This window comes from Nesoenas mayeri, assembly GCF_963082525.1.
Source record: "Nesoenas mayeri genome assembly, chromosome: 5".
In the NCBI taxonomy this organism is placed as follows: Eukaryota; Metazoa; Chordata; class Aves; order Columbiformes; family Columbidae; genus Nesoenas; species Nesoenas mayeri.
Genome location: NC_137548.1, coordinates 57,804,154 through 57,912,263, shown reverse-complemented (window position 1 = coordinate 57,912,263; position 108,110 = coordinate 57,804,154). Strand labels below are relative to the sequence as shown.

General features: G+C 39.3%; 4 protein-coding genes across 9 annotated transcripts; 1 reads left to right on the top strand and 3 right to left on the bottom strand.

Moving 5' to 3' along the window:
- Positions 1–9,246: 9,246 nt before the first annotated feature.
- On the bottom strand, positions 9,247–20,036 carry WEE1 (WEE1 G2 checkpoint kinase; the record flags this gene model as incomplete). Its single annotated transcript, XM_080345928.1, has 11 exons — positions 9,247–10,605; positions 13,033–13,178; positions 13,270–13,440; positions 13,695–13,780; positions 13,863–13,958; positions 14,372–14,518; positions 15,161–15,282; positions 16,204–16,376; positions 16,460–16,526; positions 17,033–17,241; positions 19,482–20,036. The coding sequence occupies 11 exons, from the start codon at positions 20,034–20,036 to the stop codon at positions 10,455–10,457; spliced, it is 1,923 nt and encodes a 640-aa protein (XP_080202054.1). The 3' UTR covers positions 9,247–10,454.
- A 7,178-nt stretch (positions 20,037–27,214) lies between these two features.
- ZNF143 (zinc finger protein 143) lies at positions 27,215–67,088 on the bottom strand. 4 transcript variants are annotated; one of them, XR_013922157.1, is made up of 17 exons: positions 66,945–67,088; positions 53,596–53,726; positions 52,733–52,825; positions 52,167–52,250; positions 51,846–51,926; positions 50,801–50,997; positions 47,066–47,140; positions 42,616–42,735; positions 41,523–41,598; positions 39,521–39,646; positions 36,357–36,536; positions 35,016–35,243; positions 34,022–34,170; positions 32,207–32,368; positions 31,226–31,372; positions 28,113–29,382; positions 27,215–27,313 (listed from the first exon to the last, which is right to left on the bottom strand). XR_013922157.1 is itself a non-coding variant. In XM_080344886.1 (16 exons), the coding sequence occupies exons 2-16, from the start codon at positions 53,717–53,719 to the stop codon at positions 29,299–29,301; spliced, it is 1,926 nt and encodes a 641-aa protein (XP_080201012.1). In that variant the 5' UTR covers positions 53,720–53,726; positions 66,945–67,088; the 3' UTR covers positions 27,357–29,298. The 4 variants fall into 4 exon arrangements, 2 of the variants coding, with proteins under 2 accessions (XP_080201012.1, XP_080201013.1); XR_013922158.1 differs by lacking the exon at positions 27,215–27,313 and having other exon boundaries at positions 27,357–28,219; positions 29,152–29,382; XM_080344886.1 differs by lacking the exon at positions 27,215–27,313 and having other exon boundaries at positions 27,357–29,382.
- Positions 67,089–67,192: 104 nt separating this feature from the next.
- LOC308040664 (uncharacterized protein) lies at positions 67,193–68,850 on the top strand (the record flags this gene model as incomplete). 2 transcript variants are annotated; one of them, XM_080344888.1, is made up of 2 exons in its annotated part: positions 67,193–67,850; positions 68,594–68,619. In XM_080344888.1, the coding sequence occupies one exon, from the start codon at positions 67,193–67,195 to the stop codon at positions 67,829–67,831; it is 639 nt and encodes a 212-aa protein (XP_080201014.1). In that variant the 3' UTR covers positions 67,832–67,850; positions 68,594–68,619. The 2 variants fall into 2 exon arrangements, 1 of the variants encoding a protein (XP_080201014.1); XR_013922159.1 differs by having other exon boundaries at positions 67,823–67,850; positions 68,557–68,850.
- A 2,506-nt stretch (positions 68,851–71,356) lies between these two features.
- IPO7 (importin 7) lies at positions 71,357–106,032 on the bottom strand. Of its 2 annotated transcripts, XM_080344884.1 has the most exons (25): positions 105,934–106,032; positions 96,781–96,862; positions 95,002–95,155; positions 94,479–94,637; positions 91,924–92,080; positions 91,209–91,298; positions 90,687–90,781; positions 90,503–90,587; positions 85,899–86,033; positions 85,279–85,378; positions 84,189–84,265; positions 83,719–83,835; positions 82,878–82,967; positions 82,190–82,355; positions 81,339–81,499; positions 80,352–80,480; positions 78,737–78,803; positions 78,533–78,658; positions 78,130–78,227; positions 76,591–76,686; positions 75,291–75,511; positions 74,984–75,189; positions 73,741–73,947; positions 73,259–73,375; positions 71,357–72,108 (listed from the first exon to the last, which is right to left on the bottom strand). In XM_080344884.1, exons 1-25 carry the CDS (start codon positions 106,015–106,017, stop codon positions 72,011–72,013), a joined length of 3,117 nt encoding a protein of 1,038 aa, XP_080201010.1. In that variant the 5' UTR covers positions 106,018–106,032; the 3' UTR covers positions 71,357–72,010. The 2 variants fall into 2 exon arrangements, with proteins under 2 accessions (XP_080201010.1, XP_080201011.1); XM_080344885.1 differs by lacking the exons at positions 96,781–96,862; positions 105,934–106,032 and having other exon boundaries at positions 94,479–94,630; positions 95,002–95,029.
- Between the last annotated feature and the right edge of the window lie 2,078 nt (positions 106,033–108,110).

The window sequence follows — 108,110 nt, the reverse complement described above, 5'->3', positions numbered from 1 at the left end:
CGTTTATAAATTTGTAAAGGGTGAGTGTCATGAGGATGGAGCCAGGCTCTTCTCAGTGACAACCAGTGATAAGACAAGGGCCAATGGGTACAAACTGGAACGCAGGAGGTTCCATTTAAATTTGAGAAGAAACTTCTTCTCAGTGAGGGTGACAGACACTGGAACAGGCTGCCCAGGGGGGCTGTGGAGTCTCCTACTCTGGAGACATTCAAAACCCCCCTGGACACCTTCCTGTGTAACCTCATCTGGGTGTTCCTGCTCGGGCAGGGGGATTGGACTGGATGATATTTTGAGGTCCCTTCCAATCCCTGACATTCTGTGATTCTTTCTAGCAGCTCCCTCAGTGCTATTTCTCTGCTCACAACACGGGGGGTTGCACCTGGGCCAGAAGGGGCAGGAAGATGCTGCACTGCATATTGCTCTGAGTGCTGCACATGAGATCACTCACAGTGCGCAGCTCATGAGCAAGTTAAGGAGGTTCCATTTTCACAGATTTCAGGCAGATCCATTAAGATCCCGAATTCAAGACACATAAACAAGGGGGGAAAAAAGATTCTAACTTTTGTCCAATTTTAGTCTTCAGTCAACTGTGTAATCAGGACAAAAATAGCACTCTGCAAGTGAAATAGTTCTGGCAGGTGCAGCAAGATGATTGTTTGTAGCAGGTGTTGCTGGTTCATTGTATGATCCCAGTAAAAAAAGGCACATTCAGACTCTATAGTGTCACTTAAAATACCATTTATTGGAGTTAACACTATAATGGAAAGGACAGTATAGATAACCTTACATTCATTCAGGTGCCAGGAACTCTGAGCTGTGCAGCATCAGCCAGGTCTGATCAAGATATAGCATGTCATGCAGGCCCTGCACATGAAAAGGTGACACCATTTTGGTCATCCAAGCTATTGCAGGATTTTCTCACAATAAAACAACTATATGCATTGTTTCTGCAGCCAAAAATAAAGGATGTTCACCCAAGAACCTCTTGCTGCACTCTTAGATAAAGGGCAGGCTACGCAGGGAGCATTATTGCAGGTACCAAGCGGGAGCTGCCCACATGCTCCTCTGCTATAATCAACCAGGTAAATTCATCCCACAGCCACTGAACACAGTCCCATGCAGGACAGTGTGGGGCAGCACGGGCTGAGCAGGCACAGGCGTAACTTAGACGGATCACTAATCCTTAGTGGATCACCCAACCTCAATGTACAATAGTCTTCTGGTCAGGAAGGATCACTACAGGTGAGCAGATACTGAAGTTCACTGTAGGAAGTACTTATATGTGATAATTCATAACATGGGTTTTCTATATATAAGAAATTGGAGACTAGAATCATCCACAGATTTCTGGTAATTTGTATTATATATTTTATTTATATCTCTACCTTACAGCAAGCAACAAAAATACTCTAGAAATGCAGGGATATCATAGTCTCTCAGTAGTACAGTGAAGAGTCAAACACAACCTGCCTTACTCACCAGGTGTATCCTAGCAGCCTTTCCCCCCCTCATTTTTGTTAACCTTTTTCTTCATAGTTTATTCAGGACTTTGGAATCCACAACTATTTTGCTCTTTCCTCAAGATGGATGGTGTGAACTATACAATGAACATCAACAATTAATTGGATTAAATTTCCTAATGAACCTGATTTGCTAACATTATAACTGTTAATATTACCAAAACTGCCTGTCACCTTGAAATACATTAGCATTTTTCCAGTTTGACCACAGCTATTCCACTTAAGGAGGAAGGAGACAACTTCGGTATATGCAGATAACCTAACAAACTTATTTGGTAGCTAAGCAACCAAAAGGTCACTGGTAAATACAGAACATCCCTATTAAAGCACATTAAAATACAGTTAAGTTCTGTGAAATGTCACTGAGGAAGAACAATTCATACAGTTCACACATGAATCTCCTCATGCCAGGGACTTAATTTCTGCTTTGAACAGAGTTCAGTGATTATTGGCAGCTCATTTTTATAAAAAACAATGTAGTAGAAAGATTAACTTAAAACAAAATTCCCCACAAAGTAGTAGTTGAAAAACCTGTGTGCTTCTCTTCATTCTTTTTGCTGGCTTCTGTTATTCCTGGTTTAAATGACATGGTAAAATCCTTTGCCAGAACAGGACTTGTTTTCCACTAAAAATATAAATCGTTCCAATTCAGGTTAGCAGTCCATGCTTAAGTGTTTCATTACGATGAGTAGATTATATAAGCCTCAGCTACTCCAGCTTTTGGCAGGTTAATCAAAAGGATAGTTGTAAGTTATGCGTAAAACTAGTATATTCTTTTATATAGGCATACGTTTAAAATAGTTTTTATATTATTGAACTAATTGAGCAAAAGAAGTTAAACTGAAGTTCATGTGCAGACATAAACTTGCTGGTGAACAAAAAACCTTTGTGTTTTTTTTATACTTACCCAAAATAGCTTTAACAAAGTTACAGGACTAACTGCATCCGCACCCAAAGTGTGAGTTATTTTAAGCAACTCTTCTGTTTTCATGAACTAGGCTGGATCTTTGCTTATCAAAGACTTTCATTCTAAACCTTTGAAGATAAGGTTGACATATAATCCACATAACATTTACTAACAGTGACCACGCTTAACCATGAAGTCCTTGATCACGCTACATAAGCTCCAAATTGCTTGCGCGGTACAAAAGCAAGTTCTGATGCAACTTTATGTACTTCTGCTTTTCTTGAAAGTTGCCTGAGATCTCAGCAACTTTATTTTAAATCTGCGCTTATTCTAATCTTGTCTGCTCACCACAGCTCAAAACATGACTGAGGGGTGGTGAGTAGAATAAGGAGGGAAAACTGGCTCACAGTCTGGCAGTGACTCACACTTGCAGGAAGAACCTTTAGACCCTGCTGAGGCTCAGCCCTAAGAGGTTAATCACTTTTCTCTTCCTCCTCCCTGCAGAAGCTTAATTATTCCCTGTTAGCCAAATAACAACTATTTGTCAGGGAGGTCCCAGCCAGGGGAAAGATTACGCATTTGAACTGTTACTAATTTTGTTTTATGCCACTAAGTCAGTTAAACCGCCATCAAGGAGAGAATTCAGACACATCAGGGACTCACAGTTTTCTGTTCATTGTTAGCCCAGAGGAAACCTTCCTGAACATTGGCTAGACCACTCATTTCCATTCTCTGCAGGAAAACTACAGGGAAGCAAACAGAAATTGAAGACCATTAAGCCAACTTTGTAGCAAACTGTGTTTCCAGTATCTGCCATTTCATAGTGATGTTTCAGTAGAGGATAAAACTAAAGCAACTGCCAGTGTTTGTGACCAACGTGTTAAAGTTCCTGAACAGACTAGTCCCACCATAGAACATCTCAAGGAAGCACTGGGGACAGCATCAAAAACCCAGTAAGTCTGTTTGACATTATACTGTTATCCAGTCCAAGCCACTTGAGAATTCTTTTTCTGTTATTTTTAAATACTTTAAAAAGTTTTATCTCTGGCCTCATACACATGCCTCAGACATTCTCACTGAAACTATGTAGAAATTAAGCATGAGAATTATTTTAGGTTAAATAGGAAGCAGCATTAAATGCTGAAGCAGAACAGCAGCTCAGACTTTCCTAAAAAAAAAAAAGAGTCAATTTTCCATTCACTCCTAAGTCCTCTGAAGCAATCTTATAGCAATTCCAGCAAAGCACCCCTGCTTTATTATAGTTTTCTGTTACTTCTACACATATGCCCAACACATGCATTTCTGTTGAAACTTGACAAAGAACCATAAGGAATAGGTAAAACAAAGCATTAACTTACCTTTCAGTTCCTCCCTGGTAACACACATCTTACTCTACACTTATAGCTGATAAGGTATTTCTCACCAAGTTGCAGAACTCACCGTAGAACAGAATGCCACAGATACCTTACTTGCAGAAAGGAAGAGGAAATTAAATCCCCAGTGTGTACTGCTGCAACCATTTCATACTATGGAGAGAGAAACGGTCAGTGGAAAAAGCCATGTAAGTTGGGTAATGTAGAAGACTGACAATATTGACTCTGTGTCTACAAGACCAAAAAGAGATTAAAATCCCATTCGCTAAGACATGGAACACATAAACATCTTAACACCTAAGTAGCTGAGAGTGAAAAGAGGAAACAGCTGCAGAGGTAGGAAGATCACCCAAGGCCAGTGAGACTGCTAAAGGTTGGGAATAGGAGGTATTTCTCCTGTCCAGCCCCATCTCTATCCTTGAGAATACCTTGCCTAAAATACTTTTTTTAGTGGTGCATTCTGTTGTCTGTAGATCAATAGATTAACAAGATCATTTCCATTGGGATGCAGACTGAATATGCAGAATCTTTTCCTGTACATAAATGGTAGCTCAGTAATAGCTGCGGTTTTTATGTCCATCAGCCCACCTATCTGTCAGGCAGTAACCATAGGAATACATACATCATTAATGAGAATTAGGCCAGTCATTCCACTTTCATCTCAGGGTCAAACAGAGAAATCAGTTTAGACCAGCGTGATTATTCAGATGTCATGCTAAATATTGATGCTGAATATTAGATGGGAGTCAAATGACTGGCAAAAGGAAGATCTTTGAAACCAATTCTTCAGATTTTTCAGGACTGTCCAGAATCCCAGATAACTTTTAAGCCTGTACTGTCTCAGACCTCTGAGCAACATGTTAAAGAGTAATTAATTTCTTCCTGTTCTCATGGTTTAATCCCAGCCAGCAACTAAGTCCCACACAGCTGCTCGCTCGCTCACTCCCTGCTGGTGGGATGGGGCAGAGAATCAGAGGGTAAAAGTGAGAAAACTCATGGGTTGAGATAAAGCCAGTTTAATAGGGAAAGCAAAAGCTGCACACTCAAGCAAAGCAAAGCAAGGGTTTCATTCACCTGTTCCCATCATCAGGCAGGTGTTCAGCCGTCTCCAGGAAAACCAGGCTCCATCATGTGCAATGGTGACTTGGAAAGACAAACACCATCACTCTGAACATCTCCCCTTCCTTTTTCTTCCCCCAGCTTTATATGCTGAGCATGACATCGTATGGTATATATTATATCAGTTTGGTCAGCTGGGGTCAGCTGTCTTGGCTCTGTCCCTTCCCAAATTCTTGAGCACCTTCAGCCCACTCGCTGGTGGGAAGGTGTGAGAAGCAGAAAAGACCTTGACTCTGTGTGAGCACTGCTCAGTGATAACCAAAACATCCCTGTGTTATCAACACTTCTCAACCCAAATTCAAAACACAGCCTCATACGAGCTACTGTGAAGAAAATTACCCCAGCCAGAACCAGCACATCTGTTTAATTAGGCACAGCATTCTCTCCTTGGAGCATCTTCCTTTCCCCTACCCCAAACCCGTTACACTTCGGGAAGACAGCACCTTCACCCAACTCCAACTGTTCAAACAGAAGCGGGACCTTAATTTCCTGTGCGCTTTCCTGCCCAGTTGCTGTTTCTTGAGACCAGAGTCTTCATCAGGTCAACAGCCTCACAGCTGGGTCTCAGCTTCACAGTTTGCTGAAGGAAGGGAAGGTTCAGGCAGGGAACAGCCCTGCTTTTGCCTCTTGCTGGCTGTTGCTTTAGACCCCAGCCCTCAAGCACAGCGATAACAGTGATATTCACAGGTAGCACACACACACAGATTTATGAAGTGTGCATACATGTTATATACCAAATCACATATATGGTGCAATCACGAAGATGCCTTTTCCAAGCCTACAGAACTAAGAGAGTGGGTGTGGATGAAAAAAAATTGAAGTCAACACCCGCCTGAACTACTGCTGGCAAGAATGTTCAATCACTACTGCAGAACAAGATAATGATTTCTAACATTCAGGGTCGAGTGTCATACTAGCACAGTAACACTTTAAAGACAAACATGTAGTATACAGTTGACTACTTTGTCCAGCAGGTGTTGCTGGAGACCACAAAACACATTAAAGACAAGGTCAAGCTGGTCAGCTTTGGCAGAGGGTCAAACTGCCTGGCACTTCTATTTTTCCCCAGCTCAACAAGAAGAATAAGGTGACTAAGTATGCTTTTATTCATGAAACTTATAAATGTTATCATCTGAAGTAATGCAATGTATGAAACAGAAACCCTATTTTCAAATATACAAACCGTGCCTACCTCCATTTCTAGGTAGAGGTAAATCTTCTCCACAACTTCATGAAAAAAACAAATTGTCAGTAAGTTTTTCAGGTTCTACATCTAAACTAGTTCAGATTCATCCCAACTGAAACAAAACGTGTTATTAGGCCTGTGGTAATCAACAGCTCATATCTGGAAGGTAGGGAGAAAGCAGGAAATCAGTGAGCTGATAGGACAAGGTCAGGTTGGATGGGGCTCTGAGCAACCTGATCTAGTGCAAGATGTCCCTGCTCATGGCAGGTGGGCTGGACTAGATGACTTTTAAAGGTCTCTTCCAACGCAAGCCATTCTGGTTCTGTAACACTTGGAACTGGGGAGGGAGAGAAAAAGAAGAAGAAAAGATAACTAAGTTTATTTTAGTAATTCTTGCTGGTTAACCCCGTGTGAATTCATGGCAAAAATTGCTGGGAGTGTGATATGCTACCTATGAAAGTAGAACGATTTATGGTTATGCTACAGTTTCCAGCTGGAAGGTGCTAACTTCTCTTTACAAATATAACCCTCGTCCATCTGTTTGCCTTCAAGGCCAAATGTTTTTGCAATAAATTAGTAAGCTACCAAAATTACTCTAAGATTGTTTCTATTAAAAAAGAAACACCCTTAAATGCCAGTAAAAAGAGATACCACTTCTCACTCAGTAAGCATCTGAACCACGGAATCACTGGATTCTAGGAGTATTCATGGGAAGCATTAACACACACTTCCAAATTCTCTGCCTCTTCTTATCAGCCACTGTTGGGCCAGGATTCTCAGCCTCACCACTGGCCTCAGGAAAGCTTATGAAACTTTGAGATAAAATTTCATCATACTTACTGCTCCCATAAACTGCATAAAAACCCTGAGGCTCCTTTTTAAACATTCTCCTTGGCACACAGGAGAGTTAAAGCATCCAAAGCCAGTTCAGTTGCATGGTTTAGGATGGGCATCCCTTCCACGGCAGATATGAAACCAGTGACCAGCAACACAATAGAATCATAGAACCAGTTATGTTGGAAAAGACGCTTAAGATCATGGAGTCCAGCCATTAACCTAACACTGCCAAGCCCACCATCAAACCATGTCCCTAAGCAACACATCTACACATCTTTTAACACCTCCAGGGTTGGTGACTCAACCGCTTCCCTGAGCAGCCTGTTCCAATGCCTGACAACCCTTTCCATGAAAATTTTTTTTCCTAATATTCAATTTAAACCTCCCCTAGCACAACCTAAGCCCATTTCTTCTTGTCCTATCACTTGTTACTTGGGAGAAGAGACCAACACCCTCAATGCTACAGCCTCCTCAGGTAGTTGCAGACCGCCATAAGGTCTCCCCTCAGCCTCCTTTTCTCCAGGTTGAACAGCCCCAGTTCCCTCAACCGCTCCTCATCAGACTTGTGCTCCAGACCCCTCACCAGCTCCATTCCCTTCTCTGAACTCTCTCCAGCACCTCAAGGTCTTTCCTGCAATGGGAGGCCCAAAACTGAACACAGGATTCAAGGTGCAGCCTCATCAGTGCTGAGTACAGGGGGACAATCGCTGCCCTGGTCCTGCTGGCCACACTATTCCTGATACAAGCCAGGATGCTGTTGGCCTTTTTGGCAACCTGGGCACACTGCTGGCTCATATTCTGTCAGTTTTCAATCAACACCCTCAGATCTTTTTCTACCAGGCAGCTTTCCAGCCTGTAGCGCTGCCAAGGGCAGAATCCGGCACTTGGCCTGGTTGACCCTCATACAATTGGCCCCAGCCCAACAATCCAGTTGGTCCAGATCCCTCTGTGGAGCCTTCCTGCTCTCCAGCAGATCAACACTCCCACCCCACTGGCTGCTGTCTGCAAACTTACTGGTTACTCAATCTCCTCATCCAGATCATTGATAAAGAGATTAAACAGAACTAGCCCCAATACTGAGCCCTGGGGAACACCACTCGTGGTTGGCTGCCAACTGGATTTGGCTCCATGCACCTCAACTCTTTGGGCCTGGCCATCCAGCCACATTTTCACCCAGCAAAGAGCGCACCTCTATGAGGTTGCGTAGCTACTCTGTACAGCAATACCTGTATCGATTTAACAAGCCTCTTAAATAATCATAGGTAGATCAAATTTATTTACACTACACAGAAAGAAAGGTTTATTAAGTTTGTTGATCCACCATCAATCGACATTTATGACTGTTTGGAAATATGCTTTAAGAGAGGTCTCCTTTAAGTGTAGATGAACATTAAAATACTGCAACAAAACCATGGAAGATAATTCTAAGTTCTCTCACAAACAAGACAGGACTATCATACGAAGTAAAAATTTAAAGGTATTCCAGTCTATCTGTTTTTATTGATGAGAACTGCATATTCAGATAACAGTTACGTAAACCAAGCCTCTGAATTTCACTGCCATTTATGACAAGCACTGACACCTCTTACAAATAAAAATTCTCAGCACTTTTCATTTGCTAACTGCAAAATTAGAATTTATGTTAGTCCATTCAATTTACATGCATCTTCTCCAAGTCACCTGCAACTCTTCAATATAGCAATGTAAAAGCTTCTCCAATAGACTAATCTATTAAGCATTTATTAATTTTACTGTGTCTCTCTTCTTTATGTGAGGTAGAATGCAAATGCATAAATATTCTGCATCCATGCCACAGAACATTGTTACCGTGTTCCTTGGACTATCCAAATTCTTCCCACTGTTCTTCCAAACCTCCAAATCAGCAGTTGTCTTCCCATTTTCAGCAATTCATGAGTTTTCCCCTCCTTACCTCAGACCCAGATCTTTCTTCACATAGTTTCACCTAGTCCTCCATCTTCACAGTTATGGGTTCCACTTCGAGTTTTCCAGGGGCTTCATCTTTCCATCATGCAGTACCATTTCTGAAGCTGTAGGGACAGACTGCTATAGATACTAATGCACACACTGTGGTGTTTCTCTCCTAACATAACCAACATCGATTATGTTACCTCAGTCCCACTCTCATGAGAGGAAACCACAACCATTATGCAGGAAGAGGATGCAGATCTAATCAGGACTTGCCGTAGTATATTCCTGACTCGGTATTTTGTTTCCACAGCTACAGTTAAATAAGCGTTAGACAATATTAAACAAAACTTTTACCTTTAATATTAAAATTCAACACTATTAAGAACAAATAGAGCACAAATGGGAAACATTGTTTCAACTAAAATTAATGAAGACAAGCCAGTAATTAGAACAGTTCTGGTTTTTAGCAACATCTGTCAGCCTAGGTCCAACATCAGTACAGGTTCTGACAGCCATATTCTGTTCATTTTGGAACTTAAAACTGAATAGTCAAGCTTTGACTGTTGGCATCTCAAACTGCAGTTTCAGTATAGTATACTATAAGCACGATCAAACTTATGTACATGAACAATGAAGAACAACCTGAACACTTAAACTAAACAATTATTTACAAGTATTCCAACATAAAAAAAAAAATATACAATAGCCTCAAGAATGGGCAACTGAAGAGAATATCAACATTTAGAGAACCTTATTAGAAAGAATTACAAAACATCAATAGCCAAGACATTAACAATTGCACTACACTAGTACAGAATCCAAATATTAAATTGGTGCATTATTTCACAATGCACTAGCTTCGAGAGAAAGATGCTGCCTTCACTAAAATGCAGCTTAGATTTGTTTCACGTAATTGTTTTAACAAGAAGCCTATTAACACAATAATGATTGTTTTAATGCTACAGTTTACAGCGAGGACAACAAACTAAAAATAGCAGCAGTTCCGCATGGCACTTAATTCCACAGGTTTCTAAGCTGTGGTTTATGCAATGCCTACAAAGTGCTCCCAGTTGAATATACAAATAAAATTCACAATAAAAGTCTACCTGACATCAGGTACATTGAGTGTAGGTGGCCTTAAAAGCCCATCTTTCAAAATTAATTCCCCTCTACTCCAAAAAAAATCAGTTAACTACCAAAGCAAGGCCCCTTCCCTCCCTCTTAAATATCATTAAGGGATATTACTTGTTATTACAACGCTGTAACACTACAAAGCAGCACACCACTATAGTGGTTAACCCTGGGAAAATGTAACATCTAACAGTGTAACTGAAAGTCTTCGGGATTAACATCCAGGATCCTCTATAGACAAGATAGTAACTGAGTCCATTAACTCAAAAGGTTAATATAGCTTATCAGCCATATTGTACAAGTAAAAACCAGAAGCAACTCCTGTAAAACTAGAGACACTAATTAAAGATGGGACAAGAAACCAGGAATTGAATGCTTCCTTCAACTCCTTAGGCTTCAGTCTGGCAGAGATGCGATAGCCATCCTCTCAGTAGTTCTTTTAGACTTCATAGCTAGTATATAGTAAGACTAACTGAGCGGTTCATTTTCTTTCCAATGAGTCGTGATGGTCTGTTTTGTGTCGTAGATCTAGTTGTCATTCTGTCAGTGAACAATGCTCGCTCCTCAGCTGCAGCCTTTGCCATCTGCGCCTTCTTCAGCTCTCTGCAAGGCATAGAGAGTCACACTTAAACAACAGTATCAGTAAGGACTCCACATGTATCACAGCAGTTCAGAACTCATGTCTTTCCATCAGTCCAGGTTATACTAAGATGATTATCACTCGCATCCATCTGTTTACAACCCAGAGGACAGAGTGGGATGTTTGTTCTTTTGAACAAGGGAAGGAAATGACAAATTCACACAACTCACATTTTGAAATCCAGCCTTTTATAAGCAGCTCAACACATCAGTTACCTTATACATGCTATATGATAAATCACTGAAAAGCTAATTACTGAGGTTTATCCAAAAGAAGCATTCAGCCACAACTGAACTTCTATGGGAGATTCAGACACAACTGAACTTCTATGGGAGATTCAGACAGAGCTTAGATGAATGTAATTGGCAACAGACGACTCAGGAAAGCACCCTTTTCCTTTTGCATACCCACATCAAAAGCTTATCACCACCTAAATCTTTATTGCCTAAGAGAAAAACTTCATCCCAAAACCACAACGCTGAGTCACTGAAGGTAGCACAGGCCACCGTCCCTGTGCAACATTCTGTCAACTATTCAGCTTCAGGGAATTATCAATACTCGGTCTGAGGACAGGATAAAACTCTGAGATAGTCTGACTAAAGAGCAAAGTTATCTTTATCAAGGGTTTCCCCACACACCCCTTTGGCCCTTGCCTTAAACGCTGACAATGGCTAAGTGTCAGGATTCCCCCTCATACTCTTTTCCTTCTCCTATCCCAAACTATTCCTCAAATCATTTTCTCTTCTGTAAGAGCTAATACTTGTAATCTCACTTCACATCTGGAGCCCAAGATCAAATTTTATAAGCTTGCTGCATATTGGTGTAGGTGTACTTAGTTCTAAGTTGCATGTTTTAGTATCATAAGCTACTACCATTCTTAGAAGCCCAAGTATTATTCATTAACACCCATGTTCTAACTAATCCTTCCCACATTATCACAGGAGAATGCAATCAATTTTCAGTCACCTTCCCTAAAGACTGAATGTCAGTCACAAATCCACAGCCACCCACCACACCATTACCAGGCAATTAAGTTTTATGATATACTTCCATTCTTCTCTAGAACTCTAATCTTGAATTCTTCCTTCCTCTGAAGAAGATGACACAGTAGAAAAGCTGAGTTTCCTAACAAGAATTCCTTTTGTTAATGATACCTTGCATACACAAGTATGGTGTGTATCTTAAATGGGTCGAGTGCAGGAGTGTTAAAAAACCAAAATAAAACATAAACCAAAAATACCTACCTGATCTATTGTACAGAACACTACCCTACACAACGTTAAAAATTACTGTGGCCAAGTGTTCCTTTTAAAACATTCTTAGATTTACAGTTATTTTATAAGGATGTACCCTACTTGTTGGCAAGCCAGAAGTAGCCTACACAAAGCATTAGCTTTGCCAACTTATTCTTTGACATGATACAAAAATATGTTGTCTTTGTACAAAACAACCAAGTCACCTCAACAAACCCGTCCTTGAATAACCTGCACAAACTGTCAAATTACTCCTTCTGCAGTCAGTGTAATTCATAGGAAGATTATAAAGATAACCATCTAAAATGGCAAGCAAGTCTGGCTATATGCAGACTGTAGCATGGCAAGATAAGCAGATAGCAAGGGAGAGAATCCAAACACTGAGAGAATCCAAACATGAAGTTAACATCTTCATTCAACACAAGCCAGTCAGAAAGTAACCAGCGTCCTATATTCTCTCTTAAAAGCCTGACCATTACAGATATGTGCAAGCTAACGACAGTGAAAGATTCAGATGATTACTTCTTAACTTACTAACTCTTTCTCTGAAATTTAAGCAGAAATCAGACTTTCCTAAAGGGAATATCTTCTTCAAAGCTTTAATTCAGAGTAGAGTGTTTGAGCAAGGGGTAGGACAAGATGACCTCCCAATACAAGTGATTCTCTGGTAACCTAATAATACTGCTGCGTACAAGTCAAATTAGACCAAAAACATTCCTGATATGCTCTTTCATTTAAGTTCAAACCAGCTCATTTAAGTCATGTTTTCCAACATGTTTCAATGTAAAGATGACCTGGGAAAATATAGACTCAAATAGTATAGATATAAGTTATACTCTGTAAGTCACAAAAGTATGCATTATGCTTGAAACATTTTTCAAAAACTCTAATGTTTTGCATGCCTTGAATACTAATAGTGTGGTTGAGACTCCCTTAGGGCATTCAAGAAGTTCCTTCTGTGGAAAAAGCTCCTTTTGAAGTTATGTAACCCACTTTGTCCTCTCAGGTATGGATGTGCATACAGATTTGCAGACCTGATGCAGAAACAAGGACAGTCCTGTTTTATCATCACTCTGCTCTTATACGAAAACCCATTAGAAATTAAGTTCTATTTAAGGACCCCAAGGAACTACTTACTTCTGCAGGAGTGAGTTTTTGAACTTTTCAGCATTCAGTTCTATCCGGAGCTGCTCTGCGCTCTTTTTTGCTGCAGACAGAAGCACTGAATGCTTGACTAGTGCCACAGCTGAAGGCCTTTTCTCTGGATCAGGATTAATCATAACCTTGGAAGAAAAGAAAATAAGGCGTTCTATTTAATGCCAATAATACAGTAAATCACACTAATCAGTGAGCCACTAGTACAAGAATTCTTACTTTTAGTAATTCTACTAATTCTTGGGAAAGCACTTGCGGTATTCTAGGTAGTTTTCCTTGTCGAATTTCATGCCATTGGTCCCCATTGCTTGGAAGTGGTTCAGCCCCAGCAGCACAGACAACAGTCAGAGCAAGAGCAAAAATATCCGCTTTTGGCAAATGTGTGTAGTTCTTGAAAAATAAAGAAAATTAAGTTTATTACATGTGCCACCCAGTGTAAGAAGAAATCTAACAGACAGCTAAACTATTCAGCACTGAGCAACAATACATCAATACATCCCCCTTTAAAGAACTTTGAGTGTTTCAAGGGAATACTATTTAGGAAGTTCTTCCTCCAGCAAGGAGGTGGCAGACGGCAACTCATTACTGCAAAGAAAGCAGCATGCAGACCCAACATCACTCTTTTCCATGAACAGAACGGTTACCTCTTGCAGGACTTCATTTGCAAGAAAGCGGCTATCACCTTCCTCCACTTGTGGGCTAGATACTCGAGTTACATGACCAAGGTCACCTGAAAAAAAGAAACGAAAGTTATTTTTCAGAAGACAAATAGACAATGCAATGCTCTGGAACATAACTGTGCTGCTTCTCACCTATTTTAAATATGACTCTATCAGATGACCAGTCATCATCATCACCTTCTTCTAAAGTTGCACTTGGGACTGATGTCCTAGATATAAAGATATTACCTGAAAGAAAAAAGAATTGTTAAAAAAACCCCAAAATATATATATATATCTGTCCAATTTTTACTTCATCTAGATTCACTACAGTGTGCTTTAGCCACACAGAAATTTTAGTTGTATACATACCAAGCTGGTAGAGCAAGAAACAAACTATGACACTCACTCTGGCCCCTCTGCTGGGCAGGGAGCCAAGTGTTATGCAAGTAGAGCCAATTACACAAAAGGAACCCAAGATAAACTCAACAACAGTTTTAAGTTTGCTAGCCAATTTTATAACTGACATCTTTGTACTGCTATTTAGAACTTCGGTGAAGAATTTACAGTTAGAAAGGTGTGGCTAACTGCTCATTTTTCTACAAGAGATTAAATTAACTGAGGAAGTTGTTAATACAGAGTAAAGCAGTTTACGAACTTACTAGGTTTGATATCCATGTGTACCAGTGACATTGAATGAATATACTTCAAGCCTCGAGCCACCTGAAGTAGCAGGTCCTTCAGTTCTGGCTCAGTAAAATAACGCATATTCCTGTAATTTTCACTTATGGCATCTGCTAAACTGCCGCCTAAAACAACATTAAAGAAAACAACTCATTATTTTATACCAAACAGTTGACAAAGTAATAACAATTTTCTTCCAAAAGTACAACTGGCTTCCAAAATCAACATTGAATATATCAAGAACTTGTTAATGATACATAAGAAGTGTAAAATCTAGTACTGTATCCCCTCTTTATAGCCATGTAATATACCAAATTTATTTTTTTGCTGTAGTTGCCATACAAATTACAGGATACCAACACAAGGGAAAAGACCTCTCTCCCAAATCTCTGGCAGGCTATCAACAACAGCAAAAAGCTTCAGAGATCAGGTCCACTTCACTTTTTAAAGGGCACTCTCTGGTAATTTTCTCTATTCCAGCTTGTACTACTGTACAGAAGAAAGAACATTTTTGTTGCTCACAAATGTCTCGCTGTACTTCCAATATGCTTGAACACTTAAGATTTTTTCTGCAATTTTTTATAGTTTTTCCTTCATATATCTGATATGTCTTCTCCAACAGACACATTTGAGACAATGATGGTATGAGCAATGCGTAGGGCAATCAATCCCTAGCTAGTGGTAGGAATTTGCAGAGATACCTGTAGATCTTCAAAAATCAGATTTTTTGAAAGTAAGTTCAGAGCAAGCGATAAAACTTTACTTACCATTGCAATATTCATTTTGTATAAGCATATGATCATCTTCTGCCCATGCAGAGTAGTATCTTACTACGTGTGAATGCTGTCCCAGAACTGCGTGTGCATAGACTTCTCTTAAAGCATTTTGCCTGTTAGTCACAAAAAATAATAGCACACAGTATTATGAAGTGAAATTAGTTCATTTTCATCTTCATAGGAACACTTATTATCATACACCTCTGCCAGCTCAGGTTTGTAATTAAGATCTCCATATTCAGTTCTGTGGCACTGTAAGGTAGATTTGCATTTATATCCTAACAGTTAATATAATTTAGATTGTATTTAAGACTAATTATATGGAACACCAAAAACCAGGTTTTGTTGCAGATAATTCTTGAGGGAGTTGCCACTTCCATTACATACTTTCCAACCAGCAGTAGCAGCAAGCTTTGAGAAGCATCACTGAAGTTTTAGGAAAAAACTAATTATGATCATAAACGAGAAGTATGACTGAACTCAACATTCCTAACTTCTTGTGTATAAGTGTGGTATGTAATTTCAAGCAATTTAAACTTGTGGAGTTTTATATTATGACAACAGCAGGGGAAAAAGCCATGAATCACAGACTCATTCGCAAATGCCAAAAAACACACCAAAACTGACTTAACTAATCTGCATGTCACTCAAGTGGACAAGGATGAGGACCTACTTGAAAATATTGCTTTCCTTTCATATCTCAAAGGATCATCACTGCAGTTTACTCATACAGTCCCTCCTGCCATTAATGCAAGTAAGCATTATTCTAACTTTTCAGATGAGAAATATGTTTCCACGCAAAACACTGGGACAACGTCTGCTAGGAGAAAGGGCCAGTAGCCTTTCCTCTGCAGTACCGCACAGTATTCAGGGGAAAGAAAAAGTAAAGTGACTTCAAAATTGTATGTTTTACATTTAGTTCATGTATATTTATAGTTTTCTCTTAAATGCCTTCTCTAGAAATCAGTATGAAGAGACACAAGAGGAAAAAGCACAAGGAGGTGATTTAACTTTTAATAGTAGGAAATACTTACTCATCCACTGAGCCAGCTAAGGGCTTCTTGGATCGCTTTATTGCATAGATACAGCCATCAAGCCTCTTCACACATTTAAACACAGAACCGAATTCACCAGATCCAATCTTCTCCAGCTCATGAAATTCAGTTGCATATCGTGACTTCATATTACTTTCTGTTATTGTTATCCTCTGCAAAGATTAGAAAGGAAAATACTTACATCTGCAGATACACAAACTGCCAAACTCAATAACAAATTCTACAGATTAATTACCTTAGCAGGTCTGATTGTTTCGTCTTCAGGCTCTCCATCACTTGCTTCCATGTCCTCTCCACAAGAGCTGAAATTCACACTGGTTACTTTTGCAGAAGTAATATGGCTTAGGTAAACTTAAAACTGAAGTCTAGCAGCTGTTGATTTTTCTGAAATCTAACTCTCCCGTTCTACCTATGTTTAACTAATTGAATTTTGTTTATTTGTAAATGCAAACTCATAGAATAAAGGTACCATGCTAATATATTTGTAATTTATATCTTCATGTTTCATAGTAGCATTTAATGTGATTTTCCCTCCTCAAGTAATGATTATTTACATAGCTCATTCAGTCAGGTAAAGACTGCAAGACACAGCCTAGTCTATCCTCTCCGTGTAATTGAAAGATCTAATGCTAAACAGTTATTTCATAATATCTTGCATCTCAAAGCAGATACTTTGAGAGCTATATTATGCATGACTAACGGATTTTTCAAGGAAAAGTAGTTTCATAGGAGCAACTTGTATCAAAACTTTTACAGCTAAAAGTAGTTCTAAAGATATGCTTAATAAAAGAAGATACAAGTTACTCACTCATTCCAGTGTGTTCTCTTCCTCCTACGACATTTTCCTTCAGAGTTATGAAGGAACATGGAATCAGGAGTGAAGGGATTGATGTTCACATGAGGTGTTCGTCTAATATCTTCTTCTTGCTTCTCTGATCTCCCAACATTCATAAATAGAGAGCCCCCTCGAAGTTTGACTGAGCTGGAGCCTATTCCTTGTGCTTTAGAAAGCAAACTCTGTATTAAAAAAACCAAAACAAAACAGACATTTATAGCTTCCATATTGCTTTAAACATAAACAGCAGGTCAGGTTTGAAAGGCATAATTACAATATTGTCTAATCAAAGTTAGCATGAATTATTTAAATACCTGTACCTCCATCAAAAGTAATTCCAAGTAAACTATTAGGCTTTACGCTCCACAAAAAAGCAGTTAAAGGAAACACTGAACGTTACAATAATTTTTAAAGGATGTGAAAGAAGCAGTGGTTTTCTGTCCTTAATCATGTAATCACCTAAACTTCTTGGACAACTCTTTGTCCATGAAACAAACACAGATAAAACTCATGGACCATCCTGTGCTCTATCACTGTGATTTTCACATCCAAGATATGGAATTTAGATGAGTCATTTAAATTACCTTTGGTAACTACAAATTTAGCTGGCAAGCTTAAAAAAAAGAAAAAAGCAGCAAATAAAAGATTTAATACTGATACACAGATGCCTCTTCATGAACCTACAGAAAGTTACTCTAGAATTGACAGCACTGTTGCGCTGTCAGTTCAAAACAGATCTTTTCCCAGGCACAGGATGAAACCTCTCCCAGGTAGGCAGGGAAGTTTGCACCTGAGCCTCCTACATGCTGGTGAGGATGCCAAGCACTGATCTCTCACATCACAAGCAGAAGTATTGCCGTATCTAGCAACACCTTACAAAATACTGAATTGACATAACTAAAGCCCCAAACCACCACCTGGAAGAAGGCTCAATACTTGGGAATCTCAAATGCACTCCCCAAATCTGGGCTAGATGAAGACTTTCAGGTCACTGTATGTCTCAACACGCATTTCACTACTTCCACAGGCCACCTTAACCAAATGATTCTTCCAGATTCCTCTCCAAGACAAGTACAATTTGGGCACCTAATTTAAGAATCCCACTGAACAGTAGCGTTAAGACTTTGTTTTCAGTGTCACAATCCACAAGGCTCTTGCATCGCTTAAGTATCTGCTCCCGATTTAATAAAATACCACCAACAATTTTACTATTTCCAAACATGTACCACTGATTTCTACCAGCGAGTTGTCATCTGAGATGGGAGCTGTAGAAAACCAATTAACAAGGTTGCCTTCCTCGCACCTTAAATCAGTTGTTTTCAATCTATGGTCTATAGACCCCTGAGAGATTATCCCCAAGGATTATCCCTGGATTACTTTTAAAGGGCTATACAAAAAGTAATGAAGAAAGGAAGCCCATTATCACTAGATTTAAATTCGCCATACGGTGTTTTACATGAGTGTCGAGTTCAAAAGTTGAAACGCCTTCCAAAAGTCTGTTATTGACAGTTAAGAGTTACCCATCCCTTTCAGCTTTCAAATATATTAGTTTAACAGCATCGGCTACTCAAATAGCCTTTTACATTTGGTGCAAAAGAGCTAATGCACACCCTGCACTGGCTTACAGTGCAATAGTAGAACTCAAGGCCCCAATTCGGGCTTTAACTTCCCGGTTTTAAAGGTACAAATGCCCCCAGGACACTAAAATATTTAGTTTTAAGAGTTTAATGTTCTGTTTCAATAACTTTAAAAATAACTTTTCCACCAAAAAAAATAGCAAAAGCAGGGTAATGATAGGATATTTATACATGAGTTATACACGAAACCGCATTTATAAATATTTTATATACACAAGAGGGGGTCGTGCCACGCCCCCAGTCGCCCTACGGGACAAAGCGCACGGCTCGGGGCGCGGTGCTGCTGTCCCTTCCCGCTGGCCCAGGCCGTGGCCGGTGCGGGCAGCGCGGTCCCGGAGCGCAGCGAGCGGCGCCCGGCCCGGCCCCGCGGGCTGAGGGAGCCACGCGGCGGGGCGGTGCCCGCGGCCCCCGCCCCTCCCCGGCCCCCCCTACCGGGCCCACCGTCGCGCGAGGCCGAGCGGCCGGCGGGGCAGCGCGTCTCCCCCCGCGGTTACATAATAACCGCAACGGACGGGCTGTGGGCTGGGCCCGGGGCAGCCGCCAAGCTGCCGTTACGGGCCGGCGGGTGCTGCGAGCGGGTGGTGCGAGCGGCTCGCGCGGCGACCCCACCCGGACTCGGGTCCCCACCGCCCCCTACCCCCCGCATCAACCGCCGGGCACGGCCCGCGGGGCGGGGGGGGGCGGGCCGGCCCCCGAGCCCTGCTCGGTCCAGCGCCCCCTCCGCCCTCACCCCGGGCAGGCCGGCCGGGGAATCCCCCGGCGCGGCGGTGCCGGCGGGGCCTCACCTTGGGGGTGTGCGGCGTGTCGAAGAGGCGCAGCTTGCGGAACGTCTTGTGAGGAGGCGTGCCGGGGTACTCGGGCAGCGGCGAGCTGGGCTCCTCGCTCCTCACCCGGTAACCGCCGGCCGCCGGGTGCGGCGGGGAGCGCCCGCAGTAGCGGCGGCCCTTGTGGGGGGGCGGCGATGAGGGCGAGCCGGCCATGAAATAGGCTCCCGGCGACTTCACGGGAGAGGAGCCGAACCCCTCCTCCTCCCACGAGTCCCCCTCGTCAGGCAGCGCCGCCGCCGCCGGCTCCATCTCTTCCTCCTCCTCCTCCAGCAGGGGCGGGTCGCCCCGCGCCGGGGTGCGAGCCGCCGAGAGCGGCGAGTCCGCCTCCTGGAAAGCCGAGTCCTCCCCGGTGCTGTTGCCGCTGCTGCCGCCTTCCTCCTCCTCGTCCTCCTCCTCCTCCTCGCAGTCGCTGTTGCCGCTCAGGAACAGCAGTTTCTGTCGGATCGGGGCAGCCGCCCGCCGGGCCGAGACCCGCCGCGGCGGCGCCGCCCGCTGCAAGCTGAGAAAGCTCATGGCGCCTCGCTGCGAGCCCCGCTCACGGCCGAACCCGGCCGCGCCCGCTGTCGCTGCTGCGCTCCGACTCTCCCCGGGCTCCCTGCGCTGCGCCCCTGGGCGCGGTGGCGGCTCCGCACGGCGCTGCCCCCGGGCACGGCTCGCCTCGCGCTGTTCGGACTCCGCGGCTTTCCCGCGACCGTTAATCACGTGGCGCGCACGCCAGCCAATCACGCCCACCCCCTCAGTTTGAAAACACGGAGGGCGGGGCCGGACCTACACACGGCCGCGTCACGAGGCGCTTTGGCGCGAACGGCGCGAGCGGAGGGGGCGGGGCGGTGTTCGCCACCCGAAACCAGCCCCGGGGCGGCTGCATGTACGTGGGCGCCCGGTGAGGCGCGGGCGCGGCGCCATCTTAGCCCGGGGGGCGGCCGCACCCAGCGGCGGCGGCGGAGCCCAGGGCACGGGCGGGCCGGGCCGGTACCGGCCGGGGAGCGGGCGTTGAACGGATGCTGCCCGGAGCCGCCCGGCCCGGCCACGCGCTGCACTCGGAGGGTGCGGCTGCTGCCTCACAGCGAGTTATGATCCAGTTCGGTTTCTGGAAGTGTGCAAAACTCTTCCTTTCGTGTGCCTGAGAACAATAACCTCTTTCAGGCCAGTTAAAGACAGGCTTTTTTAGCTGAAGAAAAAAACACATTCCAAATAACTCTATTCACATGATCTGAAATGCAGTCAAACACAGGAGCCTCACACACAGCACCCCGTGCTCTTAATAACTGCTGCAGGACACTTTCAAACAAACCCCAAGTCTCAGCCCAGCAAACGTGATACACAGCGGATGCGTTTATCAGGCTGTCCCTCTACAGATGCCACAACTTTGCCTCTTGGCTTCATTTTCTGTCTAGTACCACCTTGATGAAATTTAACCCACCAATTCTCTCTCCTGTACCGAATCACCTTAAAATGAGCCCCTTTGGTGACAAAGGTCCTGAAAAAAATCATTTTTTTTGCAGGCACAGGAGGCTCAAACAGCCCACAGGCAGCCAGGTGTGTGTCCCGGTTGTTTTCCTCTCCGCTTCCCCAGGCTCTCTGGGCAGGAACAGCAGCCCCAGAGCTGGGGGTCCCAGGGATGCAGGGACCTGCACACAGCCTGTCAGCCTCCTCCCCACAGCCCACCCCTCCTGCCTGCAGGACAAACACCTCATCTGATGCAAGTGGGACACCACATGGTCCGACTGTGAGTCTGAAAGCTTCAGAGATAACAAACCCGAACGCCCAAGGCCCAGTCAATAGAAGTTTGTACTTAACCATGTTTCCGTTGTTGGCCGATCTCTTGTGGCTTGGCCGCTGGTCCTTGATGTCCATGGCCAGAAGCCTCAGCAGCTCCTTTGGACACAGCTGCAGCTCCCACAGCCGGGGCGAGGAGGTTCCCGCTGCGGAAGGGTGGGCTGTGGTCAACAGAACACCTGTATCTCCAACAGGTAATTTATTTTTAGGCAGATTTTCTGTTGAGGCCCAAACCAAAAATACTAGGATACATTTTTCTCCCCTTTTCACACTTGTGCTGTTCACACAACTGCTGCTCTCCAAGTCCACATGCTTTTGGGACATAAGAAACATCACGGGGATGCTAGTGTCCCATACTCCACTTCTGCTAGCAATTCCTCCTTTTATAACCTCTTCTGACTGAAAATACCTGTTTCTCTGCAGAGCGCTGCCCCTGCCACCAGCATTGCGTGAACATAAGCACATTTTAAATTATTTTGGCTAATATAACTCTGTACTCACACACACCCCCTGTGCCTGCACAGTGAAATGGTTTTGCTTGGAGCTCCATTCCCTCGAGATGCATGGGTCACTACCCATTTCTTTTGTAAGGCTTACATAGAAACATTTCCACTTAAATATCCCTACATATTTCTCACAGCTTCAACACCCTGAAAGATTAAGGTGATTTTTGTTTTCAGGACAAGCAGTGGCAAGCTATAAGAACACAATTTTTGAGATTATGGAAACCTCCTGAAAACTAGTTTCAGAAAACCGAAAGTAGCCAACATAACCTATGAAAATGGGGCTCCTTTGCTGCAGTTTGACAAGAAGATGATTTTCACCCAGGCTGTGTGGCAACTCTGCTATCCTGTCCACCATGACGACCACTAGAACAAGCACGAGGAGGCCTATCCACAGCCTAACTAAAAAGCACCGTGTAGCCAGTTCCTGTAGTTGGAGAGCACGTTAGCAATGGACATCATCACAGGAGGAAGAGAGGTGAGCACGGAAGAGCTCTGGAGGCTTCCACTGCACCATACTTTACGAGCCAAATTCATGCCAAATTCTCTGAAGCACTTTTGAGTCTCTGTAGATCTTGCAAACTAAAGACCTGATCCTCCAAATAGATGTAACAGCACACAACCTGACGTCCAGGCAGTGCCTGACTGATATTCCTATAAATTCAAGTGGTTTAAGGGTTTTCAGGATATATTTGCAAAATTGGCTTCTGGTTTTAATACTTGCTTTTAAATTAAAATAATAAGTATATCAGTCTGGTGCACTGAAGATTTTGCTGTCAGAAACACTTATCTGGAGCAGCACACAGTCACTGACAAACTGCTGTTTCTAACTAGGGGTTTTCAAGCTCAAGGGAAACCGTTGTTCCCTCCTTCGTGGGTAGCAGGGGAACCCAAATAATGATGAATGGGAAAGAAATGGAACAATGGCCAACTTGTCTAGCTGTCAGAGACTGCCACAGAAGTGGGTATGCTGCCATCTTTTCAGAATTTCCTGCCCTTACAAGATCCTCTGTAGTCCCCCCAAAACCACTTTGATCAAATTGGAAGAATTCTGCCAAAAAAATAGATGAAGCTCATTCTACATCAGTCAGCATAGTCGTGAAACTATGATGAATTCATTTTACTATAAGGAGGACAAATGGAGTGAAAAAGCAGAAGAGGAAGATCAAGTTGCTTATACAAAAAACCAACAGCCCCCTGTGCCCAGGCTGTTGCTGGAGAAACAAGAGCAGGGATGCATCTGTGCTATTCCCAGCTTTTCTCCTGGGTTCCAGCAGGTACCGAGGGGCCAGTGTGCGTGTCACTAGTGGCAGCAGTGGCATTCCAGTGTTCATGCGAGACTTGGCCTGTACAGTGCTAGCAGGTCTCAGTGGTAGTGTGCCAACTGGGAGGTGATGTCTCTGGGCCACTGACAAGCTTAAAGGTAAGCAGTTTGAAGATTATTTTATCTGGGCTTGTGCTGGTAACAGCTGCTGTTAGCCAGCAACCTCTTTTTCTTCACTGCAAGGTCCAGAGTTGAATGGGTTCTCCATCAAAGGTGGCCTTGTGTCCAAAGACATGCCTGTAGTTGATGCTGCTAGTACTTGTACTGTTTTTAGCCTCTAGTCTGCATGCAGATAGAGCATTTCCCAGGGATGTTTTCACTCAGGAAACGTAAAGAATAAGAGCAAAAGAATAAGGTGGACAACAGAATGAGGAATTTGAGAGCAAACAGGATGATTCCCAAAGTAAAGAGCAGCTTCTGAACCCAAAATCTGAGAATTTAAGGGAAGATCTGAAGATACTCAGACAAGAAGTTATAAAGTACAAAGTACATTACAAAAAGCACAGGTTTTGCAAAGCAGCCTCGTACAATTCAGTATTTCTCTGTGGCTACGAGAGCACACACTGTTAACAGTTCTTAGTGGCTCCCTTTTTGCCTGTCTCTTAAAGCTTGAAATCTCCACTTACAAAGAAAATAGCAAAAATGTCTGTTCCTAAGAGTTGTATTCAGATTAGAAATTTCCTCCAAAACATCCTAAAAGTTGAAGAGACAGAATGATTGCCATGGCTGAAAACAGGTACAATTAGAATGCCCCATTCCAGTGCTGAAGTGAAGTTTAAATTATCAAAATAGAACAGAAGTCAGGATGTTGTACATGCATTTAAAAAAAGCAAAATGCCTAATGCACATAAACTAAATTGTCACTACTAATTTACCAGTATCACTAACCTTCTTTCTTTTTCTCCTTCAGGAACATGGAAAGCCATACAAGAGGTACTTAGCCTTTTTTCCAGTTTACTACTATTCATTTTAATAATCTGTTATGCATATCATTTGAGACATTTTGGAAGCAGTTTTTAGAGTTGCAGATAAAAAGATAAAAGCCTACTAAGAGTTTCAAGAAGCTCAGCCACCTTCTTACCACTAACGTTATCCTCAGGAACATACATACAAATATCTGTCCTTTATTGTCTTGAGTATACATTTAAAAACAAAAAGCAGCTAATCCTGTCTGTCCCACAAACCATTCTTGTACTTTCCATTTTTTTCAGTCATTATAACCTGTATTCAAATCTGCAATAGCTCTACACCAAAGCGCAAAGCCCACTGGAGATGTAGCATTGGAATATTGTTGTTTCTCCAGGAGCTTTCTGCAGCTGTGTGGTAATTTCTGTTATGCCAGCAGACCCACCAGATGTTAGGAAGTCTGCCTCTTGGCCTTCCCTTGCTAAGATACCTGCTTAGAAGCCTTTCAGCCAAATACTACAGAATCAAGCAGTGACATTATGAAGAGTCTAAAACTCCCCAGAAAAATAAGTAAAATGCAGCAGCCAGTCAACCTGAAGGCTGCTGAGGGATTTGAACAAAGGGTAAAATGCTGGAGGTTTTGACAGTAACAAAGGACACTTATTTGTTAGAGCAAAAATTCTGCACAATCACTTGTGCCCTGAAAGTGTAAATGTTTTGCCATTTCTTCCAGTAAAATGCTTCAAATAATCTAAACAGAACAAAAATAATCCAAATAAAATCTCTTACTGCTTCAGAACCTGAGTTCGATGGGATCTAAGGGGGGTCACATTTCTATTAGAGATAAATATACAGACTCTGTAGGACAAAATGCTTGCTTGTTGATATGAGCTTGTATGTTTATTGGGATAATTAAAGTCTCCTTTGAACACAACCTTCAGTTGAAAAAGTCTGGTATCACATTCCTGATAGGGTTAGGTGTCAGCCACTTACTGCTAATGATGATGGTCTAATTACATTTTCCTTTGGCCAGGTGACCTTCACTAGCAGAATGAAAAACAGCATCAAAGGATTGTCAAACTGCTGGCAACACCTAGACTACATTTTAAAATACACATAAGACAACAAGGAAAAATGCTTGTTTCTATGTATTATTTGGAGTATAACTTACTATTTATCACACAAGAACTGAAAGTGACTCTTGATTTTTTTGATCTTTTGTCACAGGGGTCCAAGCTTTGGAAGGTTTTTATCAATGGAGCAAAAAATACTTTTGGGTGATCTGGTGTTCAAATATTTACAGCTTTCAAAAAAAAAAAAAAATAGGAGTACTTTACTATCAACAACTAGCAGGAGTTTGAATTTATGCATCTGCAAAGACAAGGCATGTGTTAATTTCTAGCTTTATCAAGACAAAAATTATGCAGGCTGAATAAATATATTCCAAACAACTATAAAGTAATAGCTGAACAGGACACAAGCTACCCTTTCCAGTCTCTTAATGCCCTACTGCTTAAGAAAATCAGTTTGCTTCCAACCCAACTATTAGTGAAATTTCATCTGTGCTATATTTGAAAATTATACATTAGATTTTACAGAACATTTGTTTTAATTCAATGACAAACTAAGAGTGACTGGAATAGTTTTGCTGTAGGGCATTTCTGCATCTTGGTTAAGTAGGAGCTATGGCCATCCTAAGATCTGCCATCTGAGTAACATCAACAGTTGTAGTGCTGGAGCTGCCAGATTGAGAAACATTCTTGATCACATCCTTACTCAATATCACCTTTTCCTGGTGGCTTAATACCACTTAAATAGCTCCCTCACTCTGCACGCTCAAAAGTACACAGCATTTTTCCATATTTTAGTACAGCATGATCATCACAGAAACCAGAGCATTCAGTCAAACAAATTACTCCTGGTAGTATCTGAGGGGTTACAAGGGTTAGGAACTAGTGTAAAGTATAGGAAGAACTGCCTTCCAAGCTCAGACATTTTGTTTATCTGAACTATCAGCTCTGTCCTCCTCTTGTGTGCTAAGCAGACAGCACATGCCTTTTCTCCCACACTGTGCCCGAGTATCTCTGGTATCGGTCAGCTGATCGGTTGCTGACATTAATTATCCCATCAGGGATTATGGCTGTTTACAATTTTGTTGTCAGGCTCCAGGATTTACTCTTATAAAAACACACTCTTCCAGTGTCAGCCTATTCATGTGTGCTTTGGCATTAGCTCTTTAGGGAAAAACCGGTCCTATTGTTATGCGAAGTGTGTCTGGCACAATAGGTCATCAGCCTGGAGCACCGAAAATAATCGCCTCTCTTTTCACTATTAGAAGAGGCACTGAACTACAGTAAAGAAAAGCCTGAAGAAGTGAAACACTGTAGAAACGTTTAGAAAGAAAAGAGTCGACTGCAAAGTCTAGAGAGGTTTTGGGTTTATTCCTTTAAGGGAGGAGTTGGTGTAGGTCTGGAATTCAACTCTGAAAGAAAAATTGTGACTAGGAATGCTGAAAATGTGGGAGCCAATTTGTAAGAAGCAGCGATATACTGACTTGCTTTACTTTATAGGATTCCTCTTTGAGAAATTATTTCCTTCTAGTGTGCCAAAGCATTCCCTTTGAGATAGAACTTTGAAAAAGAAGAGTAACATCTATGGAAAGGATAAAGATTTCTACTGCCAAGTGCCCAGTACTTTTCATCATATTATTTTCTCCTCCTGAAATCCTTTTCACCAGTATTCTTGTCTAACCTGATTTTGTCCTGTCTAATCTCCACTCTCCCGACAGCAACACACAGCATCAACTTACCAACACGGCTCCTTCCACTCTGGTCTGAAGGGAAGCAGGGCGGAAAAATCACACAGGTCTCTCCACTCTGAAAACAAGTCTGTTATGAATACAGGCCTCACCGCTAAGACGCATATAATCACCTCAGCTTCTCTTTAAACACTAAGCAGTCTTAAATCAATCTGCCTTATTTATTCAGTAAGTTTGTTCTCCTTTATAGGGGTAGCTAGCAAAACATGGAAGCACAACCTTTGACTTGGGAGTTTTGCAAGAAAACCTGGTAAGATACCAGTAGGAGAAAGAATTTTAAAACTACTGCAGCTTCTCTGCAGCTAGTTCTGAATGGCTTGCAGCAAACCAACCAGTATCAAAGTGGAAAGAATACTCACATTGCACAGTGGTCAGAAAATGTCCTGGGAAATGAGAAGTGAAAACTGAGGTTATTTCTTTGCTAAGTCAAAGCCACCATTCCAGTCATCGTATCCAGAAACTATTAGCAATGAAATTAAGAAAAAAACCCTTGAACACTCATGTCAAATGATACATCTTTAATTTCTAAAAGGTGATTAAGTACTAAGAAACTGATCTAGTTGACAGGCAATTAATCCTCCTTGCATAGTACATCATCTCCATGGGATATCAAGAATTACAACACTTCAGAAAAACTGGCACCTAAGTGAGCAAGCAGCCTCAATCCTGTACAGAAGTTACAGACAACCTCAGTGTTTGCAAGTTATACTTTGTCATGGATCCAGAGAATAGTTTTTGCTTTGTCCACATCTATCCCACCGTACTAAATTCTTTTACTGCACTTCTCATTTGGTCATCTGTATGAAAAACATAAAAGGCTGCAACCCACACTGATATAGTAACTCACAGTAAATTAGCTTTATTCTATTCAAACGTGGCCTTTTTTTTGAGGTCAAATACCTCAAGGTACTTACTTATGGACTTGATTTTTTTATGCAAAATGTGTACCTCTCAATGCTTATAAAATTATTTCTTGATTAACATTTCATCCAGAAGATGTTTAATCCTTCCCTTGAGAAGGTAAAAGCTGAGCCTTCTGTTTCAGAAGTGCTCTTGACACTCATCTAAAATAAGCACTGAATCTTACTTGAAGCCAAAAAATTTTAACTTGCTTAACAAGCTTACTAACAAGACAATAGTAAAGACACTTTTTCATATAAAAACAATTAAAGTTACGTTTTACTGTATGTGTTAGGCATCCCTACAACAGATATTTTTTCCTTCACAGAATGATAGGTGGAGAGGAGCACTGTACTTACATCATCATTAATTAATCCCTTTTTTCTAGTAACTTATGTCCTGATTTTCAAAAGCACTGATTATCAGCATTTCCTAGGGACTGAATGGTAGCAGCAGGCACTCAGAACTGTTGAAAATAGACTATTAGTACTTGTACTTATGCCGCAAATGCACCATTTGAAAATTTTCCTCTTGAAAACAGGTAGTTTACTTTTTAGTTAAAATCAGTTGACTAATTACTATTTTAATCAGTCTTATAGTGTTTTGGAATGTTTAAAATAATTTTTAACACTAATTACTTAATACACTATAGTGGATTATTATTAAAATTAATATGTCAGAAATTTAAGTGTATGATAAATAAACTTTGGGAAAATTTATACAAGGCCGTAAATAAATAATTTGAACTTCAGTCTCATTAAAAAGTAAAACAGTATGTCACACAACAATAGCATCCTATCTAGACAATACAATCTTGCTATATTTTATTGCATAATAATTTGAGAGCAACATCTTAAGTAAAATATGTAAAGAAACAAAATCATTAGATTTACTTCCTTTAATATTGAACAACCAAATTTTCTCCTTTGTACATAATCCAATTTAAAGATAATATAATTAGCACTTCCAGCATTAACAGTCTGTATTTACAATGAATGAGATGGGGTGGGTAATCTAAAGAGTATTCAAATCTGTATGAAACAAATCAAAACCCAAAGATTTACAGTAGGCTCAAAATTCAAGACTTTTCCATTTACGGAATGCAATTTAAAAGGGTCTGTCATCTTTATTACTTGTAAGGGTTCTTGAAAAGATGATTTTTAATAGTATTTTAAACATTTGAAATCTTCAGTAATGCCTTCATTATTTGTACAGGACATTAAAAAATAATTCCAATACTTCTATTTAATTTTTTGCTTGCTTTTAGACCAGTCTGAAATCTGATGAAAGGATAACAAGGAAATTTACTATATAATCCTAATTCCATATTCCTGAATATACAAGGGTTGGAAGTAGATGATGTCAGTCCATTCCAAGGGTTATGTACACAAAACTTACAAAATGTTCTTCGCTCTTGCATAAAATGTGTACGCAGTATCCATGAGCGGGGAACTTCAAAGTTTTTACAGGTTGCTGCTGGCATGGACCTTTGTTGATTTAAATAAAATACCTTTCACGCTATTGTTCTAGTTGCAGTTTTAGAAGTTAATCATCAATCCCTGGTGTTTCACCCTGTTGTATTCTGGAGGCTATTCTAATGGCTTCTTCCAGAGACTGTTGTTCTCCAAGCTGAAACAAATGCATTTAAACATAAATAAAGCAAAAATGTTACATATGGATATAAATGTGTAAAAAAAAAAATCAAAGACGAAACCAAAGATCTAGATATGGATCACCACTTTGGCACGATAAGTGTGTTAACACCTCTAGTGGGTAATATATACCAGCAGCTATCTAATCAGCACGACAATTCAGAAAGCTTGAGAGCAGATTAAACTGAGTTTCTGTGTATCTACTTAATAAATTTTCTTCAAAGAACTGCTGCAGGGTAAACACATTTCATAATGATATTTCAACTTGGCAGACACAACAAACTAAGATAAGGCTTTCAAAAGCATGGTGGCTGTTGAATTACATTTTATTAATATTTTAACCTCTAGAAGTGAAATTTGTGAGTGCATTTTCTGCATTTTTCTTTTTGAAGCTATTTCCAAGCACACATATTAACTTATACTGCTTAATACTGATTTGTTTAGAAACTCTTTTGAGCATCTCCTCCTTGCATGTTCTTTTATATTGGTATTTGTCAGAGCTAAGGGCCATCGTGCAAACCGTATTCAAGACAGTGGCATACACTCAACTTCCTTTGAAATTCATAGGATGTATCACATCCATGAAAATTATCCTCCTGTTTCAGGATGTATGGTTCCTGTGATTTTCCATGTTCTCTAGAACAGAATGTGTCTGTAGTGATACTCAGGCAATAGTAGGATCAATCCCACAAAGTGCTGAGTCCCAGTTCTACAGTGAATTTGAATACAAAAGTAGCTTCGTTACATTCCCATGGGACTTCCTTATTCATGCTCATAGTTAAGCACAGAATCAAGAAGACTATGAAGCAGACCAAAAGTATTAGGCACTTTGCAGGATTGACACCACTATACAAGCCAAAATTTAAACTAGTTCAACTGCTTTTATTTTACTTGGAGTTTAAAATTTGCTTCTGTCATTGGAGTGGCAATTTCCCTAAGATCCTTCAGTCATTTGACCCTTGCCTGCAATGTCATTTTAAAAGATGAATTTTTAAAGTACTAAATTTTCCAGATTTAGAATTTCCAAAAGCTTCTGTTAACCTACCATCATATCATATCATATGTAACAAAAATAAAATGTACATATAGTTAATTTAATGTTTGAGTAGGGTAGCACACTGGCCATTGTTGGTGCTAGAAATTTCATTCAACCTTCCAGTCAAGCCAGGCTTCCCTCTGAATAAACTATTCACAAAAATACTTGTCTAGGTTTTGGTTCCAGTTACATTTGTGCTTGGTTTCCACCTTCTTTTAAATCAGCCCAATTTAAATTAAACTCTTTCATACCTAGAAATTACTCTTTCATTACAGTGTTTGGACAACATGAGGAACTATTTACAGAGACTGCTGCCTGTACTGTGCTGGTCTGATGCATTAAGCGGTTACTATCTCCAGAGACTGCCGATTATGAATCTTTCTACATAGCTGTTTATACTTTTGTGCTATTAGCATTTCAAGGTTCAAATAACAAATTCAGTAATTTTATCTATATAAATTCACAGCAATTTACCCTTGAGAGTTTGACTTATATATATCAGCAATATAGGTAATGCTGAAGGATGAACTCCATGATCAATTCAGTTGACCTGAATTTTGGCCCTCCTCTAACCTCCTCCTTTCGGAAGTTGTACAAGTAGATCTGGAAAATCGGGTGCTTATGATTCCTCTTTCTAACCCTATATATTATTTAAAAGATGAGATCATATGGTTATGCACTATTTTTTCAGAGGAGCCAAGCTTATTCGAATCATTTTGTTACATAACTAGGAGCTTCTAGCTCCAGAAGAAACACCCCAAAACACAATTAATCACCATCTTACCTGTACTGCAATTTGTGTTCCATTGGATGTAGCCAACAACGTAACAGGTCTAGTTTCTGTAGTCACTAAATGGTGCCCATGTTGCTGATGTCCCATTTCCGAGGAGGCACTGTGAAATGCTGCCAAGTCCTGAGCCACAATAGCAACCTTCAAGCCCAAAGGAAGAGAATCAGCCTGATGACAGATCTGTTACCGTGACTGATTTCATATGATGGTTATCTTCAAACTTAAAGTCAAATTTAAACTGTGATTATTCATGAGCATAATTTCATTGTTGAAAAGATACATTTTTTTAGGAAAGGTTGCCATCACTGTGTTCTCAAAGTTATTATTTAGCTCGCAAGACAAAAAAACCTTCAGAACCGCACAGAAGTTCACTAAATGTGCCTAAAAGCCTGTGATTATTTATATATACACAGTGTAGTGATTAATAGGTATCTTCAATTTCATGTGTGCATTTTTAGAACAGTGGAATGCATTCTAAGTTAAAGGTTAAAAATTATATCACTATATTTGTCCTAAAAATGTTAGCTATTGCATTTGTATATTAAAGACAAAACGGCATCTACTTACACAAATGTTTTCTATCTGCCAAGTAAATTACAGTCTCATAATATTAAGTGATAAAGTTACAGCTCATACTGGATTCTATTCTTAGCTCTGCCACTCATTTACTTTGTGGCTTTGGGGAAAGTGCTTAGCATTTCTAGGTCTTATTTTACATACTCCTAAAAGAAATACCTCATTGGTACCTCAGAATTATTTCTTGTTGGCCAACTGTTTTTAAACCATTCTGCGATATGTTGGTGCACAGCACTGGAGCAGAACACGTCATACTCTTATGAGGGGAATGCTATGGCCATGTGTTGAAAACTGCTTTACTTACATAAATCTATGCAAACAACAGAACTGTGATGACTTAGGTGCCTATTTTATATCATCTTATAAAGGAACATTACACATGTAGGCAGGATATCTTACCTGCTGTCCTTCAGTGCCTTCTGCAGTAACCATCGCTACGGAATGTGTTCCTGCAGAAGAGATGACGGCGTCGTGGGCAGGGACTGTGATGGTGGTGCCATCTTGTGTTACCATAGTGATAGTATTGCCAATGGCCTGCATATCTGCCTGGGATATGTTGACCTGAAACACAAAATAATTCCTGAAGTAAAAAAAGGAGGCTTAATTATTGCTCAGGTCATACCTGAGTCTTAGCTTTTAGCAACATGTGTTTTTCAGTAAGGTCTGAAAAAAAAACAACCCTATGATATGCATCTGAAGTGTAACAGCATTTATCAAACAAATTCCTGCTAATTGGTTCAGCACAAATACTCCTGCTAGTTCAGTTTCTTCGTTGAAACAAAATGTATATCGATGTGTTTCAAAAAGGTAACTTGATCATAATAGTGGGGAAAAATATTTTAAGCCATGATCACAAGTAACATACTGGCCATAAGATCTAGCAGCCATTATTGCACTTCCTGAGCAGCACGCTCATGTGTTCCCCGAGGATCACCACCACTCTTTGGCCAAGTCCCTGTCTTGGACAAAGAGCCTTCATTGCATTCATCTTACTGATTAGGATCTAATATTCCGTGACCTTTCAGACACACATATCTGTTTACAGAAATAAAATTATGGTGCCCAGTAACAGGAGTCTACAACTCCATGTTAATCATATCATATCCCAAATAACTGCATGATAGATTATCTATGCATGTGTCTTACACAATGGGCAATGTGATTTAAGGTAGTACCACCTGACGTACTTTTATCTTAATGGAAATGCTAGAGAGGTCTATGAGGGCTTAGAATTTAAACCACAAATAAACAATTCATTAAAAATTAATGATATAAATTACTGATGTCTCCAGTATAAATGCATTAGGGTATCAGATAAGTGATTTGATGTCTGATTTACAAGGTAATAAAATGTCTCAGAATTAAAGTTAAGCTGAAGGGTAATTTCAATAAATGGGATAATTCCATGTCAAGGCTTCCGCAGGTCTTCATTTCACAGGGTAAAAAAGCCAGTGACTTAGTATTGTTGCAAAGTTCAGGGCTGCCAATCTAACAGCCCCCTTTAATATTTCATGTCCAATTTGAATTCAGAAGGTATCTTTCATATGTTACTGGCATTTCAGCTGCCTTTCCAGCTGAGACAAACTTTTCCCCATATACCCTTGACATATTGCCTTAGCTAAACAAAGAGAGTTGTGTTGAAATCCCCTCCAAACGACATTTCATGTGAAAGCTTTAAAAAAATATATCCATGGGAATTTTCAAGTGGAGGTAATATCACAGCATTCCTTATCCTCATTTATGTTAGAAATGGTAAGAAGCGCACATTACCAAGCATCTTGTAAAGTGGGCACCTGGACTAGAAAGCTTTCCCACCCCCACACAGTGCGTACAGACAAGACAACAGTGCAGATGACCATGAGCTTTTAACAGACTGATCAGGGAATTCTGAGAAACTGCAGAAACTAGGTTGTATATATAACAGTTGCTAAAATAGCCCATGCCTACTTTAAGGGGAACGAAGATAGCTAAAAAATCTAGCTTTGTATTAATGTGGTTTCGGATGTCAGAAAATGTGCTTTAATTTAGGAATCCCACAGAAGGCCCAACCCTACACATATCCCGATCCAGCTCCAAAGCAGCTTCTTTCTTTAAAAAAAAACATGTATGTATTTATCAAGAATTTTAACTGATTTTAGAAAGCACATGGAATATCTGCAAACACCTCAATTCTCAGCATAGTTTTGTCAGCTTTTCAACACTGTGGTCACTTACATGTTGGGTTCCATCCTGGGATATTAGCGCTACTTGTTGACCTAACCCTGACTGAGTAACTGTAGCAACCTGTGCAGAAATTACGTCTTCTCCCTCCACACCTGTCACATAGGTTATCTGGGAGCCTTTGAGAACATCTTCACCTTGACCTGTTTGATACAAAGAAGGGAAGAAGATAGTTTACACACTCTAAATGCTGCCGGGAAAGCAAATGACAAGGATTAAGTGCCAGCCTGGTTTGAAGGTTTTAAACACTTCAAGAGAAAAATTTTAGTGGGAAGATAAGAAAACTGAAAGAAAGATACCAAAATCAAGTTGGAAAATCTGTTGTTTTGGGAACATGTGGTATAATATGAGTTTTAACACACACAAATACTACACATAAAGGAAATATACATTTAACTTATAAGCAAACATCTCTAATTTGTTCATAAATGTTAACCTCTCGTACAAGAGGTTCCATTCAAACAAAACTTGCAGCTTTTAAAAAGAGTTACTAATTAACAAACACACAGAAGAATACAGTGATGCCTTTGTGTGAAGATTTAAGTAAATTCATTATCTTGATAAATGTTTAACCTCAACAAATGAATCTTATCATTCCCTTATTATTTATACTCTTGCTATCCTTTGTTATACCTACTCTTAGAAAAATCCCTAAGAAAAATCCAGTAGGTAGCAAACAAACGTTTTAGGTTCTCTCAGGTCCCTTCCCACATTGATATTCATAGCAGGTTTGCTGGAACTGAAACTCAAATTTCTCTCATCCCCAGAACTGCTATAAATGAGTTTATGATCCGGTCAATTACTCTCTCAGTTTCTGTTTACAAGTCGCTTACTACACTAAAAGGTAGTGTAGTCCTACAAAGTAGTTAAATCACTTCGTTAAGTACTTCAAATTTTTATCTATGCTTTCATTTCCTTGGTTACAAAAACCAGCAAAACATTATCCAGCCCATTTTTTTACAAGAAATTCAAAGACTGAAACTCTAACCTGGAGGTGGCTCAAAAAAAGCCTCTTGTTCTTCTTCAATGGGCTCTGTGTCATTGTGTGCTGTCCGCTTGTGCATAGCAAGTGTAGAAATCTGCTTGTATGTTTTCCCACAGTGATTACAGTTATATGGTTTGGAATGAGTATGTACAACATGATGTTTGTATAAACTGGAATACTCTGTAAAACGTTTATCACAACCAGGAACTGTACAGACATAGGGCTTCTCCCCTATATGGAAAAACAAAAGCGATAAAGAGAGGTTTGTCCAGGATTCAGAGAAAAATATTGTCAACAAATTATATTTAGTGACACACCTTCACTACCAACCATACTTGAATTTCAAAGGCCACAGTGAAGCTTAAGCTCACAAAGTTTATCAATGCAGCTTCTCACTGTCCTTTTTAAACTACTGCCAGTAAAACTTGTGCCCTTTTTTCTCTATATAATTCCATCTAAAACATCCTTCAGATAGAGACAGAAGGATACAGGCTGAAAGCTGCAATGTCAGTTTGGCATTGTATTGAGAATTTTGTTCTTTTATTACTGGAAGCCCCATACTATTCCTCAATGATCAGGTATGTAGATACACTAGTTCAATTTCAATTACTTTTGAGTCTTTAAGCTCTGACAAAATCTATAGGAAGCATATGGTTAAACAATTATGTTTCATATAAAAACACCTTTTATTTAAAAATGAATGAAACAAATGTCCAAATTATAAACTAAAAAGATAATCTGATACAAAACATACCTCTAAGAAAGTTGTCTGTGCTGCTATAAAATATATAAGGCTACCAAGATGATACAGTTATCCCTGGCTTTTACATTTTAGAACCTTCAAATCTGTGTTGATTATTTCCGCTGACTAACTCTGACAATCAAGTTGGGTATTTTTACCTTCAGTCTATAAAAATAAGGTTTTAACCACCACTTCAGCAGCAAGGAAAATACAGCTGGGATGAAAAGGTGACTCAGAGTGGTAAGCCGAAGTTAAGCACAGATTTATGCTTTACTGTTATTAATTTAAGAAACAGCTCATAATGGACGCAAGCCCCAGAACTATATTAAGGATTTAGCCCAACATCCACTAAGACAAGGTTTTGCATTGGTTTTAAATAATGTGTTATCCAAACCAAAGTTTTTCTGTCTTGACAGCAAGGTGGGAAACCCAACTGCTTAACTCTCCTCAGCTGAGGGGAGATGAGGCCCAAAGAAAAATCCCAAACCAGGTCATATAAACATGACTACACTCAATTATAATGCACCAAAACAAAGTTCACAAGAATGACACAGCCTCTCCCAAGCAGAATCCACTTCAAAATACAAAACATCACTGATTACCTGTGTGTATTCTCACATGATTCTTATAATTAGTTGCACTGGCAAAAGCTCTCCCACATCCTGGTTCTGTACAGTAATAAGGCCTTTCGCCTGTATGTGTCCTGATGTGAACCTTTCTAATATTAGATGTTGTGAACGACCTGCCACATCCTTCAAATGGACACTTAAAGGGCCTTTCACCTGAAAAAAACCAAGGTAGATATGCAAAAGTTATAAAAGAATAAAAACCCTAAGTTACACTTAGAGTGAATATAGGAATCCAAAGCTACCTAATTCTCTCTTTGAGACCTTCAACCAGAAATACCATGAACATACCACTGTGAAATGCTCTACTGTTTAGCTAAAACTGGCAAAATTCAGGAAAATCATACAGTCTGTAAGCTAAATTATGAAGCATTTAGATTAGTACTTTACGATGTATAAAACAGACTCAGTCTCTTGGATTAGCTTCCATGTTGTCCATATTCTAACGTGTATTTAACATCCCCCCCAACTCACGCACATATTATCCAAAACAAGTGCATCATAACATTTGTACATTTGTCAACTGTAATTCATAAAATGAAAAAAATACCTTCATGATTCAGCATATAACCAATATATGAACAGATCAGTAAAACTCATCCTAGAAATCACTTAACCTTACAAGAGAAGAACCAACTTTTTAAAGAGAGACAGCCCTGAAACTCCAGATTCAAATCCCAAAACCACAGGTTTTTAAAATAGGTCTAGCTGTGTAACGTAATGTTAAGCACAATAACTTGCATCATTGTACCAAAACATTTCGCCATGAGTACTAGATAAAGCCAACCCCTGTCCAATACCCCTGACCTTTCGGATCTATCAAAGCACACACAGGGGAGCACGAAGAGGGTTAACTTAGGTGAAGTGTGAGCCACCTCACATGCTGTCCTGTTGTAATTTCACACTTCCTAGAGCTAAGTACATTCCACCCACTGTACTGCTTACCAAAGAGAAGAGTCTGAGAGCAAGAGAGGGCAGATCACCACTACACATACAACATCAAGTACTTAGAGACGGAAACAAAACACAAAGTCCTGATAGAGACGTTAATAACACAAAACTCCAAAGCAGTTGGCTCCTTGGCAGAGGAAACTATAATTCACTCCTTAGGGCAGCTGTTTTGGGAAGGTTTCTCAGTTTTCTGCCAAAGCAGTGTGTGTGTACTCGGTGTACACGCCTCAGTGTTGTGTTACCATGGCTCCCCTAATCCTTGCTTCAGCGCAGGACCTCCAATCCTGCCTCAAGGGAGCAGGGTTGCAGAGTCAACCCCGCCCAACAACGGGCCCTGCACTAGAACCCAAACAGACTGCTTTTAAAGAATGCCTGCAAGAATGTCATCCAACCGGTTGGGGAGGCCAGCCTTTAAAGTTTCTAATGTGCTTGGTAGAAAGGTGACCTGTTTCCAAGCGACTGAGATTTTTAGCCCTAGAAATGCAAAGCCAGTCAGAAGCCTTCCAGCTCTGCCCCACAGCAATGAAGAACCATCCGTGTCAGCTTTTCTGGTACCAGACCAGTACGTCTAGGGAAGTCATGGAGGAACCCGAGGCACGTGTTTGATGGCAACTGCAAGTGAGACTGGATAGCCACTGAAACAGATGGAAAAAATCACTTTTGACTAAAACAGGCAGAAAATTAAGAAAGTGCTAACCCTGCTACATGATAAAGGAATGAAAAGGTTTCAGAGCCATGGGAAAGAGTGGGCAGAGCCCAAACTTGCCTCCGCTGGGTGCGTTGTTCCAGCTTGCACAGGGTACGAGCATACGCTACTCCAGCCATCTGCATAAAGGACTTGGTGCAAGTTTCTTCTTATTCTTTGGTTTCCTGCAACTACTCCTAAATCTGAAATAAGACACCCCTGGACTGCTGGGAGTCTGTGATTGTATTATTAATATTGTTCAAATGGGTAACTGGTTACATAGGGCTGGCTCAAGTCTTTTGTCTCGACTGCTAAATTCAATTTAAGCGACTAAATTACCATACAACTTCTTTGGCTATAAAGAAGACAACAGGTAACCAAGCTAATCAAGTTGTTGTCCATACTACAGAAATCCTTCAGTTCACAGTCTGTACTTGATGTACTACATAACATCAAACAGTTACCTTCTAGAACTGAAAGCAGATGACACTTTTATATCTTCATCCTGATGACCAATTTAGCATCAAGACGGCACTAATCCCAACAGACTGTCTTTGAATACAGAAATCCAGGAAAACAGAATTATCTTAATGTAATCTTGAGTTTTTATAATTTCTACTGCCTGGTCTTATCCCTCCCACTCCCCCGGCCCGTTCTTTTTAATGTGAGAAGAACCTATATATATATATATATTTTTTTTATTTTTTTTTTTTTAATTTTATTTTTTACTCTTAAGATTCAGAAAGTTGAGCGGAAAAACTTGGTGTTCTAGCAGGCAAGTAAATATATACTGACTGGAAGAAGTCAGCGATAAGATTATTCTTCCTACATTTAAGGGTTTTTGGTTTTGTTTTTTATTTTGAGATCTCAGGAACAAAGGAGACATTGTGCAAACTTGTTTGCACCCATAGAGTTTTGTGGAGTGTAGCGTAAGTTGTCTAGAATTTCAAATTAATCTTTTTTTTTAGAAAAAAATGCAAGATATTTTTATGCATTTAAAAATTTTAATAACAGTTGGTTTTCTATTATATTTTTGTTCATTTTTCTGCTGCAAGAAGAGGAGGGAAATGAGGAAAACAACAAGCTCAGAACTATCTACCTTCATGAAGCTAGTAAGGAAGTTATCTTAAAACACCAAAACTTAAGAACACTGATGCCATTTCTAAAAGCAAGACACATTATTGAGGAAAAGTTCCTTGTTCTGTTACAGCTGCAAATGAAACCAAGGCACCAAGTCACTCAGTGACAATGTAAGTGATACGTTGCTCAAAGGGCAATTGCAAGAGCAATGTGAATGTTTAAACACTTTTTCCAAGAAAAGCATGCTGGATTTGCAGTAAATCCTTAGCATGCTGAAATGCTGTTGAGCTCACTGGGCTTCAGAGAGAGAATATACATAGGCTGATTTCATAAGTATAAAGTCACAGAATGATCAAAGAGAAAAAAAAAATCCACCAAAGTGAATTAATAACAACAACAACCAAAAAAGGGGTGATAATAGTACCTGTGTGGGTTCGGATATGTTTCTGTAGGTCTCCTGAAGTCTTGAATGACTTGGTGCAATTTTCTTCTGTGCACCGATAAGGCTTTTCACCAGTGTGTGTTCGGACATGACTTTTTAACCCATACCCTGAAGATCAAAAGGGACGTTATAATAGTATAAACACAAAATTAGGATACTCATGAACCATCACCATCAAAAGCTGTGCTTGCCATTCCCATCAGAAAGCTCCCTGATAAGTAAAATTTGCTCTTTCACTCTTCACTCTACTATACAGAGCAGCAGAACTCCAGATACAGATTAGAAATTCTTTCATCCTTCATTTAGGAAGAAAGTACACTTCCATAATGCCTCTCCTTTCCTTTAAAGGGATAAACCACAATGATATTTGTTCTGTCTTCTGAGGAAGCTGTATGTTCTGTATTCCATCCACTTTTTATCTCTTACCACTACTATCATCAAAATGACATTTAATTATTCACTTATAAGAAAACCAGTATCATTAATGAAGTTAGCAGTAAAAACTCTACTGCCATCCAGGCTCCAAACTCTAATTATTTTAAACCATATTATTAACATCATCACATACATGGGTGCCAACTAATAGCAGTCATGGACACTCATTCCCTTTAAGATTACTTTTAGGAACTCATTGTCATCAAAAACTGTCTACCAGTCTAAAGTCAACTTTGGATTGGGCCCTCTCTAAATTATTTTATAAAGAGCATTTTACCAAGATTTTCCTTTCTGCACTGCCCTGAAAAGATCATGACTAAAGAACCCTGAACCAGCCATTTTAGAAAGTGAATCTGAATTTTACTTCTGTCCACAAGTGTTGCATAGATTTCTAAAGAACAAAGAAACAGTCTGTAAGAAGATGACACCTGCCTCAGTTTCACAGTGTGTTCTCCCTAAAACAGCTGAAATTCCTATTACTGATGTTTTTAAAAACACAAAGCATTTATACCAAGCTGAGAAATAATTCAATCTTACATTTAAAACAAACTCAGTTTCATGATCCAACACAGAAGAGTTCTTAATATTTAAACAGAGAGCATTCACTACTTAAAATGAACTTTATCGAAGACAAGAATCGCTGAATTACAGTGGTACAATGGCTCTGAACAAAAATATGGTATTAACAGACAAAACAGCTGTTTATAGGCATACATCATTCTGTTGCAAGGGAAAAGAATATTATATTATGCAGTTTTGAAATCCCTTTACAAACACTATGCAACTAAACTTAGGTGCAGCACTTTAAGTGTGTTTTTTTCCCTTTTGACTTCTCATCAGCATTTCTTTTGCTTGTTTCTGTTCAAAGAAACAGTATGAAATCTATTACATCAGTTGAAGTTTTTTAAAAAACACCTTAGTTGTTTTTTCTTAACTAGAGCCTAACTTTTCTAAGCATCATACTAATTTACATTCAAAGAATAAGATTTGAAGTTTTACTCTTTTACTTCCTTCCATGTTTCATTCTTCGTAATTGCATTTAGCATGATCAAATTCAATCACAGGCAGAGCATCATTTATGAAAAGAGTAGTCTGTATGAAATGTAGAGTTCACTTCATGAGAAATGTTACTCTTTGATACAAATTCAATAAATACCACTTCATACACCGTCTTTCATCAAAGTTCCTTTCCAGTTTGGAACAGAAGATCAGGTATTTACATCGAGCCAACAGGTTCAGCTTTTCATTATCACCTCATTTAACTTACACCACTAGTTTCATGTTAAGAAACGCCTATTTTTTAAATATGAAATCTGACTGTAACATACATGAACATTAAAGTGTCAAGTGTTTCACTTTACTCCTTGTTCAGTAACTGAGAGTTAAATCCTCTGTCCTTTCTATATGCTATACTAGCTAAGTGATGACTTTTTTGCACTTCTCCCAACGAAATTCTTTACTTAGCAGTTTAAAAAAGACTGTATTAAAAACTTACTTTATACAGAGACAAACACTAACAAACGGGAGGAGCTGGTCCACAAAAGATTACCTGTTGCAAAGGCTTTGCCACATCCAGGATGTTCACACTGGTAGGGTCTGTCTCCGGTGTGTGACCTTTCATGTACCTGTCAAGACACCCAATATGACTTAGTGACATGTTGTATCTGATTACTGCAACACAGAAACAGTTCATTCTCAAATACAATATTTTTTATTTCTCTTCTCTTCCTAAGCAAGTGTCTTCTTTCTAAATTGGTGATTTTTAAAAAAAAAGAGAAATACAGTAATGATGTTTCCCTAAGACTAAAGATGCCTCTTTCCAAGGTCTAACTTGTCCCTTTCAGTCAGTTTTGTAAAAAAACACGCATTTCTGTAAATACACAGAGTTGTCATCATGCAAATACATTAAAGACAGTATCCAAACACATCTCAGAGCCCACTCTCTGATTTTTGACTCCACTGAGTGCTTCTAATGATCCTCCTCTATTGCATGAAACCTCTCCAGCAAGGACACCCTTTTAACACACGATCCAGAGTCAATTACCCTCTGGCTCCAGAGTGTTTTGTCAGAGACAAAGCAGCATTGCAAGGAGTCTACCCCATCTCAGCCTACACTGGCACGTGAACAGCTCTACATCCTCGCTGTTTCAGTAATTCCTTTACTTAGTTTAAAAAAAGGAAGAGAATTAAGGAGTTGCCACCTGTAAAGAAAAATGTTTCAGCTTTTCACTTGGAAAGCTGAATTGTTTTGAAGAGTTAGACTTTGTATTATGATGGTAAAATCTTTCAAAAATTGGAATTTTTGCATGGTCATGCATATAAATAAAATAGATAAAGTGAATACTGCATTTCAGAAAATCTGTGACACTACTGGTAGAAACTATCTCAACATGAGATTTCTTACATGTTGGCAATATAGGAGCCTAACATGATCCCACACCTGCACCTACCCAGAACAATGAAGCAAATTCAGCCGAGCACTTGGGACAGCCATTTATTGTAAAATCAATCCAATAAACATTTGACAAAACAGCACCATTACAACTAGCTCTTTGTTAATTTATGTTACTTTAAACCATGTAATCTGTCAAAAAGAAAAATCACGCCTGCGAAGTAACAACATGCATTTTACATCTCATCACCTTAAGATGGTGAGCTGTTGTGTACAGTTTTCCACAGCCATCATAATCACAGCGAAAGGCTTTCTCTCCACTCTGCTGAGATTTTGCAGTCACTCTTGTTCCATGTCCTTGCAAGACAATCTTAAGTTGGGGGGAAAATAAATAAACAAACAAATAAATATATAACCAAAAACCCACCCCCAAACCAACAAGACACAATGGATCAGAAAATTCACATGCCTTATTTTGTTATCAACTCAGAGCTGACTCTGACAGGTTTCTTTTGTCTCTCTTTGCTATATTGTGTATTTCTTTGTCCTCAATAAATAAATTAACTAAAAAGCATAGTTCTGATGAAAGGACAGAAATTGTAAAATATAGTTACTTCTATCTGGCAAATTTAAATGCATGCAGTAAGTAGCTAAATAACAACAAAGAAAAATAATTTGAAATATAAGGCCAGTGGTAAAACGATCAAATTAGTAGACAGAAGAGGCTAAGATTACATCTAAAGCACTGGATCCATTCCTAAGGGAGATTAGCCATAAATCAAATCACCTTCAAATGTAAGTTCATGCAAAGGCCAAACAATAATTAAATGCACTTATGAGAACTTCTTGAAAAGTCAGGAAAGCATTTGGTACTTTGTCAGTGATGCATGTGTTCTGATCAAGCTAATTGAAGCAATTTGAGCTAGGTTCTACTCTCCTTTCTGGCATGACACAACAGGAAAATATACAGAATAGCTTTGCAATGCAACTTAAACTCCTTTTAAAGGCTTCTTCATACACTAATATGCAAGAACGTTCACAAAGACTGAAGAAAGAGGCAGGAGCCCAAATGTAAATATCTTGATACAACTATATGCCAAGTAATCAAGACTATTTTAAAAAGTCTGTCCTTCTTCTAAACCACCTCCCTTTTCTTATGGATCCCATTCCACTCTGAATTACCAAAATAACATTTTGCACAATGGATGAGGTTGGCAGGCACCTCTGGAGGTCTCCTAGTCCAACACCTCCTGCTCAAAGCAGGGTCAGCTGCAGCAGGTTTCTCACAGTAGCATCCAGATTGGCTCTGAGCCTTTAAGGATGGAGACTCTCCTGAAAGCTGCCTCAAGCCTTCACATTCTTCTTTGTAAATACGAGGTCCAGCAAAGTGTCTCACCTCACCAGCTGCTCAATAACCTGCTTTAGGTTGCCAATCGCCAGCCCTGATCTCCAGAAACCTCTTGGATTTCACGTGCCCTGTTGTGGTGCTCTTCCAGCAGATACCAGGGTGGTTAAACCTCCCCATGTGGATGTGGGCCTGTGAACATAAGGCTTCTTCCAGCTGGCTGAAAAAGGTCTCATCTACTTGTTCCTCATCAGACATTCTGTAGCAGACAGCCACCACAGTGCCACCCACACTGCTCTGCCAGCTAATTCTGACCCATTGGCTTTGGAGTGGCTCATCAGTCATCCCACAGCAGAGCCAGGGCAGTCCTGCTGCTCTCCCGGCCTTATGAACGAGCCTGTGTCCATCCATCACAGCACTCTGGTCATCTCAACCATCCCACCACAGCTCCCTCTGCCCAATGATACTGTAGCCCTGCAACCTCACACAGACTTCCAACTTCTTGTTCAGATAGATCGGAAATTTGATTGAGAGCAACTTCCCCATGGATTCTACAGGGAGGATGACCCTGGTACCTTCAGACCGTTCTGAAGACTACAAAGCTGAATAAGAAATTTTCAACCAACTGAAACGTACACCACCACCCCTTCAGAAACGCTCCTCTGGAACCACAGGGAAAAACAACCTCATGAATCCAGAAGTCCATTACTAATACTGTTGGTTAACCTATGATGTCATGAATCACAGAAGTCACTTTAATACATTAAGAATTATGAAGAAGATGCTTGGTTGAGCACCTGCACTTAAGCTTTTTTTTATCCTATCAGTATATGCTAGTATTTCTTTGTTGTTTCAGCATATAAAAAAATAAGTATGTAGTTGCTAAGATCTACTATAAAGCTGAAGTATGCCAAAGTTCAAAAGCAAGTTAAAACATGTACAAAATCAGTGTCTGTCCTAGTATCTGTAAGGAAATAACCAGACAAAATTTTACCAATATTAAGATTGATACCAAGGTGGGGGAGATAAAACAAACATTCAAGAAAAAAACAGTTGAACATCACATGCATCTGTTTGTTTAAGCAACTGTTTGCTGACATACGTGTTTCTTCACAATACATTAGTTGGTATGACTCGAGGATATTAAGAAATCAGTATTATTATTCAGTAAGAATAAAATATTACTGTTATTAGAAAATAACGCACTCTGAAGAAACTAAAAAAATCAGGTGTTAGAAGACACAAAATCAGAAGAAAATAAAAGCAAATAAAAAGCACCTTTATAATAATGTGAAACTTCTTGATAGGAATTGTTTCCTTCAAAATATTTCTAACGAGACAAAATAAAAACCCCTCGCATTTTAAAAGAAATCACCGATGCAACCTGAGTTTACACAGGTACCAGAGGAGAACAAAGATCTCGGATAAGATTATTATATTGTACACATACAAACTTCAGTCCTGTAGCTCTGCTTTTATTATGAACAGATGGGTATGACAGGTTTGAAAGGAAATAGCATGTGATAGCCATTTGGTCAAACGTAGTCTTTTGTTTTCACATGTAGAAATTACAAAGAGGTTTTATGCTTTTTTCTTTGGTGAACAACCTAACCAACATGTGAGTCTGAATGACTGCTTAGCAGCATGACAGCTGTCCTGTTCTTGTGTTACCTGTGGACTTAAAAAGTTTATAAAAATTCACTTATTTAAAACTATATCCAAATATGAGATTATTTTATGTCAAGTAATATATTACTTCAGAATAAGTTACATGAGGGACCTATATCTACTTACATCAAGATATAATAATGATTAAGATTTTCATGGGTCATTGATAGCTTTGAGACCTTCAGTTGGCCAACTGAAGTTACCTTATAGGGGTCAGAATTTGAGACTAAACCTCAATAGCTTTTGAAATACTAGATCTTTTTTTGTTTGGAACATATAATGCTCTGTAATACTGGCACATTTCCATATGGCATATAAGTTGCCATACGTGTAAAAGATAAAGCAACCTCCAGATTCACTTTGTTTTGGGGCTGAGGCTGAAATCAACATGTAAGTGGATACTGGTTACAGGTCATTTTGCTGGATAGCCCTTTCTAGGTAAAACCAACCAAGAAGATCTTATCCTGCTCTTCCTTGAATTTTGCATTTTTGTTGGAGTTGTATCCCTATTCCAGCCCACCAGTGTGCAAAGCCTCTACTTTCTTGATTGCATTTTATGGGATATATTCCAATACCATAAATAATATATGTATTAGCTATTCTCTCCTTTCATACTCATGCCACAAAGGCAACAGTGGAGAGTCTGCAGCTTTAAATATTGTGGGACCTAGGTTTTTACAAAGAATAAGAACAGAGAATTTTGAGGTCACTGTCAGAGGTGAGGTGAGCCTCTAAGCCTTCCTTTCATGGGTGTTGTGCTATACCTCGGAAGATATTTTTTCCTCCTTGCCTAATTCATTATACCTGAAATGAAACAAAAAGGGAAAAGCAGGGCTTCTCTGATCAAACCTTTCTCAACACAATGAATTCCATTTTCGATTTTTGTCATTTGAACGCATGACAGTGTAGCGGTTTTCCTATTATTGTTGTTGTTGGTCATAATTATTTGAAGGCCAAAATATGTTTTGCTTGGTCTTTTCCTTAAATAAAATATGTTATGATGACAAATACCACGGTTCTTACATAATTTTATGGATCCCAGGTAAAAAAACTTAAGACTTAATAACTTGCCCCTGTATTTTCCACTGCCCTTTGAACTTAATATTTTCATATTGAAAAGGTTTTTATATGTCTAAGTAATCACAACATGAATACAGAAAAAGAAATGGAAGGATTTTTCTGCTTGTTTAAGTATTCACCAGGAGCAACACTTATCTACTGATTACTTGCAAAACCCACAATTAAAGTCAGGGACTCTAACAGGCCAAGTGGAATCAAGTTAAAGAGAGAACAGTTCCAGGCATAGGAGAAGCAAATACTTCATTGAGTCAACATTCCTTCTGCTGTCAGTTCATCCTCTGGAAAAGAACTTCTGAAATACTTACAGCCTTACTGATGAAATACTCAGGTCAGCTTGAAAAATCTTAGAAAACCAACATAATTTTAATTATCTTTTAACAGAAAAAACCCAGGAGTAAGTATTAGAAGATCTTTTAAAAATCCTGTTAAAGGATCTTGTACAAATAGAGAAATAAAACCTATCTGTATAGCTTTGAGACCTAAAATTCCTGAAGGGTAACAGCGGACACTAGTTCTTGGCTACACAGGACTACCCACCATCCGTGTTGCTGGGCAGAAAAGACAAAAAAAATAGACATATTTAATTATTTTCTATTGGGCTACATACCTGCATTTTTTTATCTTGTTCATTTTCAGCTATCATTCCTGTGCCACTAACACTGTCATTTCCATCAATAGACACCTAGAAAATGAAGTTGAAGTGAGAAAAACACTTAATGGTTATTTTTATTCATCTGAAAATCAGAGGGTTTCAGACAGCTCCTGAGGGCTTATTTCACAGCTCTCTAGCTCCCTCTTCAAACATGGTTATCCTACAGTACATTACATCTATAGTACCTACATTACATCCTAGAGCATATACATCTCAATGTCGTCTGAAAACAAGGTATAAAAGTCTGCAATAACCAAGTACGTTCAATTAATAGACTGACAAAAGTATTAAAATTAATACATTTAACAATACTGAGTTCTGCTGAAGAAACAAACACACACACCACAACCACAAACCAATGTTTACGTATTTTATAATATAAATTTATCTCTCACTCCCTGCTAAGCAGAATTTACTCATTTTGAACAGCATAGCTCATTTGGAATCAAAATAGCCAAGACAATGTGATGTATCTCAAATCAAAATAGTCAAAATTACAACAGCTAAGCAAAGACACATGTATTGCTCCATAGGTTTATTTTCTTTTAAAGTCTACAGGAAGAGAAAGGCATTGCTGCTTTCCCAGGAGCTTATCAAAATATTCAAAAGAGTATTAGACATTCATTTGATTTTTTTTTTTTTAAATAAAGATATTATTGCCCATTTTAAAAAACAAAAGACAACAAACTCACATATATCTACTCAAAAGAACAGTGTCTTATTGGTCACCATAGAAAAAACTAATTTAAAGTATACTTCGCATAGTTTCTCCATTCCTTAATTGCCCATTTTGTCCACAGGCATTCACAATTATCTCTGCGTTCATTACACTCAAGGCTGAGATTGACACACCAAATCTAGTATAAGTGATTTTGTTCTTCTCTAAAATGGTTTGGCAGGAACCCTACCTCAGCTGGTAGGCTTATGCCCTTTCACTAAGGAGGTCATAGCAGGCTCCTGAGAACATTAACAGTTGTGCGAAGCATCCTTCTCAAAGCATCAGCTACCAACATTTTGCTCAGAGACTGAGGATCAACTTGTGCCATAAGAGGTTTTCAGACTGTACAATCTTTCTAAATTAGATGATTATGAGCAATATACTTTTGGCAACTCTGAGCTAAACAGTGAAGAGAGAAGTTCCCAAGCAGAGGCAAGGTTACATTACAGAGAGACTGCACATAGAGCCTGCAAGCAGGTGATTCTTGAGTGGTTTTTTTTTAAAGGAAGCAATAACCATTTTGGGACCTTCTCCCGCAGAACTTTTGAAGTAAGGGGAGAGAACCTGCACAGAAAGGAGACTCGAATCACTTCATACTGAACTTCCTGCTGTTGGTTGAGAAAGGAACTGCTGACATGAAATTAAAAGTTCATCAACGCCACTGGAAAACAATCATCCAAATGGAATGTGCACACGTGTGTAGACATACACAAGTCCCAGGAACTCTATTTTTCCAGCAGCTGTGATGTTGCAGGAAAACATCTTATGGAAAAAAAAAGTATGTGTCATAACCTCTTCACAGTTCCATTCCTCTTGGATCTCTTTGTATGAACTCTCTTGCAGAGTTTCTACACTGATCTCGGGCAGCCTTCTGATCTTTGCTATTTCCGCCTGTTATGTAGGACAGGGGAACAGAGAAGAACAACCATTCTCCAAATCCGCCTTCAAAATTTTCTTCACCCTTTTAAGCTTTGAAGATAAAATCTTCAATGTTAACAAAAGCAGCAAGAGACCCAATTTTAAACCACTTTTTTTGCAGTATTGGAGAATTCTGGAAGGATTCCAAGGAAGATCTATGAGTTCCTCCTAAAAGACTGTCTTAGATTCTAAGAACATATACTGAGTCAAACTAAAGGTTGACCTAGTGCACCATTCTGTTTCCAACAGCAGCCAGCAGCAGATGCTAGAGAAGATGAAAGGAACAGGCCAAGCATTTAGTGATACATTCCCAGAAATATTCTCCCAACCTCCAAGCAATTTGTGGCTTAGGAACTCCCTGAACTAGAAGTCACGTGTTCTACCTAATAGTCCTGGATACATTTTTCTTCTATGAATTTATCTAATTACTCTTTGAATCCAAAATATTCACATCCACAATATCCTACAAGCAGTGCCACAGCTGTTCGAAAAAATATTCTTCCCTAGTTTTTCTTGAACCTGTCACCTGAGAGCTTCATCTGCTGTCTTCTAGTTCTTACACTAGTAAAGACGACAAGTCGCTACTCTTCTCTGTGCCACTTATAATTGTATAAAATTCTATCATGTACTTACCTCATGTATTTCATATGTTTTGTCATCATTGCTGCCCCTTCCTGTACATTTTTCAATGTTCCTACACCAGTTGCTATGAAAAGTATACACTGCCTCACTACGAAGCGTAGGTGGACATGGAGCAGAATCACAAACCCACATTTCTCCTTTTAAGAGAAAGACAGGGTTGTGATGATTGAGCTATTATTTGCTTTTGTACGTAAGCCAGGTGCAATACTTGGAAACGCACTTCTACTGACTTTCCCTGAGAGGTTCTATCAGTACCTTTCAGAAAAAGGTTCCGAGATGCAAGCTTAAAGAAAATAAATAGAATTTTCCCTAGACACACAAGTACACTCCAGAAACCAAATTCACGTTACAGAATTTAAAAACACATGTTGAGATAAATAGGACAAAAATGCAAATTAGTTTGCATTTCTTCTGTTTCTCCTTCACCTTAAAACAGAAACTTATAACCAATTATGAGTAATATAGCTCTTTGTTAAGAAGCTCACAGTTATGACTGATTTAAATCTAAAGTAAATAGTAGCTAGGGAATGTGTAAAAGCTTGTCACTACAGCTCAACTAACCTTGAATTACCTTTTATTTTATGACATGTTAAGGCATAGCCAATCACAACACAATGTGACTGGCTCTCTTAGGATCTCCTCAATTATATCAGACAGAAGCATAATGAAATAGTGTATAAGCCATTTAATTATTCTAACTGGCCTTCTCCCAAAATTTGACAACTCTCAGTGACACCAGATGGCAGATTTGGAAATTTATTCTACTCTTTTTCCAGCACAACATAGCCACTGATGGTAACTATGCAGCAACTGGGACACTGCTGAATTACAAAATCATGGTAGTTGCACCACCCATTATATGTACATCATGATTTACAGAAAAGTGGACAACATGAATTTTGAGCATCATTTTACTATTGATGGTATGGATCAAAGAAGTTTTTTCCAAAGTCAGTAACTGTCTGATTGTCTGTTTTATACTTCATGTGTTGTTCTCACCTGCTATACTGGGCACAACTCTTCCCAATACAAGGAGAAAAAAAACCAATCTGACAATAGAGCCTCAACAAGAATAATTTAACTTTGTCCTTCTTTCCAAAAAGTGCCCCCTCAAGAGGTTCCTTTCCAATGCTGTATTTTAGAGAAAATTACTATTTAGTTACCTAAATCGCTTTACAAATCAGTCTGACTCCACATCATTTCAGCATGCAATCTTTTCTTCATGTGCTACACACTGGAGTTGCTCATGATAGTGAAGCACTATCATGACCATTTGGTGTTATCTCTTCTACAAGTCTGAAGACACTCTTAATTATCATTTTAATTCTTAGATCACAATTGGAGTTTGCTGCCAAATATCTTGGAATGCTACATTAAAGCATTGTGGAAAGAGACAATGTCCTTTGATATACCTTGGCAGCGTATTGCTCCAGAGCGCTGATGGTGTCTGCGTCAATGGCAGCATCTCCTGTGTGCAGACCTGCCACTGTGCCATCAGCCTGAATGGCCAAAATGGTGTCTGACTGGGGCATCTGCACCGTGTGGTGAATGTAGGCAGTCGTTCCATCCTCCAGCTGGACTGCTTGCAGTGCGCTCTGGTCATAGCTGTCTGAGGAATAATATTACAAAGTGTTACGAAAGAAAATGAAATGTCTGCATGTAACATGAGAAACTACTCCTGTTTGGGAAATGTCTCCTGAAGATATATATGTATGAAACACATAAGAACTGTAATCACTAGTATATGAGAAATATAAACACTTAAATTATTACTATGAATAGCACTGACCAATTTTTTTTTTCAAGACAGCATCTCCCACAGCTTTGTTTCTGCACACTTATAAAGGTGCAAAACCAATTTTTATTGGTCTAGCTTTATCTGCAAAGGAAACCAGAAACACAAATGTGCTTTCCATCTCATATCCACTCATAATAAAATGCAAATAACACACATATACTGAGGTCAATATTTCAGATTTTTGAATTCATAGATCTGAGAATTTTAAGAACACAATAATTTTCTACCCTACTACATAATGACATCAATAGAATGAACTGTGAAATTCAAGTCAATCTCTACATTCTTTAGTTCAAGAAGGATTGATTGATTGATTGATTCTTGCCTGCTTTCCCTTCTCATTTTCACATGCAATTATTGCTGCAATCTGTGTAAGGGCTTACATTGTCTACTGACATATACTTACTATAATGTGATCCTAGGCTAAAAAAAGTGAAATATGCTGGGTTTGATTCTGTTTATAACTGTTACATGAGGTCCAAACATGGAAGTGAACCAGTCTCATTTCAACAATTCCCGGATGTCACCAAGTAAAAGCAACAAGTAACCTACATTGGAAATCACACTAAATGTCATCATAATCTAAAAAGAGTACCATATTTAATACTGCTGAAGCTCTGTTGAACCCTAATGTAATAAATCATACTTTAAAAACTTACCTTTTGAGGTGTGATGAATAAATGCTGTAGTTCCATCTTCCAGCTGAACTGCTTGTCCATCTTCCAGCCGCAAGCTGTCCCCTGTTCAGAAGAATTACAATGCTTCAACAATAGTTTGAAAAATCCATTAGTTGAAAAGATTTAACACTAAATACCTGGGATTACAAAATACCTAGGACCTCTTCAGGACAGTTTTCATTAAAATACGAAATGAAGCTATTATAATGACCATTGATGACTTAATATCAATATTTAGTAGTAATACATTATTTAGTAGTAATACATTATTTTAGAATATATTTCTCATATTTTTACACTTACTGCTTTTAGACATGGGTACATGTTGAACATAAGCAGCAGAACCATCTTCTAATTGAATCACTTGGCCATCCATTAATTTACCATCTGAAATACATAATTCGAATCATTAAAAATATTCTGCATGACACAACACAGTTTGAACACACAGTTGATACCTTCAGGATTAAAATATCAATTAAATATCAGAGAGAAATAATGTTTGGTAAAGAGTAAACACAGTATGACTACAGAGAGGTTTTAAAATTCTGGGATAAAAACCAGAAAAGGCCTGATGTCCTATCCAGTAGGCACACTGTTGATATTTCAGTGTGAAGTGTTAACAAACATCTTACTTCTGTTTGACTAATGTTCTGCATTTGATACCTGCCTCTTATTAGTAGCAGAAATAAATATTTATTTTATAGTATTACTGTAACACACCTGTAATTCCCAGTTGGGACTGGAGCTTCATAAACATTGTACAGATTTTGCCTGACTTTACAATCCAAAGGAGTTTACAATCCAAAACCAGGGTTGTAAAGGGGAATCCTATCTCAATACCAATCAGCTTCTAGTCATTCACCTACCTTTAGAGTTGTGCTGTATGTAAGCAGTGGAGCCATCAGCAAGGGTCACTGCTTGCAAACTTACACCTTCCATGTTTTCTAAGTTGTCACCATCTAGCAAGGAAAAAAGTTCACATTCACTATTACCAGCATCAAACTCTAAAAAAGTCACAACTTAACCACCTCTATACATTTTTACATTCCCTTAAAGCATGATGATTTCAGAAATTATAATAGGAAACAGTTCTTAGTCGCTTTCTAGTTTTTGAACCTGGAACGAACACTAGAGTCATATGTTCCAGATTTTGCTCTGTAAACGTGACAGTTAGAATGATATTTTCCTTAAATAAAAAAGTTACAATGTCACTGAATAACTAACTACAAAGCAGATGTTTTAGGACAAATATTATTTAGGCCATGAGTATCAACAGTGAAATAATGATACACATACTTGTATTGATAATTTTGTTTTGTACACTACTACCTGTCGTTCATCTACACAAATCTATTTAGAATAAAGCACAGGTTTGGGGAAAAGTTTTTAATCATGTAAAATCATAATGATGCTGACAGAAAAAAATCAAGTTTAATCCAATCCTAGATCAATCTATTTTAGAACTTCTTTACACATGCTTAGATATAAACTGAAGTTTCAAAGTATAAACAAGTTATGAGAATAAAGTCAGATTTTATATTTCCTATTCTGTCACATTTACGCTCCTATGACCTTAAGAGATCAGTTCCTTTCAGAATTAAACTAGTGAACTTAATCTCAGTTAATTAAGAATGATTTGAGTTTGATTTTTTTCATTCAGAAGACACCATGTTAGAGTTTTATCTGAATTTCAAACAGAAAAGACACAATAATGCAGAGATACTTTAACCTGAGGGTTCACCTTGCACAGCTACAGCTTCTGTTAGACACAGAGTCACATGCTGGGCCTCCATTCCTCCTCCAGAAAATTCAGTCATTCCCTGAGAGTCTCGATTTATCTGAGCTAATAACATTGTCCACCTAGAAAGAAAATATTCACAAAATATAGATACAAAAGTTAAATACAGAACTAATTAACGACAATCCAAGTTTAATTAGATTTTTGTAGAGCTGCTACAAAGATTTTATGTTACCTTCTGCATAAAGATGCAATGAATTATTGACTTACCTGGAAATTACTTTAGAGGAAAAAAATGTTATTTGAAGTAAATATTAATAGCTTAGTTAACTGAAGTAATAAGAACTTCAGATAGCTGTTACTAAATTGAAACGCATCAACCACATGTAGATTTCAGTTAAATATTAATTATTTAATCAATGCATAAAGAATGGTGGTAATGATTGAAACTAAGGATATCTTTTAGTCTCCAGAATTAAAATAAAGCTGAACATTCACCCACTGTCACCCACGACAACAGTAGGGTTTTAACCATATAAATTAAACATCTCCCCAGTGTCTGTAAGAGATTGAGAATCTATCATCCAGGGAGGTTTCTACATTAAAAAAAATAACATAAAAAAATCCTCCCTTGAAAATAATAAAGTATCTAATGACAAAAAGTATCAATAAAACAGGACAGTGACTGGTGAGTGAGAGTCACAACTCTGCATGTATTCTCAAAGACCCAGATAGAGGCAACCCTTTGGATACTCATTTTTTACCCAGGCATGTTTCAATATGGGAGATTAAGAGGTCAACTAAATCTGAAAGGCTATTACTAATTTTCAGCATTACTAGATTAGGAAGCTATAAAGGAGATTTATAACATTGCATTCTGCTAACTCAGATGTTGGCTCTCATCACAGAGGGGGAAAGAAAAATAAAAGTCACTGAGTTCTGCAAGCCCTTTCGTGAATATAAACTTGGATGTGCATGAAAGTGGGGGCGGGGGGGAATATCACACAAAATGGCAATCTATACCACATAGGATTAAAGCAATTTTCCCCCACCCCAGTCTTTCAATAGTCAAGATTTTTTCTAACAATAAGCAGCAGTCAGATAATCTCACTAAAAGGTTACAGATAAGCAACCAAGGCTTTTAATCTTAGCATGGTCCTATGACTGACTGTTTTGTAATTCAAGGCCGAGAGGAATAATGTAGTCTTTTTAATTTACTTATGATTACATGTCTAAATAACTAAACTGTTTTTATCTCTACAAACCAGAAATCTGCCCTTGAATGAGCAACTAATCAATTGCCTCAAAAACCACTCAGGAACTCATGTCAAAACTAAACACTAATGAAAGCAAAAGTAGACCGGTAGGTACTCCAGCATGCCTGCAGTGTTTAATGTTTTGGTACACTACTTTAGTAGTTGAAAATTATACCCGAGTAATATTTTCCAAATACATCCAAGTGACTTGAACCATTTGCCAGAGCAGCAGCAGCTCCAGAAGCATCTCAGTCTCAGCGAACACCATCCACACCAGCGGCTCTGCTGCTGCGGGGCCTGAAGCGCCTCAACCCGGGAGCTCTGCACACAGCAGATGTGTCGCTGCGGTCCAAACTCCGCTCACTTTTAATGGGCTGTTACACCAAGTACCCACATCACCTCCTGAAATTAGAGCTGGAGTCTAAATCATCCTGGCACATGTGAGAACATTATTGATAGTTTGGTTGAGAGCTCAGTTAATGAAACAGATTCAGTTTAACAAGAAAAGAGGAAGGGGTAGCCTTAGGAAGGTTTTAAGCCTCCTGTAAAAAACACAATTTTTTTCATGCACTATGTTGGAAGTCATAGAAGAAAACAGTACTAATGATAAGTTCACAATTCAGTCAGAAATATGCCTTGCAAGATTAAAATCCTACATAATATCTACCTAGAACATTAAGGAAATTGAAATATAGGCTTGTAATAGAGAATCTGAACCTTGAACAATTCTGAGCATCAAAAAAAAAAAAAAAGATACAGTTAAGACAGAAACCAAAATATAACTCAAAAGAGGTGACTTTTTAACATCCGAGGGAAGATGGGAAATTTTTGTTCCCAGCATCCTTTTAAAGTAAAGAAGCTTTTACAAAAACAGAGGTCTCTAAAAAGAGACGTGATACAACAGAAGAGCCAGTGTGGATAAGACATCCAGACTAAAATCACATTTATACTAGATGTTTCTGAAGAAATAGCCAAGTTTTTTTTGGATACTATAATCTAAGGGACAAGGAATTGTATGAGGACACAAGAGACCCTGAGTTCAACTCCTCCTTCTGCCATCTCCACATTAGTGACTTTGGACTAGTAACTTCTTTTCCCATTACTCATTTATCCCCCATCTCTAAATAGGGACTAAACACTTTGAAAGCACTTTGCTCGTAAAACAAAAATGGGACAACATGCTGTAGCTACAGGATCAGCTTAAACAAGCACTGAAGTGCACCAACCCTCAGTGTTCAGCAAATAAGATCAGAAAACTAATGCTGTTTAAAAAAGAAACTAGCGCCAAAAAAAGTTTTATTCCAGACCACTTTGCCAGGACTGCTGCTCTGGAGGCACTGCCAACCTGTAGCAAGTTAAGTAGTTACAGTATTAGACACTAGTGGTGCACAGAGGTTGTCTTGTCTTCGTAACTGCTACCAGTGTTCTGCACTGTCAGCGTTTTCCATTCGCTCAGTTTTCAGGACGCCTCATGAAGGCACGTTTCAAAAAAGCCACATCATTTCACACACTGGAGAAGAAAGGCTGCAAAACCACTGTTTTTGACTATTGCCAAAAAATTCTAGCAGGGACTGCATCTCAAAGGCCTTTGAGCTCAGGTCTACTTTAGCGTATTCCCTCTCTTAGAAAAAGTATCTTTTAACAAGCTCTCAGCATCTTCAATAGAATCTCTGCCTTTAAAATAGAGTAATGCCCTTCCTCCAGAGCTTTTGCCTCTTCTCTCAGCTTTGGGGAAGCAGAGAAGAATCCAGTCAATGCAGACAGCTGCCAAGTCCTCAAAGAGTCTGAGCAGAACCAATTGCTCCAAGTGTCAATTGCTATTTTGGAAGAAGAAATTAATGCAAGGTAAATTCAAGGGCCAAAAGAGCAAAAGTATTTGTTTAAATTATTTTACAGTGTGTGTTATGGTATTGTAGCTGATTAAGAGTTATCACACCCTGGAAAAAAATCAGAGTGAACTGCTGCACACAGCAGAACAACATTCACTACTTTCCTCTGTTCCAGATGAACTAGACAATCATGTGCTGTCACATACAAAGGCTGTATTGCTATTTTCTCCCAATTCCAACTCCTTTAAAATTATCCCTTCCAATATATCCTCCTCTCAATCCTCCGTCCTTCCACTACCTTCTTATCCCCAGCTCCATCCTTTTTCCTTGAAGTACCAGTTTCCTTCTTCAGCCAGCCCTATCATGGTACCAAATTTTCAGTGTGTCCCTCTTCCCAAATATAATCGCACCCTTCCTGTCAAAATAACCTAAAATACTCCTATGTCCATATCAACTCCTCCTGCAACTAGTTCTTAAGTCTCCTCTTACTGCTGGCCTGCTCTTCATGTTCACCTTCCTGCCTCTTTGTCTGAAGATGGTTCATGTTCAGACCCATCTTAGAAGCACATGCCCTGTAATGGAGGTGGAGCACTGGGACCCTCCTGAACAGCAAAACCCTGGCTTTCACTCACTCTTTGGGGCTGCAGCAGCTTTGCTCCGTTACTCTGCTGTGCAGTGAGTTCCCTCCACCAGAACTGGATGTGCTGCTCACTGTCAGACTCTCTTATCCATTCCCAGTGGAGAAGACAGGCTAACCAGACAGGGCTACAAGCTCTGAGGAGAAGGATAGGGAAAGAACTAAAGACGAAGTTGACCTATGTTGTAGGGAAATGGGTCAGGTTATCATATTGATATTTCCGCTACTGTGTTACTTACTTTTTTCTTTTTTTCCCCTGTAGGAGTGGTGAAACACAGGAACAGATTGCCAAGGCAGGTTATGGACTCTCCATCTGTGCAGGCATTCAAGACTCAACTTGACACAGCCCTGGGCAACCTGGGCTCATCAGACCTGCCTTGGTCAGGGCCAGACTAGATAACCTCTGGATGTTCCTTCCAACTTAAACTGTTCTACGACATCTAACCATTTTGATATCACATGCATTTAAAACAGTATCATCGTGCCGTCAGTACATCATCCACCCTGTGAATCTAGTCTCCTATTGTATTTTTACTCATTTGCCTTGTTTTTTTTGAAATCGGTCTCTTTTGATCAAACTAACATCTCTTTCCCCCCGACCCCTTCTGCTAACTGGCTTATATGCTGCTTTTTCCTCAGCTTTCAGAAAATTTGTCTTCACTCTTCTTCCAATCTGAATCTCACCAGCTTCTTCCCCTAATGCACCTCACTGCTTTTATTTTTTGGGCATTTGCATCACTCAGCCTTTTCTCTGGGCCTCCCGTCTGCCAGGAACGTTGTCAGCAAGATCCTGGGAAAGAAAGATTTCCCTTACGCACTTCAACTATTGCACCTCATTACTTAAAATGCAGCCAAAACATCCATTTTTAGGAAAATGCATGAACCCTGGGGTGGCGCCTGCATGGCTGCTCCACAGAGTTGCTGCATGTGCATTCTGCTTCATCTCAAGAGCTGTCCTACAAAAAGGACACAAGTACAGGCTTAGTCATGAGGTACTCACTGAAGTGAAAAGCTGAATCTTGACTTTGTGAACTCTTGCAAATCTTCACAGGTCAATTACGAATTGCAATTTTCAAAGGCATGTTAATGATGATATTTAGGAAGACTTCCACAAGAACAGTAATGCATATTGCATTCCTGAAACAATTAGTCACCGAAATACTCTTATGGCAGTCATGCAGAGAAAATATTATCATTCTTTAAGATGGTTAAAATACTTCCATAAAAAAACCAAACAAAACAGCCTGCAACAGAAAATTCTTGAAGACTGAAAAATGTCTGAACTGAAACCAGTCTGATAGAGGGAAGCAATACCCAGTTGCAAGGAGGGATTCTGAAACAAGCCTACACTGTTAGTCATAAAACAAAAGCAGTGAGTTAGCGATATGCGTTGCTGACTTTATTACACTTCTGGACAAAAGCTGCACCAGCAATGTAAACCACCAGTATAACTTTGATAGACAAAATATGCCATCCCGCAGGGCACGTGGATGCATTTTTCTTATTAAAAAACACCGAGACATCCCCCCAAATTCTCTGAACCGAAAAAAAAACCCATGAACCCAAGTATGCTTTAAATTCTCAACACTTAGAAACCAGAGAATGCAGGGGTCAGGTGAGAGAAGTTGGTTAAAAAGAAAGGATTTTTCATGAAGACTTCATATGAAGTTGCCTATCTGGAGAGGACCTCCTATATTTTGTCCTCCACTAACAAACAGAGTGGTGCTGTCACTTATTTTGGAGAAAAGATGCAATGTTAAAAGCAATGTAAACTCAACCTAGCAGCTGGAAATGGGAGTCTCTGCTGAGAACTAGGAATCGAACAACTAAGAAACAGCAGGTGCGACTTAGGCAGCTGAAAAGCAAAGCCAGAGCTGGTGGAGGAGTCACTGCCATGGAGCAGAACGTGGGTTTAGGGCACTTGGGACCTGGCAGCTCCGAGAACAGCATGAGAAGACCCCAATGTTGTGGAGAATGTGGCAAATAACTGCTGGAAAACAACAGGAATTTGCCATTTAAAGAATGACTACACCACTGCATTGCTGGACAAAAGAAAAAACCTGCCGTGACAGTAGCGCAAACTCCTTAGAGGAAAAAAAAGATGATGCTTACAGGATGATTAACAGAAAATGGAACAAAGTCTGTAACAGCAGTCATGGAAGACAACTTACACTTATAAAATGCAATCTAAAAAGTCTGAGAACTGAGAAAGACAGGAAAAAAGCTACTCCAGACATTCAGCAACCTTGGGATTGTTCACCCTCCTTGCACAGACAGCACTGAGAAGTTTGAAATAATATCCATTTATTTAATTCGAATTTATTTTTAATACATTTCTAAATAATGTACAAAAACATTGACATTTTATAAAACTTATAAAAACAGCAAATAAAAACCAATCCAGAAAAGTAAAATGGCAAATGATACACAACTCCACAATACTGAAACTCTCGTTAAGGAATTTTAGGAAATTGCATTCCCACATGTGACAAAGCTGGATCGCAAAACCAGTTCAAGTATGTCAGCACAGTAACATAATAAAGGTTTTTTGGAAATAAATACTGGTTATATTACAGTCCTTAAACAACTGATATGATTGCATATATAAATTTCCCAAAACTAGTCTGATTAACAAACATTTGTGAAAAAATCAAGATTAGTACCTAAAATCAACATTCTGATTAGATACATTTCAACTGATAATTAATATGCATTACAGCCTTCCAGGTCTCAGTGCAAAGTAATGATGGACACAGACTGAAAAACTGACTTGTCCAAAGTTTTTTTAGATGACTCAAGTATATAACTTACTAATTACATACAGGTATTTGACAGCTCTAAGCTCAAAAATAAGAACACAGCAGAACTAAGGCTCTCTAAACTCTGTTCTCCTGTGTATCTGCATGACAATCTCTTCCAGTATTACACTGGGAATCTGTAGCAGGGTCAGAAATGAAATCTAGAACCTGTGGATGCTTTGATCAAGTGCTTCAATAGATGAGACATGGATTTCTTTCTTCATCAACAGCCCTTACCTTTTCAGTATTTACCATTGCACTGCAACATCAAGTTCATGCTATAACACATCAGATTGACTTTTGGTTAATAAATATAACGAAGTAATTAACGTTAGGCATTTCTAAATTTCTATGTGCTTTCCTATAATCTTAACTTCTTTTACTGTATTTTTTTCCAGTCTCTTCTAAAGGCAACCAAAACATAATTAAACAGCAATTTCCACCACATAAATCATCCACTGTATAAAATAGAAACAAGGCTGAAATACAGAACAAAACCCCCCTGCTAAAGAATCAGGTAACAATAGCTGGGTTCAGACAGAGGGTTAAAATGTGCTGTTTAATAGCAAATTGCACAATTATTTTCTAGATAGCAAAGAAGTGTTGAGAATTACGAACTCTGGCCCTGGAGAAGAACCTAATCAAGTCTGACAGCCTTGTCAACTGCATCAGCACGACGTGTACACTCCCATAAGGCAGCACAACCAACCAAGAGACTCATGTTGCCCAAAGCAGAGGTTTGCAGTCAAACTCAAGTCTCCTTTTTACAGTGTTCCAATCCTTCTGTTCCACCAGAGATACATCCTGATTATAGTGCAGTTCAAGACTAATTCACTGCCACAGACTTTGATTTTTCTTCCCAAAAAACACATAAATGCAAGACAAATTTATCACTTCTATAAGCAAGCAGAATTCTCCTGACTTCAGTGTGAGGAGTGAGAACAACATTTGGCTTCACATAATTACGTTCCAACAGTCTTTTTCCCCCAAAGACATCACCATATGATATTTACATTGTGAATCACATCTACAAATTGTGAACATTAAAACTATTGTCAGAGATTGATGCTCACTTTTTATTAAAAAAAAATATAATGGGATTAACCAGTGCAAATAACAAACGTCTACAGATCTTTAATATTAAGAGATTAGGCATATGTGTGCAATTTCACATTGTGGGAATGCTGTGATTTTCAAATGCATTGTACTTAAAAATCACAAGAAAGCCACCCACCAAGAAGTCCAACTCATGTGGAGAAGACTCAGGTTGATCCCAAATATAACTGCTAACTTCACATGTTACTTGAACATATTAAAGAACAAGTTACTGGTTAATCAATGGAGGTTCCATCAATGGAGTCATTCCACCAGGATATTAAGTGTCGGCAGTGCTAAACTCATGCTGCAGCTCTGGGACAAGTACCTCCCCAGCAAATGCTTGACAGCATTGCTTCCCAGTAACTACCCCCACGAGCAGCACAGCCTCCTGAGCAAGAGATCTGGAACAGATTTGGAAGTTTTTAAAGAGATCCGATTCCAAAACTCCTGCACAGAAGGTAACAAGCAACTGAGACTCACACAGTACCATTTGCAGAGGCACAGAGACCATGATTCTGAAAGTTTTATTAAAGTACAAAAAAGCGTACCAGTGTACCTGGTCAATGATGAATGCACTGATGAGACAATTACTATTCGTATATCACCATACTAGATCTAACGTGAGAAAGGGCCATATAATCTCTACCAAAACATCAAATTCAAATATGACTATTTGAAACACCTATGCATCACTTTGTGTGTGCACAGAATGGCTTGCAGGAGCACTGCCACAGGAACCGCGTGAACTCACCTACCAAAACATGCCAGAAAGTTTCTCTGAACTCAGATGGTCTTCCTTGCTCAAAGATAAGACACATTTCTTCTTTCTTGGTCGTATTATGGATGTTCAGGTATACCCTATTTTCTAAAGAAAACCCCCATTTCTTTATTGTAGACTGACTGTGAATAAATTATTTTTGTTTTAATAGTCAAAAAAAGATAAATATTTATAATGTGCATGCTCAGAAACTAAATGTTGGGCCAGAAATCAGAGAAAAGCTGACCTATGGTAAGTCTATTTGTACTTTAAAAATTTAGACATGATTAACAACGCTGAAAAAAACCTGCAAACCTTTAAATAATTTTTCAGCACATTACTGAGATAAAGCACTAGATTTCAACCCAAGTAGATTCTCCCCCTGAAAGTCACAAAGTGAGAAACAGACTTAAAGGACTTAAACAATGAACCCATGTGTTTTTTTTAAACTACTGTTTTCTGGGGTTTGCTTTGTATATCAAGTACCTATACACAAAATACTGGCTGTAGTACAAAGCCATCCAGAGGACTTATGTCAAAATTGTACTCAAACTACTCCTAGAAATGAGCAGTAATGCCTGTCTGCAGGGAAAACATACAAACAAACCAACCTCAAACCAACATCCACAAAAACAAACCCCAAAAGAAAGAAACAACAGTTAACTCCTGAAGCACTTCATGGGGCTGCTTGATCCTCAAGCCATAAAACCTCTCTGGGTTCTATCAGTGAGTGCTTTAAACAAAACAAGAAACATTTAGTGAATAGGTGAATACTTAATGGTCAAAAATCTCAAAGAAATAGAGACTGACTGTTTCCATCAAGGTTTTACTTTTGTGTCAAACAGCCTACTCTCTTAATTGTCAAGATGTCCAAATACTGCAAATCTCTTGAGATGGCCAACAAAACAGGGAATTTTGAGTGGGTTGTTTTGTGTGGTTGAGTTAATTAGTAATCTGATAACTACATTACAGATGTATCAATATTAGCCATGATAGCTAACAGCAGTGTTTTAGTCTATGCTTGTATTTCAGGAACTAAAAGAACAGCCAACCTTTACCCTGAATTGCAAAAAAGAAGAAAAACGCACCATGAACAAACAAACAAAAACCAGATTACAAATGTCATTTGAAAAACAGTACATCTAAATACATTCTAAAAAAATCTGTGTAATACCACGTTAACTAAATATGAATATACTTAAGATACAGGCAATGCCAACTAACTTGCAATTGCAGACCCAATTCTAGAGAAGTCTGCCATCAGAAATGAAGTCCTAGAGCATGAAGCAGGTGATGCAAATTTCCCCTCAAGAAGTGTACAGAGGAACACATTCAGCAGACAATAAAATACAGACTGAGGGAAGCACTTAGCAGTTTTAAGTGTAACCTTGCTGTCAAGTTTGAATATTGCAGAACTTGCTGGAACCATAAATTCCCTTCAAAACTGAGAACTTCATGTATTTAACAAGTGTTATCTTGGTAGAGCAAAGTACAATCCCACTATACAATTTAAAAAAGCAGTGTAATTCAGAAAATTTTGGCAGAGTATGTTTCTGGAAGCATTCACCCAATTTAATCCAATTCCATTTTTAGTAAATGATCAACAATTCTTGGTGCGCAGAGCACAAAGAGGACCAAAACCATATGCCCTTAAGGACAACTAAGAGCAGATTAAGTTACAGACATAAGGTACAAGCAGAACCTCATAAGCCTCATGGTGCTATGATGGGTCATAAGGCTCCGTCCCCTCCTCCCCCAGAAATGTAGTGTCCATGGACAGGAACTTCTCTCAAATTCTTCATTCCACCTTCAGAACAACACCTATGCACACCTCTATTTACAGGAACTTCCATTTCAGAGCTGAACTCTCCAATTCCAGAAGAGGATACATCTGTTAGGATCATGATCCACCTTAGGAATCCATAAGCTAGGCAGAAATCTCCCTTCAATCTTTTGTAGCACAAAGCACAGGAGTACACCACCCAACTCATAGTCTCTTTACCAGGTGCACCAATTTCTTTGCAGCACAAAAGAGATGAAAAAAACAACTGCCCATCTATTAACACAGGAAGAGCAAAAAGCATGCTGCTGAGCTGCACAAGTGTGCAGGAGATGTGACAATACAGGAAAAAAGCCAGCAGCAAGGAAAGGCAAAGGCTGGCCTGGGATGCTATGGTGTGTAACGTACACGTCAGAGGCAGCAGGAGCTACAAAAACGAACGCGGGAAGCAGAAATCATGGGATAATCAGGGAAGAGGGTACAAAGCAAAATGTAGGCAGGAAAAGAGTAACGAAGGAATCTGACTACAAGAGCACTGAGACAAGTTGCATCTTTCTCACATTTGCTTTCTTTCCATTTTAATGCTTGAAACTGGAAGAATTGCCCCAATTATCAAGAATGTGCTGTTCACTCTGTGCGTGGAAATGCATCCAAATTCATCTGAGCCCCACGCTCTAGAAAACACATAGTTTCACACATGCCAATGAAAGACTCCTCAGAATTTAATAACAGTGTTTCTCAAAGACTCCACCTATGCTGAGCATGTTTTAACCCAAAACTCTTAAGACCAAGACTTACATGTGACATCCCACACTCTAAATGAAGCCAAACTGTGCTATAAGAGAAGCAACCCAGTTCAAAACTGTCATCTTTTTTATAACAAACCCCATACATTTTGTTAAGGCTGCAAGAACACACACACATGGTATTTGAAGGAACACTCAGACACATGGTGTCCAGGTAGAGACCATTACCACCACCGAGCTTAAGCTGAGGAACCCCCTGCACATGCAAACAGAGCAGCAGGTGAGTGGGCAGCCCAGCTGTGAGCAGGCACAGCAGCAACAGCCTGGTCCTTTGACCTACTCGCTGCTCCAACTCCTGCCAGTTCTCTTCGCCAGGACAGCAAGACGTGGGCACCAGCAGCAGCCTGCTGAGCTGAAGCTGTGCGTCATTTAAGATACTCTACAGAATCACAGAAACAAAAACAGAGAGAAACAATTTTACAGCCTAATTTTGGCACCCACTACCAGGGGTTCATCACTATTATCACTGCACCTGTCTCCTTTGAGAAAACGGACTGCAAGCTCATGACACAGTATTTTGATGTTGAAGCATCAAATGCTACACAAACATAAAGACAGAATGAGGCTCATGTGACTTTCTAGCTAAGCATTTGCTTTATTTAAGCCTCTAATATAAGACAAAATAACTCCTCAGACAGGATACTGGAAATTAAACATTATTGCATTATAATAATCATAAAAGTTTATGTAAATTAGGTAATCAATTTGAAATACATTTCTCAAAACTGTTTAAAATGTTCATTTTTACATCTCATTTAAGCTGCAATCTATTATCAAAACAATCATATACTATTTGACTACATATTGCTGAGTTTAATTTTCTGCAGTGATTCAGATGAATAGCTTCTGACATGTATACAGCTTGAAAGCTCAAGATTTTTAATGAATTAAATACAAAAAAAATAGCCATAAAAACACAACTATGTTGTACCCTGCCACTGCAAAGCTATATGGCAAACACACAAAACCCCCCAAATATACTATGCACATAGCATATGTGCTCTTAAAAAGCTACTAGTTGACAACAAATTTAACTTTTCACATACAAACACCCTGAAGCTACAACATAAATATCTGGCATATCATCCTCTAAGGTGTAACAGATTTACAACACCTGATGCAGAATCTTGAGAAAACAGTATGTCAAGAGAAAATGTTTTCTTTCAAAGACTGGAAGGTTGAAGTTTCTGTATCCCTGTAAATAGGAATAACATCCCCTCAAAAGCACAGGCATCACTCTGTGCGTAACCTCAAATTTAATTCTATGGTAGTTCGAAACAAATCCTACAGAGATTTTATACATAACTGGAGCTGCTCAACTGTATGCTTAATAGAAAATTCAACTAGCACAAAAGTCACGTTATTTTTTCTTGATGAACAAGCACCACAAATAAGACCTTATCAGAAAACAAAATCTTTGTGTTATTGCAGGTAGTTTTTCTAGAGAAATAGCTTCTTGTTATCCTGTTCTATTTAAAGTTCTAGACTAGAAAAGCTCAAGGCAACAAGCAAGAACAGGCTGTAAAACGCTTAAAACGATTTTGCATGGTATTTTGGTGAGCTGAAAGAGCTGAAGACGAAATAGAAAGATGCTTCCACAAGGTCCGCGCAAGGCGGCTCTGCGCCAGCGCGAACAGCCGCGCTCAGGGCACCGCAACACAGCAACCCAAAAAACAGCAACTTCGTGCACCAACACCGCATTTTCCTTTCCCAGAGGCCGGGAACAAGCCGCATGCTCGGCCGAAATTGCTCTTAAGGCGTAAGATTTAATGTCGCTCTGCGAGCTCGCCCTCCGTCAAAATGGAAATTAAAATTAAAAAAAAAAAAGATGTAAAAATAAATTAGAGCCCAAATTTACGCTGGCGAGCGCCGGGCGCCCCGTGGCGGGAGCGGGGCACGAAGCGCAGCTCGGGGCGCCCCGGCCCCCCCGTCCCGTCCCGTCTCTCCCCCCGCGCGGGGAGCGCGCCCGCCGCCGGCAGCCCCCGCCCGTGACGCAGCGGCTAACGGGCGCCCCCGCGCCCGGGCCTGCGAGGGGGCGGTTGGCGGGGCCCGGCCGGGGCCCCCCGGGGGCCGGGGCGGGGAGGGGGCGACGGGGGCCGCGGCCGGGCCGGCGCCCCGCGGTGCGGGAGGCCGGCGGGCAGGCCCGGCGGGAGGGGGAGGGGCCAGGCCGCGCGGAGCGGGCGAGCGGCGGAGCCGCGGCTTTATTCGTGTCGGTCGGTGCCGCCGCTGCCCGGCTGCCCCCGCTCGCTGCCCCTCGCCGCCTCCCTGCGCGCGGCGCGGAGGGCGAGGCCCGGCCCGGCGGCCCGGGCGGCGGCCCCAGCCGGAGATGGCGGTGGTTAGAATAAGGCACACTGGGTAAAAACACATTTATATACGAACCTCGCCGAGAAATTTTCCAACAATTCCTCCGTCCGACCACCATGCACCAGGACAGGAAACGGCCGCCTCAGCGCCCGCCCGCCTCAGCGCCGCCCCGAGCCGTGCGGGCGGGCCTCGCGCCCCGCACTACCGCCGCTCCCATTGGGCGCACCGCGCCGTGCGTCACCGCCTTCGCTCGCTATTGGCCGCCTCCAGGCCCCGCGCCAATGCCCATTGGCTAGACGCCCGGGGCCCCGCCCCGCGGCTTCATGGCGTCTCGGTTATGCTGGGTTCGGGGCCGCCGCGGCCGCCATTTTGTACCGCGGGGAGCGAGGCGCCTGTGCGTCAGCGGGGGAGCGGAGCAGCCGGGCGCCATTTCCTTCCCCGGGGAGGGCACCCGGCGGCAGTTGCGCCCGGGGAGGCCGCGGGTCCGTCGGCGGAGCCCGCGAGGGGAGAGGAAGCGAGGGAGGGCAGCGCGAAGCACCGGGCGCGCCCTGAGGCGGCTGCCCCTTGCAGCGCGGCTGGTCCCCCGCGGTGGGGACGGAGCGGCGCTGCCCGAGGAGGCGGGCGCCTGGAGCCGGGCCTGCGAGTGGCAGCGCGGGGGGAACCGCCCGCTCGGCCGCGGAGTGCGGACAGGCAGAGCCGGCGCGCTCTGCCGCGCCCGGGTCGCGCGGTCCCCGCGGGGCCGGGCGGAGTCCTGCTCCTCGCGGGGCCGGCGCCGGAGGGACCGCGGCGCTGGCGGGCCCGGGGCGCGGGGCCCTTGCGGGCAAGCGAAGTCCGCCCTGCTCCAGCCCCCTTATCTGCTGCGGCCACTGCAGCCCGGCCGGGCGGATAAGGGCTGTGTTCGCAAAGCTATACCCGAGAGTGTTGATCCTTACGTGATTTCTAGCCATGAAAACGGCCAATAGTCCAGCGACAGCTCCACAGGTAATTAAAGGGTAGTACGATTATTTTGGTAGAGGGCTTTTCAAGAAAACCCAACTGCAATTATATGAGCTGTCAGCAGTGACAATATGCCAGCTCTGTAGGGCTTACAAAACATTTCTAAACATGACAGAGAAAAAAGCCTTTAAGATTTTTTTTGCCTGAAACTCCAAAATCATAGTTCTTAAGTCTTGCAGTTGTACATAAAAGCTCCCAAAATAGCTTATTCCCAAACAGGCCTAATACCGACTGAGCAATTTTCTTTTCTTGGTTTCAAGTTTTCCTTCCTGTTTCTTAATTGGAAACTTTTACCCAAAATACAAAGTACGGCGATCACTTTGATTGGAGGTAGAGTAACAGTGAAATACCCAAAGAGAAAATTCTATTTTGACTTCATCAAATCCTTCCATAAAATTAGTTGTAACATCTGTCAAATTCTCCAACTAATTATTGTACTTTCTAAGAATGGTCATAAAAAGCAAAAATGTGCAAAGCAATGACACCATTTAAGTTAAATAAGCTACATACGGATTGCAAAGGAGCTGATAACTGGTGCCACAACAATAGACTGAGTGAAGCTTTTCCACATTCCTGGTTCTGGGTATGTGGAGGGTTCCACAAAGCAAAGGGAGAAGAAAAATCCAGTGTGAAGAACTCAACTGTTGCTCTTATAGTCTGTAACAGTATAATGGTGCCTTGGACCTTCCAGGCTTTTCTCAAGTTTTCATTAAAATCTTCATCGAAAGTCACAGAAGACTGCTAAAGCTTCAACCAAGCTCCAGCTTGTTTTGGACGAGCATTACCTGAACTTGTACCTGTGAGGAAGGACGGGAAGGGAACGTGACAGATGTGCAAAGGTGATTCACGATGTTTCTGTTCTTTGAGAACTGATGGTCAAAAAGAGGAGGAAATTTCTTTTAATAAAAATCAACCATAAAAGTTAGCAGGTGTTGCTAGGCACAGCTGAAACCATCTGCATGTTTATTGTCAGGTATTCCTGTGATCAATCCACTGCAGACTTCTTGAATCTTGCAATAGTAATTCTAGGCTACGGGAGATTTGAACAGAGCTTTGCTGAACCATGCTGACACCTACTCATAATGCTTTTTAAATAGTGATTTAGGAAAAAAGGGTATTAAATTTACCCAGTATGTCAACATTTTTAAAAATGTATAACATAAGCCTTTTATATTTAACACAGGGAACTATATTTGTGCTTAACATTTGCTTAAAGAAGTATTTCAGCGAGAATAATACAAACCTTAGAGCTATGTAACTAAAACAGAACTCCCAAGCACTGTAAGAATACAGCTACATTCAAAACACCACACTGAAATAAGTGAAGATAAGGATTTGCTTTAGATGTTTATTAGTCCAAGGAGATCTTCCATAATAGAAAAAACAGAGGCTTAAAATTTCCCAGCTCTTCCTTTAGAGTTGCATTGTCCTTAAAATAGAATGGATAAGTGCAAGCTCTAGGAGGAAGATCAATTTCAAATTTGACAGAAGTGTATCACTGAAATTGATATATTGCATCACAAAATGCACTATCAACACCACCAACAATGCAAGATTGTTTTGCAATTTATATAAATACATTTCTTGGAGCAAAGGAAAGCAAAGTTCTAGATCCATTCTTTAAAAAGATGCTCCTTGCTAACCAGTCTAGCAACACATAAAAGCACCCTTGAAGTAAGACTATTCCTCACACCAAGATAAAATTCTTCCCTTGACTTGTGACTTGAAAAATAACTGTTCCAGAAATGACAATGGCACTAAATTTGTGATTTCCCCGTAATTTTTTTCATCTGCTTTGTATACAGAGAGCCTTCTTCACTGCTGCTCTCTTGCATCTTCTGCCATGAGGCAAAAGCATCCTGAAAGGTTCTCTTACATTTTTGGGATGCGTAAGAAGACAAGCAGAGACCCAACAAGCAGGTGCTCAGAAATGATCGGTGTTGAACTGGATATTTTTCAAGGTCAAGGAATGCACAGGAAAAGGCATGCTGTAATTAAGTCTGTCACCTTTTTCTACAAAAATAAAACCTTGTCTAGAGATTATCTCGAGGCTGGAGTACACGGGTACGTGCTCATGAGCTACACATTTACAAAAAAACCAGTTTTGCTCTATGTACTTGGCCAGTCAGCTAAAGATTCAGAAGTACTACCGTGGTTCACACACCACTACTATAATGGATACTCTGATTCAAGGCTTATTTTTTCAGGCTTTTTCACATCAGGCACAATATCCATCCTTTTAAGCCCACAATTTGCTTTTAAAGTATCCCTTTGGTATTTGGCTAGGGCAACGTGGCATGATAGTCCTGGTTCAGTTCACGTTAGATTCTGCATGCAGGGAACTGTATTTGCTGAGGAAAGGGGGACCAGAGAGGAGCGACTGGAAAACCCGTTCCCCGGGCCGGGGAAGCGCCGGCAGTTGTGCAAAGGGAAGGCAGAACATGGTCCTGTCAGCTCCTGCACGAAACCCCAAACCACCAATTCATGCTACTCTGCCGATGCAAAAAAAACCACACCACACAAACCAATTTTCTGAAGACTGCATTTTGAGTATCATAATATATATATGTGCATTTCATTTTTACAGATATAAACTCAGTTTATTTTTAACCTGTATTTAAATTTTGGAGGCTTACATTAAATTAAGGTAGCTTGTTTAATATCAATTGTAACAGCAGGTGACATTTTTATATAAAAACAGCCAAAAGAAAAAAAAAAAACCATTTGATTTAAAAGACCTGACACCAATGATCTCAAGGCAAGATCAAAAACCTATGGATTTTCGCTTTTAGAAAAGAAAAGGGGGGCATTTAAGCCAACCCATTCACAGCATCTCCCTGCTGGCTTCTTCATACAGTGGTTTTGATAGTGGTCCCAGAGGGAACTGTATTTTGCCTCTCTAGCTAAAATACTAGTTACTATAGCAACTTTGAAGGAAGAAAATTGTGGCTTCAAAAGTGAAAGATTGGCAAAACTTCAAATACACTGTCTGGATCAGGCAGACGACAGCACACACTAATGCTGGGAGTGCAAAAAGAGGGGGACTGAAATGCAGGAGTAGTGCACCTGCACTACCACGTGCTGGATAAAGAGTATTTTGCATTCATAGATCATAGTCCAAATTAGCCAAATTGTTGTGTTTTTAATAGATTGCATATATAGATGTTTAATCCACACGCTTCAATCAACTCTTAAAAGCAGAATTTCACATCTCATTTACCTGCTTTAGGTAAGATAACCTTTTCTTCAATGCTTACAGTACACATTTGTATCCAAATTTCACCTTGTACAGCAAGATCCTTAAGAAAAACAAAGGACACGGAGGGAGTTGCTATTTTTTTTTTTAGCAGCAATGAAATATCACTAACCTCTTTTTACATAACCGAATTCAAGTCACAACCAGAGGTGACTGCACCACAAAGTCACCAGGTACAAAACTGCTAGTTCATTTTAAATTAATAACTTGAAATTATTTTCCCCCAATACATCCCTTATTTTTTATTTTTATTTTTTATAAACAGCAAACATTTTGCTATTTTTGTACACAGGCTAGCAGGCTTGTTTCAATATGAAAGTGCTAATTCATTTACAGATTTATCAGTTATGTAGTGCTACATTAAGTGTCCAATATTCTACATATGAACAATCTTGATAAATGGAAATGATGAAGATTAAGTAAGGCTATCTGATTACCTTATCTTATTTACATTAAAATAGACACCCAATAGGAAGGGAGAAAAGGGAAATAAACTGGGCAAATACTCATACTACACCAGGTGTAAAAATTAAGTCTGCCTTCTAGCTTGTACTGTAAATGAGACATTTTAAATAGTCCTGCAGCCCATGCCTAATTTTTTTCTTCAGAAAAAGAAAAGCTGCCTTCACGACATCCCCTCTTGATTTCTGATTTCCAAAGTGTGTCATTTGAAGCTTTTAATTCAGATTCTTCCTGTCTTCAAAATAACCTCTGGTTTGCTTTCCAGTATTAGGTTGCATGATCAGCTCCCACGTCTGGGGCTTCTGTCCAATCTATTTATCAATTAGTTTAGAGTGGGTTGTAGATAACATGAACCAGTTCTGGAACCACTATTGGGAGGAACACAAGCTCTTCACTACAATCACACAGTAGCAGGAAAAGTGATAACTCAATTCATTCCTGGGGCAGGGCCTCCAAAATTAAATGAAGTTGGCACAACTGGAGCATTGAATTTGTATCCTCCATGCTTTTCAATCATTTTGGATTCTAAAACAAAACAAACAGAAGGAAAGTATTTTAGTGACTGTGTAGGGGAAAAGACAGGTTAACATATTGCGACTGACCATTTTGATTCTCTCAGAGACACAGGTTTAACCTGAGGTTACCCAAGAAAGTAATCAGCACCCACAAAACCACGTGCCACACCCCAAAGAAGATAGACTGATTATTTTTTCTAATTTTCATTGCTAAATATTGTTATAGCTATGTTTAAATGAATTTGTATTTTTAAAAGCCTACACTTAAGCTTCTAGACATGAGTATGTATTTTTTGCATTTCAGAAACAGGACCTGAATGAACTTGCTAACAGACACCCAGTTATTTCTGATTAACATTAATAGGCTTTTCAGTCAAATCAGTAAGAGCAGCTGTACAAAACAGCAGTACACAAATATTAACCACATTTTCAGTATTCCTATCTCGATTCAACAATATAAGCAGAAATAACCACAGAAACACCAGAAACAGACTTTTTAGTGTACGCGCATTTTTCCTCCACACCCAAGCAGATAATTTGGAGTTTAAGGTTACTAGACTATACAATATAATTCTGAGAGAAAACTGCTAAGTTTATCACACCTTAAGACCTTTAGGCATCTGTGGCCCACATATCTGTTGCTGTAACTAAGAACAACAGTAAAGCTGTCTGGTTTTACTAGTTGCATATTCCATCCTTTGAAGGCCAGAAAAATGTTACCATGGCTGATGAAAGACAGGGGGAAAACACGAGCTTTGTCCCCTCCTGGCTCCATAGTGCACGGAAGATAAATCTCTTAGCTTATCGAAATTTGTCTTAGCTACATTAATGAGAGATAATTAGATCCCAAATCCTTCTAGCAGGATGTCCCCATGTGTGGTAGGTAGCCTAAATGGAGTATCGATACGCGCTGATAGTACAGAAGAATTTCCTGTAAGGATCTAGTTGCTGAAGTTAACTTTCATGATCTGAACCTAACTAGCTCTATGAATAAGCAATTGCAAAAAAAGATAACATCTCTGGAGTGTACACCACCCCTACTTTGATGAAGACATTATCAGCCTCGAATTATAGGTGTTTTCTGTATTGTGCTTCTTGAGCACATCAACAGCATTCAAACAGGAAAAGATGCAATTAACAGTATAAAGCAGGAAAAATACCATGTGCTGCTCGTCTCTGATCTGCCAGAGTTGCTATGTCCTGCAATTGTTTTCTTTGTTCTTCATTAAGACCCTGTGTCAAAGCTTGGTACCATGCAGGGTTACGATTCTGAATTGCTGCAAGAGAAAGAAAACAGAAGCAAAAAGAAAGTGTTCATTAAAATGTTCTGTAACTCAAAGCTTACTAACCCACTACCATTTTCATCAGAATAATATTTGGTTAGGGTTACACAATTCAATACATTAAAAAAAACTAATACAACCTCTAACACCTCTTCCCTCCCACCATAAATTCATTCAAGTGTCTCCCCCTGCTCTGAAAGTTTAATGTTGGCTTCCCCTTGCCAAAGAAAAAACTTGTTCAAAGCTCTTACTGGAAAGCCTGTTCGGAAGCTTTCAACAGGTTCTAGTTTACAATGGTTCACACTAAAATTAAGTTAAAATAGAACTTGTTGGCCAGGAAAGGAAATAAAGTTACTTACTCTGAAAAATTGTTTTAAATATCTGATATTCATCAATAGGGTTGTCTTCATCATCAATAATTGTGGAATAGCCTTCCAAAGCAGTCTCCTCAGCATCATCTTCTTCCCAGTCTTCATCATCTCCATCTTCACCTGCTTGTTTTGCTAGAATTTCTAGATATTCTTGACCATCTTCATCAATGTCATCTTCATCACTTCCCAATTCCTCTGAGTTAAATATCACACACACAAAAAGTTCATCTCAATAATAGTAAAAACAACTCACTAAGAAGGTGGCTGATAATGCAAAAGAGGCAACATAACTGATAACAGTACAGTGCAGACTAGAAAGGAGGAAGCTCATTTAACTCCTCTCCTAGTGCCATGGTCTTCCCCAACACTCTGCCCTTACACCAACTGCATAAGTGGGGATGGAAAATTTTAATGTCAAAACATTGTATATGGAAAAATGTATATACAGATATTTTGATAAAATTTGGATGAAAACACTTTTACAGGCATATTCAGAAGCGCTGTTGAAAAGAATGCTTGAGAAATACAAAATGCAATATTGTGAAAGGTGTATAATGACAATAGGGTGGGGAATCCAGAATTCAACAGCAGAGATCAAAAAGAAACTGGGCTTTAAGCAGACAGATGAAAACCAATAGGTATTCCTTTGAGTGTTGAAAACTGTTCTGAGCAATTGCTCTCAAAGACATCAGGCTGACGATGGAAAGGTAAAATAGGGAAGAAGAACTAAGAGCTTAAGCAGAGAACAGGGAAAGGTGGAAGACAGAAGTGCAGGGAACTTGTAGGTAATTTTGAACTTCGTATAAATATAATGGCAAAAGATGTGAAAGTTTGCAAAATGACTGTATGAAGAAGGAAGTCTATAAAGGCTGATCAAGTTGAGATTACACTAGTCTAGGAAAAAGAAGAAAAAAATATCACAAGAACTGTAATTTTCAATACTCAGCTAAAACAGCACTAGCTCACGGGACAGTTCGTAATATATAGTCCAAATTGTACAATTGGATTAGAAGGATTCTTGGAAACTCCTACTGCCTCCCCTCACTCAAATGGGAAACATGGCCAGTAATAACTCCTTTCGTGCATGACTGCATCCACGCACACCAGCTAGTGTGGTGTGACTGATGAGACTCAGCCTAGCAGGTCAGGTTTAAGAGGGAATGGAAAGTAAGTCAGATATACTTAAAAAAATTAAAACCACAAAGTAACAGTGATGTTTCAGTTTCCATACCTGTTTCCTCATCTTCTTCAGCTTCATCATCATCATCGCTGTCATTTTCATGCTCTGCATGACAGGCATACGCTCTTTTCAATCCGTTAAATAAAAGGATAAAAGCTGGCAGGATCTGGCCAGCAACTTGATTTAAAACCTGTGGTATTTGCTCCAGATCAATAAGAGCACACAAGCCAAGCACACACATCTTTCTATCATGAAGCCTACAAAACAGTAAAAAAGTTACAAATTTTGTTATGATGTTGCAAGCAGGTAACACAGAGGTGTATCACAGTGCATCATCTTCAGAATTAGAAACACTTACCCCAGGAAACAGTCCACGTCATTAAGCCACTGTGTTATGAAGTGATTAGTGACAGGTTCCACATTATTGGGAAAACGAAGATTTTCCAATGTATTTAATAGTAAATGAGGATTGTAATACAAAGCAGCTATGGCAACCTGGAGGCACATTGTTCGCAGTTCACTTGTTTTCACTTCTCTGGTCAATCTCTCTAATGCAGCTTCCACAAATAAGGGTATGCACTGAAGAGTGAGAACCATTACAAATTTAGTGATCAAGACTAAATTTTCTAGTTCTGTATTTCACACTCAAGTTGAGAAATGGCATAAAACCAGCCTGGCACATAAATACGGAGGGCATAAAATGGGAATAATTTTTAATTGCCAGCAGAAGTCATATATGAAGATGAAATGAAAAGGTGAAAAGGTTTCATCTACTCCGAGCACACGGATTTTGTGACATCATGCACAGTAAATGTAATTCCTGGTTCTATAATCTTATGTTTTAAAAATTAATAGAGTAAGCATGCATACTAAGAAGTCTAGAAAAATCAACTTAGTCTTTTTTAGTATCCACAAAGAGAAATTATTAACACTGCAAGAAAACAGCTATTCAAAGGAGTACTCTCTTCAGAGATATCATACAGAAAAAAAAAAAATTATTGCAGATTTGCTTTCAAATAAATTAAAGTTTCCAGGAACCATATCTACAAGTTTTAAAAGGCATGAAAAATGTTTAAATAGCTCTTATACGGTGCTTTGTCACATACAGAGCAGAAGCACACAAATTCATCCCTCAAACTCCAACTTCCTTATGTGCATAATGAAGTCCCTGGTTTCTCTGCAACATCAATCTGGATTCTTGGAACTTCATTTCCATTCTTATTTATTTCAAGGCTATTAACTTGACAGATTGAATAATTTTCATGAAATATGCACTAGAAGTAACTTAGAATATAATTAATCAACTTTTAGAATGAAGATGCTCATGAAACAGTACTCTTCCAGATTCACAAAAACACTTTACATTGGGTTTTGTAGGGTCCTAAATTCTGCATACAAAGTGTTCCAGTGCCTGACAACCCTTTCCGTGAAGAACTTTTTCCTGATATCCAATCTGAACCTGCCCTGGTGCAACTTGAGGCCAGTTCCTCTTGTCCTCTCACTTGTTACTTGGGAGAAGAGACCAACACCCTCCATGCTACACACGTCACACTGCACAGACTTCTCAGAATGGAACTCATGTTGATATATAATCAATTCATATTTGAGAAGAAAATATTTTTAAAATATTAGTTATAGCAACCAAAGTTGTTACCAACCTGATCGATGCCACGCCCTTTACACTGAAGAATAATTACTTCTAACAGCTTTGCTGCGTGACATTCTGCATCTTCTCCAGCAACTCCTGTAAGAACCTGAAAAATAAGCATTACTGTTGATGATATCCCCTTCAAGAAGTATTTTCCATATACTGCTTTGCTTGGAAAAGCTGGTAAATGTACCCAACCTACTACAATGCCAGCATCAACATCCATCAGTGAAACAGCCTAACCTACAGCAATGGCTCAGTACCACAACTAGAGACCAAAACACTGCTGAGTGAGGGGAAAACTCATCTACATCTATGTTCAATAAATCTATGGATGTAGAGCTTACAACAGTAACTGTATAAGCATCGGCTGCCATTTCAAATGTTTATTTCCATACACAAAACACGTTTTTCTTACACATTCATGTACTGAATTTTGTAAAAATTATATTTACATATTTGGGATATCCAGTGGGGGACCACGTGATACCTAAAATTTCGGTGTTAAAGAGGCACTGTCCTCAGCTAATAAAACACTCATAACTAATAGGTTATAAAAAGCTAATTTTCTTTCATAAATATATCTATAAAATGTTCCAAGTATTTACAATCAGCTTGATCGAAACATGTTTTCAAATGAAGACTGGCAAGAGTTATTCACTATAATATTTAACATCTTCACAATAATTACTCAGAAAATACCATGGGCAGGGCAGCTGACAGTTCACCACAGTTCTTACACAGACAGAACATATGATATCCAGAGGTGGAAAACTGAAATCCCCACTGATTACTATTAGAGATGATAAAGTATTAACGGTATCTTATAAAGCAGCATTCGTTTCCTCACATAGGTCTAACATTCTGGAACACTTTGTATTCTATGTTTTGATTAGATAAAGAAAGCCCAGTTGGCAGCTACCTATAGTACACGGGAGTTGAGCAGCTGAATTAAATACAGAACTACTGCCCAAAAGTGACTGAACTGAGACAGAACAGCTGCATCCTGCTCCCAGTTTTCATCACAAACTTGGCATCAACTTGGGAAAATAACTTCCCATTCCTGTGCCTCTCCTTTCCACCCCTACTCCACTTGGTTTAGCTAACAGATGTCACATACACATGCCATGTGCTGTCCTAGCTATAGCAAGGCTACAAACCTCAGATAAAAGAAACCATCTACCTTTTGCAATATGCACGAGTGTTTTGCATGCCCATTGCACAAAGTGCTTTACACAAAACACACATGTACAAAAACCCGGGTTGTTTAATCTGCTTTTGTTGTGTATGATTTATTTTTTCTCTTTTAGCAAAAGGATATATCTGAAATTCCATGCAACCTCTTCAAAACTCTCTGCAGTAACTTAATCTGTGGAATCACAGAGGATGTTAAATAGCAAAATGCTTTAAGAGCAGATGTCAATTCTTCAGTTTCACAGTCTGCTGTTGCAGAAAAAGGTACCCAGTTTAACAATTTATTACCTTAGAGATCGCAGGTTTTGTTATCAGAAAGGAATCTGGTTCTGTTATCAGAAAGGAATCTACTTACCTTCTTGCACATACTGTAGATCATTTCAAGATATTTTGTGTCTGACAGAAGTGTATCCGTATCAACAGTAACATAATTATGCAAGAGAGGCATCATGTCTGTATTAAAAGAAGAACGATCACATTCAGTTTCCACATTTCATTACGTGAGCTGTTAAAATCAGGCTGAAATCTATGCATTAATAAGCTAATTAGAGTTCTTGCTTCATGCTTGTCAAGATAAGCATGCATCTAGTCATAGATGCCTCAGTAAAACAAGTCTGATTGCAGCAACAGCAGAATAAAATACTTCAAGCATAGCCTCACTTGAGTGTTCTAACATTTCAATCAAGATGCAATTAATTGTACAGTTAAAACCACATGTACGAAACCATTTGGCTTTCTGATTTATTTGTATTACTTACCAGTGAAATAATCAAAGCCATCTTGCTGAAAGACTTCAAAAACAAGAGGAAGAAGCTGCCACATTTGTGCAGAAACTTGTTGACAGGTCAGACTATGAGCCAAGGAAAAGATCTCCTCATAAAACTCTAAAACAAACAGAATCTAGGTAAATATAATGCCAATCCCATACACTTAAAAATACAAGCCAACAAAAGTACAGATACCTAATACATGCTGCTGCAAAACTGTTCCAATCACTTGCAAACAGATCCCTTCCAGCTGCTGGGTAATCTGAAAAAAAGATTTATGACTGTTTTCAATACTTCAGAGTTGAAATTAAACACATTTTAAATAAAATCACTCAAAGCAGTTTCTTGTGTAGACAATATAGTCTTCTAAAACAACTCAAAATTTCTCACATTTTAGAGCACTAAACGTGTAAGAGCAGCACTCTAAGCTAAGGATTTGTAAGATAGTATTCCAAAAACACCTCGTATTGAAAGCTCTTTGAATATTGGAAGAATCTCATTATAGGGTAACCCTTAAAAAGAAAAGCCTGACAGTAACCCTATGCAACAGTTTGGTCCTGTTAAAACACAGTAAGTAAAATATATCAAATAGGTAAGCAATGGAATTTGTAGGAGGTATGTGCTGTACCGGAAAAGTGAAATTGCAAAAACCAAAACCAAATACCAAACTCCTGCCAAACCCACCTTAGGATGTTCATATGGTACATGGACAACCAACCTAAATGCTGCTCTATAGTCAGACACTCTTTGCAATCGGTATTTTTTAGTCCATGGAACAAGAGTCGTTAACCTGTTTTGGGCAATTACCTTGCATAGGGACAAAAAGGGCTGAGTTTCTGGCCTTGGCTAGGCAGAACAGGATTTTAAACTAACCAGCTGAATATCTTATCTTTTGGAATACTGGTGAGTCATCCTGTGTGAGATGTCTCTAAATATAAATGTTTACTGATCAACATTTTACAATTGAATCCCTCAGGACTACCATATTGTTACACAAACTTTTCGTTTAGATGGCAAGAATTTGCCAACAAAAACAAGGACATGAGAAGCGGGCTGAGCAGCTTTAGCAACAAGTAAATGTGCTGAACTGGTCCTGGGTTTATTGCACAGCAGCACTGGCTTCCGACCTTGGGCACGCAGGATTCGTCTTGTGCTGCTTCCTTAGTCTTCAGAGCTCTGAGAGCACAATTTATTACTGAACTGTTTAGTCACTAAAAACCAGTACCTCACTTTGTCAAGAAGTATTTTAATCAGCAGCAGCATCTTTTGAACAAGCTGTACTCTGGACAGAAGTTAGTCCATTCAGTAAAACAAAACTAAATAACAGGTTTCATCACACTGAAGAATGCCACAGTGAAGATTAGACAGGTAAACACAACTATTAATTTAGCATAGCCACAACAGCTGTATGTAGACATCGGTTCTGTTGCAGAGAGCAAACTAAGCAGAGTCGAGGTTCAAAACTAATTGAAGTTTTATCTACTTTCTCTGAGGGGCAGATCTCATCACAGCAGAGGGGCTTTTGCAGCTGAGCAGACAGAGCTCACCTGCTTCCACCTGTCTGAACAAGAACCTGGATTCTCATGGGAAATACTGCAGCAATATTTACACTCTATTACTACACATATCGTTAGAAATTTGACCCATGCTGCTATAACTCTGTTGCATGATACATACTTCACTGTTTTCTGTTTTCATGTATTTTGGGCTGAAATGACAGTTTTTCAGATAACAATGTCAGAACACTAATTACAAAAGGCTTCCAGTGTTTCAGACGATACATATTAGCTCTAAACTAACTTCTACTTACTTCTTTGTGATCTTCAACTACACTAAGAAGTGTATCGATAGTATTCAAAATTCCCATTGCTGTCACTGCTTTGTCATCACTGCCCTCTTCATCTGGTCCAGTCTGGATCACCTGGTTAAATGTCATTGCCTGCATGCAAGAGCAAAACAACCAAAAAATATGTCATTTAAGGACGACACGCTTGGAGATGAAGAACAACTGTGCAAGTCTGGTATAACACAAAATTTGAGGAAGACTTCTGCTAAAAAAACGTGTATGAATATTAGAAGGTGACAGCTCCCTTCCAGAGGTTCAAGATTGATAACATTTGAATGTTAAATCATTTGAGCTGCCATCCTTTATCCATTAATGAATAAGCACATACAAATGACATCAGTTTCCATGCAAAAGAACACATGTTCTACCAGTAAGTTTTTCGGACAGTGTTTAATTGACAGCTGAACTAGACTGGATCACTTTGCAGGCATTCCCAGACAGGACATGCGAACATGGGCCTTTAACAGGGAAGCACTGAGCTGACCTCTGCCTTTGAAACCATTAGTATAACTTGCTAGACACAGCAATTCAAGCTCTGAATTTCTCCTGCAGATTTGTTTTCATTTTCACATTGCATACAATATAACATCTTCACACCAAAATTTTTATTAATATTCAGCTCTTAAGTTTCCTATTTTAAACCAGAAAACCTAAGTCACCTTGTAAAGACAACAGAAAATGTGCTACCAAAATTCACTCTTAACACTATCAGGAGAAAATATGTATAAAGATTTCTCAAACATTTCTGCAATCATTCTTAGAAATTTCCATTTAGTTCACATTATGAAGACATTTCTGAGAAGAAACAGTCTAAATGCAGAAGATTACTTGTATTAATGCACTTAAGCAGACTAGAGTAACAACAGCTATTGACTGATAAAGAACTATCTGAATTTTAAATACCAATCTTTCACATATTAAACATTTTCCTAAGTCATCAGAAAGTCTTACCAAATGCTGTGTCATTTCTACTGCAATTGGGGTAACTTCTTCACTATATTCACAGATCATCTTCTGAATCACATTAGTAAGATCATCATTTTCAGTCTCTCTTATAATATGAAGTAAAGCTTGCATTACAGGTCTAATGAACGGAGTAATATATTCTTTAGCTGTAAAACAAGTGGAAATACCTGAATTGACATTCTTACAAAACTACAGTATCGGTGAAATAAAGTCAATATATACTTTATTAATATTTAGTGCTTCAGCATTAATATGGCAAACCCATGGGTAGTATAAGCCATTATATCAATACTAACATTCAGAACAATTTTTCCAAAATGTATACCAAGATCACAACTGAAGCATGAAAACCAGATTTCTGCAGTCTTTATGGAATGCAAGATTACTTATCAATGCAAATTTTAATTGAACAGGAATGAGTACACATGCATTTTTGTCATATTAGCCAAATCATTTGATACAGAATTTACGTCTGCTTTGTGGCTTTTATGCCAGCACCAGGAATACTGAGCAATTTAAAGCCTGCAAGGACGAAGACAGCTTTAAACAAAACAAATTGAACATGAATGAATGTATGCTAAGACAGATGTGCTTATATTGCCACTGTATTTCTGATTCAATGATTAGGTGTTGTTGAACTGGATTCATTGTATCATGAACTTGGATGTTATAAAAATGTAAAACTTTCCAGCTGGAAAATTACAGTAAGCGATTACAAATTACAATTGCAAGAAATAAAAGAACATCAGGAAAGAAGAGAACATGTCTCCCTGAACATGGCAATATTAATGTTTATTCCAGTAAAGCTTGCTGTAGGTTTAAGAAAAGAGTGCTACCTTTCTCCTGGTTACTGATCAGAACTTGAAGTGCTATTGCAGCTTCCACTTTTACAGGCATTTCCCTGTCATCTATCAGACACCGTCTTGTGAGTTCTAAGGCTGTCTGGAGATTCTGGTCACTCTTAAATTTGACTTCACAAAAATAATGAAGAACCCAGCAAGCCTGAAAAAAACACATTGAACAAATTCAGAGTTACAAAACCTACAAGCAGGATTATCGACCACTCGTACACCCATAACACACACAAATCATTAAATCTGAAGTACTGTGAATAAAGATGCTGTAAAACTTTTTAACAGGCGAAGATGTTTGAGAGTGTGGAGGCTGGCCAGTGGGAGGCTTGTCTTTCAGACATCACTAGACCAGTACTATGATCTCAAGTCCATCTGTGGCCACAGGTTTTGTGTGAGCAGTATAGTCTAAATGCAAAACACAGATAGACCACACCACCAGACACAGATGGAAAACTATGCACACAATTCTGCAGCCAGTTTCAACCTACACAGTAGTTCTCTACAATCACACATCAAGACAGATACTCATCTCTGAAATAAGCACACAATTTATTACAGAAAAGGCACAGAGAGGAGTGCATTTGTTAGAGGGAAAAATATAAAGAATATTCCTGAATTCTTCAGTTGAAAGATACAGTGCATCTTAACAGTACATTTCAGACATTCTTACCCGTGCTCTCATGTAACCCAGCTCACTGCTGAAGAGAGGGAACACATGATTCTGCAACATATATTCCATCTGATCTTTATATATCTTTTTCTGTCAGAATAAGAATAGAAACACAACAGTTTAAAACTTCCTACATTTCTAATCCAGTAAAAAATGACACATATAAAAGTGTGAAAAGCATAAAAAAAATTCTCAGACTTTTAACTTCTTCCTTTATTAAATTCTGTTAAGCAACAATTAGTAATTACACTTGGAACCTACATGGACTTTTACAATTTTCAGTCAAAATAGTAATTTTTTTGACTCCTAGAGACACCTTGTGCTTGGCAGTACATAATCTGGCATCAAAAGCAAAAGACATCAGGGAAATTTCTCAGAGCTGTATAAGTCCATGCCCTGCATCTTTGTTGCTACCATTCTAATTGAGCAAGGTTTCTAATTTCACTTTATTTTGCTTCGTCTATAAACAGAAAATATCTCATTAAATCAATAGCCTCTCACTGGATGGATTTTTTTTCCTTCCTTCCCTTCACAAAAAAACTCCCGAGGAATGTAATTAAGTGTAGTGCAGGAAATGGTGCAGCAATTCTTACTAGAAGCAGAGAACTTAAAGAAACCTAAAACAATCATCTGAACTTGAACATGACCTAATAAAACTTGTGTTAATTAAGCTGAAAAGAAAACCAAACCAATTAAGTTCAACAGCTTTAAAAAAACCGGCAGTGACTCCAAAACTTGTAAACTCAAAGAGCTACTCTCATTTCTCTTAAGACACAATATGTGAAAGAAAAGAAAGGAGGAAAAAAAGAACCAAAGGAACCACCAGATTTGTTATGCTTACTTTTAGGAGGATTTCAGCCAAAGAACCAATCATATGTAAAGCACCATCTTTCTTACGAGGGTCAGCATTTGGCTCCGTAAGGATTTGGTAACAAAAGCCCATTGTCTTCTGCAAGACCTAGATTATATGTAAAGTTAGTCAAAGTATTTCAGTCAGTCATCTCAGATACCTCAGTGCTCTGAAATGCTCAAACCTCTAATAATCTGCTCCTAGTCTAGAATTTGGATAATGTTTTATGTCTTTCTTATAACCATACAACACTCCTCACAGACAGATCCTAGGAGAATGGGCAAATACAGAAATCACAAATAGACCAGTACAAAATAAGTTTGAGAGGAATGATAAATTTTAGTGTAGTATGATATGACAAAGAGCAGAAAAGTAAAACTTCTAATAGAAGTTCTTTCAACAAATGGAGACTATAAGCTAAATCTAGCTAATGTATTTAAGTAAAATCATGAATAGCTTACCTCTTTCCTTTTACTACATGATGTAAACAATAACGTCTGAGCAGCAGTTGTTGGAGAAATGAAGTCTTCAAATACATCTATTAAGTAAACATGTAACATGAACAATTTTGTTCCTTTACTACAGTTAATGATCTTAACATAACCTAATGATTTAATACGAAACAGAGCAACAATTTCCCTTTCTTTTCAGGTGGTTAATCTTGCTTTCTTAATACAGGTATTCCAAGACCAAGCAGCAACAAATGGTTGGGGACTCCTTATACATGTTTCACGTTTTCATGACCACTGGCTCTACATGTCTAATTTGAAATCCTATGTCTTCCTTATTCTTAAGATAAATCTTTCACAACAGTAGAAGCAGACACAGCAGTCAATTTTTGGCATACATATTATTTGCTGTACAGGCAAGCACACGATTGAGTTTAAAATGCTGAGTTTCTTATTTCTCTGCAGAAGATGAACAGAGCCTTGTATAAGACCTGTACAGTTGGTCTGAGAGATACAGAACACATAAAAGTCCTAGCGAAAGGATTTGTTCAGGAAGCCTAAGTATCTTCTTTCTTCCCTGGCCTGAGAGGACTGTACAGACTCATAAAAAACCCCAACAACACAGCAGCAAGCCATAGGAGGTGAAATTAGACAAGTCTGGAATGTTAGGCTTACTTCGTAATGTTTCATTTACCATAATGGTAAATCTGTTCTGAATTATGCCATGTCTGAAATCCCTTAAGATTGTAAAAAGTTCAGGACCCAAAATATAAGCTATTGTAAAGCATACACTTTTAATAACATTAAACTTAAGTAATTATTGGTTGCAAGACCTGGATTGCCTGACTTCTCTAACAAAAACTTTGTAACTCAAAATTAACTACATTTTCAAGTGGAGAAACACCTGTGTCTGTTGACTGTCATATGTAATCTGTCATTTCCACCACTATATTCAAAAGTTAACTATATGAAATTACGTTATTTGGATAATACAAAGTGATTTATCGTTAAAAAGTCATATCTGTTATCACAAAAAAACCCTATAAAAGTTCCATCTTTGTCTGAATTCATATTTTAACATGAGTAGACTTCAAATTCTCACCAAATTTCATGCGAATATATTCATATGGATCTTCTTGCCAAAGCTCTTCATCAGCATCTGTATAGCACATCAGTGGAAAAATAACATCTTGGATAATTCCCTGCAATTAAAAAAAAAAAGTTGAAAACAGAGTAGCACTGCTAACTCAATCTCTATATTCTGTTCTATATTTCACAGATTTTCCCCATCTTGTCGCTTCTCATGGTAATATTCTAAAACTACTCAGACATAGAGGATTTTACGTGCTACCTTACAAAAAACAGAACTTTAAATTTAAGGTAGAGCTACAATACAGTGCAAGCTATTAGATTTGCTTTGGATAATGGTATATGGAGATAATTCAATGCCATAAATCCAGTAGTCAACACTATCTCCACATTTGTTGTGTTGCTCTGTTACACTGTAATCCTTAATACACAAAAGTACAAAGGACTGACAGCAAAAAAACCAATTAGATAGCTTTGTTCACATATCAAGGTAACCTTCACCAAATACGCTTAAACTCTTTTCATCAGATATTTACAACAGATGTCCTTAATTCTAGCAAGGCTAGAAACACTGTACAGACTGACTAATGTACTACTGACTCATCTTAGTATTAAACCCTGAAAATGGTTTACTTGAATATGAGGTTTCAGGTTCTTCCAGGTGACTGCATGTGACACTCCTTGATTGATGTAATTCAGCGTTTGCTGCAGAACTCGAGGAGCCATGTACTGCTTTTCTTTGTATTGATACAACACCTTCAGCAACACCTAGAAAAATCAGATTGCATCAATAGCTTATACTGAGCACAGACCATTTTAACCAGAAGAATTCTGCCCTCCCTCACAATCCTACATACAAATCCCTTTAAATCCAAGAAAAAAACCCCACTGTTTATTCATTAGACTAAAAGGGGTATTGACTAATCCTTCTACTAAATGTCATTGTTAATTTTATAAGGCAATTTGCAGTTCGTATCAGGTGCTGCACATCATTTAAAAATACAGTCCTTTAATAATAGAAAACATACATGCTAACTCATCATCTACATAGCGCACGGGACCTTTCCATCCAAGGTTTATTATTCCATCTTGCTACTCTTTGGGGCAGAAATTCAGACCCAAATACTGGATTGAAATACTGTGCACCCACACAGTCTACTGATTCTTGCCTATGAGCAGCCTTACAGCAGTGATGCTGTAGGAGATGATCTTTTGAGGTCCCTTCCAATCCCTAACATCCTGTGATTTCGTGAATGTATGTGTGTCAAGAATGATGAACTAGTCTCTGTCCTTGGCTTTCCAGCCTCAATTCTTCTTCTGAGGTGGCATTGACAACTATTCACAGGGATTTGGGTTTGTTACAGCCCACGGCTCTCCACCAACAAGGACATGAAATGGACATGGGACTGTAACTAGTAATTAAATTTCAGCTCACTGGGAAATTTGTTATTGGTAATGCAAGAGAGTTTCCTTGTAGCCCAGTCCAGGTCAGTGACAACACTGCACCTTCAAGACCAGCAGCACCAAATGCAGAGAAATGACAAATCCCATTTCCAGGGTTTCATTTAATTCTTTACATAAAACAACAATGTTTAAAAAAATCCAAAATGGAAGGAACTGAAAAGATATCTATCAATCTGTAATACTACCAATAAAACATTTTGGGAAACTGAGGTCCATTATTTTGAAAAGGAATTATATCGATAACACTTACTACACAAACATTGAAGCATTTCTCCCAAACGACATGTCTGGGACTTCAGTTTAAAGAGGATTCATTCCTTCACTATGAAATTCGTAACTTTACAGACAGTTTCATGCTCTAGATGCATTATCAGTCCTCAAAGTTTAACTTCTCATGTTTAAAAGCCTCCTGGACTTAAGAACGAACTGGTTGGTACCCACACCCGAGTGCAAGGCTTGGGTGGCAGTAGATACCGACTTAGGATAGAAAAGAGTGCAAATGTCCAGACGTGCAGCTGTTTCAAGCACTATCAAAGCATACACATGTCAAAATTCCTTTTTAGTCTCTTGTGAACTAACTAAAAAAGAGTATTCTCTGCAAAAACAATGCCTTAACTGACAGATGTTTGTTCACTTCCAAAAATCAGTAGAACATGAGTACATGGTTAGAACAATTAAGAAGAACGTTAATCATTAAAAACAGTCTAACAAACTGGTATCAAAACTGAATAAGCATATAAGCAGCTCTACAACATATTTTACTTCCTTGATGGTATGCCTTAAAATATAGCCTTTCCAAAAGTAATCAGGAAACTAATGAAGGCTGAGATTTCTTACAGTTTTACACAGAGTACACGACATTCTAAAGATTTCCTTCCTTCATAAATTTCAACATAAGCAAAGAAATGACCACTATTGTATGAACATCACATACTGAACTTTTCTAATGCATGGCTCTGAGACAGGCTCCATGGCCTAAGTTACACCATGGTGGCAGCTCAGGCAAGATTTAAAAAATATAAACTAGGGGATCTTTGTCCTTGGCAAAAGCAGTGATCCTGGCTCTTCAGCAAACTAGAACTTAACATATAGTAATACAATCTTCTCAGTGGAAAAGCTTATACAAGAAGGTCCAGTTTGCTGGCATTTCTGAATTTTAGATCTGAAGTTTTATGATTCAAATGCAATAAGGGAAGAAATTAAAAATATTAAGGAAAGGTTTAAGAACTGCACTGAGGAAAAGTAGGATGTGGGATGGAGGCTCCAGGGCAGCCGTGTTTGACCACAGCTTAGTTCTGGCACATCAGGTCTTTCAATATGAGAAATGTCTCGAGCAAAACAGCTGCTAACCCAAGGGCTAAGAATCGCGGCATTCCAGCTGGGCAGCTCAGCCTATTTGGGCCAAGCTTACAAAAGTTCAACTATAACTAATGCTGAATGTACTGCATTTTTTTTTTTGGTTGGTGACATGCACATGACAAAAACATACAGAGCAGATAAAAAGAATAATTAATGAGAAGTAGCAATAAGAATAATATTAGCAGTATATGTCAAGTTTATACTTGAACAACCTATAATCCCATACTATATATTTATCTATTACTCCTTTAAAAAAATTGTGTCTATGCTTTGGAGAGTAGAGTCAAGCATGTTATTAGAATTTGTATTCTTCAGCATTTCACATATTTCCAGTTTTTGTAAAGAAATAAAGATTTCCAGTTTTTGTAAAGAAATACACCCTGTTCAAAAATCTTCTACGAAATTTATTTGAAGAATTAATTACTTGAGCATAGCATATGTCCAAGACTTTTCTTCTAAACAGAAATAGAAGACAGCACCTTGAAAATAATTCGTATTTCTAAACAAGTAACAGCATTGTATAGGAAGAAACTGTAAGCATTTTAAAGTCTCACTTTTTAGCAATTTTCTTTAAATATTAATACTTAAACTCTTGATGTTTCCTAGATGCAATAAAAGGATGGACTCTGATTCAAAGAAAATAAAAATAAAAAACATCAGGTATTTTGTTGAACTGTTTAAATTTATCTTTTCAAATACTTCTTTTTGCCCAGTCTTTGTCAGAACTTCATTTTATCTTGGAAGTGGCAAAGCAACCAGTAAGGTCTTAAAGAAAATGTAATAATTATCCATTGTCATCTACAGGTATAAGCACCTCAGAAGGTAACACTGACTCCACTTTTCTGAGTAGAATTTTGGGATAATATTTCTTAACACTCATGTGACAAATGTTCTTTCCCTTTCAGTGCTTTGGATGACCTTCGAAAACCATGTATTTAGGAGATACTTTCCTTACTTTTCGTCTTTTAAAGTCCTGTAATTAATTATCATTTCATCAGGAATGAAAAATAAGACAACTGAAACCGAACTAAGAGCTTTTCTTCTCATTAAAGGCTTTGAAGAAAACATTCTGTTCCCAGAGATTTAAAAAAAATAAATAGTCTATTTACATCTACAACCTAATCACCTGAATATAAACAGATTTATAAGCCAACACAAAGAAATTTTACAAAAAATAAATGAACTTGTTTCAAAAGAACACAAGTCAACAGTACAGCCAGGAGCTAAGAGTCAGATCCAAAAATTTCCCAATATTCATGGGCATTTTCTTGCTTGTTCAAAAAGTTCAAATTACTAACTTCAAACACATGCACTGTAAGAGAGGCAGATGACAATTCCCACTCCATCAGTCCATTCTGTCCCTTTGGGTAAACCTGTGGGTTGCTGCCTTATGGTAGGACTATCTGAATTATTAATTTACTCCAATAAAGGTAAATCAAGGATAGTTTGGCATGAGTGCACCAATTATTTGTGCAGTGGAGCATCTCCCTTATGAGGAAAGGCTGAGGGAGCTGGGTCTCTTTAGCTTGGAGAAGAGGACACTGAGGGGTGACCTCATTCATGTTTACAGATATATAAAGGGTGAGTGCCACGAGGATGGAGCCAGGCTCTTCTCGGTGACAACCAATGATAGGACAAGGGGTAATGGGTTCAAACTGGAACACAAAAGATTCCACTTAAATTTGAGAAGAAACTTCTTCTCAGTGAAGGTGACAGACACTGGAACAGGCTGCCCAGGGAGGCTGTAGAGTCTCCTACTCTGGAGACATTCAAAACCCGCCTGGACACCTTCCCGTGTAACCTCATCTGGGTGTTCCTGCTCTGGCAGGGGGATTGGACTGGATGATCTTCTGAGGTCCCTTCCAATCCCTGACATTCTGTGATTCCGTGTGTAACAGACCCTGCAGAAGTGGCAACTCCCAGACAGGCAGGTGTGTGGGAAGTGACCATAAAACTCACATGTTTGTAATCAAGCCTCTGCTTCGATCAGGCTTTTGCAGAAGGCTACAAAGCTTAGAGTTCACTGACTTGGAGTCAAAAAACAACTATATCATCATGGTTAAAGGGTAGGTAAGAAGGTCAACTATACCGCACAAATACTTAACTCCTCCAGAAAGAGAAAAATTGACAGCATTTATCTGAAGTTCATCTGACAGCTTGTTCTATGACGGCATTTACTCTATTCACAGACTAGCAATGTTGCATAGGCTACTATCAGTGAATTGTCCTACATGGCAAATTAATAATTTTTAATCATTATTTTCTTTTAAGCCATAGACGTCAGTGTTTTCCATACCAATGTGCTTAAAAAAATAGTTGTGAAGAATAAGAAGTCTTTTCAGAAAATCATGAAATAAGAAATCACTACTAACTCTAAACTTATCCTAATACCCCCCACATTGAGCGGTTCTTACTTGCTGAACACCAACAGCAAACGCCTTCAGGAACACTTCAGCAAACTCGTTGTACTCCTTGGAAACGTTACCAGGGCTTCCATACCTGGAATTAGAAGCAAGTACGCATATTCAAGGGTGCAGCAATGTTACTGACTTGAATATTTGTTTGGTTTTTAAAAAATAGTAATAGAAGAGACAATACCTCTCAAAAAGTCTAGCTAAGATATGCAAAGCCCACTTCTTGCATTTCCACCAAGGCAACTCAGGTCTATCATCTTCATCAACTTGAAGGGTTTCCTTTAGGAAAAAAGGAAAAAGATTATTTACTATTCATGAAGAGTTCAGATTACCTGTATTTTGAACAACCACACAGCATATTTTGCCTTTAACCTGCCATTTGCGCTTCCAGCTTAATAGAAGTATAAAGTACAGCATATCTAAAAATAAATCCCATGATATACGCTGCATAAATGGTCAACACATTCTTGAGACAAGAAACCAAAATAAGTTGTGTTATAATTTAAAAAACAACAGAACTCCCATACAAGCTACATATTTTCAAAATTTGTCTAGGCTGTTTAAAACACTATTTAGCTTTAAAACTTTTTTTTTTGGCATCTACTGAGAAAAAAAGAATGCAGAATAAAAAGCTTATTTTTTTAACATTCTAATGAATGAAAAATATTTCAGCTTAAAGACATCAATAGCAAAAAAAGCCACTTACAGCTGGTACATCCCTATCGACAACAGTCTTCAGGATTTCTATCCATTCAGTCAGGTTTTGCTGATTTATCAACTCCAAAGGTAATGTGTACTTATAAAAAAAAGCAAAATACATTTATTATAAAGCGATTTGAAAATAATGTTACTTTCACAGTTTGAATCCTAGCTGTTTCAAATCTTTGTCTACACTTAGCTATGAAAGACGAGCAAAAGACTTAGGCTAAAGAATCTACCACAAATTAACCTACACCCTCTATATTCTGAAAGGTGCTAGAGGTCTTTACTCCAATTCATTCCACTCGTGCAGTGCCAAGACACTACTTAAATGGACGTTACACTAAATTCTGAAGCAATTAGAAGCATATTAAGAGTTTCATTCCAAACTGCTGCATTTACAGGGGTAATTCTACATAGGCTGGCCTCTACAATCTCTCATTAGAATTTTCTAATCAGTTTCCCAGCAAGCACACTTACCTTAGAGAGTGGTGTGCATTAGTTCTACCTAATGCCAACAAGGAATAGCACTGTACAAAAGCAAAAGTACAGCACAATCAAGCATACCAAAACCCTGTGATTCATACCACAGTTGAGTAGTAGGGGAAATTATTCAGATGTAATCTAATATAATTAATATTTCTGTCATTTACTATTTTAAGGAAAAATATAATGCTTTATATGAAATTACTGATCAAGTATACACAAAGTTTATTTTTTACCTGGACGAGGGCGTAAAATATTTTGAAGATCTGTTTCTGGATGAGGACAGACTGATCAGATGGATCATTCAAGAGCTGAATGAAGCTGTCCTTCAGAACTGGTAGAAAATGTTGCATTGCAGCTATTAAAGGACTTCGCTCCTCTGGTTTTTTGTACCTTAAGATAAGAACAAACTAGTTTTGTAGATCTTTCAGGTAGCTTTTTAATTTTAAAAGTCCACCTTTCCCTGGTGTAGACACAAGTAGGTTGTATTACAGTTCATAACAGCATATGATTTAAAAAAACCCCTTCTTGTCACAGAAAGCAAAATAAAGCTATAGCCAGACAACATTACACTTAAAAGGCAAGTTAGAAAACTGCTGAGCATCCATTACTCCACTATATATCCACATTGGTTTCCTGCTGGTAATGCACTCCTGCCAACTTGCTCACTTTGAACACTACATCATGTTCAGCTACATCATTCCTATAGTGAAAAGCAATCAGAGCGCTACAAAGACCGCAAGCAAAAAGTACGCGATTATTGCCAAGGGTGGCAGACACTGGGCTGGTCAGTAAAACTCCAGAAAGACGTTTATCAGAGTTCACAATTTATCAAAACATTTCCAGAAGCTACATTACTTCACTGACATCGAAGAAAGCAAACCGGGAGGTCACTCACAGTTTACCAGTGATGTCTCTCACGTCTTACCATTTAATTTGCCCAAATCTAACAATCTGACAGAGAATGTAGGCTTCAGGGCCACATGGTGCACCCTGAGCAGGCTCTGATTGCACAGCTTTTTTTGTTTAAGCAATTAATATTGCAATACTCTTGGAAATATTTAAAACACAAACATTTTTGGGAGACTTTTCACCAATATTAAGTATCGATGTTCAGCCTCTTAAGTAGTGACAATGTGCAGAAATATAAGTCAACTCAGTCTGCTGCCAGACGTTCCATAAAAATACTACAAAACAGTGAGCTCAAAAATTCTGATCAATAATATAGTTTCCATGTATTTTCTGAAATTGAAACCAAAATAGAAGGACTAAACGTTGCTCAGGAAAACTCAGTTTCTAATTTCCACAAAAGACACAATTTAAACAGATCAGAAAAAATGACTGTGCAAAGAGCAGCCATTTGATCTTGGTGGCTGGATTTGGGCAAAAAAGAAACAATCTTGGGCAAAAAAGAAATAATCTTGAGAAGTCTCAAGATTTTTACCTTTCACATTAAAAAAAAAAATCCTCCCCAAACTGACATAAGGAATTTAACGAATTTTACAAAAGTCTGCTTACACCCATATTGTTGCACAATGAAATGTGCATATTCCTACATGATTTGTGAAACCAAACCTTGTTGGCCTCACCAGAAAGCTGAACAAGTACGAGCAGCTGCTGGTCTCAAAGGGTTTGATCAACTAAGATACAAACACACCTGTTACCTGAGTTCATCACGCAACTGACTGCGCTCCTTCCAAAATTCTTCCCTAAACAAGGATTGCTATAACCATAATACACTATCAGTGAATACTTCATGTTTTGTATCTCACAGATCTCTGCTGTATATTTGGTTAAAGATGTTTAATTTGAAAATCAAGTGAGAAACTTGTTAATTCTTTTCCTAGCAAGACTTGCAATTTTCAGCCACAGAAAAAAACTCCAGCATGGGATTACAAAGGTCTTTATAGGTTTCCTGTAAACAAGAATTTTTGAGTAACCGATATTCACTTATTTTATACTAATTTACATAAAATTCATGGAATTAGTGAAAATTTTAAATGCAACAGTTCATTCAAGTATCTGAAACAAAGATGTTACGCATGTCAGTGCTTTGCAGAAGTTGTGGATTCCATCAGTTCCGCTACAATTCCCCAGCTCTAGGATTGCACTTTTCTCAGACCCAGCTCAAACGAGCTTCCTATACCAGCAGCAGCAAAGCTCCACAGAACTTCTCGAAGTGCAGCCCCCGCTTCAAAGCTCTGAGCATAACAGCAAATACAGGGCAAAGAACATTCTGCTGTATGGGGGGCCAGTGCCTCGCATCCAGGAGAACAGTGGCCTTTGATAAAGATTTCCGATGATGGGCTGGATGATGCTATCAAAATTTTCAAAGGGTTCATACCAAAGCCAGTCAAGTAATTCTGAACTTCCTAGCATTCAATATTTTATCCTTTGAAACCTTTATATGTTTACTGTCACCAATACCCAGAGTGAAAATTGTCTAAACCTGGTTTAAATAAATAATTTCTGCAAAAGTCAGGATTTTGAGCAGACTTTCTTACTGCTATAAAACCATAAAAAATACTACCAAATTAAGGCTTTATAACACCTTCTTTTTTTCTGATCTCAAGCCTTTAATGAAGGCAGTTTCTCTGTAATTATGTAATGGAGAAGATACATGAGCCAAGATCTGCATATTGATTATTCAAGAATATTTTCTAAAATTAGATTTTTATCACCTTTGTACAACCTCACACACAACTCTACATGGTCACAATATAAATACAGTATACAAAAAATACACATAACTATATTAATTCTGCTGGTTTATATGGTAGAAAAAACTTACTCATAGTTTTTCACAAGCTGATAAAGACAAAGAAGAATTCCAAGCCAACAAGCACTGTTGTCAGACTGAAGATAAAATCCAATTTTCTCTACAACTGCAGTCCAGCGACTGGGATAATCATGCTTGATAATATGGTGAATGCAAGTAGTAAGCTGTACTCTGGAAATCAAACATACAATGAGTAAATAAGTTACTGCTATTATTTTTAAAATACTCTCGTGGTGTTGAAACAGTCAATATGGCCCAACCTTACACTTGTTTCAAGTTTCGTTTAGAAGGTTTAGTTCTGTACTTTCTACTTAATACTCCCCACTTGAGGAATTTCCAATTTGTACACGCTGCACAAACCGAAAACTGATTTCCCATCTACATTAGTTCTATGCTTAGGTTACACGGTGTATGACAACGATGCTTAGCATGCATGTGATCTTAGTTGTGCAGAAAACCCCACAAAAACAAAAACAAACCCAACCCCAACAGTCAGAAACCACAGCCAATTCATAACCAGGTTAAAACCGCATACCTGATCAGCTCAGGAGAGTGAATAATGGCTTCTACAATATTTTCACGAATACAGTGTCTGTCTTCTTCTGGGATGGAGTAAGGTGGGATCTCTCCTGGAGCAGTTTCACGATCGGGCCAATACTGGGTTATCATATTTTTCAAGTAGATAACCCCTGTGAGACAAAAGTGGCAAATCAGATGATAGCCATTCAAAGTACAGAACAAACATGTATTTTGCAAAATAGGACTGAAATTACTAATGCATTGACCATTTCTGACTTGGGGAATCAAAATACATACACCATGCAAACTATTAACCTAATAATTTAATAGACTGATACTATTTTAGCCATTTATTGTTATGTCTATATTTTTAGTTATATGAAGAATGTATTTTTGTATAAAAATACTAAACCTATTGCTTTTACCTATGCTACAGCTAAATACTTGTGGAACACTTTAGCAATACACTTCTAAAAAAATCCTTTATAATTATTTCCTCAGTGTTGTCATTCAAACAAAGCCAATCAATGCTAATGACTATATAAAACAACTAAGCATCTGAAGTTTGTGATACAAAAGTGAACGCTAAAGAGAAACAGAGCTGCTTTACACCAAGGTTATGGGACACAGCACTTCACAGCAATCAGGCTGCTGGCACAAATGTCTGCATTTACCATTTGACAACAAATCCAAACTGCTTAGGTGGCAGAATATAGATTACAGCACTTGGAAAGAAAAGGACTTACAAAATGCAACAGGAAATCTCAAACTACAAACTAAGAACAAAGTTGCTATTAATTTAATTCTATGTACAAATCCATAAAGAAACTTCTCTTCCCAAATTTCATATGCACCTTCTGAAGATTCAGAAATCAAAGTGTTTCTGAAAGGGTCTGCAAAGGTAAGAGACACTCAGCAGATATGTGCCATTACAAGACTGAAGTGATACAGATTTCAACTTGTCACCAGTGGGATTTATCATGCCATTAACTGCCTCACAAAACCTGCCCGCTTTGTAAGCTATGCATTGTACATGTTGTCTCTACTCTCCAAAGACTGCTTTGGTGTTTAATTGGCTCACACCAAGGGTGAATTTTCAGAGATTGTTTTTGACACTGTCCCCCCCCTCCCTTTTTTTTTTGCATGTTATACATGCTAAGCAGTAACTTCTTCAAGTCATCATCTGCACGGTACTCCCAAGCAATAAGATGAAAATGCAAGTTAGGCTTCTGCTACAACTGAGAATGATCTACTACATGGAAGATCCAAACAAGTGATCAAGACCACACTTCCAGAACTGTCAGAAAAACCACCGAAGTACCATATCAGAAACCTCTTTCAAGTAATCGTAGTAGCACTAAGGTGATGTTTGGAGTTGCTAATATTCAATATCCAATTTTACTGATGGCTTCTGCACAAATCAACATGGTTCCAAAAGACATGATTTGTTTTCTTCCACTTCAAGTGTTTAGAAAAATTAGCATTACTAGGACATTGTTAAATCACTTCCTTGAACCAGGTGTTCTAGCATCATAAACCATTCTGTTTCCCTAAAGACCACTATTCACCAGAGATAAAGAGAAGCAATCACTGAAGACCCCGCCACCTTTCCTTTCTGTCTTCCCTATTCAGTGAACAGTGCCAAATATAGTTCAAGATGACTGTAACTTGAGAGACTCCCACCTTTTGAGTATTTAAGATTAAAATAATTGGAATTCTTTAACAGTATCTATGTATGTACTTGTGTGTATGCACCATTAAAGTAGATACAATGAAAAAAGATTTGAAAACTTGCCTGCTTGTCTCACTGGTAAATCCAGTTGCTCAGACATAGTGATCTGCAGCAGAGTTGAAACAAAGTTCACTGACTTATGAGCCTGTAGAGGGTCAAAAAAAGAGAATTATTTAGGTATAATATGTTAAATTTTTGAATACTCCCATTAGGTTTTACAATATCTTTATAATGATGTAATGCACTCAATAGAATACCAGCAATTCAGACACTTTCACAGTAGTCAGCTAATCAACCAAAGCATTCCAAAGTTTCATGCTCACTGTATTCTGAAGACAGCATGGGGGAGGAAAAACCTGACCGTTTAAGGTAGAGTTGAAGAAATCATTAAATCATTTTACAGCCACCAAACACGTTCCTCATGCAGAACAAATACTTAGTTGAAAGAAGAATGTCTAAATAGCCAGAAAAACCCAAGCGCAGCAAGTTTACATTGACCTTTAACAAGGTATGAATTCATCATATAACAATTTAAGAAACAGACAGCAACTATGTTTTAAAACTAAGCCCAGCCTTAAGCAAACCTGTCCAACTCAGCTCATCTTTCTAAAGAAACAGCTTCAAGTGACCATTTATGTGTCACTGCAGCAACTGCACACAAACCTATACAACAGCAAACAGTACGGAGACCTAAACAAATCCACATCGTCAGAGTAACAACTTTGCAAGGATTTGCAAGAGTTCACTTAAGAAGAAAACATGTTTTTTCTTACAGGAATGAGAAATGTCATTGGTACGCTAAATGCTAGATTGTATTTTCAATACAAGGAAACTAACCTTCATATTATTATAGCATTATTTATCCACCTTTCCTAAGCATCAAAAACTCTGAGATATTAATTTTGCTGAGAAAAGTAAATTGTAATCCTTAAAAATTAATTCCACTTTCTATAAATGGAAAACAACATAATTTTCCTTAAGGTTAAGTAGTAACTTTTTTGAGTCATCATCTGAATGGTACCCCGAAGCAATAAGAGCAAACGAACAAAAGCGATGCTGTGGGAAATTCCTACCTTTCAAAAGGAAAAAAAAATCACAAGGGAAGATAGGGTCTTGAAAAATCCGCCCACAGAGGCTGTGGGACCTCGTCCTTTGAGATATTCAGAACTCAGTTGGACAAGTCCCCATCTACCTGATCTAACTTCAAAAGAGCTTCGCTTCAGGGTTGATGATCCGCAGGGGTCCCTTCTAGGTTAATGACTGCAAGATTCAAATTGCCAAGATATTTCTGATTTACCTTCACTGATATGTCAATATTGTTTCATACACTCTTTGCAACATTTCTGTTAAAGACAACTGCGTAGATCTATACAACCTAACCTGTTAAACTCTTAGGAAAACACCTCTTACCTACTTGTTACTTAGTTTGTTACTCCCTACATAAAAAAAATACATTAATACTTTGAAAAACATCAAAATTACACCACCAATTTATCAAAAACAATTGTCTCTGTTACTGCAGAGCAAATTAATATCATTTTTTAAAAAAAATCAGGAATTATCTATTATTTTAGTAGGATGAAAGCTCTTTTGACAGTATGAAATGATGTCAACATTCCTCCTAAGTGTGTAACACTGCCCCGCTCACTCCTACAGTACCAGGTTCTTCTCTCCAACTTTAACTTCCCCAAGCAAATATCTCCTGTACGTTCTACTACAAGCAAGCGTAAAAGGGACAGCCTGGGACACGACATTTGCTCATGCATTTGTACTAGGAGTCGATTAGTGTAGCTTGTTTTCTATCTCCTGTTATTTAAAACTGATTTTAAATGATGATCTTGACTTATCTCCCCAAAATGTTAAAATGTTACTACATACTCATCCTGCGCACTACAAACCTACAGGCTCAGAAAACCCACAGAAGCAACACCCGCGTCTGGTCCAACTGAACCATTTATTTGTAGAGCGTGTTGTGATGAATTGGGAGTAACTGACACTGCAACATGAGCTCGCATCTTCCTGACCACGGCCCTCTGATATCCCCAAAGTCCTGAAAAAGCAAATACACTTTCAAATAAAAACAAGTATTTGTTTTCAACTGTTCTGTAACGGTTGAATAAATACATTTTAAATAAAATTCACTTGTTTATTAATTTCTACTACAGCTCCAGGCCCATTAAGTTCCTTGTTTCTTAAGCAACATTAATAGGCACTCTTACTTCTCCTGCAACAAATACCCAATGACAGTAGACCCTAATTCAGCAGAGTGTTCAATTATATGCCTCACATTAATGTCACTGGAAGTCCTCCTGTACTTAAAGGTGTTATTATGAACTTGCTGAAGAAAGCTTTCTGTTTCAATAACCTTTAACTCACCTGCAAATAAGGTCAAATTACAGTGGGCATAAAATGGACTTAAAAGTGCAAACTGATGTCTTTCCATGACGGGTATGATAAACTTAACAGCTACCTTTTCAATAGTAAAATCTGCAATATATTTCATGTTTGGAAATTGACAATTATTTAATCCTACAATTTTTTAAATGAAGAATTACTTTCCCTTTTTCATGACAAAGGACAACTATCCTTTTAATAAAAACTATCTATTTCAATTAAAAAACATGGAAATTGCTTAAGAACTATCAAGGAACTCATGAGAATAACAAAATAAACTGGATAGAAAAATGTTGTGTCTTAAAAGCAAAAACCAACAAAAAATAGATAGCAGTGTACAAAACTGCCACACACTGAAATTTAATAAAATATCAAAGAATAATGTTTTCTTCATTAAACAAACAAACAAACCAATCAACCTACAGGACTAAGCTTATGCCTGTATCAAGCTACAGAAGCTCCCTAGAAATGTCAAGTATATTAGTAAGTGGGATTAATATATTTTCACCAGATTCTTTGAACTGTCACAAGTTTTAAAGGATAGGACCAAACATCTATACCATTATCTTTTTTTTTTAAAAAAAACCAACAACTTAAAAGTATTACCCTTATTAACATCTCAAGTATCAGACACCAAACAACCATGAGGATGAGCTACTTTATCACCATTAGTGGTTCAAAGCAGAGATTCAGACTAGAAACAACACAAGGTGACATAAGTAAAATCCCTTGTACTTTCCAAACGAGCCTCCTCTTAATCCATTCAGTTTGTAACTAAATTCACACAGAGCTACATTAACACTTCTATGCATTCTATATGGAGTATAAAGGACTTCCGAACTGTTTACAATGGCCCCTTCCTGAGCCATGGAAAGGAAGGTGATTCCAGAGAAACTGAAATGTGGGGAGAAGTGAGGACAGCTACATGAAGGCATGTTTGTACTAAGGGACAAATAAAAACCCAGTACTACAGTAACTTGTCACTTGCTCCCTGCTTTTGCATTACTATTAGAAAGAACATCCAAAGTTTTATTGGCACCCGGAAAAAACAACTGAACTTCAAGTAAGACACCATATAGATGCCAACTTTGTAAATACAGCATTCAAAAGTATTCAACACACATCCATTTCAGTTATTTTAATCTTTAGTATTTTTATTCTCCAAAGACAGCTGCCTCTTATGACACCATGTTCCTTTTCACTGACAACACTGCTAAAAAAACCCAACCAAACAAAAACACACCTATTTTAGGTACATATTCTATACAAATATCAGCTTTTGATTTTAGTGCATGCGATTCGCCAGAATACTTCAAAGGTCTCTCAGGGAACTATGTGAATGTAGAAGATTCTGCTGGCCCACATGTGTCTCAGGCTCCAGAAGAATCGGGTGCACGGACATCACTTCAGCAAAAGTCACAGTCAGGTCGTATCATTCTACACAGAAGTCCCACAGCTCCAGTATGCCAGAATTAAAATCAGGACTTCACAATGGCTGCTACCACATACTCTAAGATGTATGGAGAATAGAAACAATTTCTATGACTTCATAGAGTTCTGACATCAGTAAAACTTTGTCTTTTATTATCTGTTTCCTTGTTTATAAATATCCTTTTATAATAAATATTAACTTAGAAAACTACAATGAGAACTGAAAAAGTGGTTCTGTCACACGGGCTGCTTCCCAACATGTAACTCAATATTTTTAAAAAAAAACAAAAAAATTAAAAATGCATCTTGAGTCCTTCCCCCTTACGAATCCTCCAACACGTCGTGTCACTGGTATGACTTTGTTGTCCAACAGCCAAAGAATTCAGGGACTTTTCCCAAGAGCAATCTTTGCTATGCAGCCTCACTAGTTGAGGAATGTATTCTATCAGACCACAAACGTTGTACCACTGTCTGTTAATATCAATCACTGCTCCAGAACATACAATCTTTTTGCAAATTTCATTGCAGATTTTCCTAGCAGTTTGTTAGCCAAGCGCTAAAACACCTTTTTGAGTAATGTGTCACACAAGCTACGTAATCTGAAATATAAATGAAGTTTGAAGTGAACATTAAAGAAACCAGTTCATGGCGTATGAACTATCAACAGTTAATTATGATGTGGAAAAGCATTTTTTCCCCCAGTAATCATAGCCACTAAAGTCAGTTACATCCATCTTTAATACTAACATTGTTCATATCTTATGCAAAACCTGCATGTCACTAAATGATAAAAACAAGAAGCTTAATCTCAGGTAAAATGACCTCCATGCATTCTTCTTGGACATTGAGAATTTAAGATACCGTAACAGACATGCTACTATAGGCACCTCTTTTACCATTACCAAAAATGCAAATTGCATGGCTAATATTTAGCATATATTGCTGAACTAGAACGCTTGGTTACTTATATAGTTATACAAAGTAGCACACATTTAAATAAAGGCTACAATTTATTTTTAAAGGGACTGAAAAAATACAAATTCAACGCATCTCTGCCATTCCAATTTTGAAAAAAAAAATCTACATGCGATTTTTCATCTAGACCATAACAGGACTAGGTGAACACAACTTTAAGACCAAGATGAAACAGTTTTGGGTTTTTTTAATAGAAAGGTAAGGTCAGGAACTGCAAGGCCATGCTGAATCAGCAAATCGCCCCGTAGAACTCTTTCAATTCTTTTTTAAGAACTCAGCAGGTGTGGAAGTCATTCTGACCTCTGGTTTTTGCAAGCTAGTTCTGCCACCTCTCATGTAGCTACAATGTATATGTAAATCCAGTTAAAGCTCCACAAAAAATACATGCACGCTTATCAGATCTCACAAACATCCTTGACATTCATTTCATCAGAATGCCGTCTGCAAGTTCTGAAGCCTATTTGCTCCTCTGTTCGCAGAGGAAGAGAGGAATGTGCTCTTAGCAAAGGCTAGCTAAGCACACACAGTAACTATTTGCTAAGTCATGAGAAAGTGGCAAGTTGCCCTGCCTGCCAGGATTTTACCTTGTACTGGTCAACATGCAACAAGAATATAAGTTACTCCCAATGAAGACAAAGCTCCATCGGTTCCTTACTGCCCCCAAGGGGATTTCTGCTGTTGGACCAGCCTTGATACATACAGTGTAGAAACCATCCTTTTCTCAAAGCATCTCCCATCTAGCATACATCAAAATGTATAGATGGAAGATAAGGGAAGTGATGAAAATTGAAAATAAACAAGTGCTTTTGGTAAAATGTCACATTCACAACCTTGAAAGACAGTCCATGGTCTTATAATCAGAGCCAAGAAACTCGGGCTCTGTTCTTGTTCTTACACTACAGTATCTAGTTGTAGGTGTTACACACGAAGACCACGTTAAAAAAGGTTAAAAAAAAAAAAAAAAGATGGGGCTAACACTATAAATACATACCCCACAGTATCCAAAACAGCATTTCAGCATTTTAAAATTCCTAGATGAAAGGGACCACGTAATAACCAGCTTGCTTTTTCCCGTTTGACAACCTTTCACTCCAGCTCTCTCAGTAGTCAAGAGTCCAATCATTTAATTTAATCATTCCATCGTTCTGACATTTGTATCTATTAAGCAGGCAATGAAAGACACTGAACTAGGCCCTACTGCGTTCTGTTAAATTGATGGTGTGCTTTGGTGACTAGTCAACAAGCTAAAGCATTTCTCCTTCTCCTGTCATTTATGTTAGAACATAAGAAAGCTTAAGCATAACGTAACTTCTGAAAGGCAATTTTTCAGCAGAGCAACAGAATAACATTTTTGTAAGCAAACTTTGTTAAGCTTTGACTTAAAAAAATGATGAGTTATTGGGGATTGCTCTCAAGATGTCTTAATAGCTCAGATGCACTGGGGTTAATCTCAGATACTCACAAGACATACATAAGCTATAAACTCTCTAGAATCGCAAAGAAGAAACCTCCAAGGAAAGTACTATCTAGCAACTGTGCCTTTATAAATATGTTGATGCTAAAAGATGAAACAACACTGTGTATTATTTTCAGAGTGCCATTCCACAGCTGTATAGTTAAAAATACCTATTCTCATCACCATTTCTGGGAAACACTTTATATACGTAGTACAAAGACTGTTTCAGAAGGCAACATCATCTTGTTGCTTTCCAGTATCTTACTTGAAGAGTCTGGTTCTAAGTCCCTGTAAAACACAGCTTTCCCCTGTAGGACAGGGACAGATACCTCAGGGTACATCACCAGCTGGAAATTACACAGGAAGCTGTAGGACACAAGAACTACTGGTATCATTGCCTATAACTTATTTTCACAGCGAGCAAAGTGAAGCCAAACAGATTCAGATACCTGCAGTTTTTTTAGCATATCTCAACTCCAAAATTTCTCACAGCATTTTATATGCAGGCAATATAACCTGATAAAACTTCGAGAAAGAAGAAATATAGCATAGAACAGTTAATGACTTAGCCAAGGTCAAAGGAAAAATAACAAAGCCAGGATAAACCAAGAATCATACTCTCGGTTCCCTCCTTCAGTCAGTGGAAACTTTGTTGATAGAGTGTGACGAAGACAGATCTAGATAGTTAACTCTTCCATTAACTAGGAATATCAATTACTGACTGAAGCACATTCTTTTATGATAAGGTAAAAGGACCATTCTACTGAAAACCAGACTCATCAGCTCAAAAGAGGCACTTCAGACAAATTAAAGGTAAACTAAAAGGTCAACCAAGGACAATTAATCAACTTAAATTATAAAAACACTTGTGTGTGCCTGGCCATGTGCAAGAATACTGCTTACTGCTGAATGACTTCATCTTTAGAGTGAAGAAGACCCTCATACCTGAAATAAAATACTAATGGGTAACACAATTTCCCTAATAGCTCACAAATTCAGACCAGTATCCTGCAAGCAAATGCAGAACTGACTTCAATAAACCTATGCAAAATAAAGACCATCATGTGACTAAAACTACAGATACATACAAGTGCTTGCAGATTTAGGGTTTAACCAATATTTTTATCAAAAAGGTCTGTGCAAGATCAGTGAGACTATATTTCCAATCATAAAGAATTCTTACACATGTCTGTTTTTAAAGGGGCACAGATATTTGGACTTCATGCCAATTTAACACTTATGTAGTACACAATACACCATAATGTTTCAGTTCAAAAATCTGAATAAAAAACTGTTGCTGGTGAGCATGATCCTTCATGCAACAGAGTTAGCCATTTGCTGAAGATCCCAACTGGAAGAGAATGTAATTTCCTGCACATTCAGCAACTTAATACCTGCAGAAAATAGCTAAAATAGATTTCAAGCAAGTTACTATATATAGATATCGACATGCACAGAACACAAAAAATTGCATTTTGGAGCCAGCTTAAGATTTAATATATATTACTGTCTTTATAGGTAATTACATTATTTGCACTTCTGGTTTAAATAAGAAACACTACAACACTTTTTACTAAAGTATATGGAAAAGATAATCAATTACTTTATACAAACTTCAATTAAACATTGAATAATTTTACAGCTATTTATTTAAACTGTACCAAATATTTATTTGTCATTCACTTAATAAACATGCAGGAATTCAGCTTAATTACAATTTTTTATAATATGAGAAACCATACCTTCAGTTCTTGAATGTTTCTCTTCTGTCAGCAGAACATTTGGCTCACCTTTATCTATGCTCTGCTGAACATCTGTTGCAGTAAACCTATTTTATCAGCCCTAAAGTCTGCTTAAGAGCAACAAAGAAAAATGTTTGTGGAAAGGGCCAACTGAAGGCACTACAAGAGCTGCCACACAGGCTTATCCTTTACCTCCTCCATCAAGCTATCACCTTTTCTCCAAATCAAACACTAGAACACCTTTTTTACAAAGTACCTAAACGTCCCATGGCTGAGCCTTGTCAATAAAGAAAAGTTTTCACTTACCAGGTGGAGTTAAGCAGAACAAAAATACAAAATTGAAACCTGTGGAACTAGGACCTGCTGCTTTTGTTATATCCGAATGTGAGATGTTACCGTAGTCTAAGCGAGTGACACATGTGGGTTGGGAACTCTTGTCTTCCCCCGTCTCTCGGGCACATGTCGATACTACACCCAGCACACACACCTACCTCAGCAGCGCTGCCCAGCCCCAGTCCAAAGGATTTGTACCAACTCCAGACAGCGCCAGGCTACCAGATGTTTCTGAACTCACTCCACGCCACCGTTAGGCTGCACTGCTTATTAAGTAATGGGGGTCCTTGACAAATCACTGCCCTCCACACCCAGAGGCTGCCCTTAGTCAGTCCCAGGCAGGATTCGGTCTGGCCTCTGAGCCGGCGGGGCCCTGCGCCACCGACGGGTTTAAACACCCCTCTATGGATTCTCCGTTCCCCAGCTGAGCAGAAAGACAATGGAGATAATTTGCTACCGACGGGAAAGGCAACGGGGGCCTCCTCCGCGCCGCTTTCTGCCGCCAACCCCCCGACCGGAGAGCCGCGCCCGGCACGGCACGGCCTGGCCTGGCCAGAGGCCTCGCTGCCATGTGCCGGGGACAATGCGAGGCGGGCGGCCGGGCCGGGCCCGCAGCCGCCGTGACACCAGGCGGGGCCCGGCGGCGGGAAGGGGCCGAGGGCACGGGGAGACGGGGCTGAGGGACTGGGGAGGGGTGGAACCTCCGCCCGCTCTCTCGCAGCCCCGTCTCCCCGCGCCCTCGGCCCCTTCCCGCCGCTCCCGCCGGGCCGGCCCCGCTTCCCCCTCACACAGGCCTGTCCCGACCCCGCCGCCCGCGCCGCTCCCTCCCGCTCTCCAGTATCGCAGCGCCCGCGGCCCCGGCCCAGGCCCCGTCAGCGCCCTCACCTCGTTAAGCTGCCTCTCGGCGGCTTCCCGCAGCGCCGGATCCATGGTACCCCGCAGGGCCTCGATGATGGTGTTGGGGTCCATGGCGGCGGGGGGAAGAGGAGCAGGCGTGGGGCAGGGACCGGGGCCGCGCCGCGCCGTGCGCACATGGACCCGCCGCCTCGCAGCGGCCGCCGGCGCGAAAGGAAGGGAGAGCGCCAAAGGCCCGGATAGAGCTGCCCCCGCCGCCGCCAGGGAGCGGCGCCCCTTCCGCCGCCCGCCCCGCCCGCCGCCGCGGGGCGCCACGGGACCTGTAGTCCAACGGCCGCCACGCGCCCCGGCGCCGCTCGCCCCCGGCCCGCCGGGCCGGCCCCGCACGCTGAGGGAGGGCCGGGCAGAGCGGGGTGCGCCGCTCGGTCTCCCCGTGTGAGGGCTCGGTGCCCGGCTCGGGGCAGCCCGCGGGGCGGCGCTGGCCGGTGAGGGCCCGAAGGGACCTCGGCCTTGCGGAAGGCGCCGCTGGCCGCGCTGGGCCGGGCAGGGCTGCCCGCCGTGGCGAGGGGTGGGGGACACACGCTGTGCCCCGAACTCATCGGCCGCGTTAAGATTTCAGTGGGATCCGTTGTTCTGTGGAGATTCTCTCCTTTTACCACGAAAGGTTCCCGTTTGCGGGGTGACTTGGGTGGCTGGTGGGGGCAGAGGGATGCGCGGAGCCATGGGCGTCCCTAGAGGCACTCGCTCTATCGTGGGCACAGGGTGCAAACGGTTCTTGAGCATCAGGTGAAATCCGGTGGTTTGTTCTGCTAGTTTTAGCAAAAAAAAATTAAAAAAGTCCCGAAGATGTGTCATAAATTTGTCAGAAAATCAATATGAGCAGAGCTGTCATTTCCAGAGGCGTCTGCTCAGTCACAGAGTTGGACAGCTTAGGTCAGTTCTCTGTAAGTCACTTTAGCCTACAAGCATTTAGGCACTGAAGTAATTTCACTTACATGAATAGTCACAATAAAATAAGCAGTACTATTTATAAGTTAGGTGCATAGTGATCTGTAAAATTTATTCTATAGTATATAGAGTCATTCACTGTCATGTCTTAATTTGGAGGATGACATGCAGTGATATACTTGAAATGTCTGTGAGAGCAGTTTATTGAACAGTCAGGTAATACAATCAAGAAAAAAGTTTCTCCAACAGCCCAGCCTGGAACAACCCTGGAATGAAGACACATTAACAGAAACCGCCTGTTAAATAGAAAAGCAGAAATGCAGATGGACATAGAAAATAACACAAATTAGAAGTGATACATTTTAGGAAATTGATAGAGGACACTCTGTTTAGTCAAACAGTTTCAGGAAATGCCACATTAAAAGTTTATTCCCTTTGCCACCCTACTGCGCTAGTGGTCTTGCAAACGTTTCCCATAGGCAGAGTTAGCGTGGGCCACCGGCCATTCCCAGCACGTTGCCTGGATGGAGCCAGCTTGGCTTTGAAGGCCGCTCTCTCTCTGTTGGCCAGCGTCCCAGAGAATGGCCCAAGGCAGGCAAACCAGTTCCGTCTCAGCTGGCAAAATCTGCACTAGTCAGGTTTATCTAGGCTGTCTTTTCATCTATGAAACAGCTTAACAGACTTGCTTTTGTATAGAAATTTTCCAAATGAGTAACTTTTCCATTATTGTTGCTGGACTAAAAACCAGATTTCTCAGTTTCTCTTACTGCTGTTTTGTTGGTGTTTGGTGTTGGTTTTTTTTGTTTGCTCGTTTGTTTTATGTGCTTTTTTAGGTTTGTGTGTTTGTTTCTTTTTTTTACGTAATATTAAAAACTGATTTACACTACATAGGTGTGGAGTATTTTATTGCAAATATGAAAATGAGTGCCTTGTTTATAAAACTAAACGGTGAAGAAGCTATGAATGCCCAGGTTTCTACAGACCCAGAAGACGCAAGTGGCAATGTAGCATAATTTCAGGACATGATGTCAAAGGATGTTCTTCTATATATAAGTTGCCCAGATCTGCAGTCACGCTCCAATTCTAGATGTTGCCCACAATGTAGAAAAATATAAAATACTGCAGGTTCAATACCATTAAAAAACGCTACAACAAAGTATTTTTCATGCTTTTGTGTCACAGCAGAGATAACAAGATCAAATCTCAATGCTCTTTGTACTGGAGGAGCAAAGCAATAACGCCTCTAACCAGAGAGGATG

Bases quoted from the DNA above. Each gene is read 5' to 3' on its own strand.
- ZNF143 (XM_080344886.1), bottom strand. From the start codon at position 53,719: ATGTTATTAGCTCAGATAAATCGAGACTCTCAGGGAATGACTGAATTT. The intron at 42,736-47,065 runs GTATGTAGCCCA...CCCCAACTTAAG, and splicing joins AACAAGATAAAAAAATGCAG to ATTGTCTTGCAAGGACATGG. The intron at 29,383-31,225 runs GTAAGATGGTGA...CATTTGTTTCAG, and splicing joins GAACACAAATTGCAGTACAG to CTTGGAGAACAACAGTCTCT.
- IPO7 (XM_080344884.1), bottom strand. From the start codon at position 106,017: ATGGACCCCAACACCATCATCGAGGCCCTGCGGGGTACCATGGATCCG. The intron at 82,356-82,877 runs GTAAGAATGTCT...TGTTTTTTTCAG, and splicing joins TGGGTTACATGAGAGCACGG to GCTTGCTGGGTTCTTCATTA. The intron at 78,659-78,736 runs GTATCTGTACTT...TGTTTGTTTTAG, and splicing joins TTTGCAGCAGCATGTATTAG to AGTTTTATGAGGAGATCTTT.